The 121,518-nt window shown below is 34.8% G+C and overlaps 5 protein-coding genes across 6 annotated transcripts; 4 read left to right on the plus strand and 1 right to left on the minus strand.

Annotated features, from left to right (window-relative positions):
- The first annotated feature begins 204 nt into the window (after positions 1-204).
- LOC128996401 (regulation of nuclear pre-mRNA domain-containing protein 2-like) lies at positions 205-25,781 on the plus strand. The gene is made up of 12 exons (XM_054421712.1): positions 205-585; positions 3,693-3,870; positions 4,559-4,685; positions 5,734-5,881; positions 6,442-6,571; positions 8,888-9,063; positions 9,844-10,000; positions 15,878-16,740; positions 18,323-18,424; positions 19,130-19,392; positions 20,294-20,467; positions 24,111-25,781. Exons 2-12 carry the CDS (start codon positions 3,720-3,722, stop codon positions 24,667-24,669), a joined length of 2,850 nt encoding a protein of 949 aa, XP_054277687.1. The 5' UTR covers positions 205-585; positions 3,693-3,719; the 3' UTR covers positions 24,670-25,781.
- An 8,319-nt stretch (positions 25,782-34,100) lies between these two features.
- LOC128996400 (tetratricopeptide repeat protein 37-like) lies at positions 34,101-64,592 on the plus strand. The gene is made up of 21 exons (XM_054421711.1): positions 34,101-34,420; positions 36,026-36,258; positions 37,758-37,953; positions 39,043-39,388; positions 40,344-40,555; positions 41,334-41,609; positions 42,864-43,043; positions 43,588-43,739; positions 44,884-45,019; positions 47,726-47,910; positions 52,108-52,275; positions 52,603-52,687; positions 52,955-53,093; positions 53,636-53,823; positions 56,335-56,551; positions 56,991-57,121; positions 60,540-60,666; positions 61,267-61,420; positions 62,310-62,484; positions 63,620-63,820; positions 64,263-64,592. Exons 1-21 carry the CDS (start codon positions 34,331-34,333, stop codon positions 64,521-64,523), a joined length of 3,852 nt encoding a protein of 1,283 aa, XP_054277686.1. The 5' UTR covers positions 34,101-34,330; the 3' UTR covers positions 64,524-64,592.
- A 5,163-nt stretch (positions 64,593-69,755) lies between these two features.
- LOC128997235 (trimeric intracellular cation channel type 1B.1-like) lies at positions 69,756-86,909 on the minus strand. The gene is made up of 8 exons (XM_054422847.1): positions 86,675-86,909; positions 75,335-75,491; positions 74,618-74,713; positions 73,850-73,938; positions 73,234-73,321; positions 71,791-71,911; positions 71,241-71,408; positions 69,756-70,130 (listed from the first exon to the last, which is right to left on the minus strand). The coding sequence occupies exons 1-7, from the start codon at positions 86,793-86,795 to the stop codon at positions 71,253-71,255; spliced, it is 828 nt and encodes a 275-aa protein (XP_054278822.1). The 5' UTR covers positions 86,796-86,909; the 3' UTR covers positions 69,756-70,130; positions 71,241-71,252.
- Positions 86,910-88,668: 1,759 nt separating this feature from the next.
- LOC128996693 (alpha- and gamma-adaptin-binding protein p34-like) lies at positions 88,669-98,323 on the plus strand. Its single transcript, XM_054422130.1, has 7 exons — positions 88,669-89,046; positions 90,435-90,625; positions 92,235-92,349; positions 92,818-92,976; positions 93,557-93,688; positions 94,720-94,838; positions 97,734-98,323. Exons 1-7 carry the CDS (start codon positions 88,977-88,979, stop codon positions 97,803-97,805), a joined length of 858 nt encoding a protein of 285 aa, XP_054278105.1. The 5' UTR covers positions 88,669-88,976; the 3' UTR covers positions 97,806-98,323.
- A 3,649-nt stretch (positions 98,324-101,972) lies between these two features.
- LOC128997161 (protein VAC14 homolog) lies at positions 101,973-119,576 on the plus strand. Of its 2 annotated transcripts, XM_054422747.1 has the most exons (16): positions 101,973-102,156; positions 104,453-104,606; positions 105,348-105,578; positions 106,807-107,024; positions 108,697-108,817; positions 109,568-109,691; positions 110,413-110,504; positions 110,960-111,106; positions 111,989-112,124; positions 113,473-113,593; positions 114,210-114,384; positions 115,466-115,584; positions 116,036-116,115; positions 117,411-117,558; positions 118,675-118,779; positions 119,397-119,576. In XM_054422747.1, the coding sequence occupies exons 1-16, from the start codon at positions 102,056-102,058 to the stop codon at positions 119,560-119,562; spliced, it is 2,238 nt and encodes a 745-aa protein (XP_054278722.1). In that variant the 5' UTR covers positions 101,973-102,055; the 3' UTR covers positions 119,563-119,576. The 2 variants fall into 2 exon arrangements, with proteins under 2 accessions (XP_054278722.1, XP_054278723.1); XM_054422748.1 differs by lacking the exon at positions 118,675-118,779.
- The last annotated feature ends 1,942 nt before the right edge of the window (positions 119,577-121,518 follow it).

Here is a 121,518-nt window from a genome sequence, read left to right on the forward strand (position 1 = left end):
GGCTGTGCCTAAAGTCAAAGTCGCCCCGGCATTAAGGTGGCCGTGCTCGACCTCGACAGTCAACTGGGACTGAGTGGAGTGAGTGGACTGACTGACTCAACTGACTTGACTGGACTGGAACCTCCATCAACATCAACCAACGTGAACGTCGTGAACTTGCCTTAGTTACTAGTGTTGTGTGTTACTAGTTTTATCACTAAATCGGCATAGCGTTTGGCAAACAAGACTTGTTTTCATTATTATCTGAATGTTTTTAGTTCTTTTATTGTGGTTGGTAGGGCTATTTTATTAATGTCGAAGAGATATTGTGCATGTGAATGTTACTTGACAGACCTAGTTTATATCGGGACTTAAATAGACCTACCCTGAGGTTGAATGTTAGTGATCAAGTCGGCTAGGCTAATCGACACTTATTTGGTTCCTGCAATAACTTAATTATTGCAAAGCAAAAAGGCAGCAAATATCAACGCTCCCAAATTCGACCCTAATAATGACAAAATAATCAGTGAGGATTGGCCTAATTAATTACTAGTAGGTCTATTAAAAAAACACTAAGATAGGCTATGTGATAGGCTATTACTCTAGGTAAGTGATAAGTTATCTAATGTAGCCTAGCCTACCTTAGATTTTAATTAGGTCACTAGGATATGATGTAATTTTGATATGTCTAGGCCTACTTACAGTATTTTTAGCGCTGAATCCAAAAATGCAATCAATTTTGGTAGGAGAGATTCCTAAGTGGCCGCACGGTTAAATAATTAATATTAAGCTTCAGTTTTGTTTTTTTAACATATTTGTGGTGTGGACGAGTCCAAGTTCTAGTGGTGACTAACACTAAAAGGGGTGGAAGGTTTGTGGAGTGGAAACAGCTGTAAGTAGGTACATTTGATACTAAACAAACAAAACCACACACGACGCCATGAGAGCAAAATCAGGGTAACAAAAATATACAATAGGGTAACTATTTAGATTTTTAAAAGAAAATGGTCTTTGGTACTGTTTTTAGAAAATACAATAAATCAACTACAATACATAAACTATTAATCACATGAACTTAAATTTAAAAACAAAATAGAATTTGTTCACGTAAAATATCAGCAATAGAAGCTAGGCCACTGCCGACATGATCATCGTCCTCATTCGAATCATCAACCATTGACTAAGTTAATGCCCCAACGTCTGTTAATGAACGTGCCATAGTGCATATCTCATAGTACATAATCCCATTGTGTCTAAAATTGAAAACGTGCTACAGTGCATAATTTAATGTATCAGCAACTAATAAATGATGTTACATAATCTAATCTAACCTAACCCAACCCACCCAACCTTAATATTAATGTTTAAATCACATTTTATGTCAGAAAAGGCATGTGAGGAAGATAGGTCTGACTTTATGCGGATTCGTGACTATATTAAGTCCTTTAAAGTGAGGTTAGATTAGGTCTTAAGTTAAAGGTTAGGTTAAAATGAACCGACTCATTAATTTATGCAACTTCCAGACTGTTTTTGCATAAATTAATGAGTCGGATCATTATAACATCTAGCCTTTAAGTACCTTCCTAATCTAACCTCACTTCAAAACACTTAATACAGTCACAAATCCGCATAAAACCCGACCTACCTTCCTCACATGCCTAAATAAGAACTCATTAGCCTATTTGGTTTCAAAACAAATTGATTTGATTTCATTCCGCATTAGATCAAATATAGTTGTTTGCTCTTCTCACTCAGTCCTCACTCCTCACTCAGTATGGACCCGTCCAGACCACGCCATATTACCATTAATTAAGTTACCGGTACATCAGTACCACTCAATTACCCCATCCTTAGATTTGTAATCCTAACCTTCGTTTTACAGCCACTACGGCCACTTAGGAATCTCTCCGACAAAAACTGATTGCATTTTTGGATTCAGCGTTAAAAATACTGTAACTAGACATAAAAAAATTACATCATAAGTTATCCCAGTGTAAGTACAGTAGGCCCTACCTAAATATTTGCCAATTAAAATTGTGGGTGAAACACGTTAGGCTAAGTAAATAAGTTAAGGGTAAACTTACTTGTGCCAAAACAGTGTGGAGGTAGGCCTAGGCCCTAATATAAATTAATAAGTTGGTTCATAATGTTGTTTTTTGGTGTCAACTGTGCCCTGTGCCTTCACTAGGCCTAATTCACTGTTGACAGATGTTCTGCCCTCACTGTAAAGTGGCATTGTCAGTGGCTAGGCTGAGACTATTGAGTAAGTTAACTTGGGTATACAGTTTCTTAACTGGGCTACGCTAATATCGATTGAAACTAACTTATCGATTCGATTAGTTAACTTTCATGCGATTTTTTCACCATCAGCAAGTTTGGTTGGATGGTTGGTTAGGTTAGGTTATGATAATTTTAATTTATGATAGATATATTTAAAAATATTGATTATTAACTTAATCAATATTTTCAATTCGATAGTTTCAATCGATATTAGGGTAGCCCATTTAACAAACTATAAAATACCCATTAACTTATGTACCGGTAGCCTAAGGGGCCATACACATATTACGTAATGCACTTGGGAGGAACGGGTATGGCATAGGCCTAGCGTTATGCTGTGTTATATTGGGGAAGGGGGGGGGGGTTGGCTCAATGTTTCACAACATACACATTCCTCTTTAAAAACACAAAAATAATCATATTGATATCTACAAAACACTAGCTGTTATGTTTTATTCCCTAATTAGAAATGTAAAATTTTATAAGTTAATCTCATAAATATATTTTTTGTTGTACCAAACATCTGTTTGTCATTTCAGTTTCCGTCTAACAAACAAGATACGTTTGTTTATGAAAGATCATGTATGTAATAATAGGTACTGTAGGTTGTTGAATTATCTAGGGATGGGTTTTGTGTAGGCCTAACTTAATTGTTGTATTATTAGCCTATTTGTTAATTGTAAAGATTGGTTGGTGTCCAAAAGAAATAGGCTACCTCAGATTTCTCTGTGTTCGTTTTCTTGTTTCTCGTTTTTCGTTTAAACATGAAATTAATGTTTTCCTACATCAGGTTGACTTAACTTAATAAAAGTAACAACAAGAACAAGACAAGGGTTTAAACAGGTCCAGACTAATTAAGGGCCACGTTAAGGGTCAGTGAAGCCCTGGGCAAAGCCAAAAGCAGCGCCCCTTTATACATATATAAGCCTATATAGGCTAGCTTTAGTTTTTGAAATCCCAGCTGATCAAAACCAAATTTCCTAGTGCGGGCGGGCGGTGGTTGATGAGCCTCCGGCGCCCCTGGGCATAAAGCCCAGTCTGTCCGTTTATAAAAGCGGGCCTGGACTAATTGTAAATTTTCTCCCTTGTATAACTCAACCTCTTTAACTTAAAGAGGTTAATGTTCATTAATTAATACTTAACAGAATCCCAGCAATAAACGTAACAGTGGTGACCTAATTCTTTTAACAATCAGTAACTTGAGTACTGTAGCCTAAATAGTACTAACTTACTGTATTTATTTAGAAAACCTGGCTAGCTTGTTGAATCTTGTTCTTTTGGAGGTACCGGTACCCACATTAAAAATATGTTGCCATTAAAGCTTACCTTCCAACTAAGCTGCTAGGTAAATTACATTAATTATGTTGCTGTATATATTAGGCCTATACCTACTATTATATACGTACCATATCATGTGTTTATGTGTGGGATAGGTTTCTGCTCCTGCACCACCATCGATTATGGCTTCATTTGACGAGGAAGTTTTTGAAAAGAAGCTGGTTGGCCTCAAGGATACACATGAGAGCATATCGGCTCTCTCTCAATGGTGTCTCGACCGACCAACAAATCATAAGAAGATTGTGTCGATTTGGCTACAAACTCTGAAGAAAGGTAGGCGAACTTTAACTGGAACTTAATTCACCTTAATAATGTTGTGGAAGTCCCACAAACTCGAGGTTGTGTGAACTGAAAGTGTGTCACGTTTGATAAAAGCCAAATTATCGGGGAATAGTGGTTAATAATTTTAACGGTTTATACACAATCCTAGTGAGGCTACCGACCCAACAACCTAATAGCAATAATATAAGTTAAAAAAATTGAATTTTTTAAATAAAATAATGTAACTTAAGTTACTACTTTACAAGACATTGGCTACTTTTTCTAAAGAATTTATGGCGAAGTTATTATGGGTGTGTCACATGTATTCAAACACATGTTATGCTTTCAATGTCTGTAAGTAAACCCCCATTACATTGTATAATCCAAATTGTAATGGTAACTTAGACAATTTTTTCCTTCAGGGTCGTAAATAAACGTTAACACCAGATCAGGGGTCTGTGAAACATGGTCAAGTTAAAACTTTATACAGTAGGCCTAATCGCAGAGAAATCCTGGGGGAGGGGGTAAAACTGCTGGATTACAGGGTGTAAAATTTTGTAGGGCTTAAGAATTTTATTGTTGAATCATGTATTATGAATATTATTCAGTATCACCTATGCAAGCATAGACCTATAGGTGAAGTAAATTTAATTAAATGTACACGGGACTGAATTAAACAGTTTTTGTTTGTTTGTTGTAGTGAAAATAGAACAGCGCCTGACCCTGTTTCATTTGGCAAATGATGTTATACAGTACAGTAAGAGGAAAGGCTACGACTTTGTTGAAAGCTGGGGCACTGCTCTCCAGAAAGCGACCACATTGGTCAGGTATGTGCTCTTTGGTATCACTCTTCTTCATGATAAATATTGATGCTCTGGAATAAATTAGCTATCACTAGTGACTGCTGGAGAATTAAAGAAATTTGAGATTTTGGAGAAGCAATAACCTGCATCTTAGCACCAACAAAACACAACTTTCTGTAGTTTTTAATTTGTATAAGTATGATGTTACAGGATTAATGGAAAGGAGTAGGCCTAGCCTACTATTAACACATTGAGTGCGGCCTATGATACTAAACATAGCGTGGGACTGGTGCGCGGCGAACTATGCTAAACTACGTAGCATTCCTAAGTCCAAAGTATTGATTCAGTATTAGCTCAGTCTCGCACGGAGAACGTTGTTTCGCTTGTTGTGCCAGTTTGATACCTCAATCCAGTATGATTTGTTTTCAGATCCAACAATATCATCGGTGGTGGGGACTTTTCCAAATTTAGTGTAGTGTGGGGTTTTTTCTTGGATTAAGTGAAATTGAATAGAATAACGATAATTACTTTAGTGTAACGTTGTGGGAAGGAACCTAACCTCAAAATTGTGCTTGACGCCTTTTTTTGTAATGTTTTTTGATGGCGTATTCGGGTTTTTCGCCCCTGCTTTTTCCCTCCATTTGGCAATACTGAGGACCTACTAGCAGTTTTGTGTAGTGGCGCTAACTGTGGGGTTCATAAAACTACGTTCACAACGACTGGAATGTAGTACATGCTACAATATTTTCTCATTTGGATTAAACTAAATTTAAACGTTTTCACGCTCTCAATCACGCAACACATTAGCCACCAGCTGCTGCCGGCCATCGTGCAACTGCACTTAAACGTGTTAAAGCCTTTTTCAATATTTTAAATCCCCGATCCATGTAGACGCTTAGTTCAGCCTATACTATGCTTATATCGAAATTTAATAACATACCCCTCTTTCAGGATAAAAACACTGATAAAACACACAGCTTTATCAAATAATTGGCCTACATAACAACCTACTTTACAGAAGTGAAAAATCATTTTAAAACAGTTGTCTTTAAGTTGATGTATGATTTTTCAGAGATGACAAAGTAAAAAACAAAATCTTAAGGTTGTTTAAGATTTGGGATGAAAGATCAATTTACGATGAAGCATTTCTGGCAGATCTTTCCGGGCTACTCAGTAGTCGCCAACCTGCTCAAGGAAAAGACGATGCTGTAGACTTTCAGGTAATTACTAACAGTTACTTTTTAGTTTTACTAACTCTAGTAGTCCATGGACATTGTATGGCGAAATTCCAAACGGTTTCAAGGGAAAGTAGTCCAAACTTGTGGAATTATTTCAAATGGTTACAGTTACTGGTTAAATCGTTATCATACCTCGTCTCTTGCACCGAGGTCTGAGACAGTATCCATTTGGCTAGCAACACACCCCCCAGTTTTAAATTTGTGACAGGTTTTCTATGATTTGTATTTGTGTATTTATATTATGAGATTGCTCATTGATTTAGTTGAAAGCGTACAAAACCATAGACCTACTTGATGGAAAGTTGTAGAAATTTCTTCGTAAAGGCAAACACCCCTTAGAAAAGGTTGGTTTCAAATTAAAATATCTTAATATTTATGTATTTATTTATCTCAAAATCAGGTAAATTTTAATCAAATAGTATCATCTAAAGTTTCAAAGCATAAGTATTCATTATACAGTAGATCTCTTCAATTTTTTTAGCCTATTGGATGAATTATTGCAGACTTTTATCCATAATTATGTGAAAATTGTACGTTTGCAGCCAAGTCATTTAATTGGAAAAATAAAATCCTGTAAAACCTTGGAAGAAGATACAGACGCCAAGCGGAAAATCGTAAATGACAGCCATTTATCACTGAACGATGCAGACTCACTTCGATCTTTCTTGAAAGGTAAGCTTAGTTAAAAGATGATAAAGGGGAATAGCAAAATAGCTTTTCTAAAAGCTAAGTTGTTTTAGTTCAAGAAACTTCGTATATATTTGAGTGTGAATACACTCTTTTCTGCAGATACACACTACTTTTATCACAACAATTCTGATAGCTTTCTTTCTTTATTTATTTTAAACTAAGAAGCTTGTTGATTTCCTTGTTAAATAAATAAATAAAATAAAAATGTCTTTATTAGCCAGGGTTTCTCTGATTAATATCAGTTTTTCAGAACTACTTTTTTCATTACACCATTGTACTTCAACTAAACATTTGTATCTTTTTAAAAACGTTTTAAACTTAATCTTAAAGTTTTTGATAGGTGCAACAGTTTTTAGGCTCTCGGGTAGTCTGTTGTACAATGTGGGTCCAAAATATGAGAAACTTTTCTTTCCAAGGTGACCCTTGGAAAGTGAAGCCTCCCACCATGACATGTCCTACGTTGTATGATCTCATCCCGGACAGAAATCCTCTTGCAAAGATAGTCGGGCTCACGGAGAGTCAGTACCCTGTGAGTCATGCAGCACGTCAAAAAACCTGCTCATGGCTTCCATGGGCAACATACCGGCTTCTTCACGGAAAATGGAAACGATCAAATTTTTTTAAGCAGAATACAAATTGGATTGCTGAGCTTTGAATTCACTGTATTCTGCACATGTCTTCCTTAGTGATATGCCATATGCAGGGAAGCAGTAGTAGACTACTGACAATATAAGTGACTGCATGAGTTGAAGCGTTGTAGCCTCAGGCAGCATACCTCTGAACCAATACAGACTTCTCAGTCTTCCTATTGCTTGTTGGGAGACATGTTTGATGTGGTCTTTAAAATTCAAATTTCTGTCAATAATGACGCCAATAGTTTTGGCTTTGTCACAGACCGCCAGACTCCTGCCATCAAGATTGATGCTCCAGACATTATCTCTCAGTGTCTGTACTAGGTTCACAGGGGCAGTATGAAGTACAGTGCACTTGTTTGGGTTTAGCCTACGCCCATTAATGTAAGACCATTTGGAGATGTTCTCCAGATCAGTGTTGATCTTAATTGATGGCCTCTCTTATGTAAGCAGGCTCATAAGACAGGTGCAACTGGGAATCATCCGCATACAAGTATGCAGTACAATTATTTACACAGCTGGGAAAGTCAGATGTGTAAAACGTGTAAAGTACAGGCCCCAAACTGCTAGTTCATACGACAATATGCCCCATGTCAAGGTTCTTTATCCGGGGGAACACTCTAAATTTGGGTTTCTGCAAATTCCTCATTCAATCTATATACTTACAAGTTAGCACTTAAAAACAAAGATTGAATTGTTCGCTTATATCGTTTCAAAATTATTAATAGTTTGAATATGGTTTTCTCTTTAACATCCCTTTTTCTTGTCCTACTTAAGGACCCGTTATACGATTGAGGTGTATTTTTACCCAAAATTGGTGGTATAAAATAGGGATACAAATAATTTACTAAATTTAAGCGTTGTACGCTTAGGCCTAATGGTTTTAGGGATAGTAATAAAAAACTGTCTAAGTTTAAAATTTCCATGGTTTTGTTGAGAAGAATAAGTAAACTGTTGTAGTTTGCGCATGGAAATATGATGTAAAATATCCTCGAATCAAATTTGACAAGTTTGCCTACAGTAACTCTGAGCTATTAAAATTTCCCCAAATAATACACTTTATTACTTTCTTTGTAGCAGCCACAAATACTAGAAAGAAAAGACCCGGTATGGATCATAAACATAAACAAATAACGATTTTGGCCTGAAAGAATAAGTTTAATATATAAAAATATATATATGAATAATATATATGAAAGAATATATACAAATCCAGATTAATGCTATTAGAATAGGGGTTTTGTTTACTTACGGACCAAAAACGTCATTTGTTTCAATGTTTATGATCCATACCGGTATTTTTCTAGTGTTCGTGATAGCAGCAAACCTAAGTATTTATTTAACCTAATGTGTTCTAAACAGGGAATACATCTAATATTTTACAGGAAATATTTGAGTAAAAATCCAATAAGGGAAATGGGAATTCACTTAGTCCGCAGATTTGCTGTAATGAGGGTATTATTGTCATATTATGTTTTTCTTAAAAAAATTTTTTACTAGAAAGTAATCTTTGAAAGGTATCAATTTCTATGTTTGTTATGCTTTGGAGACGAGTTGTGAATCATATCAAAATGGGCCATTCGTGTAGGTCCCCCATGTCTCGTACATTTAAATTATTTAATTTAACTGTTATCTGTAAAAAAAAACTATTAAACATTTTGTTTAGATAGGAGACATGGAGCTGATTTGGAACAGGAGCTGGAAGAAGGGGTTGACAAAATGGTTGCATTCATTTCTGCGTTGAAAACAGAAATAAAGGAAAGAAAATCTCTCATTGAAACCTTGGAGCAAGGTGAATCATTCTACAATACTCAACGAGGGGAAGCTAGAATTGTGTGCAATGTGAGTACGTTTTGAAACTTCTGAAAATCTCGATTGTTAAAACATACAGTTAAAGAGTATTTATTTAGATTATATAGATATTAAGGAAGAAGGAATGGGTGTACTTAACTTGCCTAAGAAAAGAGTCCAAGATGGGTGAATGCAAAAAAAGTTTGTAGGTCAATGAACTTGATATTTCAACCCCAGAAGAGATTTTTTTAGAAGAATTAAGTTGAATTCTTTCTTAGGTATGTTAGTTATATATCAATTCCTTCTTCCCTAAATTTCATGGTCCAGTCTTGAACCATCAAAAAGCTATTGATATTTCAATCAAATGTATACAGTTGAGGATTAAGTAGGGATTGAGTAACGATTGAGGATTAGTAGGCATATAGCTGGATTGCTAAGTAGTTGAGTTATAGTATTCATCCATAAAACAGAAGGTCTGTGGTTCGATCCTGAGAAAAGTTAGTAGCTTTTTGATGGTTTGAAACTGGATTGGGAATTGGGAAACTGAATGGATTGGGAAATGTCATTGGGCATAATAAATGATCCTGGCTAATGAAACAGCTGGTCTTAGTCAGTAAGAAAGTTACTCAAGGGTCCTCACCTCATTCTACACTCATGCTTCACTCATATTTGGGTTAAAATGCACACCTAGATAGCGTCTCCATCTCAATTAGTAATCTAATGTAATGAATTATGCATTATTAACACATGTATTTAACATTTTTTTCAAGAATATTCCTTCACAAAATCTGATCTCTGAACAAAATATTTTAACAAATCTTTCCACTATAGGCATACAGAAACTTCCTTAAGCGGGTGGAGGGCTTGAGGAAAAAATTGCTTGATGTGACACCAACGCTACCGAGTCCAATACCATCGCCTGACGTGAACGCTCCGTCTCCCTCGCCGGAGTCTGATATTGAACTGCCTGATGATAACGAGCCACCCGGTAAGTAGGCCTGTGGTCTCAAAGTGAAGTAACATTTTGTGTAAAAAGAGTTGTCAAAGTTAGAATGATATAGTTTTGGATTTGGTTGCACAATACTTAGTAATTAGAACCTTTGGCTATAGATTGAGACATTCCATACCTAAATTGTAGCCAGTATTGCAATAAGAATGAACTTAGTTGAGTATAGCCACTGATAGGGTGAGTTGATGTACCAAGTAAAACGGAAAGAAAAACTTATTGCAAAATATAGCATCTTCTTTGTCACCTTACAAAACAGGGTGTCCACATTCTGGAAAGTCAGGGATAGTCATGGAAAAAATTCTGGCCATTGAAAGTCATGGAAATAGGCAAAAGGTCAAGGAAAGTCATGGAAATCCCCAATGACGGATGGATTTGAGGGGAACGGGAACATTCAATGCTCCAGTCGGCTATACCCCGACTATTGTAGCATTTTTCACAATTTATCACAAACGTTTGACAAATCAATTTATTACAGTTGTATTAGTTTATGAGTTTTGAGTTTGTATTGTACATTGTTGTTTGTTAGTACATATTTCAGTATTTTCTGCTAAATAACTTGTATAGGCAGTATTATTTGTTTGTCTTTGTTATATTATACTTTTCGAGTACCGGAAATCAATCAAAACATGGAAATCAATGATCGGTAGTAAATGGTCATGGTTTGTCATGGAAAGTCATGGAAATGAATTAGGGATGGACGAGATTGGATTTTTAGTTCGAGACGAGACGAGACGAGATTTTTTATTTCTCATTAAATTTTGAGACGAGATCGAGACGGGATTACCCTTCTCATACACAACGGGAAATGCACGTTCGGAATTTTTACCTGATTTTTGTAACATTGTTAGATGATTGTTTAAATCAGTTAGGATAGAGTTCAACTTATCCTAAAATAAAATAAATCATAAAATAAAATATTAATTTTTATAAAATATTTACTTGTTTTGACTTTTTTTATAGTAATAAAACATTCCTCACACTGCTAACACTTAACAAAACTTCTCAAATGTAATTAAAATAATTAAAGTAATATTTACATTTGAAGAATTAATTAAATAAGAACGCCTTCGCAAAGGAAACGCAACTACAACACGCTCCTGTATTGCGGGTATTGCATTGACTTTCTGCAGGAGTTTTTAATTTTTTTTTTTTTTTTATTCTCGTCTCGATAAAAATCTCGGCCAAAAAGAAATCTCGTCTCGTGTAACGAGATTTAAAATTTCCTGAAAATTTCCTGAAATTTCGAGACTTGACCATCCCTAAAATGAATGACAAATTTTCTGTGGACTGGACATTCTGCAAAATCACTAAAAAGTTTCATTAAAAAAAATCATTTAAGTTTGCACTGTAATTAAACTTAAGAAAACAGAGAATTTGGATCGTATCACATCCTGAATGTAGCTCCTTAACTGTGTTCTTTTTTTTAAATGTCCATATAGATGTGAGGCTTAGTATCCCAAAATCAAAATATGGTGTGAATAGTCCTAACATAAAATCCATATAAAGTTAGATTTAACGTCTAACATAAAGCAATTTTGATGTTTTTGTTGGGATAACAGGCTTAAATCTGAATGGAAATAGTCTACAATGACACAAGAAACTTAAAATATTTCAGTAAAATAGTTTATAGTGATAATAGTGCTCGACTAGTCATCTAAAGACCAGTTCAATCCTGAGATAAAATCAGAAGCTTTTTCATGGTTTGAAACTGGACCCAGCTGTCCTTGGGCTTTTAGAAAATTAAAATGGCTAAAGAAATAGTGGATCTTATTCAATAGGTAACAACGCTCCACAGATAATCTTCCTTATTCTACACTCATCCTTCACCCATTTGGGTAATACTTTCACCCTCATCTTAATTTGTAATATTGGTAAAAAGTGTGCTCAGTTTGTGTTTTTTATGCCAGAATGCATTCTTTACCATTAATATAAGCCCACTATGCTAAATAAAGAAGAAAAATCACATAAATTGAGGAAAAAGATAGGTGCCAATTTGGCATTTTCACAGAAAACTAACGTACACAATTTTTTTCAAGGAAAGGCTCTAGGCTAGGATTTTGAATCGAAAAAAGAGGATAGCAGTTAGCTTACCTTAGAAGTACAGTAAAACCTCCTTAATCCGAACCCCTGTAATCCGAACGTCCACTAATCCGAACGCCTCATTGCTGTACTCTATACACAGAACAGTAGTTTTCTATTGTAGATATTGTAGATACTGTATACTCTATTTATTGATATACGCACCGTAATTATTTCAATTGTAATGTACAGTACTGTTTATTCCCTATGTTTACTACTGTACTAAATAAACACTGTATTTTACTTTATAAAGCATTTTTCACTTTTCCCTAGCTATTGTTATGTAAAAACAACAATATGTTCTGTAATCCAAACTATTCAATAATTCGAACTACCCCCGGTCCCAATTAGTTTTGATTAAAGAGGTTCTACTGTACTAGGAGGTCGTAGAAAACGTACAGAAGACACATAAAACACGTAACATTTAATCCCAGCTAACCACTACCCCCTTTTATTCTGCAATTCAAATTAACTAACCTAAGAAAGTAGTTCTGGGTAGTTCATATGATAAATACATTTCAAAACCCAATAAAATTGACATTTTTCATTTTATGTCAAATCTGAACCTAAGTAAACCGATATCACTGCCAACACTGCTAACATGTGTGCTTATCAATCTTAATTGTGTTTGATTTTATAATTTGGGTTTTTATTTTATTGGCTGACGTATGCTTTGTTAAATTGGTAAAAATCCTGCATTAAAATGGTAGTTTTGAATTTGAGTACCTACTAAAACTGTTGTAAAAGAAAGGTTTGACTTGGTTTGGATCAAATAAATCTCTGAATCTTAATTAAAGAAGTTGTAAATATCTCTGTTTATTATATAAAGCCCCTCCAGGTGGAACCCGTTTAGAAGCTTAGACCCTACTAAAGAAACATAAGATATCGGCCGGATAGATAGTGACCTGCGCGAGGATTTCTAGCGCATGTAGGGGAGGAAACAGCGAGGGAGGGTATGTTCCCCCTCTCCGCCGGCCGTTTTCACACTGCACGACACGACACGCCGGTGTGTGTGTAAGCAGTTCCATTTGGTAATGCAGGATTCCAACTCCCATGACACCGGGGCGGTGCCGTGTCGATGACGTGCCATTGTCATGTCGTGCAGTGCGAAAGCAGCCGAGTGAGGGTAGAGTCATAGTCTGTCTCACACCACAGCTCGGTATTTCTCTCTCGCACCAATGCTACGAAGAGGTCGCTTTCTAAGCGGCCGACCTATAGTTACAAAAATATGTTGTGATATCAGGCTTACCTATTCTTGTAAAATCCTGCTATCCTCATACAAAAATCGTAAAACTCTAGGCTCCTTGCTCTGTGTTAAATCCGATGTTCCTAAAAAAAGATGATTTAATTCATTTGAAAGAAATAAATCCACAAACAAACTGCGCAGTAAAATTAATCAGCATTTATTCAAATTCTTACTACAACCCTCAAAAGTCTGTGATGCTCCTTATTAGAATATGTCCATCTTATGTTTTTCTATTTAGACTTCAAACAAGAACTGCATTAAAGTAGTTGACAAAAAATTAACCATTAACACTACTTTATCTTAATCTTTAGCATTTGATGGAAACGGAGATTGTTTTCAGCGTAACAAAGACTCAACTGCTTCTTAAGTAATTCTTAAGTACATTCCCTGCCCTTAAGTTCAAATGTGCATGTTAATTATTGTGTAAATTTCTCTTTATCTTATTAGGTCTGCGGACCAGACTTTATTACTTCGGGTTGGGTAAAAATTTTGACATTCGGGTCTTGGGCCAACAGCTATTCGCTTTGAAAATACTGATTTTACTTATCCGTTTGTAAAATGCTTTTCATTACCCTGCGATCAGTAAATTCGTGAACATCTTCCGTAGTCGTGGCAGAATTGTGAATTTCTGATCGTGCAATCTGTGAAGAAGTTTTTTGCGGTCACAATATTAAAAGCTTATCTAAAAAGTTATTTTAATTCCTCAATTAATTTCAATTGTTGGCCTGGCCCAGCCCGAAAATTCTATTCCCACTTTATTTTCTGTCCTTCTAACTAACCAACTTTCTTATTGACTTGACACCTAAGTTTGATTAACATGCTCCAAATTAGTTTTATTGTTTTGCTAAGGAGCATCAGCTGAGGGAAGAAGATATTGGCTGTATAGGAATTCTTGACTACCAAAGAAAAACGGTGAGCTAACCTGACCAGTTACTTAGCGAAAAGTTTATTAAAATCTTGTTAACTCAAGTAAGTTTTATGCAAAGGCAAGTCTTTGATATTATCTTTGACTATGGACTGAGCCAGCATCAGTGTGGGCTGGCATAAATAACCTAATAAAATAGGACCAAGTATTCAACCAAGTCAAACTAAACTACACCATGTGTTTAATCCATCAAAATATCAATAATTTTTTACATTAGTTCAATTTTTTTGATGTCATTCGAGTATGTTATTTTTTAACGAAAATTGGCCACATCTAGCCCATAAGGTAGGTCGTCTACTTCAGTATCTTTAAGTCATTTATAACATACTGTGAAACCTATTAAGGTCGATTCACACATATCAGTCCAGTCACAGTTCCGTTACAGTACAGTTACAGTCCAGTCACAGTTGCATCCACAATTCCTCAGTCAAACTGTCAGTTATTTTGTTGCAGTCACTCTCCCGTCACTTTATTTGCTGTGTTGTTAAAGTCAAAAATGTTTAGTTAAAACACAATATTCCATCAAATTTTCATCGTTCGTCTTGTTGATTGTTACAAACATTAAACTTAAAATATAAAATCGATCATTTAAATAAAAAAAGTATTATTTTATAACCTCAAACACGTCTGTCAGGCGTTCGAACAATCCAAAAATATCAGTAAAAAGAAATCTGAAATTGACTGACAGACGCATGCAAAGCTACTGACGGAGGTGGGTGTAGATAGCACTATAGAAAATCCATTAAAGAAAATTTTTGTTAACTGTGACTGCCGTAAATGATGTGTGTGAATCGACCTTAAAGGGTGTAATTTTAAATACATTTGGCTCAGTATGTATTTTGTGCTCAGAATTAAGCTATAGCTATGCAAAAAAAATAAAATAAAAAATAACACATCACCAATATTTTTGCATGAAGCACAAGTTTTATATTTTTCTCCTAATGTATTTTGCTGTTTACTTAAAAGTTGTACCAATGTTGAAATTAGTGATTAACTTCTTTTAAACCTTAGAAGTTTTGTTAATGTTTCCAGTTTTTAATCTATAAAACGATAACATATTGAAAAGTGAAATATGAGCCTAAACACATTTTTTGCATGTAATAGTTTGTAAGTGAGTGATTTTTATGTTTATTTTTAATATTGACACCTATGAAAGTTTCTACTCATTAATAATCAATCACAAATGCAACTATATCCTCATTAATAATCAAGCACAAATGCTAGTTTGCCAACATTATAAACATCACTTAACAGTAGTGATTTCTTGAGCCCTTACTATTGTACATTAATTTGCATGAGAACTGTTTGGTATTCATTTGATTGATTGTTGTCGGGTTCAATGAGCATCAATTAAAAGTTAAAAACCGATTCTAAAATTTCCATTGGGCAATTTTTCTTAATCATTACTTTTACCATAATCTGAATCAACACAAACTATCATATCATTTTTTTTTTTTTTTGCAATTTCACAATATCCTTATATATAATTCTTTATCTGAATTTTTAGGTTTTACTAAAGGCAACACTATACTTTTGCAAAAATGCTACTACTATAACTGTCAAGTACAGTTTTGCCTGTTGTATACAATTCAGTTTCTTTTTACAGGTAATTACTCGGTGGCGACTTCGTTCATGGGGAAGTTGGTAGTTCCAGAAAACGTAAAGTTGTCTAACCCAACAGAAGCTATATACTCCCTCATCGACAGTCCGAGTCGATCGAGAAGTCCAGCTAAGCTGAACTACAAACCACCAACTCCTCCGAGAAGTTTCAAACGGAAATCGTCCCCGAAGTCTTACAACTCACCTCCGCCTGCTACGCATATCTCTACTCCAACGCTCTCTTCTAGTTCTGCATCCAATTACTCGTCAAACTCTCCCTACCAGCCTGTAGCGAAACCCACGTACAAACCTACGACGTATTCTGCGCCTTACAAGGCGAGTTATGCTACGAACTATTACAACCCGGAAGAAAACGATCAGATGAATTCGTACGATAGTAATTCCCAAGACTCTTATCACATTCCTGGAGCCAACCCGCCTCCCCCCGAGGTGTACCCGAATCCAAGAAACCCCTCTCCCACCTTCTCCGACTCGAGAAATGGATCCAACCCTCCTTACAACAATCCACCACCAGACTATATACCAACAACGACAAACACTTCCACCTACGATACGGGGAAATCTTCGAGGAAATACTCAGGATATGACGAACCACCTGTGGTTCCTCCTCCGCCTGATTATACCGTTCCCCCTCCCACCGAGGATTATAGACCCTTCTACTCATCCAACAACCTAACCGTTCCACCTTTACTGGGGGAAGATTGTCCACCCACCAATGTGAACGGGTTGGATAGTTTCTTACAGTCGGAGAATTCACTCAATGAAGATTCTTCTGCCCCGGCACAATTGGGCTCTGGTAGTGGCTTCAGCAGCTTTATGGGAAATCTGAATTTACCGTTTGATTTCCAGGTAGGTTTTACCACTTATTTAACATATTCTCTCATAGCTCATTCTTATGGATCAGGCTGTCAGCTGACAATTCCCATGTTCCATCGAGGTTGTGTGGAGGGAGTTTCGTTTACTTTCCATTTCTTGTTATTTAACTTATCCTACCAGAGATAACTAACTAAACAATACATTGACCTACAAAGATAAATGAGGAAGCACATCATCTAAAGTCCACCCTGATATGAGAGAAAACATTTAAGTCAACATTAGCACTCTCCAAATGCTATACCAACGTGAAACAATGAAAGCAGGCTTCAGTATTTAAAATAGGATGAGTAGTCTACTTGTATTATTGAAAGTCAATGGTTTTAACTATCTAGTTAACTACGTAGATACAGTTACAGTTCCTAGATAACAATTGAATAAAAAATATAGATTGATGTGTTCCAGTTTGTTGTGGCTATATGTTTATAAAAAATTCTCCTTTCACTAGTTAGTTTTCTATTCACTTTTGATTCATAATCTAAAACCTAAATGACAGCTATATGAGAGATCATCTGTTGTTCCTCATTTCAACCTCTAATAGTTGTATCAAATCAACCCCTCTGAGTGAAAAAATAACTATTACCTACGACCGTTTTTTAAAGTAGCCATTTCAGTCCAGTTCTTAGAATTGAAAAGTTTCACTTTACAGCTGTTTACTTTCATATCCGCATAGTTTCATTTCATATCCGCATAGTTTTCTCATATCCACACAGGTAACGGACCAATGAGGTTCAAGTATTGAGAGAAAAGAATTAAAATTGTAATGCTTCGAACGTCAACTAATCAGCTGATCAGCTGATCAGTTGACCAATTTAATTGTTGATCCGACTTGTTCATGTTGATACTCGCGTATTCTTAATTAAGTTAGTGGAAGTCCAAAAATAAATGAAATATTTGCCGAATTGTACCTGATACAATATTATTTATGGTAAGAATGCTGCTAGCAATGTAATATTTAACGAAGTTTAACAAACACGTAATTACAGGAAATCAGCTGATTATACAACAAGTCGTTGCATCACTTTCAGTGGCAATGACAATACACGAAAACATAACCTCTCTAAAAAGTTATCATTAGTGATTGTTAGTAATTAAATCCAGATTGATAGTAATTAAAAAACGGTCGTAGGTAAAGTAGTGTACGCAACTCGCGTTAATAGTCTTTACGACACTCGAAGAAAGACTCACTTAACGCAATCGTTGCGTAAACTACTATTGTGTAGTATCCAGTATCCAGTTGGTGGCTCATTTCACGTAACCCTGATGATAGGTTAGGTACCATGGAATTGTTATGATTTTGATACCTAAAAGAAGACCAATCACATTGGGGGAAAAATTTTGTCTCCTAAAGTTGAGTTTTTGTTTGGAATTGTCAGGACCTCAACCTATACTCTCCCTCAAGAAAATAACTTTTTCACAAAGACAAAATTGAGATCAGTAAAATACTTAGAAATTAAAAATGTTGATTTGAGATTCAATATTAAAATTTTATAAAGAACCTGAGATTCACAATTATTTTATTTTATTTTACACTAATGCTCTGTGTTGTTGGTTACAGAAAGGGCTTTTTTCCGAGAGTTGTGACGATACACCCGCTTCGCCACCACTCGAAGGACTTGATGACAATACTTCCCACTACTTCTCTGATTCCAATCAAGAGGTAGGCTTAGACTTTTTTCTATATTAGTGGTTTTTTTTACTGAGTTGAGAACATTAAACACTTTAAATAGAAAGTGGTTTAAACTCTTGTGGATACGGTGGGGACCGACTCATTCTTCTTTTGGTGAAGTCCTAGACACTAACACAATGATGAAGCAATCAATCAATCGGTCAAAATAACTTTATTCTTAACGCACATATTTAAAAGCTGTGAGGGTTGTCAGTTACACATAGAGAAAAATTTGTTAAGACTACAACAATTACCTACGGTATCTTCTATTTTGAAAGTGTTTGACCCAAACAAAGATTCATGGACCCTTGGTTTTATTTTCTAATATTGTTTGTAAGGGATGATAGTGCTGTTTGACTGAATTTTCTGTTGTAATATTTGTTTTAAGGTTTCCAAACCGAAAAAGTAAATATAGAAATATACACTAATGAAAAATATACTGTGCATAAAAGTACAATGAATAAAAACGTTTTTATTTTTCCCATCAGACACATTTATTATGCTGCTTGAAAGTGGTTAATTTTTTTAAACTATAAACTAAAGCAGTGACAGTTGCAAAAAAATAAATCCTCATAAAAGCCCTGAAAACCTAGGTCCTTTGCCTAGGGTACTTTTTCTCAATGTGTATGTAACAACAAAGACATATTTATTGAATTTATTTGCTCTATATTATTTCATTGTATGTTTGTTGCGCAGGGCGGGAAACCAATAGAAGTGATAAACAGAACTAAACAGCCAGATCTGAGTGAGATACTGAAGGCTATCAGTATGCAGCCCCCTCCTGCTCCCCGGGGGGATTTGGAGATTCCAACAGTTCCCCCCATCACGTTACCCCCGCCACCACTGCCCCCCACCACCCTGGCCGAGCCACCTCTTCTACCTCCCAAGTTTCCCACGTGGGGACAAGGTGATAACTGGCCTGACACTCCTGCTTCGCCTCCTCTCTACGAGAAATCTGGGTGTGTGTCTTGTGTTGATAGTCATTAGATTTATTTGATGCTTTAATTTTAGGTAAAATAGACGTTTTCTACTCTAAGTGTCTTTACTTTAGTGTTTCAAGAAGAAATTAAACTCCTCCTGTTTTTAAAGTGACCGTAATATCTTCATTTATCCAACTACCTTACCTAACCTAAACTACCTAACATGTATAGTTTTTTTTTTCTACACATAGATTAAATCTATAGGTATAAAAATTAATTGTGTAGTAATGGAATTTTGGGGGGGAAATATTCTTGAATTTTGAACTAGGATTGTGAATCTGAACTTCTAGGGATGGAATTTGTTTCAACTATTTCACACAATCAAAAGTGACAATGGCCATGTTTCCGCGATTACGAGTGACAATGTTGATGTGTGATATTCACGATATTGCTGATCTCTTCCCAGTTGTTTGATGTTTTTGTATCTTATGATGGAGTTGATATTTAATTCATCCCTTGCAGACATTTTTTCTTCCTTTGAGGCATGTTTTTATCATATTGTTTTCCATTTTTATGTGCTGTGTGTGACCATTTTCAATTAGATTTTTGACTACTGTACGTAAGACTTTTCTTGATTGATACCTTTGTCTCGGTCTAGTTAGATGTGACGAATTTCAGTTTTTCTCTTCTTTCTCTCTTTTCAATTTTGAATTTTGTGGATTATTTAACACCAGAAAAAGTATAAAAATATCTAAAGATATATAAATAACATTTTCCGATTATGAACAAGCGTTTTTCTGCTCTTAAAATCTTACCTTATGAAAAGTATGCTAGTCAACTCACCTAAAAATTGTACATGTTAATATTCTGAAATTAATTCAAATGAAGTTTCAATGTTTCCTGGCTCTAAAATTTGTCTGACTTATCCTTTGACCCACAGGTTTGGAGGGCCGGCTGAGTTTGAAGAGCCAGATTCATTGACACTTGGTGACACGGATACAGATATGAGGTCTGTTCGGGTGCAAGGCGACATTGACCACCGCAACCTCATCAGTCTGACGTCTTCGCCTCGGGACGAGAACCCTTGGGCCAACAACCAGGACACCGACTACAGGTGAATAGTTGTAGCATTGATTGGATATTGAAGTAGACAATTCATCTGTATAGCCCAGCTGTTACCAATTTTTATTGTAGTTGAATGAGCCAGCTAAATTCTGTTTTCTACTTAACTTTTGGTACTAAGATAGTTGTCGGATTAAAGATACTATAGCTAACAATAAGTCGTCCTATCTGTTTGACTTGGTAAGAAAGTTTGCATATCAGTAATACATCAGTTTTGTGGCTCAATTCAGTGTTGTCCATTTATTTGAACATAGAGATGGAATGTCTAGTTCCATCAATAGTCAAAGGTTGTGGTTAGGTTAGGTCACTTGGAGACATTAGTCAGTACCTGGACTCGCTCTAATACTTATTACTAGAGTTGTGCAAATGGTTCAGTTTTTTAGCCGAACCTATCCTAGAAGCTTGAACTGAGCATAAGGTCAGAAAAGTTTAGCATAGCTTTTACTTTCCCTATGGCAATTAATCAGAATTTTTATAATGCCACTGGTACTATTCATAATCGGTTCGATTTTGAGAAAAGTTAGTAGCTTTTGATGGTTCGTTACTAAACCCGACTGTCCTTTATCAGTTTTTAACAGTCCTGACTAATAGAACAGCTGATTTTAGACAGTAACAAAGGTACAACTCACTCCATTCTACTTGCACCTTGTATTCATATTCAATTAAAAATACTTATTCAAGTGAGTGCGTATATTACGTATAAAATACGTATAAATACGTATTCAAGTGAGTGTGTATATTATGTATAAAATACGTATAAATACGTATTCAATTCTCAAACAATTGATAACTCCTCCAGCTAATCGCCACCTATTTTCCCCAAATGTTTTCTGTAGTCTCCTATTTACTCCATATAACTTAAATGCTAATACATATTTAGTTAGTTTATTTCAATTAATAAAAGTAAAATGATTAATTTAGTTGTTTCTTATTGTTGGTATATTTATTTGTATAATTTGTTGTTTATTTTTTAATCCGTGATGATGATGTCTTTGAAACTATGAAAGTGTGTGAGCTCATTTTGTGTTTATTGAACGCTTACTTTGAAAGAGGTCAATGTTAAAATCTAATTTTTTAATATTTTACTATATTTTTCATCATCTTTTGTGCTAGATCCAGTTCTGCTTTGGCAAGTTTATTTTAATAATCAAGAATATATTTTATGAAAACCAATGTCAGATTCAGGATATTTGCAGCACTAGGCCTAATTAACTTGAGCATCCCTCATCCTATAGGATTGGAACTTTGGAATTGTGAAAATCCCCTGCTATCAAGGTTACATCATCATCGTCACCCACGATTGCAACAAATGATTACATTTTTGTTCTAAAAATGGTTTTGTACAAAACGCTGTAGCCTATTCGTCAAGTGGTAAATCCTACACTGCTGATAACACATTGATATAGACAACCCTTACAAATTATTATCGCCGTAGAAATCACAGTACTTGCCATGATCGTGAGAAATAATCATAGGTGTTGACATAATCACCGGTAAGATAAACGGATGTTGCTGCAATCGAAAGACATTATAACGTGTGTCGCCGTGATCGCAAGAAATTATCACAGATTTTACCGTGATCGCCTGAAATCATCACGAATGTTTCTGTGATCGTGAGAAATCAACACAACGTTTGCTTTGATCGAAAATTAAGATCACCGATGTTGCTGCAAGCGGAAGAAGTTGTCATAGAATTCGCCAAAGGGTTTTTAATGTACCTGCAGGTGTAAATAAACAAGTGACTATTGCGTATTTCAGCGTCAAGTTTTTCCCTGGACATTTTTAATTTTGAGCCTGGGAAACCCGTAATTGTCGAATTTTATTTTGTTGTAATGCCGGACACCCTGAATTAACTACTATTTCATCTAGAAATATTAAAAGGTCATGCTTGTATTTGTTGCTGCCAAAGAATAAATTATTTAAAATTCCATTTTTGAATAAGTAAAAAATAGCATGAAAGAATATCTAAAACTGTAGAGTCCCGCAAACTCAGCGTAATGTGGACTGGAAGGGTGCCGAGTTTGTGAAATTCCGGGTCATCGGGAACTAGGGTTAAAAATAAGAACAATACAATTTTTAAGCTTATAAACTGCCTCTTTTATTTATATTTATATTACAAGTTAGTATTAAGTCATCAGATATAGTACAACAAATCCTTGGTACGACCTGCGAATGATTTGGCTTGAGTCCATGTTTAACTCGGACTCAAAAAATCGCTGATTTTCTAGGCCAGGTGATGGCCGAGTTATCCAGACTGCCGGGTTATCGAGTGCCGAGTTTGCGGGACTCTACTGTATTGCTGTAAAAAAACAGACTCATTAAATAACGTATTTGGCTCATATCTATGGTTCAAGTAAACAAAATAAGTTGAAGTTATTTTTCAAGTAAGGAAAATAAATGATTTTGTTTCCCAAATTATTACTGACTAGGCTATTCATAGATTTATTCTATGCAGAAAATGCTAATGGTAAGTTAATAACAAAATTTAAATGATATTTTTGTAGGTATTCAAAATAACAATTTTCCTTTAAATATCTTATTCAGCTACAGTTTTGTTGGGAACTGAAAATCTCAAATTAAGCAGTCAGTTTCATTTTTAATTGTTCGCAACATTTTTTTTTATCCTACGCTAAAAAATGTGTTAGATAAATGATTTTCTGTTTATTCCAAACAAGTTTTCTGGGCTATTTCATAAAAGGGGGTGAAACGTAACAAAATAGCAAGCTAATTTTTGATGGAAGCTTTATTCATTTAACATAGAAAAACCTAACGTTAGTAAAAAATTTAATTTTTTTACACCGCAGGTAAGTTTACAATTTGTATACAATTTTATTTTTTCCCTCACAGGTAAGTAATTACAGTACTTGGATTTATTTATAATTTTACAAATAGGTTAGGCCTACAGGCTTTGTAATAAAGAAAGGTTTTGCCAACATGTGTTTCAACTATTTTGTTTTTTAAAGATCACGAAGAGTATAAAGGTTTTCACCACTCTTGTCATCATAGTTTTTCTCCCAAAAATCCCAAAAATAAATCAATTTTAATCAATACACATAAATAAGGTAATAATCAACATAAAAATCCAAATTCTGAAGCCAACCAAGAAAGGAAGCCAAGTGTGAACAGCTCGATTTTCGTGCCTAGCTTAGACTAATCATCATTAATTCAAGACAAGATTTTATTCTCGATATTATCACGATTGTGCTGTGAACGCAGATGCTCATAGTTTTGCCTTAAACTCAGGAGATCTTCACAATTTCACAGCAATTGCAGGAAATAATGTACCTACACCATTTTATAAACTGATGCAGTTTAACAATTGTTATTTTTAATTAAAAATCAATACTTTCAAAAAGCATCCTTATTTTCTCTCGAGACCCGATAGTTGACGTTTTGAACCCGACCCTAAGTTAAAAAAGTGAAATATGTATATTGTATTTCATTTCAACAAAACCATAGCAAGCAACTCTCAACAACCTGTTAAATATTTTTTTTAAATTTTTTGGCTTTGCACAATATGTTATTTACTTTTGGACTAAACAAATTCTGTAGCAATTCATTGGCGGAAACAACTCCCCCAAACACTTGTATTTTTATTGTTGCAAACAATTAGTAAATAATGATTTATGCTTCAGAAAAATGGCACTGGCTCCCAAACGAGGTACTCAAGACGTGAACGTGGAAAGTGTGGACATGGAGATGAGTTCAGATGAGGAAATGGACACTGAGTCAAAGACCCAGACGCAAACGAGTGTCTCCTTCTCTTTGGCTCCGAGTGTCAAACCTCTGGTCGACTCTCCGCTGAAGGAGAGGGAAGAGCCGAAAAAGAAACTGTTGAGTGTCACGTTGACTCCGCCGCCAAAGTTACCTGAACCCCCTCCGCTTCCGGATGTGGACGAAATCTTTACAGAGATCAACGAAACTAAGAAATTGACGCCACCACCTCTGCCTCCGCCTGTGCCGCCAAGCTTGGTGCAGCAGATACCGACACTGCAAGAGCCGAATGCACCCAGAGGACCGTTCCCTCCGAGGTTCAACAATCCGAGGCCGAGGTTTCCTCAATGGCAGAATAACCAGAGTCCGAGGCCGAGACAACCCCCCATGGTTGGTCCGAGGTTTCGACCTGACGGCAACTTCCGAGGACGTCCGCCGTGGTTTCGCGGAAACCGACCTCCACGATTTGGCGGATGGTAAGTTTTGAGGCTGTTTTGTAAAGATAACGTTGTAAATAAGTACATTAATGTATATAAGACTGTGTAGCGTAAGGTTTTAACGTTTTAACCCTTTGTGGTTGAAATTATGTCGAGGACGCCCCAAGTTATTATTTTGTGATGAATATGCATAGGCCATCATTTGATTTTTGTAAAATTCGGACATCTAATTTATGAGTACATTGGTGAATGTATCTATATATCTTTTAATGTTTGTCTTGAGGTATTTTGAATGTTTATGATTAATTTCTATAATAACCTTGTGTTTTTTGCATATTGTAGACCTAGCCTGCATTCAAACTCTAAGGGTTAGTTGATTCAACCGCAAAGGGTTAGTTGTAATAGTGTAAGAGATTTAAAACTACTGTTAAACGTTTTATGTTTGTTGGGTTGCTGCACCAAAATGTATGAGTTACTGTTTTTACGGTGTTTGTAATTGTTTTAGGGGTTGTGGTTATTCAAATTATGGTTTTGAAATAAGGAAAACCGTTTTAACAAAAATGTCTGTTGAAATATTGGTTATTCAAATTATTGTTATTAATCTTTTTTTTCAAATTCATCAATAATAGATCAGGCATGTACAATTCAGCTTGTGTTAGCCAAAGGGGCATTTATGGAATAAGCTAAATATTTAAAAATTTTGTTGGTGGTAAAAATTAAGCTGTTTAGGCCTATCAATAATATGTATTAATATTATTTGGTAGGCTACTTGTTACAAATTTAGTTATTCTCAATTGAGCATGAGTATGCTAAAATATGTATGTGTTTTGCATTTTTACATTTGAGATAGCATATTTACTGAATGCTGTTTAATTGTATTACTTGTTTAATATGGAACTCATAAATTTAATTCACTAAACTAGTCATATGAAAATATTTATCATGTTTTGTTTTGAGCTATCATCTTATGTATTATAGTTCCTAGGATATATTGCATTACCACTGATTTTGTTGATGGCATAGTTATCTATATTCTTTAAGGGTTTGCGATTTAGTTTTCTAGTTAAAAGTACTTTTTCTGGCTTTGAAGTCTTCATTGTACATCCTCACATACGGTGTTTTCAAAAAAATTTGAATATATTACTAAGAATGAATTGATTTAATTTGGTGTAGATACATTTATAATTTAAATTCAATTTTAAAAACAAGCATTTGAAATAATACTTTGCATAGTATGTGTTTGCTATGTTAATATTGTTTGATAATATTTTTTTTCTATACTGATTCATTTTTACTTTGGATTACAAACCAAACATTTATTTGTAAAATTCAACTATTCGTCAAATCAATATTGTAAAATTAGTTTATGTTTCATTCTTTTAATAACGTAAGGGCAATTTACAAAATGTTGTATGGTTGTAAAATGCTCAGTTAATACAATTATCTTTACCTGTTAAGGAATTTAACTATGATAAGTACATACTTATGGATAAGTATCAGACTTGGCTAATCAATTACTGAACAGATTGTATTTTGCAGTTTATGCTTCAAATGGTCGAATACTAATTGTCTAGTTTAATCAGCTCGGTGCAGCAACTATTTTTTGTATGTTTAATGCTGTTAAGTAAATTATCTATCTCACTGCTGTAATATTTTGCAGATTTTTCCTTTTGTATATTTTTGTGGTAGTTTTACAATTATTGTTATTGTTTTATCAAGTGACGTCTGCTTTAATTTCTTTTCAAACTACAATTCTGTAGTTGTTAGTCGCTAAATCTCAGGATGAAGCCGAAGGCCCACCAGATCTTCTACTTCATGTACTTTAACTTTAGTGGACTGTGTAAAAAAAACAAAATAATTTGGGAAGGTGTGTTTTATTGATATTTTACGCTAGCCTTTCCTCTCTAAAAGTGGGCAAATACGAGAATACGTTAACTTTGGTTCTACAATAATATGTTTTATTACATGCTTAAAGAAAGGAAATGTCACTTTTAAAGTATTTGCCCACTTATTGGAAAGAAAATCACCCTCTTTAGTTTGTGTATCTGTTTTGTAGGAATGTGTATTTGTTAAATTAGTGAACTTAAATTCCATAGATTAAATGTTCAGTTTTCTAAATTTGTTATTTGTTATGTACAATAGAATTCAGTACCATTATTACAGTAACGAGAGATATTTTTTCCTTGAATCGCTTTAGAAATTTTGCCAGCCTCCCTTGTAAAATAAACTAGTGTCGCAACTTTTGTCCATAGAATATCGAAATTTGTTATACTTCTTTAAAACAATACAAGTAAGTATTTCTTCTTCTTTTTCATTACTAAAAAAAGTTTTATTCTTAAAAACATTGAACATTATGCTAACCTTATCATCAATAGCAACCATATTTTAGAAAAATTCATACCGAAAATAAATTTGGGTATTTTTGCATTACAACAGTAACAAATTAATATTTTAAAGAATTACAATATAAGTATAGATGAGTATTTTAAAGATTATTTGAAATTTCTAAAAACGAAAGAAAACTGCTATGTGGATATACAAAAACCCTAAATAAAATGTTTCTTATTTTATATTTGAAAAATTGCATTTGTCTATGAGGATTAATCGTTTAATGGATATAGGGCTGCTTTTCTGAAATAAAAAACCTATTTGGGTTATAAATTATGTATTAAATGGCTGGACGCAATGAACGACACTTATTTGAACAAAATAGGTTTAGCAGTGGCTTTAAGTGAATATTCAAAAACCGATTTTCAATGTATATAAAGGAAATTCCATTAAAAATCTTGGAATTGCATGAAAAGGAAAATTAAAATATTGGAAATCAATGTGTAGTAGTGCTACAAGACAATGAATATTTTTGGAGCATAAGCTAAGGTGAACCAAGTGCTGAGGAATGCGAGAAAATGTAAGTGAATGAACCAAAAGACACTTGTCAATGACATGGAATAGTGTGGAAACATGCAAATTAGTGAAAAGAAAAAAGTTATATTGAATGACAAGACATGAGGGTTATATCAAGCAAAAGCACCACAACAGTTTTGTTGGCTCAAAAGTTAGTTTTTTCAATTCCAAAATAGATAAGGGAATTTAACGTAGAATAAAATGAAACAGTCAAAAGGGATTAGTTTTGTTTAAATACGCACAACTTAGCTGACAATTAATTTAGCGTTGTCCCAAAGACCAGTAATATAAATAAATCCGGATGGTGTTTTCAGTTGAAAGAATTTATTTTGACAAAGACTAAATTTGTTTTCGCACCAAATTTAAATTGCAGGGTGTTTTTTAAAATATACAAATTAACTTGTAGTATCATAAAAAAAAAATTAGAGGGGAGTTACAAAGAATCTTGTTATGAAGACTCATTCAATGGTACTAATGCATTAATCCATCAAATTCATTATCATATTGAAGAATGAACATTGGCTACAGCTTTGTACATCTATTCTGAATAGTGACTGAAACTTGAAAAAAATTTGTATCTGATCACGGTATAAACAATATTCGTATTACAACAGTTTTTTTGCTGCTTCCAATTTCAACACACACACACACCCATGCAATGGTTCAGTTGAAGCAAATGCAACCATTTAATCAATGTTGAAGTAATTCGGGGTTTTAAGGTTATCAATGCTGGTTATTCAATCTTTACACAGACAAATTTCCAATCAGAAATCAATTAGGCCTAATCTGTACATCTAATTGAGGTTAACTCGGTTTAGAAGTTAAAACACACAACAGGACACATGTGTCTAATGAAATGATGCAAATATCTGTATACGCAAAAGTCGTAAAATGCCTGATCTAAATGTGTAGCTTGCTAAATCCTTTCACCTGATATGTCACCACCTAAGCACAATTCTTTTTGTGCCACTTCTCTGGGTAAACGAGCGTGAATTCTTTTGAGTTGTTCTTTAGAGGTCACAATTGAAACTGAATTTAAATCTTCCATAAACAGAATTGTCTCATGGACAAGGTGACTTTTCCTTTGACCCAAAAAGTATTTAATCGTCCATCAATCAGACCTGTCAATGGAACACAGCAAATTAATTAACGCCAGGTACTTCTGCTGTGTATATAGTCGTTAATATTCAGTCCTAACGACAAATTTATATGACTAACAAAACATCGACAAAGTGTTATAATCGCAAACATGATTCAATCAAAATGGTTGAAGATTGTGCCTGACATATGCTAGTGAACATATGTTTAATGACATCAATGATTAATTCGTAGCCAAAGTGTTGGTTCAGTAATGAAATAATTGGTTCACTGACATTAATGAGAGCGGTCTATCAAAAGTTGAGCGGTGTAAAAATTTGTTTCCTTGGCTACAAGACAGAATCTTAATCGAGGGTCTGAATTCCATCTCGTTTTCTTTCTCATTTTATGTTCCAGGCTTGATGTAAATTGAAAAGGTGTGTTAATTTAAAAGTAGCATCTTATTGGGAAAGTTGACCGAACAGGTGTATGGTTTGCAACAAACCTGAACAGTGTATATTAAATTTATGATTTACTTTTGTCCTTACTGTGTGTGAGCAACTGGTAAACCGGGGTTTGATCTTTTTTGTGTTCATTAGATGAAAAAGTAAATAAAAATAAAATGAATTTTTAACCAGAAAGTACTTTTCCACGGTTGGAGTAGGCTGTCATATTTTGGTCTTTGGGAGATTGATTAAAATTGGCAAAAACAAAGGTAAATTTTTCAGAGTTGCAATGTTAAAAAATAATGTTTTATTTTATATTTTGTAACTTAAAGAATTGTACAAAACACAACACTTTTAAACTTAGTGATTTATTAGGTAACAAAACAAATAACTATTCGTCCTATCAGACTTATTGAAAAGTTGAGATATTCTCTTTAAACTTCCAGTAATCTAATTCAAAAAAAGTAAATCTACAAAGCTGTACCAATATATAATTTAAGCGATTGTTTATCAGTTGTTTAAGAGATGGAGATCTGAGATATAACTGACAATATAAAAATGAATGCTTTGAAACTGTCAATAATTACATAAACCGTAAATTTCTCATCTGAGATTTGTTGATTATTTGGCTTATGCGATTTTCAATACTTCAGATTCAAGTAACTACAAAATCAGCTAAAAGACAACTACATATGTCGATGTACTTCAATCCCCAAGGTTAAAAAATAATATACTGTTCAACAATCAATGTTGGATATTCTGGGTCTATAAAAAGTGTAGGTAATGAAGTGACAGGAAAAATACAAAGTTAAAACTCAACCCTTTTATTTCAAAAGTGACTAAAAAACTTCAATGGAGAATTTAGAGAAAACACATCACAAAAGTAAAATGTGTGTGAAAAAGTTATGGTCTTGCGTTGATTTCCACCACTATGTTTATCAAGATTAGTTGTGTTTGAGGTTTTTGAAAGATTGACATAAAATACCTAAAGGATAAGACAAAGATTTTGACACGTGTCAGACAAAAAGTAAAAAAATTTGAGAATGAAGAATTTTGGTGTAACATACAACTTCCTGTCAAATTGGAAGACAACTTTTATTTCCTCAATGTTGCTAAAAGTGGATGACTTGCAGACTCTTTGGTCATCAAGATAACAGTTTGAACTCTGTGACTGGCAAACAGTTGAATTCCACATCTCTAAAAGTCATATTGAGGACTACACACACCATGCTGACCTCCAGTTCATTGAGGAAGGGCAGTTGATACAGTTCAACATAGTACTGGCCGGCTATGATTCATAATTTGTTAATTGGTAAAAAGTTGAAGTACTGTTGATCAAGTGCAAGATGAAGTTGACATGGTTCAAGATGTTGCAGCTGCATAAGACCAAAAGGGTGCGCAGAGCTGAAGGACCGGTAAGAAAATAGGTGAGGACTTCATCGACAACATTTTTACTTATGATGAAACTTTGGGTTTTACCATTGTATGGTTCACAACTAACTATCCGCCATGATCAAAAAGCGAAAGGACATAACCTGTCAGGAAAGGCCCAAACAATCCACCACAGGATAGCGGATATGGCGTTGTCAGATGCTGGTGGTCAACTTGTTGGAAAAGAAGAATATAATACACAACCATAACTATGAACTATGAACCATGAGGTGAAGCTAGCCAAGGAAGAGAAATATTATGGATCTTGGAAAGGTTATGGGATATTCTGGCAAGAAAACACTTTCTCAAACTGATCAACTAACTCGTTTTACCAACAACAATATGGTCTGTACAACAAAGCGAGTACTTATCCCCTTTGATTTAGCACTTAGTGGATTCCGCTTGTTTGGTCAATTAAAAGAGGCATTACAGTGAAAGATGTTCCAGGGTAGGAGAATTGTCGAGTATGTGAATAATTACCTCAAAAACCAAGATAATTTTTCCTTAAAGATAGAAGTATTCATGTAAATGTACTGCTTTGTACAGCGGACAATAAAATCAGTAAGATCCGACAGAAGTCTCATGGCAGTTTTGTAGAGACTGCATTTTAAAAGATACTACTCTGATAAGCCTGGATCAAGGCCAAAGAGTCTACTTTTGTTAGAAATTAATTTTCTAGATTCTGAAAACCCGGGAACATTTTCTCCAAGACAATACAGTATCAGAAATGTTCCAAAATCTGTTGATACAGTAGGGTGAAAACAGACAATCCCTTTATAATAAAGACCAAGCGGAGAAAAAATCTAGATTTTGTATAAAATCATACAAAATCAGATGTAAGATGGGTATTGTCAAATGTGAAAATTTGGTCATTCCACTTAATTTTGCACTAAAATTTTATAGCTTAGAGGATCCAATAGCTTATTTAATCGAGTTTTAAATATTCAATGGCCCAACGGGTATTTATGTTTGTCTCTTTGATGCCACTGTAAATGAAAAAGTAAAGCCGTCCAGTCATAGAATACATAAATAAAATCAATTATCTATAACAAAAGAAAACCGTAACAAAATAACTCTGACATAAAAAAAAAGTTTTGGAATACAACTTGAAGAAAGAGTCGACTATCCTTCACCGACGTTTCGGCCTCAATGTAGAATGCCATCTTCAGGGCGATTTGGAAGGCTCCATCTCTCTACATCAAGGTCGAAACGTCGGTGAACTCTAAAATTCAACTACTTAATCTTACTTCAATTTTTCCTGGATTGCCTTCCACAGTCACTAGTTGTACAATCGTGGTCTTCTCTGTGGAAGTCAAATCACCCTGAAGATGGCACTTTACATCGAGACCAAAATGTCGGTCAAGAATAGTTCGATTCTGACTGCTCTGGTGGTTATCACGAGAAGATCACGATTCTACAACTAGTGACTGAGGAAGACAATCCAGGAAAACTTGAAGTAAGATTAAGTTAACTTATATTGGAGATATTGGCAATTAATGATGAAATGTATAGGTATCTAAATTTAAATGTTAAAAAATTATTAAATACAAAATGTGAAACAAATTATTATTGGCCTTCTTGAACATTAAAATTTAGTTACACATTTCATTAAGATTAAGTTGAATTTTAGGGTTCACCAAAATGGTGACAAAACTAAAAAGATGTGTTTGTTTTTTAGTGATTGGTACATAGCATTATGAAAATGATCTGGGGGAGGGGGTGCTGGTGGGTATCCTTGCACATGTTTCTGTAAGGTGAACCAAAATTAGTTGTAGAATACCTATGTCCCTGGTACTGTTAAAATAGTTGTGCCATTAAATTTACTCATATAAAGGAATCCTACATAAGGGAAAATCCTTACTTAATTGATAACAAAAATACTAAAAAAAGTGCAATAAATTAATATGAAGGAAAGGTTACGTTACCTACCTTTTTTAATAAATTGAATTCCTTAAGTTAAAAAAGTCTGTACCTAGTAAAAATATAGATTTATTAAATTGACATCAGTTATGCATGATTTTTTTTAATTTAAGACATAGATACTATTTTTTGTAAAGAGCTCTGGTAAGTATGTAGCTGTCACCAAACGCATCCCATTCAATCAATGAAAAATGTAAAAACAAAATTATCAATTGTAAAAATAAATCATTTGAAAATGTTGTATAGACTACAATTAATTATCTTTCATAAGACTGTTTGTACATATAAGTTAGTAAATTGGTTATTGAGATACTAATCAGTGTGTATCATGGAACACATACTTTAAGAAATTCAAATCAGTCATTGTAAATGCTGAGACAGACTAAAATTTTATTCAGTTACCTTTTCTATGCACTTTTCTAGATTGCTTTAATAACACCACCTATTACAATTAAATGAAATCAATTTAAATTAAAACAACTGATAATACTTGTCATCTTTGTAGGTTTTTTATAAATTAATCACTCTGGAGTTGTTAGTCCACAATTCACAGTTATTTCCATCTAATAAGTATCTTCCCCTCCTGATATTATTCCTGCATAGTGTGGTCACAGAAAACGTAGTACGTTTTCTGTGGTGTGGTCAGTGGCAAATAAAATAAATGAATGAGTGATTTTAATCCACACGTATTGCTACATAGTACAAATCTTTATGATAACTATAAGTTTTACAAACATAAAGTACCTAATTGAAAAATTTTGTTAACTTAAATGTGGAATGATTTAAATAAGAAAGAAACTCTGTTTTCAATTCTTGTAAAAATTGTTTATAACTTTATTTCAATCTGATGAAAAAAATTTAAACTTCAGACAATTATTGATTTCATTGGATTTTGAGCCCTATGAAAGAGTTATTAGATTTTGAAATGTTCTCATTAATAAGGGATCAAGATGACATTTTGTAGATTTACTGTGCTACAAGACGAGTTCGGTTTTAAACAATGGAACACCCTCAGAATTTGTTCGATAGACATTAAAATTTGATTTTCGAGTTGATCCTAAACATAAATAAAATAGGATTCTATCAGTGAAAAAATTAAAAAAGTCCGCCAAGTCTAATACAATAGTATATTACGTTACTAGTCCTGAAAATAAGTGTTTACCGGACGAGTGTGGTCGTTCCCGTGCGAGACGAAGTCGAGTACGGGATTACCATACGAGTCCGGTACACACATTTTGGACGAGTTACGTACGATAGTTTACGCCATACTACTTAATTCGTACAAATCCTTATAAATTTCCACCAACTAAAGGACCAAACATCACTAGTCATAACCTCTAAGAGAGGTTATGTTTTTGTTTATAACTAAATCATTGCCACGCAAATACAGTATAATCAGCTGATTGGTGTCCGGCAAAACTCATTGCAGAACAGTATTACGCAATGAAACCCCATTTGATTAAGCTGGTGGCAAACAGCTGTTTTCTGGACTAAATCCTTGCATGGGAAGTTCGTCAAAATAGTGTAGTGTGGCGTAAACTGTTTGTCGTCAATTTAATTGTGTAAACAAACACGTAACACTAGAACAGCTGGCTATGAAGAGAATCAGCTGTGTCTTCTATTATTGAGTGTGTGTCTGCTTTTACTTTCTTCCGCTTCGCTTTCTTTTTGTGAAAGAACAAAATATACCGTAAATTGTTAGGGTAGAGTTGAAACATCATGTTTTTGATAAATATTTTAAACAAATAAGTTACGATTAAAATAGTTATAATTGTGTGTGATTGGTTATAATTAATTTGAATCATATAGGCCTAATTCATTGTTATTTACTTTGCGAGATTTGCCAACAGTAAAGCTTTGAGGTTAATGAGGTTAGGGTTCTCTGAGTTAACTTCATTGCATTAATAATTACAATTCTCTTTTGAGATGGACTCTAAAACCATAAAAAGTTCTTTGAAACAAGCTAAGGAAGCTATTAGAAGCAATGAGATAGAAACAGCTCTAAAACTATGCAAGGTAGGCTACCTACTAAATTTATGGTTATAAGTTAGGCCTACTTAATTCAACTTGTTAGCCTATCCCAAACAGTATGAGATTTGGGAAGATAAACAATCTTTTAAATAATTTAACTGCTCTTTTTGTTAAACATCTTATGTGTTTCAGCAAAGGGAAATTTTAGATCAAGTAATTTATTTTATTAACTGGTAACTTAGGCCTACTACCTACATTCTAATGCTTCAAAACAACACATGAGCTGTCCGCAAATTAAGGCCTCTAATGAGCTCCAGTCGCAAGCTAGTTAAATCTGAGACCAATGCCGTGCTCTTTGCTTCATCTAGGCCTACCATTAGTTCTAGCCAGTTCCCAACGTTACATGGACATAACTTAAACACGACTAAACTTAGTCTTGTTGTAGCCGAAAAATGTGAGGGTAAATCGATGCTTCCGCCAAGTATAAATCACGTTATAGGATTAGGTTTCTGTAGGATGGAGCCAACCATTTTCAAAATTCCTTTGCCAGTTGACAGATTTGTATGCCAGAAAGTGTTCAGCCTAAACATAGAAATTTAGCTTGGATGTGGTTTTTAAAAGGTCGTAAGTTAAACATTTGCTCAAAGAGACTGGCAGCGCATGTTCATCAGTTTCCATCAAGATAGCGAATAAAGTTGTGAAAACTTTGCTTATGTTGATCAGTGTTTTTATCTTTGTGAGTTTACCGTTGTCTTTGGTAGACTTTTGAGACGTCCCCTACCAAATATACTTAGACAGCATAGCCTATCCTAATTCATTGACACCGCAATCCACGTTAAAAATGTCTCTAAATTTGATCACTGCCTTAAACGTGAATGATGAACTGTCAAAGCATAACATCGTGCTTGCAAACTATGTAAACCTCCGAACATTCAGATCCGTCAATTAGTTGTAGTACTGTAGTTAAATGTTAGTTAAGTGAGGATTGCTCAGTAGTAAATGTTAAATGCAAGAGGCTAGGTCTATCTTATGCTCGCTGTACGTTCTAATTCTTAGTTTGTAATTACTTAGGCCCACTATGTTAAGTTATTCTAAAATTATATGCATTTCAAATTAAGTTGTATTTACTTACTAAATACTTTTAGATTGTAAGCACTTCGCAGCTGGCTACAAGTAACTTATATTTAATAAATGTTATAGATCTTGACCAATATCTTCTGAAACTTTTCCAAACCACATCTCTTGAAATTCACTCCTATGTTAGCATACCTTTGATAATTTGGAAATAACTTAAACATAACTTTTTGGTTATAATGTGTTTTTACACTGATTACTGTAAATATATCTCAGTGCACCCAAAATACCTAAAGACACACAAAAATACCAAGATGCGTCACCCAAAGTTAATTGATTTGATTTAAAGCCTTTCAATAGGCTGCTATTATACCTGCTGTACTTCTGCAACCTAAATCTAAAGGTTGACTACTACTGTACATAACATGTATTTGATTGAAAATATATCTCAATTTATTTACTGAACATTTTAATTACCGGTACCTAACAACTAATCCCATTATAATTTACCTTGGATTGGATTAAGTTATGCTGTAGGTACTATACTGAGCTTACTGAGCTTAATCTATGTTTTAGGCGGTGCTGAAGGAAGATAGAAATAATTATCTGGGATTGGTACTATTTGGTGCGGCACTTCAAGAATCGGAGCAGAAGGACCAGGCGCCTAATGCCTACCGTAAAGCCGTTGAACTCTCCCCAGAGCAGCCTTTGGCTTGGCAAGGATTGGCAAACTTTTACGAGAAAGAAGACAGCAATAAAAATGCAGAATATTTAGCACCTGTATATAAGCAATTGCTACAATTGGAGAGGTAAAACTTGTAAACAGTTGTTAACTTAAATATGCGCAGGAACATAGTTTTATTTCATGTAAAGTTGTGCTTTAGAATAGGTTTATTTTTTAGGAATAGGCCTAGGGTGTTTAAGACTGTTTAATTTTTTTTAAAGATGTTTTTAGCAATATATTTAAATAATTTGAGTAGGCTAATTGTTCCATTAAATAGCCTTAACCCATTAGCACCGACTTACGAGCGGTCTGGCCGCCGCAGGCCCAAAATCCGACTTAGGAGCTCAGCTTGTTTAATTTAATTGTTTAACATTTATTTTACTTTTACAATGTTTATAAAACCTTGCTTCTTGTTTTGCATATTTTTAATAATTTATTTTTGGGAATAACAAAGGTTGTTGTGTTTCCATAGAACACAGATATCACCCAAAATCAGCTGTGGTAAGGTAAAACAAACAATATTTATTCTATGACATTTACTTATAAAACAAACAACTGTTTGTTTTTCCTACGTAGGGAATCAATTGAACTTTATGATAACTAGCTCTTTTCCACAGGCTTCACCCCGTTTGACTTCATAAGTAGCCTAATAAAACTATTGATTGGTTTTGTTAAGCTGAAATAAACAAAACTGAATCCAGTAATACAAACAAATCAAATCGCATCTCATTTTAATAAGGTAGGCCTAACTAGGCCTAACTGAAGGAAAACAAACAAATAAATACTGCTGAGGTATTTTTAACATAGTTCCCTTTAGAAAGGAATTACGACCTTAAAGTGCAATTTATGAAATAATGGATTGTGTAAGGTTTCTTGTCATGGCGAACATTTTAAGTATAAGGTGTAATTGGGGGTGTGACTTTTAGTTTTCTAAAAAGTCCATGGGTACTTTGGGATTTATATATGGATAGTGTCATTTGGTATCTGGATTAATCTTGGAATTTTTGGAATAAATTTTAATTTAAATAACTTATTTTTTATATTTTATAATTTAAATTTGTTATAGCCTAATTTTTATTTTAATTTTTTTAATTTTACACTTTGATTATCCAATTAACATTTTTTGGTAGACAATTTTATTCTGAACAAAATGGCAAATAATGATTTAATTATTACCTAAGGTTTTCTTTCTGTAACAATTAGAGTGAAGGTCTACAAATTCTGTAAAATTAATTGCTGACCGAGGGCACTGCAGGAAGCACATTAATTCCTCCCCCAATGGGTTAATGGGATAATGGGCTGCTTATATGCTTCTGAATGATGTTTTTCAACCTGAAAAAATTTTAACTTTTAAAAATTCTGGATTGTTTTGTTTGTTAGTTAGAAAAATAAATATAGATTATTTGGTTGTTGTTACAGTTCAGTCAGAACGTAGTCCATCACAGCCTTTGTGATCATGTTACCACGTATATTAAAATAGATTCAAAAAATCCACAGAGTTTAGGCCTACATATTTGTTTTGCATTTAGTCCTCAAAACACATTGTCTATACTAGTTTTGTACTAATTTGTAAATTTATTTCAGCGATTCTGCGAAATGGTTTGACATAGTTAACAAACTGCAAGGTATTGTAAACAAATTTTCTAGTGATGATTTCATGGTAGAAATGGTAGCGGAGTACAAAAAGGTTGAAGATAACAACAAGTCTGAAGCTATTCGTAAAGTTATTTTACAATATTTGTCATATGTTTATGACATACCGGAAAAATATAGCAGTTTGGTAAGTTTAAACTCAGATAAATTTGGGTTTTAACTAGGCCTAACCTTGACTTGATCTAGCTCCAAAGCATTATAGCAATCAAATTATGATTTTAGTCCTAAGGAGAGTGTTTTACTAATAGTTGGCTTGTAAAAGTTAAATGAAGATTTAAAACAGGGATTTAACACGTTGGCTACCGAGCATCGCATATATGCGATGCCGCGATCATTGCCAAGGACCGAGGTATACAATTTAATCTTACACATATACTGGCTGTCACTTGGTCAACAGTACACGCAGACCACGGGCAAAAGCTTGAAACAGTGATCATTTACTTTCTAATACTCTGCAATCTTGTTTGTTAATAATAATATTCCATTTTTAAAATATTTTTGATAACATTTTGTAATGTCGGATATTTGAGACACCCAGTCTATAGCGAAGACAATAGCCTAGTGAAAATTATTATATTTTTCTTGAAATAGCTCAAGCGCCGCATGAGTTATATGCGACAGTTCATTTTTGTTTATGTTTTTGGTGAAAGTAAGTAAAAAAAACAGACTTTTTAAGAACAGGTTATAAATGAACAAATATAAAAGCTACATGGGATAATGCAGCATACATACACTAGCCGTCGCATATATGTGTCGGCAGTCTATGGCTAGAAACCAGCCATTGCATATGTGCGTCCCTGGTCCATATGAATGAAAAATTTGGTACTATTGCGATAGCGAACTGGAACTTGTTAACTATGGTACAGGTAGTTTTTGCCATATGCGATGCTAGTGGCGGTTCCAAGGGGGGGGGAAGCTAAAGCGGGGGAGATTGATATTGGGGGTTGGGGTAATGGATACTGGAAAAATAAATGTAAACATACATTTTGTTCTGAAACGTAACTGAGGTTTTTTGATACAGTTTTAGACTAAAAATGGCTTTGTAAAGTCACCAAACAGCTTTAAAAATACTGAATCCTTCAGGGAAGGTCCCCTGTACCAACCTCTTTTCTTGGGGAGTGTGTGACACCCCATGTTAGCCAGAACGGATCTACCATGATAGCTAAGTTTTCATTCGGTTGTACCTCAAGTTTAACTCAATCAAATGGTTTTTCAGTACGAAGAATTCTTCACCCAGTCACCATCAGAATTAGACAGCAATCAACGTCAATTGTATATTAAACTGTTGTACAACCAAAACAAATACCAAGAGCTTTTAGCATTCGCTGAGAATATATCCAATACTTGTGACGATGCGAGAGTCATAGAATTGATTTGCAGAGTTTGCTCAGAACAATTTGTTGAAAACCGAAGCGATGTTGTTGAGTGGTGCAAAAAATTGCTTCAGTATGTTACCAAGCTCGTAGAACTTGAGAAGGACAATGTCTATGCGCTCATGGCTCAAGGAACCTACCATATGGCCCAGAATGCTTTTCTAGAAGCGAGGGATTGTCTTCAACAATGTAAGAAATATTTTACCATTTATATTTGTCTAAAACCAAATGTTAAACCTAAATGTTTTTTACTGATTGCTGCATAAATCGTGATGAGTAGTAATAAAGTATACAAAAGTCTATTTAGTTCGATTTATTAGGAATCAGAGATACAATGTTTTACTCTTAATTTGTACAACGTGTTAAAAGTAAAGTCTGGGTAGCCGAGTGGTTATTGTGCTCATCTTCAAATCTGAAAGTTGCTGGGTTCGATTCCAAGCGAGATTGTTTTGAGACCCACATGCCATTTGTCATTGGTGTATGAATCACAATTATAATTGTTGATAAATCCTCACTGTTTGCTCGTTAGTTTTTTCATTTCATTAAATTAAAAATATTAATTTAGTCATTCGTAAACAAAGGAAAATAATTCAATAATTTACTTAATTTTGACTCGTCTACTGTCAATACTGTAGTTGGCATCAGATGTTTACTGATTAACCCTGCCCTGATACCTGTACTTTCACCTCATAGTAATAATATAATAAAAATTCTGTATAGAACAACATTTTTAATAATTTTTCTCTGTTGATTTGTAACTTTCTTTATTCATTTACATAAAATTGCTGCCAAAACTGACACACCTTAAAAGCTATCTTAAGCGTTGTCTACAAATATAGAAAACATAAAAGTGTCTAGGCCTACAGGTCTATCGAATTAAGGAGAATTTTCTCTGTTTGGAAAAAATTTCCCTTGAAACCCATTTTATGATTTTTGTTTTACCCAAATAACCTGCAAAAACTGTTGTACAACACACTTTTGAGACAGAAGAATTTATTGTCTGTTTCCTGTACAAAAAGAAATGATGAATTTTTGTCACAGCAACTATTATTGATGCTGTTAGCGGACAGTTCAGTAATGTAGATCCTTAAAACAGCTGATCAATGTTCCTAACGTGTGAAATGATTTAATACCTTTTTCTCAGATGTGTCTGCTAACCCCAGCGCGTACCACGCAGTAGTCCTACTTGCAGAGGCCTACACACAGCTGTTGTGTAGAGACAAAGCGATGCAATATGTGAAAATGTCCGTAGAACTACGGCCTGAACACCCTGCGGCTCTGGGGGTCCTGGCCAAGGTCCTGTCTACGTCCGAGAGAGAGAAGGACTGGCCTAGAGCTGTCACTCTTGCATCACAGGTAATCGTTGTTGGTCAATGCTGTTTTTGTTGTGTTGGTCATTGTTGTTGTCGTTGTGATCTTTGTTTGCTCACAGAGTGTCAAGACTATACGGAGATTGTTTCCTGGTGTGAAACATTACCAAACATATCCTTGGAACCACTTAGGAGTATAGCCCATTTGATTGTGGATAAAATTATACATCTTTAATACTTCCCTTAACTTTGAAATGGCGACCAGACCATACGAATGTAGGTATTTTAAGCCTGAATGGAGATGAGTGTAGGATGAAAATCGCGATCTTGTAGTCTTGATAGTGACTAAGGCTGAGATATTCCTTAATTAATAGCCCATACAGCCAATGGCAACTAAGGGACCTACAGTTTATAGTGGAATCAAAACCACATTTTTGCCTTGTAATTAATAAATTGGTCTATTTTTTCCCAGGAGTTCTATGGGCAGTGGCCACCCTGAAAATTAAACTGACAGAGTAATAGAGACGATAGACGAAAAAAGAATGTATTAATGTTTAAAAATAGAAAGTTTTAATAAATAATATTTTGTTTCTCTGTTCTTGAAGGCTATCCAATGTGACACTAGAGTCATAACCTTTTGTACATCTATGTAGTCAGTTTGACAAACTCGTGCTTAAAGGTTTGCTTTTGCTAATCCTACCAAACGGTGAATTCTGCAAAAGAATACTTCACAAAAAATTAAACCACTCCCAGCTATTTTTAACGAGTATGTTGTTCTTTATCCAACTGTACACAAAATTATGAAAAGTTTGACTTGTCTCAAGGTGCTGAAGAACCACCAATCACCTCTAGCAGCTGAAGCACTGTGTGAGACTCATCTGAGACTGAAGCAGTGGTCTGATCTGTCGTCTGCTGTGACACACCTGTCACACGCACCTGGGTTGGCAGCACTGTACCAGCTGGAGACCCAGGTGGAGGGGGGTGATCTGCTACCCTTACTGTTAGACAACACTCCTGACTGTCCCGAGGCTTGGTACCGCCTGGGCTGTCTACACCAGAACAAGGGAGACTTGCAACTGGCTTGCACCGCGTTTCTCAAGGTGATTTGAATTATAGTTGTGATTTGAAAACCAAGACTCGAGATTCAAGATTCAAAAAGTCTTTATTCAATACAAATTTGTATACATGAATATTACAACTCATATTTATTTAAGCAATGAATTGTTTGAATTTAAAGAGAAAAGTGGAACCTCAATTAAAAGGGGGGACATTTTAATCACCACCTCAAAAAATGTATTACACTATTCTTACTGATGATTTTTGGCACACTAAATGCTTGAAATAAAATACTATATTATACTCCGTTTACAAAATTTATGCGGTTTTTAGGGGAAGTTCCCCCACCACTTTTTTAGCGAATTTTCCTATGGGGAAGTAGCTATTACCATAAATGGCAGGGTAAGACCTAGGCCCGGGACCGATATACTTTTTCACTTTGATGTCCCTAGAGGCCAAAAACTTAAAATCCATTACTGGTAAATGGAAATTCGCTTAGTCTGCAGGTTTAATAATTAATTTAATAAATTTTGTGAACAGAGTATAGTATGTATACTGTACATGAAGTCTGTAGTAGGCTACTCTGCAATACTTATTTCCAAAATTATTACAATCTTCAAAATTGTAGTACCTTGTAAAGGAAATTTATATTCAGTTACTACCCGTCTCTCCAGTCCCACAAGAAACCATTTGTGGAGGTGTTTCTATAATAATTTAAAGTTAATTTACGGTAAATTTCATTGAATTATTAGAGCAAGCAAAATTTATTTTTAAGATTTTTTTTTAAGAAATATTGTAGGGTGATTATTTTATATTTAAATTCCAAGTTTTTTTTTTTTGTTTCTTTGATCACTAAATATTGTCTCAAACTGTTTAGTTGTTTGTTGAATTACTATACACTTTGATAATACTTCAGCTTTAGGCAGGTACAACTTTCCTTTGATATACATAATTTATATTTAAGACTTGCACCAAATGTAGTAAAAAATCAAATAAAATAAACCTTATTTATTTGGAATATTCATACACGAGTGTCATAAAATACAAGTGGAAATCAAAAAACAACAATTAAACTACATTATTATTGACATACACATATTGAAAAGTAAAGTAAGTAAAGTAAGTAAGTCAGCTTGAAAAAAAAATCAGGTGTTGAAAAATCAAGGACTAAATTAAATAATAACTACGCACCTTGAAGGCTTCAACATGAATAAACTAAATTAAAAGTAACTTTGTTCCAATATTTGCAAAATCCGTTACTACCTGGTATTAATAAAAACAGCTGTTGAATTTTTCAGTGTGCCAAGCTCGCCCCCCATTGGTACACCGCATATCTGCAGCTGGGCCATATATATGCTCAAGACACTACGATGATGGACAAGGCGAGGCGATGCTATCAACGTGCTCTTGTGCTCAACCCTGCTCATGTACCGACTCAACGAGCCCTCAGTGATGCCTACAGGGCGCTTGGGGATGCGGTGAGTTACGCCACTTTGGATTATCCTTACACAAACTTTTTACTTTATTATTTAGTGAAGCTAAAAAGACAAACAGACGACACAACAAACTAAATTAAATAATCTAAGGACAGTAAGAGTAAATTTTTTTTTTAAGAGGTTGGCGGCCTCTTTTATCCTTGCATTTGCCCGTCCACATAGACTAACTGCCCGTGCGTTTAACGTATCCAGCAAAGCAAGGGGTGAGCCGGTACAGTACAAAGGTGAACTGTACTGATAAAATGTTTTCGGCAGTGACCAGGATCCGAACTCACGACATCGCTGCCTTGGGCCCGAAGTCTGTGATGCTACCGACTGAGCCACCGACTCACCCATTCAAACAAAGAAATAAAACTATGGTCAGACTGGAAGAAAACATACTGGGAGCAGTAACAGAATACAAGATTACAAATAGTGCCCATTAAAATAACTTGAGTGGTCCAATGTTGGCCATGAAATGAAAATAATAATATTATTCATAGAAAAATGTATTATTTCTGTGTTCAGTAGAGTGTGTTGGTTACAGAAGAGCAACCTAGAGCTGCTACAGAGTGTGTGTCAGACAGGAGAAGGTCGCTGGGCTTGGCCTAGACTAGGACTGCAACACTCAGACCTTGGAGACACAACCGCTGCCATTAGCTGTCTGAGGACTGCTCTCAAGTCAGATCCTGACGACAGGTGAGATACGCTGTTGTTTCACAGGGTAGGTAATTGTGATCTGCATGTGCCACACTTTTTTACTTTGGGTTAGGTCGAAAACGGCCAACTTGAGATTTACTCACCAGTTACTGTAAAACCTCTATTAACCGTCACCTGCAGGACCGGGAGCGTGAAGGTTAAGTGAATAGACGGAAACAGAAATCCCGCTATTAACCTGTATAATAAGTTGATTTGGTACTTTGTTAAAGGGAACATTCATTATTATCGATGATTTTTTCGATATATCGATATTTTTGTTTTCCGATCCATTACAAATTGACAACAACTAACTACTGATCTTGTTTAGGCTAAAACAGTCTATCATATGGATTAAGAAATAAAACTTTTCTAAGCTAACCGTTTGATAACAGAAAAGGCAAGTTAAACACGGAATTTTTAAATGTTACAGCAAGTTTGGTTAGTTATGTTAGGTTATTTTTTTAGGACAGTTTCATTTTATTATTGTTTGTTGATACTGAACAATATTTATCGTAGTTGTCAGCTGATATGTTTCAATTTGTTAATATCGATATATCAAGAAAAAAACTATCGATAATAATGAATGTTCCCTTTAACAGGAAAGTACCGTTGATTTTAAATGGTTTTGGAAGAAATTAAACCCTGGACAGTCATGTTTAATCACAATGGTGCATACACTTTTCTTCTGTGCTGTACACGGCGCACGGCGTCAATTACGACTCATCAAGTACTGTAGCAGTGTGTCAAATGATAGAGAGTGACAGTTGAAAAGTTGACGGTTGATTGAGGTTCTACTGTACTTAGTGTTACGCTGAAGAATAAAATCAAAATACTCTCTCAAAAACAACTTGATCTTAGTTGAAAATTTACAAAAAAATGTTTAGTATGCTAAAAAGTGTAATAACTATTTTTGACAAAAACTCTTAGGCTACTTAAAAACTTATCTGTAGCTCAAACTGTTTCACCATCACAAAATTGGTACTAACCAACAGTTGTCAGCAATGAAGCAGTAACAATTAATTGATACACAGGGCAATTCTTGTACGACTCCAATGTACCTGGACACTTGTTATAGCTATTAACTGTTGTTTTACACAAACAAACATGTCTGTTAATGCCTTTTAATCTACATGCTCACTTACAGTCATCTGTGGGAGGCGCTGGCAGACGCATACCTAGCTAGAGGTGCCAACGGATCAGCCCTCAAGTCCTACCAAAGGGTCCTGGACTTACGACCAGGGGCATTCTATCCTGCTTTGAAAATTGCCACCATCAAACAAGTAAGTGTATACAAACTATCTTAAAGAGATGATGGTTCTAAAGTTGTGTTATTTCATAATGAAGCATTTATGGTTTGTGAAATATTTCTTGTGAAACAATTTATGTTTCTCCGTACGTTCAAGTCCTGCAAAGTCAGCACCTGAAAACCCGGTTGACCTGTCCAGAATTCTTGGCAAACGCTGAAAGAATTTTACGTCAGTTTCACAGAACCTTAAACCAGTGTTTTTATGACTTTTTAGACGAGGCTAATGGCGAACTACTACACCCTTAAGCTTGATTACAGTAGAACCTCGGTTATCCAGTGTAATGGGGGGGAGGGAGACCACGGATAACTGAACCCACGGTTAATCCAACATGACATAAAACACGCTTAAAATGCTGAAAACTATATAAATGGCCGTTAATGTGATAATTTGCATTTTATTACATCATGAAAATACAATTAGTAGGCTTTTGCGGAATCATGATATGTCAAGTTAATGACCTTGTAACAAAAACTGTAACGTTTAAAATCACAGCTTACTCAAAATTTTACTCCAACAAAAAAAAATGTTCAACACTGTACAGTAACCCAATAAATCACGTAAAGAACAGATTAATAGAAGTTCTAGTACTTACTATTAATTACTGCTACATGCTGTTTTAAGACAGAAGAATGACGTAATGTTGATAAAAACATTATATGACTCATAAACGAGTATAAAACCATAGTACTTAACGATAATAATAACAGTCGTAAAATTAGATTAAGATAACAATGACATAAAAACATTGCTTACTCTTTCTCTTTGTTATTCTATTCTTTCATGGGTTTCTTTTCATAACACACATTCAACAACTTGTCATGGAAACCAAAGGCTACAAAAGTTGCCATGGTTACGAAACACCCAACCACAAACTGTTGTGACATAGCAAACATAGACTTTTAGATGATTGTCAGTGCAAGTGGATATCTTGACCTTGAAGCTATTGACGGCTATTTCTTTGTTTAGCTTCAATTTATTTTTGTCAAATGAACTGTTGCTTCAAAAGCAATAAAACTGTATATAAAATGGTTGGAAATAGTTATATTGAGCATTTCAACATATTAGACTAAAGAAACACAATTTATAATATTTACTTTGTATTTTTGAGGTTATGTAACAAATTAAAGAGGCATCTACATTGACCACGGTTGATCCGCCGCCCGGTTCATCCGCCGCCCGGATCATCCGCCCCCGGTTAATCGAGGTTCTACTGTAGTTACATAGTATATTGTCTGCAATTTGGCCCTAGTAATATTAGCGAAAAAAATACTGAAGAACGTTTCACCACCAGAGAACCTGATAACCGAAGCACCACTCAGTAGACTGGTAACAATTTTTTCAGCAATGGATTTTCTTCTTTAACAAGTTGAATTTATGTTAATGGTATTGTAAATGTATTATCTATACGCGGTAAATGGAAGGAAAATGTACTATACAATGTCTCAACTTTTGACATGTTGTCTTTTCCCAACAACCTGGCACCTGAAGTTTGTGGGACTGTACTGTACATGAAAAATGTTAATAGAAAATTTGTTCTTCATACGTGCAACCTGAAGAGAAAAGTTCTGGAAGTAAAATGGTTGAAAAAATTTAAAATTATAACCAAAATGAGGTCAATGGTAGTTATTGGTGGTTTTGTATGCCTATGAAGAAGGTAGGGATGGTCAAGTCTCGAAATTTCGGGAAATTTTCGGGAAATTTTCAATCTCGTTACACGAGACGAGATTACTTTTTGGCCGAGATTTTTATCGAGACAAGAATAAAAAAAAAAAAAAAAAAAAAAAAAAAAAAATTAAAAACGCCTGCAGAAAGTCAATGCAATACCCGCAATACAGGAGCGTGTTGTAGTTGCGTTTCCTTTTCGAAGGCGTTCTTATTTAATTAATTCTTTTAATGTAAATATTACTTTAATTCTTTTAATGTAAATATTACTTTCATTATTTTAATAATATTACTTAAATAACATTTGAGAAGTTTTGTTAAGTGTAAGCAGTGTGAGGAATGTTTTATTACTATAAAAAAGTCAAAACAAGTAACTATTTTATAAAAATTAATATTGCTTTTATTTTATGATTTATTTTATTTTAGGATAAGTTGAAATCTATCCTAACTGATATCACCATGTTTCCTAATCGTAGGCATTTTTAATAAGTTAGGCGTGATTAATAAAAAAATGTTATGCTGATGTTATTTAATAAAAGATTGTAAATATTCTTGCCTATTATCATTATTTTAGTATTTAAACAGTCATCTAACAATGTTACAAAATCAGGTAAAAATTTTGAACATGCATTTCCCGTTGTGTATGATTAGAGAAATCTCGTCTCGATCTCGTCTCGAAATTTTATGAGAAATAAAAAATCTTGTCTCGTCTCGTCTCGAACTAAAAATCCAATCTCGTCCATCCCTAGAAGAAGGCTTTTTAAATGAACAATTGGACTGTGTTTGTAGTGATTGTTGAATTGTGTTCAAAATTAATTGACTTAACACACTCACTCCCACGTGATGAGAGACGTTATATACAGAGGAGTGTGCCGGCTGGGACTGAACCTGTTAACACACTCACTCCCGCGTGATGAGAGACGTTATATACAGAGGAGTGTGCCGGCTGGGACTGAACCTGTTAACCAACAAACTAATATACGAATGGAGTATTTATTTTGTCTTACCTATTTTCAGATAACAGATCTACCGCATGAAAGTCTACTAGAGTTCCGAGAGTTGGTGAGGGAGAGACCCACCTCTATCTTGGCGTTGAAGGGTCTCTGTGACACGTGTTTGTGTTTAGCCAAGGACTTCCTGCGTCAGAGACTGCTAGGACTGGCTAGAGATAGGCTGCAAGAAGGTCTGGACGCCATGGGAAGGTAATAGGAATAGTGTTGGGACATGTAACGGCGTTACAGATATAATTTGTTTTAAAAAGTCAAATTGTGTGATTGATAAGTAATGCAAATTAAATTAATTCTACAAAAATTATTGTTTGATAGTTGGAAAATAAATTTGGTTGGTATTATGACTTGTGTTGACTTAAGTGAAAGTAAATTACTAACACCTAAGGTTTTACTGTTACAATAATTATCTTTTATTTTACTGAAGTACACACACAACATTTTTACTCAAACATAACTTATTCAACAATTCTCATTACAATAAAAACAATCCTAACTATTTACACATGATCAGCTGTTACCAACATAAATTAAATTAAATACAGAACAAGTAACAGCAAACATATTATATAAAAATAAAATTACATTCAACACCTTCCCTTAATTTTAATTTTATGTAAGAAACAAAAAAATAAATATCTCGATTATCGTCTTCTGTTCAAGATTTTGGATAGTTGATCAAAGCTTTGCTAAATTGATGAAACTTAACATTGTTCAAGGGTTTTGTAAACATATCCGCAACATTCTCAGATGTAGAAACAAAAGAAATGTTTATTTTACCTTGCCTTACATTTTCAGTCAAAAAATGGTAGCGAACATCAATGTGTTTGCTTCGCTTATTAAAAATTCCATTTTTACAAAGCTTAATAGCACTTTGATTGTCCATGTTTAGGTTTGTTTCAACATTAGTTCCACTCAACTCTTGCAAGAAAGTTTTTAAATATAACACTTCTTTGACACATTCCGCCGCTGCAATGTATTCTGCTTCAGTGCTGGACAAAGCTACAATCGGTTGTCTTCTTGTACACCAGCTTATTGGGTCTTCTCCATACATTATGACAAATCCAGTAGTACTTCTTCTTGTATGCTTGCAATTTGCATAGTCTGCGTCACAATATACATTTAGGCAATTTTCTCCTGATGCTGAAAATAATATTCCTGCGTCTTGAGTACTTTTAATATATCTTAAGGTTCGTTTGACATTTACAACATCTTCATTGCTTGGATTCTCAACACGTCTACTTTCTAATCCCACAGCAAGTGTAAGATCAGGTCTGGTTTTATTGGATAAGTACAGCAAACTTCCTACAACTTCTCTGTAAGGATAATCTTTTGTCAGGCAGCTTACTTCTTCATCAGGTTTGCTCGTTTTCACTGGACAAATGGGAGTGTCTACAGGTTTACAATCTATCATTCCATATTTTTCGAGAATTCTGTTTGAATAGTTCTTTTGTGTTAACAATATCCCTTCCCTTGAATATAAAATTTCCATTCCAAGAAAGTTTGATGGGTTTTCGTCTGTTTTTGTTTTAAAATCTCTAGACAGCTCGTTCAAAAGTTTCTTCATCTCTCTTTCATCTGAACCAGCAAGAATTCCATCATCAACAAATATAGCAAGATGAATACTGCCATTTGTAAAAACACAACGGTCAGGCTGAGTTTGTTTTAAGCCATATTTTAGTAAGCAGTTTGTAAACAACTGGTTCCATTTAAATGGAGCTTGTTTAAGTCCATATAAAGTCTTTCTTAATTTCAAAACTTTATCTTTATGATCAAACCCTTCAGGTACACACATATAAATTTCTTCATCTAAATTTCCATATAGAAAAGCAGTTTTAACATCAAATTGCATTAGTTTGAGATTTTGTTTGGCAGCTAATGAAAATAACAAACGTAAAGTTGAATTACTTACAACTGGGCTGTAGGTTTCTTCAAAGTCTATACCTTTTTCTTGGGTAAAGCCTCTTACAACTAGTCTCGCTTTGTATTTTCCGTTATCCTTTCTTGTTAATACCCACTTGTTACTTAGGATCTTCTTGTTTAGTGCTTGCTTTTTGTCAACCACTTCCCACGTTTCATTCTCAATTAGGGAGTTTTTCTCATCCTCAATTGCTTGTAGCCAATTTTTTTTATCTGGTCCTTTGATTGCTTCTTCATATGTTAACAACACAAACTCTTTATATCTTTCAGGTAGTTTAGTTTTTCTCCTTAGTTTGATGCTTTGTGTAGTATCAGTATTACTTAAACTTGGCTGTTCTTCATTGATTTCATTTTTGTCTGAAACCAACTCAAACTCTACTTCATTATTACTTATCTCACTTAGATTATCTGCACTCTCAATATCTTCATTTTCATTTTCGTCTTCTTTCTGGTCATTTTCATTTTTGTCTTCTTTCTTATCATTTTCATTTTTGTCTCCTTTCTGGTCATTCTCTGTTGTATTTTCAGAGAAAGTAACCTCACCACCATTATTAGTTATTGCAGAAACAGACAACAAGTTTTCACTGAGTTCAGGAACATATAGCACATTATTCAGGATACATTCTTTGAATTTTACAGTTCCACTCGTTGAAGCTAACATGGTTTGATTTTTCTTAGCAACATATATTTCAGAAGAAATATTTTGTTTATTACTTAACAAATCTGCACAATTTTTTATATGTGAAGATGTGCCTGAATCAACAACCCATTCAGATACAAAGTTTACAGTCCCACTATTACCCCGAACATTTTGTCCATCATCATACGACAAAAATGACACAGTTTTACTAGCGACATTTAGGTTCTGGCTTTTTCTAAAGTAACAATTTTTTTCATTATGATTTGACTTTTTACATATATTACAAAATAAATTTGGCTTTACATTTCTTTTTTCAAACTTGTTAACAAATTTTTTTACATTTCCACAGGTGTTTGCTAGATGACCAACAGCATTGCATTTAAAACATCGCCTTTCATTATCAGAGTTAGCCCAATTGTGTGTAGGTTTCTTGCAGTATTTTGCTTTATGGCCTGGAATTTTACAGTTGTGACAAACAACTTGGAATGCAAGATTTTTCTCTAGGCTTACCTCCTTTAACTCACTTCTTGACTCTTCTGCTAACAGTCTCGCTGTTAGATTTGCCAATGTCTTTTCTTCATTGGGCATTGATTCCCAGGCAGTTACAAAATACTTAAATCTATCTGGCAGACTGACAAGAATTTTTTATATTATCATTTTTTCATCAATATCTTGTTTTAAAGTTTTTAGTCTGTGTGCTATGTTTTCAATTCTACTTGTGTGAGAACTTATATCAGAATTAGGCTCATACCTGAGGTTAAAGAATTCTTGTAATAACGAGTACTTCTGCTGCTCTGAGTCTCTTTCATAAATATAACACAGCTTCAAAAACATTTCTCTTGAGTTTTCACAGTTAATGATATGTAACATCGGTCCCTTCTCAATAGAACTAACTATACACTTCTGAGCCTTGGCATCTCTTTTAATCCAATCAGCCTTCTTCTTTCCATCGCCCATATCTTCAAGTTTCTCAGAACCATCAACAATACTCATCAAATCACTGGATTGAAATATTATTTTAATCTGAAATTTCCACAATGGAAAAGTTTCAACTCCTTTGAGTTTTTCTACGAAATCATCTTCTTTTACTGATGCCATTGTTAGTCTTACTTTTACTTTTTCACTCACCTTCACTACACTTTAACTCTTGGGGTTTTACTAGAAGATTACTTCTTGTTTTTACAGTTATGGTTGAATTAATGAATTTTTCTGGGCCCATAACCTGTTGACTTAAGTGAAAGTAAATTACTAACACCTAAGGTTTTACTGTTACAATAATTATCTTTTATTTTACTGAAGTACACACACAACATTTTTACTCAAACATAACTTATTCAACAATTCTCATTACAATAAAAACAATCCTAACTATTTACACATGATCAGCTGTTACCAACATAAATTAAATTAAATACAGAACAAGTAACAGCAAACATATTATATAAAAATAAAATTACATTCAACAACTTGAACTAATACTAATAAGATAGCCTATGTAAGAGGGAGCTGCCTCTTACACCTTCTATGTGATATGAACTATTGATGCCAACTGCATGATACAGTCCTCACCCTGCCGTCCAAGTTTGGGTGAGAAATTTTCACGGATGGTAGAGTCTGGTAGAGTCTGTTTATTGGCACATTGGCCTTACACAGGGGGAAGTTGTAGAATGAATCGGCTCAGAAGATAAAAAGCAGGGTTCTATCTGTTGTAAAAAGACTAGGATCTATGTATAATATGAGAACGATAAATTATTTACATTCAAATCAAAGTATAGATACAAAATATATGTAACAAACACTTTAATTACACTAAACAACAGTGTTATTCCCAGTGCCATCCAAGAGAGACCAGACATAGCTTGTCTATGGCAGCTGGCAGCCGAGTGTATGACTACGGTAGCCATCTTGCCTGGGTCTTGGAACTCTCTCTCGCTGCCGGAAGTTCTCTCTCCTAAAGTCAAGACTCTCCAAGGGTTGCAACTGTTGGAGTTGGGGGCTCGGTGAGTAGATAGTAGATATACCCATTAGACCAGTTGAGTTACCAAGTTGTAACTGAAACAATCAAGCTGGATAGATGAGCAGACATGTTGATCTAGTAATGACAAGTCTGCCAGTTCAATACTGGGGAAAGTCATAAATAAACAGGTGGTGTTAGTCAGTAACAAAGATACATGAAGTAACCACACTATTCCTCACCACGGTATGTTGTAGCTGATCCCGAACTAAGCTGGAAAGGGATGTGACAGAGAAAACCCTTACTAGATTGATTTGATTGTTTATGATAGTTTGTGTTAGTCTAATGATTGAAGGTTTTTCTATTATTTCAGATTCTTTTGTCGCAGTCTAAAGCTGATCAAAAACGCTAACACAGCCAGAGTTTGGCATTGTCTTGCTCTTAACTATCGTTATCAGGTATGTATTGAAATCATTCTTTGACATTGACACTAGTGTAGAAATAATACCCTTAGACCGATGTTGGATCTTCAAATTTTTTATTACCAGGTTATTCTATACAGTATTTGAAAGGATGTGTTTGAACTTTTTTACACGATATCTAGGGTTTAAAAGAGATCACATGTATTTAAACTGCTAATATCACTCTCTTCGTAGTTTTTTTTATAATTCCACAAGTTCACTTATATTATTTTGTACGGAATGAAAATATTTTCTTTTCCTCAGGCTATGTTAACTCCGGTCGGAACAGACGACAGGAAGACTCTGTGTCAGAAAGCGTCAGCAGCAGTAAGAGAAGCGGTAAAGTGCAATCCGCGTGGTTGGGAACACTGGAACCTTCTTGGAGTCATTGCAGCGTTGCCAGGTAAATTGTGATTGTTTTTTTTATGTGGTCGAGTAATTTTATGTATGTATATGTGAACAGTGGTTTGCCGAACAGGTAAGATCGGGTCTTAGGAAGAGGCTGTTATGTTGTTTTAAAGTTTTTCAAAAATTGTTTTTTTATAAAATTTTTACCCTTATAACATGTAAATGCCTAATTTTCATTCGTCTTGTATAGCATTGAAAAAATGTTGTACAATCAAAGGTTACAAAGAAAATTTCAAAAAACTGCACTACATTCAAAATTCCCATGTAATTTCTTATGGAGAAGTACTCATTAAAATATAATGCTATTTAAATGGGGAATAAATATGTCTTGTTAATGAGAATAGTTTTGTTATCAGACAAATTGAAGTTTGCCTAGTTAGCAGGTTTGATGCAGCGGGGGTATTTTATTACTGTCTATGCTATTTGACTTTATGCGGCGCGTTTTAGGTCAGATAATCGGGCCCTACTTTAATATTATCTAGATATAATACATTGTTGCCCACTGACTACTTCACTTTACATGATTGCGTTTTGTAGAGGTGAAGAACTACCGCTTGGCTCAGCATGCATTCATCAAAGCTACGATGGCCGATGAGTCCGTGGCAGTTCCGTGGGCCAACCTGGGCGCCTTGTATCTCACGCTGGGCCGGGCTCAGCTGGCCAACATGGCGTTTGGAGCTGGCCAGCGGACCGACCCTGAGTACTGCCCTAGCTGGCTGGGACAGGTAACAAAGCCAGGGTGTCTACCAACCGGGAAATCCGGGAAAACCGGGAATTGTACTTAAATTTTTACTGGCCATGAAATGTACGGGAATTGTCCTTAAATGCCAGACAATGTCCTTAAATTTTTAATGGGCCATAATTTTATTGATCGCTAGTTGGTTAGGAGCACATAAAAGGTTTATCAGATGTTTGTTTACATTTTCATAATTTATTACTAGAGTAATTATGCAATAAAAATCCCATTAACAATCTCAAACCCATTAATATTTTATCACGACAATCGTGTCAAGTCAAGTACTTCCAAGAACTGTTGACTCAGCAGCTAGCTCATAAAAGTTGTATCACTTTTATTCCTTTACAACTTCTTTTTTTATTACTAGGGTAATTATTATTAGATCCCAAACCTATTTTATCGTGAAAATAATAGCTTTATAATGGCTGTTAAATTTCACTTCTTACTTGTACTTTCGGCTTGAAGATTCAATTTGCCGTGGCCAGTGCCTAGTGCCATAAAACTGTTTATGGTTTCATATTAAACATGTAAATAATCTACAGTCTTATTATGTAAGTTAACCCCTTTTTTATGGACATATTTTATCTTTCAATTGACAAAACCACAAGCATTAATGTTTTATCACTATGTAGGCCTGCTTGGTTTCAAATTATGTCATTGCATTTTCTGTATCTTTGTCTTATATTGTTGGCTATTCAGGTTTCAATGTTTTTTGTTTCCCATATATTTATTTATTGAGTTGTATGCTTTAAGCAATCAAAATCTTATGAACTAGAATGATGATAGTAACTTTGCTGCTATTATAACCTCATTGTTTGTTACTCAGCAATGTAATACTAGTACTGTAACTAAACCAGCGAATAAAGTTCTCTCTCTCTCTCTCTCTCTCTCCCTCTCTCTCTCTCTCTCTCAGTTTATATAGGCCCTCCTAAATAATTAGGTTTATGCCTGGGTATTTTGATTCTTGAAAGAGCTGTAAAATATATTAAGAAAATGTAATTGAGCCTAAGATAAACAACTAATGATTGCTATGTGTCGATATTAACTTTACAAATGAAAATACAATAATCTTACTCTGTGCTTATTGCTTATTAATAGCCGCTTACCATACCTTGATTTTGTACTAAGAATTGAGTAACAATATGCATTAAAGATTTTTTTTTCAAAAGTAGTCGAGAACCTAACGTTGTGCCAGGGCGAATCATGCCAAATTAATCCGCCTGGATCGGATAAGCTATGTTATGAAGTTTACGTGACGGATGGAGATATTTGTCGCTATCGCAGGAGACAATGATTGCGTTTCTCTGTTACACTATAAAAGTAAAGTATTATATTGTCTGTGATAAAAGCTTTACCTAAAGTATAGGTAGGCCTATGTTTGTTTACTTTCAATAAAATTTCTATTTTGTAATTTTTAACTCTTATCTATTATTATTTACTTTTCTCTCTGGTACAACTACAGTGATTAACAAGATTAAAACAGTTTGACAAATCAGGAAAATTATTCGGTAGGCCTAATGACATTGACAAAGGTTACGGCAAAGTGTCCTTAAATGTACGGGAATTGTCCATGAATTTTTTATCCAGAATGTAGTAGACACCCTGAAAGCTAGACATAAATACAATTCTACCTTACCTTACCTGTGTGACCACTCAAACCTCAATAGCTTTTTGGCCTCACTAACAACAAGTCTCCACCTATCTCTGTCTTCCATTCTGTCTATGCTCTTACCTTCCCTATGTCTCTTCACACCTGGTTCTGTCATCTTAGCCGAGGTCGTCCTAGTGGATATCTTCCCAGAGGGAGATTTTCAGACACCATTCCTAGCGTAGAACCGTTGACTGTAGAACCCTTATCTCTTCTCTTCACTTGACAAGCCCATCTCAGTCTTCTACTTTTTATTTGTGCTATTATGTCTGAGTTTGTATAGACCGTTCTTTGATTCTCTGTTTGTTCTGATTCTCCACACCCAATTTTTGTTGATGGGACCGTAGATAGTTCTTAGTATTTTATTTTCAAACACAATTACAGTATTTTCTTTTTGTTATTCTTTGCCAATGCCCAGGTTTCAGATCCGTACAGTGCTATTGGCTGTATTATAGTTTTATATAGAGTTTTGATTTGGTTCCTCCTTGTATTGACAAATAAAAGTGTACTTTTTAGCAGTGATTTAAGGTCCCAATAGCATTTATTCCCCAGTAATTATCTGGCGTTTATCTCTACTTCTTCTTTATTTCCTTGGTCTATGGTCAAGGGCGACGACTTAAACTCTGCAGTCCTTTTGAATTTATAGTCTCCAACTTGTAAGGAGTGTTCCACGTCAAAATCTTCCACATACAATTCTACAATACAAAATGCAATTTAATCAGCCACTGTAGTTATTAACACCTGATCCGTCATGCTACCAACCGAGCTATCTACTCACCCTGGCCTTTATGCTTAGGTATTTTCCAAGCAGTCTCGGTGATCATGACAGACGTTTATTTGCGTTGTTTAAAGGCGCTGATAGCAGAAGATGTGAAGCACCAAGAGACGAACGAGCTGTTTCGCCACACTACGCAGCTCGGATTCAACGCAGAGTCTTGTGTGGGCTACGCAGAACATGTGTGTCGTATTCTGCAGAACAGGGAGTACAAGAAGGATCGTAACTCTATGTACTTCATTGAGAAGATGCACGCCGTGCCTCTTGCTGTTGACGTTCTCACGTGGGCTACAGGTAAGTAGTTTATATCTGACAAATGGTACACTCCAGGCCAAGATTGTGAACTTAAGTGGTTAGCAGCTAGCTTGCTTTAAAACAAGTACATGTAGGCTATAGGACACACAGAAAACACACAATATTTTGTCCCTTGTCAAGTGTAGACCCAGGGAAAGAAATATTGCGTGTATTCTGTGTGCTATGGCCTACTTTGACTTTCCTAAGCTAAGCCAGCTGCCTTTATTCAGATTTTTGTGAAAATTATTTTTACATTAGTTCATAATAAATGGGTATAATATAATCTTAAAGTATTTCAATTAGAGATTTGATATTTAGTTTCAATTTCAAAATTGCAGGAGGTACTGATAACTGTACGATGTCTTTAAAACCCGACCCTAACTCTCAGTTCACAATATTGAGGTGAGGCTTATCCCTGAGATTGCAATAATGATTGCAGATGAAGTAGAGAACGATGCTTGCGGACTAAACATGCTAGGCTGTCTGTTGGAGAGACAAGGCTTGTATGGTCCTGCTGTCCAAGCACTCAGTAGAGCTGTGAAACATGTCTCGGCTGACCACAAGGATAAGGTAATGTATACATAGTTTGATTTTGTAAGTGTAAAGTCAGACTTCCTAGACATGTTTTGTAAAGTTAAGCTTGATTTTTCAATATTTTTTGTGGGGTGGATTTTTGGGACTTCGAATTTTCACTTGTAGCACCACAACTTAACTCAGTTCATAGGGTCTAAAAACCACACCCTGTTTGGTTTACTTCAGAAAAATTGGGTGAATAATCAAACATTTTACTTTTATGATGGTTAATGGTCTTGTATTTTCCCCACAATCATTGCAACATCGTGATCTTTTTCCGTCATCACAGCGACCCATTGATCATCTCTCATGATCACATTCATCTAACTACACTACAAACTTAAAGAGAACAATGGAAGACTTCACTAAAAGACTGTCGTCCATAGGCTATTAGCAATTATCACAGGATCCACAATTCAATTACATTGTACAGACTCTGAATTCTTGTAAAGTCCTTGGGTTTCCCCATTAATAGGTCAGTTGGATACCCTTGTTAGTATCTCAGATCACAAACTTTATTTAAAATTCAAATACCTCTAGTGAAGTTTTCCCCCAACATGTTGTTTGGAATAGCTGGACATTCATATTAGCAGGATTCTGGTATACAGTATTTCCTGATTCTGGTATACAGTATTTCCTGATTCTGGTATACGTAGAGGTGTGCGGATAGTGAAATTTCATTTCGGATCGGATTCGGATCGGATAATTGAGGCTCGGTTCGGATCGGATCGGATATTGGGAGGTTCGGATTCGGATATTTTCGGATTCGGATAGTTCGGCGTGGTTAATAATAATCTGCATATGTATTTTTAAACTATAAAACAATATAAAGCTGTGTAAATAAACTTAAATGATGATTTTGAACTATAGAATTTCAAATTAGCCAAGTCCACAGTTTTCTCTTTCTTGAAAATCACAATTCACAACATTTATTTTCAAAAGTTGGTTGCTTGAATTAAGTACACTAGCAGCCGAAATCTTCACACAACACCTTAGCTCAGCAGGACTGATGTCAAACGTTTGGGCTTGTTTACTTGAGGTTATGTTTTATCTTGTTTCCTGGTTCTCACAAGCCAAGGAGTTCGATCTCAAGTTTATTTTCACATTGTATTTCCTTACGTTTTTGGAACGGATTATTGGCCTTAAGTGGCATTTTGCCAAGTTTAGAAAACATCACTAATGCACTAAGATGGGCTCTAGCTCACGATTTGATGTTGGGCAATTAAATTAGACTTTATAACTGTGTATCCCTGAATTTATAAATTGCATTCTACACTTATTCACTGCCAAACATAATTCAGTAGAACCTTGATGAACCGAGAATTACACTAGCCTACATAACTTCATTACCCCAAGTAAAATACGAAGATAATTTTTATAATTGTATTTGAATCATATAATCTTAGTTTGTTAAAAATGGATTGTATGTTCAACAATAATTGCAGTCCATTATTGTTAAGCAGTATGGTCCCAAATTATTGTTTTTGATTTTGAAACATCAAAGTTAATTTGACAAAATTATAGTTGAAGCAGCCCAATGTCAAGTGACACTTGTGCAATAGTTTGTTTACAAGCTTTCTCCAGACCACGGGGGGGGGGGGGGGGGGGGAGGGTCTGATAAGCCGTCTATTGTTCACCCCCAAGAAGGTCCGACCCTCATTAGTGCCGCTCGGCTGCACTCAGTGGGGAACCCAATACCACAAATCAATCTTTTAAATGAATACAAATAATTGGTAATAATTGTTTTAATAATATTCACCTTGAAATTTCAATAAATTTGGTGTAAAATTTGACAAAAATCGGCCATTTTGACCGATTATTAATACAGTACCAAATACCAATGAAGTAGTACATTCATTGGTAATTAAATAATAGGTAAAAATTAACCGATTTTCGTCAAGTTTTACCCCCCTGCTGTGCGCTATGTCACAAAAGCTGATAACGACATGGGTGATTAGTAACCATGGCAACTTGTTGAATGCGTGATGAAGGGAAACCCAAGAAATAGAAGAACAAAGAGAAAGAATAACGACGTTGTTATCTTTATACCCTTTTTTATTGTTATCTTTATGTAAGATTTTATGATTTTGTTTTATAGGTTTATAAAATAATTCTTTTTAACTACGGGAATATCAATTTATAATTTATCAACGTGCTTCGCTTCTGAAACAGCAATACCGGATGCATTATAAAGGTCAATGACCTAAAATATCACGATTGTGCAATGTTGTATTTTGATGTTGAAATTAAAATCACGACAAAAGTTTGTATATATCCATGGTCCCGTTAGTTTAATCATTTAATATGTACACAATCAATGCTAAATAATCGTGGTAACTATATTTTTTATTATTCAAAGTTTCTACACAGTAAAACAATCAAAAGTCAAACCGGGCAATGAATACCCAAAAAACAACGTATCTTGTCCTGTGAATGGAATACCACTCGCCAGCCAGTCCTTTAGGTTTAGGGAAGTAGTGCAAGTCTATATATAGCTTCAAGGTCTTACCCACCCCTTCCCCCTCCGGTCCTACTTGACTCGACCCGCGCTCCTTTCGAGGTCATTGCCCAACCCCTCCCACCCTTCTATTGTGTTGCCTTTCTATTGTTTCTATTCTGACTTTTTTTCGGGAAACGAGTTGACTTTCATTTGACCATGGTAGTTCTTTTCTGCTTTATGTCTGTTCGTTCCAGACGAATCTAATTGTAAAGCAAAACAGCCGATAACGACTAAACTAGTTATCAGTATTGCATAATACGGCTTCTTTGCCGTTTGCTGTTAGGTCGTTGGAAACGTATTGCTGTAATTTTGTCCTGGGAAACTAATGGTGGCTATGGAGATTTAGTTTTCTGTCCAAAACGTCAAAATATATTGTCTATCCGAAAAAGTCGGATATATAACGGATAGTGTCGGATATCGAATTTGGGCCCGGTTCGGATACGGATATCCGAACCGAACCGAATCCGACCCGATTTTTCGGATATCCGCACACCTCTAGTATACAGTATTTCCTTTGGCCTCATAGTATCCTATCCTCTCCCGGGTATTTATACCCTTACTTACGTGATATTTGGAAATCTTTGATGGGTCTTCATTTTTCTTGTTGCCCTAATAATTGAATAATTCTTTATCAGAATAGTAAGGCCTCTTGTGAAGGAAATATTTTAATTTTGTTTTCAAGGTGTCTTTAATACTTCTTACTTTTATTGAAACATTTTTGAATACTTTTATAAACATGAATACAGTCCACTTTTTGCAAGGCTTGATATGACTGCCTACGCAGACGCTTGCACCTTTGAGACAAAGTTGTGGGACACTATCCAGATTTTTTTGTGTCAAGATAGTATGGCTTTTGTTCTTTCCTCGGTAATAATTTGTATCAATCACCCTATCTGGTCCCTGTTTGTTCTTTAGGTGATGGCTAACTTTGCCCGAGTACTACTCAAGGCTGGCAAGACGGAAGATGCAGTGCAGGTTTACCGAGGAATTGGCAAGTTCGACATTCATTCTCAGTGTGGTCTTTCCCTAGCTCTTTACAAAGGTAGGTGTCAAGCCCTCAGTTGCTGGGTAGCCGAGTGGCTTCGGTACTCCCTTAGTAATCTGAATGTTGCCGATTCATCCTGAGAAAAAGTAGCAATTTGGTTAAAAACTGAACCTCCTAGGATGGTTGAAACCAGAAATTTTGAATCTGAAAAATGAAACCGAACCTCCTGGTAGTCATTTTGTATGTGGTGTGGGTTGGTTTTCTGGCATTTTGCAGCAATGTTTATTAAAAATTAATAAAAATTACACTGGGGAAGGGGATTAAAAAATCAAATCCCATATCTCAAAACCTAAACATGAAATTGCCTGGTTAGGGTAACAATAAAATAAGGAAATAATAAAATGTTAACTTTGCAATCCAAACTGAAAGAAATTTTATCTAATTAAGGACTTTTTCTTGTTCTGATTAGTAATTACTATACTGTGTGTTCTAATCTTGTTATTTTATATACTTTTTCCACCTTAGAGAGCGGGGTCAGATTTTTGAATCCAAAACATTGAACGTTTTTACCTGTATTGGGAAAAACGTTCAATGTCTGCAATAATCCCTTAAACAACATAAATACTCGTATATCCAGTTGTGCGTTTGTTTGTCCAGGCAAGCAATACCAGGAGGCTTATGAGGCGTACGAAGCTGCACTGAACTGGTGGGCTGCGGACGACGAGACCAAGGCACATTTACATGTCGCGCTGGCGGCTGTCGTCTACAAACTGGCCGGGCCTGACAAAGCTAAAGCTTTGCTGCTTCAAGGGTAAGCAAGCTGTGATGCTCCCTAATTCCTTTATTACTCGTAGGCTAGTTGCAGTAAAAAGAAAAATTGAAACTATGATCGGAGAATTGTGGTGTAATAAAAACATGCACTGTGAAGTGGATGAAGTTAAAAGAAATCTGGGGGTAATGTGCAGTATACTTTTAGATCTGATAACCTAGATTTTTTGACCATAAGTTGAGGGGAAAACTTTATCAAAATAGGTACAGTAGAACCTCGATAGTTCAACACTTTCTGACCTAAGGGGTGTCTAACTATCGAAAAAGTTTTATATAGAAATCACCCGAATTTATTGAATACTAAAAACTTAACAATTTCACTGTTCATTAGTCTCAAGTCAATAATAGATAAATTAATGTTCAAGTCAACTTCCATCACAATAGTAACCATTAAATATCACTTGACAAAATATTTTGTGATCTTCGATTGTTTTTCACTCTGATAACTGGAAAGAACTGGTCCCGGTCATTGACCAGCGTATGTGTCAAAACAAAATATTGATTGCTAATGTTTAGACGGGTAGCCTCAGCCCGTGTCGAACTACAAGGAGTGTCAAACTATTAAAGGTTTACTGTATAATGAAATTATTGAATCACTGGTGTTTATAGTTCATAGGGTTAGCAATCACAAAATGATTATTTAGTTGTACTCTAATAAAAAAAACTACCACTAGAAAAAATTTTTGGTTTGAGCTCCAGCAAGTGGTTTATGTATCTATTTTTTAAATATTATTTAACAAAACAATGGTTTTGTATTTTATTAGTTTTCTCATTAAAATTAATCTTTTATATTTAATAAAATATACAAAAACTACTTTTATTACCTTGGGCTTATAGACAAATTCAACTAATGTATGTCCTATCTTTTCCAGTAATCAATTAAAGCCACAATCTGTATATGGATTGTTTGCCGCTTGTTCCCTGGGAATGCTCAAAGGAGACATGGAATTGAGCAAGTTGATGCTGAAGGAAATGCTCAAATACCAGAACGAAGAGCATTATACTTCACATGTTGCTCTGTTTCAAGCTTACATCAAGTTTATTCAGGTAATATGTTTGAGAAGCTTGCGTTGGTGTAAATTATCGAGAGTAGTGACAACAAAGTAGGAATTTTGTTTTTCTACTACAGTACAATCCAAAAAAATTGTGTAATACAGACTGGTAAGGTGCAGAGTTTGAGATATCAAACTATTGAAATTACTGAGTGCTATTGTTTGTCTTCATGGTGGCTTGGTTAATGTTCTATGTAACTTGTGCACAAGTTATTTGCTGGTTAGCGAAAAAAATCTGGACTGCAGATTATAAGCTGCCTTTGTTTGTAGGATTTTACTGGATTTTAATGTGTGCAAATTGACAATAATTTAGTTAGTGTGGACTCTTTTTAAATATCCTGTTCTTGTTAAATGAAAGAAGAAAATTGTGAACACTGTATTACAAGATGAGTCAACTGTTTAAAAGCAATAAATCCAGTTGCGAGTAAGGGGCTAAACAATACATTATTGGATATAAATAGTCGTGTTCATTACTTTTTGATGATTTTTTCAATGTTTCTATACTTTTTTGTTTTTTGTAAGGGAAACTGTCCACTATCTATCGTCAACTTTTTGTTAGATAACATACAGTAGACACCCTCTTATCCGGACTCCTTGGGACCAAGGCCAGTCCGGATAACGCGTTTTCCGGTTAAACCAACGTCCCCAAAAACTTGTTAAAACGGGCTGTTTACTGTGATATTCAACTTAAATTTTAGGAGAGCATTGTATTTAGACACGTGATCACTGGTCTCAAATCTTTCCACGAGAACAGTCGTTTCAGTACTGCCCACTTCCTGCCAATCTAGTCCGTTTAAACCAATGTGCTGATGAAAATTGTCCGGTTAAAGAGATGTCATATCCGCCGAGTGTAGTCCGGTTAAACTGATCTCCAGTTAAAAGGTGACCGGATAAGAGGGAGTCTACTGTAGAGTTTTGATTTGGTTCTCCTTGATAATTCTCATCTGGCATCTGGGTCTGGTAACAATCTTGCCTGGAATTGAACAAGCGACCTTCAGATTTGAAGGCAAGCACTAAAACCACTTACCCAGACATATTGTTATGAAACTGTCGTCCATTATTTTTGTTTTGGATACTTTTTCGTTCCTATGAGCAACGTTAGATGTTCAAACTCAACTCTTGGTCCACAGGGTGACGTTGCTGGCTCGGTGAGCAGTATGAGTAAGGCTCTCCATCAGCAGCCTCAGCAACCTGCGTTATGGCTGCATCTCACACTTCTGATACTACAGAAGCACAGTGTTAGTGCTGACCCTCTGCGCAGGTTGAGTGGTGCCGCGCGGTGCGCTCAAACCGCCATCACACTCGGTCACTCCTACATGGACGTGTCTAAGGTAAGATACAACCCCCAGCTGTGCCTGATCATTGGGCTTTTAATACATGATGACTAATGAAACAGCTGATCTTAGTCAGTTACAACGCTACACAGATTATCTGACTCCATTTTACACTTGCCTTCCTATTCAGCTAATACGGACACAATTGTGCATTGGTGTTTTAGAGAATTGATATTGATAATTCTGGAAGTAGTAAGAGTTAAGATTGAGGAAGAGGGATAGTTGAGGGTTTGAAAGGTAGAGTAGAAAAGCTAGACTGAGTTGGTTAGGACATTTAGAAGGAGAGAGTTCCTTTGAAAATTGAGTTTTGTAAAGGAAATTGTGATAGTGTTTATTGGACTAGAGTCTATTGCCCCAGGATGTGAAGGTAGGACACAATAGAACAGATAAGAGAATATGAAGAGGTTCATTTGACTACAAAATTTAATACCTTTTGTAGGTGATGGCGTTGGTCAGTTTAAGCTATCTGCAAGGAGGGGACGTTCCCAGAGCTCTTGTCGCAAGTAAGCGAGCCGTCCACTTATACCCTCACATTGGCGAGGCCTGGGCTGTCTTGGCTGCGTCTTGCTGCGCTGCGCGCCTCGACACTCCGCTACGACCAATCATCTCACACGCACGACAAAACACCGAGCTTGAACGTCCACTCGCTAAGTGGATGAGCAACTTTGAACGGAAACTCGCAATTTCTGCTTCAAGTTGAAATCCAAATATGGTTTTGATATAAGATTTTTTTAACTTTTTTATAAATCTTAATTTAATGTAATTTGTTCCTGAGGATTGTTCAAAGTTTTTTTTTTTATTATTTATCAATTATCAATGTCTTGTGTAATGTGATAAAGTTAAATATTAATCTTTTTTTATTAAAACACAAATTAATTTGATCCAACTTGATTAAATATTCTATTCAGTGTGTTTTAAATTATTACAAAAAATCTATATATATAATACGTGAAGCCGTATTTTGTTAACGCAACTCCTCCCTTATTTGTGGACTAATTTCAACGTTTAAGGAGTCAAAAGATTCGTCTCAATATGTAGTTTTGCAATAAGGTTTCAGAATTTTGAAATTTATACTCTTAAGGGCGTGAGACCCTCTTAAATGTCGGGTTTTCCTCATAAGAAATACATGGAACAAATTTAAAAACAAAAACAGCTGTTTATAAAAAGAAACTTATTAGCTTTTTGGGAGTAAATATTAATGTTAGTTATATTCAGTAGGTTAAGACCAAGTTAAACAGTTTTGTTGGAAGATCGGAAAATGCCTGAAGTTCAAAGAATCTTCTATATCTAATATATAAAATTCTCGTGTCACAGTGTTTGTCAGCAAACTCCTCCGGAACGACTTCACCGATCGTTATGAAATTTGGTGTGTAAATTCTGTAGGTATGCGAATCGGACGTAAACTATTTCCCGTTTCGAAATTCTTAAAAGGGCTCCGCCCCAGTGGCTCTGGAGTTTCCCATGTTAACCTTATGAGAAATGGAATTAATGAATCTTAACAGCTGTTTCAATTAAACAAGTTGGTTCTGTTCTATGATGTTCTCTAGCATTAAAGTTACAAGGATTACCAACAGGGTGCAGCACTATTATTTCTTTTACATTTATGACAACAGCTAATTTGCAACCAAAAGGTGAGTGAGCGTAGTGAACGAACTTCAACCTGGAGGCGAGTGAGCGTAGCGAACGAGCTAACCTGAAGGCAAGTGAGCGCAGCGAACGAGCTCCAACCTAAAGGTGAGTGAGCGTAGCGAACGAGCTCCAACCCAAAGGTGAGTGAGCGCAGCGAACGAGCTCCAACCTAAAGGTGAGTGAGCGTAGCGAACGAGCTCCAACCCAAAGGTGAGTGAGCGTAGCGAACGAACTTCAACCAGGACGTGATTGAGCGATGCGAACGAGATCATCTTGAAAATTAAACGTAACGGTACTTTCTTTCCATCGGTCTGTCTTAGGGGAAACCTATAACTTAGGCGATACGAAGTTCGCCGGGTCAGCTAGTATATATATATAATACGCTAAGCAGATTTTTGTAATCAGAACTCCTCCCTTATTTTTGGACCGATTTTGATGATTAAAGTGTCAAAAGAATTGCCCTGATCTGTTGTTTTGCAAAGTGTTTTTAGTTTTTTGATATTTTAATTAGATTCGGCAGAATCTTCCATCAAAGTTGGGTTTTCTCCCATAAGAATAACATGGGGTAATCTAAATATTTAATTGGAAAATAACACGACATTTTGTCTGTAAAAAAGGCACAAAGAGTAAATACTATTTAAGCAGCTACTGCCATGACAGAAAGGTCATAGCCTATTCTTTTTAAACCAGATCACATAATCTTTTATTACGTTGTTTAACAATGTATGTAAACGTCAATATTTACATAAAAGCCAATTTTCAGTATTTTTTTGCTTTTTGGAAATGCCGCATTGCTGTGTCCTTTGCATTATTTGTTGCCAATGAAGAAGCACAGCCATATAAACGAGGAGGTCCCTAACAGTCCAAGAATAAAAACAAACTTCACTTCAAGTATATTCCACTACACATAACTCTCCGTGGATGAATTAGCGTAAGCCTTGACAGTAACCGTCGATTTCGACGGGTTTCACCTAGTTTTTATTGAATTTTTGATTCCAAACGAGATTGTTTCTAGATTCAGATTTTTTTTCATTAGTTTGTTAAAGTTAGTGTGCTTTTAGCAAATTTCCCTATAAAGAAGTAGCTATTACCATAGACTAACCAACACAAGTAGACTTCTCATCCCATTGTAAATTTTGAAGCTCGTTTTTCATGTCTAGTTCATGTACGCCTCACTGGGCGCTAGTGTCGACGAAATTTTGTTTCTATTATTTTAGGGTTAATTTCATGATTTGTGCTTTACTGTTTGGTTAAATAACTAGGGGACAATTTATTGTTTATGATTAGATCGTATTATTTGGTTAAACGAGGTTTTAAATTACTGTATTAACGGGAAACAAATTGTAAACAAAACACGACCTATACATAAACCGTACAGAACTAACAATAAAATTGTCTTCAGCTGTTCCATTAGGATGAGAAATCTACTAAGGGAGTATGTTTTATCTATGCTATTACCTTACCGTAGGTGGCACGGAAAGACTTAGGCCCGGGACCGATTTACTTTTTCATTTTGATGTCCCAAGAGGTTTTGTCCGATTTTGATGAAATTTGGTTTTAAAGGTGTAAGGCGGGATAAACTTGAATGAGTTCACGAACCAGCATCATCGGACCATGGAAACGGGGTTTTATGGGGTAAAAAATTGGTTTTTCTCATTTTTGACTCTCAAAACACAAAATTTCCCAATTTCTCTTTGGACCTTTTTAAAGAGATAAAAAAAATAGTACATGAAAGTGTTTTTGTACGGTTATTGATAACAGAGAAAATTTTAAAAATTGTAAATTTAAAATTCCCATGTTATTTTATGGAGAATATTGTAAAATGTAGTTTTCTTGTTTATGGATATATTTTGATCAAACTTGGCAAATTTATTTATCTTACACTAAGCAATTAATATTTTACTTAAAAACACGCTTTATTAGTTTCATTGTAGCAGCAAACCTAGGTACTAATTAAACCTAATGTTATTTAAATAATTAAAAATCAATACTGGCAAATGGAAATTTGCTCAGTCGGCCGGTTTGCTGCGGTGGGGGTATTTTTACTCTGGACTATCAATCAATGATGTAAAAATGCCACTAATGCTGCTAATTACCAAAAGGTTAACATTACATAGTAATTAAACCATTCTCAATATCATTCTCTTTTAACAACAAAAATAAATACACCAAAAACAAAACAAATAAACAAGTATGACATTTCAAAAAGTTAAAAACAAATTAACTTAAAAGTAACTTTTTACCGTCATCCTCATCAGTCACTATTATTTTTCCGATCAGTTTCAATGGTGAACATTTGTTATTGTCATAAATAAAATTAATGCACACACAAACAGTAAATAAACGTTCATGATTGAAAATAAATCAGATAAAAAGTATGCATTGTTCATGAACTGAAATGTTGTGTGGATAATGATTTGTTTGAAGCCTTTTAAACTATTCAGACTTTTTCAAAGTTTTAAATTATTGAGGAAGATAGTACTTTTGTCCTTTATTTATTTTCTTTTTTTTTCTTTTTAGAGAAAATGCAATTGTTGTGTTAATACAGCCAAACACATGAAGGCCTGAATTTGAATTGTCTCCACCTAGTATTATTTTTATGTCCTGCTCTCCTTTTGCAGATGCAATTTAAGGCCGAGGAGTGTAAGTTTCAATATCTTATATGAAATTAATAGGTTATAGTAAAGAATAACCTTATCAAATAATTGTAAATAATCTCCTTCTGCATGCGTGTATCATTCATAAAAAATACAATTTTGTACTAATACAAATATATTTTGCAACTTTTGAGATTACATAGCTTAATATATTTTTAACTAAGCTATTTAAAATAGCTAAAAATTGTGATATTTTAAATACTATTGTTGTTTTAAAAAGTTCTAAATATTTTTAAGCTCATGACTTTTGAAAAGGCTGAATTCCATTGATGGATATAAATTATGATTATTTTATTTCCTTATGATTGTTTAAGATATATCAACTATTTTTTAATTAATTTTATGTATGTTTATTTCAAAATAAAATATTTGTGTAAGATTTAAAAATCTTTAAGTAACTGCGGTAGTTATTTATTAACTCCCGTATCCCTGGCAATTTAGTTTATTTTGTCTTAATTTAACAATGTATAGTTCTTTCTACCCTTGCCAGAAATAAGGAATTATTTACTCCGAGTATCCTATCCTATAGTCTAAAACATCGTGTACAGGCAAACTTTTATCTTCTTCCGAGGATTTTTGATTTTTTTATGAGTGTGGGGTATTTGGCCACGAGAAATCAATTGGAGCTGGTCACAATGCTGGGAAAATCCGGTTTAACTACTACAGCCCTTGAAATTGCCCATGTTATCAGCAACACCTTTTTGTGGCTTCAGTTAACAAAAACAGCTGTTACAGGTTATTTTATTGTCATTGATTTGACGTGTAAACCAAAATAACTGTACTGGTTAGTGACTAAACATTTTAAAGAATAGTTGTATTTAGTATGTTTATTAGGTACATATTAGTGTTCAATGTTTTAAAGGTAAATTTTCAAGATTAAAAATTAAACGCGGAAGACCTCCAAAGAGCAAATATTTACATAATCTGTAAGGGAGAAGCTACAATCGATCATTGAGAAACAAATTTTACCACTTCGTCTAAAACCGAACCAGATCCAACCAGCTCGCACATATCATGTCTCAGAACCTCGGCCAAGTGGCGCATTGAAGAATGAAAGTGGTGAAATAATTTAAGATCTTATGTCCGAGCAATATGATAACCAGGCTGATCATTAATTTGAGCAGAAGAGTCGACGAATCGCTGCTCCACGTTTGGAAGAACGTTAGCGCAGTGAAGTCTGAAATTCCTCAAACCTAAATTCGCCATGTTGGGGGATGAGAGATATGCACCCACGTTTATAATGGACAATATTAGAAAATTTGAAATACGATACTTTCCTTGCTACACTTAATGATGAAACTGTAAAGATAAACAACGAAATTATCCAAATGCTACTGGGGTATTTTGGGGCAATGAGAGGGTTTGTAAAAGTTTTGATTCAATAACTTCAATAATAATAAATGTTTTATTGAATCCGAGCAAACGCCTCTTGGTCAAAACAAAGAGAAATCAAGTATGACTTTAATTTTTTCAACACTTTGTTACTTTGTTATCAAATCGGATATATGCCATTTTATAACCAAAGAATTTATACAGTATGCTGTGACTCATAAAACCATTTTGTGGAGTTTTGATAATTTACTTGAAGGCTTGAAGGATACCCTGTATAAGGTTTTTAATAGGGTAAAAATTAAACAAAACACAAGTTAAAACTAAAGGTAAAACTTTATAACACATAAGAATACAAATATCATGGTTGGCAATAAATAAAATATCTTACATTGTTTTGTCATATAAAATGTTAAAATTAGTCATATACATTAATATACAATTCAAAACAGCGCTGAAGTGTGTTCCGTCTGCACCCACTGAGAGGATATTCACTTCAAACGCTGTCGTGATAAACTAACGTAAATCTTTGGTTTGTGTACTAAATTTAATTTTAAAACTTGAGAATCATTTTGATAAAATAACACCGAGATACTTGTTGAGGCACTGAATTGTTTTCACAGATATTTTCAGTCTGTGTCGGTTTCGTTTCGAAGTTCGACTGGGAGTGGCCTGCCTGGTGATACAAGGGTCTGAAACAAATTTGCAAAATTATGTTAGTTAAACTACTGTAGTAAATAAAAATAGTTTTAAAACAGCACAAAACTATGTAATATGAATGCTAGAGTTGACTATTTCCCATTCAGATAAACCTACGACCCTAACAAAGTGACTTAAAACCTAGGCACTTGTGCTCTTATTTATACAGGGTGAGTTTTAAATGAGTTCCCCCCCTACTTTTTTCTACATTTCTTAAGATATCAACTCCGGACCACGTCAGATCATTGTAGAGTAGTAAGTACTTCATTTTGACTGGGTATAAATTTTTGGCCGCCATCTTGGATCCGCCATATTGGATACAAAGTTTTTTTTTCAAATGTAAAGGTAGGGTTGTGACCCATCGTTTTAAACTACATTTTTATGCTGAATACGATGCTGCAATCCGTTTTTAAAAATCTTGATCCATTCTAAAGTTATGAGAACGTTTTATAACATTATTTTTAGCCCATTTTAACGTTGTGCATTTAGAAACTAAGAACATAATCATAGTGCTAGAAAAAGATTTATGTATATTATGTGGTGTATACTTATCTTTATCTAGCACTATTTTGCGATTATGTTCTTAGTTTCTAAATGCACAATGTTAAAATGGGCTAAAAATAATGTTATAAAAAGTTCTCATAACTTTAGAATGGATCAAGATTTTTAAAAACGGATTGCAGCATCGTATTCAGCATAAAAATGTAGTTTAAAACGATGGGTCACAACCCTACCTTTACATTTGAAAAAAAAACTTTGTATCCAATATGGCGGATCCAAGATGGCGGCCAAAAATTTATACCCAGTCAAAATGAAGTACTTACTACTCTACAATGATCTGACGTGGTCCGGAGTTGATATCTTAATAAATGTAGAAAAAGTAGGGGGGGAACTCATTTAAAACTCACCCTGTATACTTAACTTCATAAAAGAATTCCAGACAGTTGAAAGCAACCAAAAAAAATTTTTTGTACAAGTTGTTTGTGGATTTGTCTCTTTCCCACTCAGTTAAGCATGCTATAAAAAAAATCTATATATAACAGCAATAAAGGTACGGTACTAGAAAAAAGTTTCATGTGTAAAATAAAGAATGGGTGACTTACGAGGTTGTCGGTTTAGTCTTTCTTTTTAGCGTCGGCCTTCTCCTCTTTGGCTCCGCCACGGCCGAGCACCTTAGCCAGTGAATCCCAGATGCCACCCATGAACAGAGCGCAGAAGAGGTTTTCGAACGGCACAAACGGATCATGGATCCCCAGTAGTATGGAGGATAACTGCAACATATCATAGAGCAAGAAGAATAAACACTGCTGAATGAATGAGGCAGTTCAAACTTCCTGTTCAACATGGTCGTGTCGTTCAGTTTTTTATGTCTTCTTCGTTTTTAAGTAAGTATTTGGTTAATGATGTATCTGTTTTGTGTGTGCTTCATTTTATCAAACTTTGTTCTTGTTAACAACTTTTAGATGAAGTGATGTTAAATCTATTCCTTGTATGAAGATGGTTGAATTGAACCAAAAGCACTAAAGTTGAACCAAATTTGTCATCAAACTAAGGTTCTACTTTATGTGTAAATAATAATCAGCCATCCAATAAGCATTTTAAAACAAGTAGGCAAGCAAGTAGTTAATTATGCTTGTGAAGTGGGAGGATTACCTTAAAGTAAACGAAGAAGATAACGATACCGAAGTACACGAGGGCGTGAGGCGCAGAGATAAAGTCTGTTTTCTTGTCCAACACAAAGATTATGGACGCTACAATACAGGCCTTGGTGGGGCTGAAACAAACAACATTCTTAACAGAAATATCTAGGATATTGAATATGTGAAGCAATGCTCTCAAAAACACTAATCAGTGATAGAACACTACTGTTGACCATAACATAACGGGTTTCATGTGGTGTCGACATGGCCCCCACATTTAATTGTGGGCCCTGTTACCAGGATCTGGCTCGGGCCCCCCTACCAACCGGGGGGTGTGGGGGGTATGGAATACCCCCCAACTTAGAGGGGGGTCCGGGGAAACTGTACGGTAATTCAAAAAATTTAAAAAATTTTTGAAAATGTCATGTATTTTAGTGAGTTTTTAAGGCAATCTAGGTATTAAATTTGTGAGTATGGTAAATGGCACTTTTGCAGCCTTTTTTAAGGAAGAAAAGAGTTCTTCAATGAGTTTTATAAGCCTTACAGGAATTCAACAATTAAAACTATTATATCAATACACAAAAGCTCCATGCCTATTAATATTTTGTCTTTTTTATTTCCCTGTAAAAGCGTTTGGCTATCTTAACTGCTATAATTGTACTTTGTAATATGGAGTAGGAAAAAAACTTTCGTAAATCGAGTTTAACAGCTTACACCAATGATATCATATTTTATTCAGTGTCAATTTTCATCAAGCAACAATACTACATTTTTTGGGAGTGGATGCCTGAGCTACCGATCTTGCGCGATTAGTCACGGAGAAAAACAAAAAAAAAATTATACCGAGCGAATTGAGAAGAAAATTTAGGTCAAAAATTATTACAATCTTTCATATTTATTAAACTTCAAAAGTAAAGAATTTTTTAGTTTGTGTCAAATAACCTAGATAGCTGGCTGTTCTGCTATTGTATAGTACATTACATACGCACCTACGCACCTATAGTATTTAAATATAAACTATATCATAGAATCTAGAATTAATACATTTTAAATTATTTAACTTTATTTTTTTTTATATATATACTATTTTTTATCTTCAATTTATAATCTGCTGTAATCTTCGATGGAAAAAAAACAAAAAAAAAACGGGTAGGCCTGGGCCCCCTGAGGGCCCGGGCCCTGTGACCAGAGTTGCGCCAGCCCCACCCTTGTGGGGGCCATGGGTGTCGACCCTTTTTAAAAAGGCGACGATCTGTCACGTTCACTGTGCTGGTCTCAACAAAAACATCAGTAACCTACTGTCTTAGCTAAAACGTAGAGCATCAATAGAAAAACATCGCTGTTTTGAAAGCATCGGCTATCGATGCTCATACCTACAGCCAAGTATAAAATACTTGAAAAAAGGTTTTGATTTTGAAAAATTTTTGTTTTTAGGAGTTTATATGTTTTTACTTACAAACTTGGTTGCATGAACTCCATTGCTGTAGGAGTCCAAACGCCACGAATGAGCCTTTCGATGAGTTTTGTAAAACCAGCCCCGTTGCCTGAAAAAATAACACATGTTAACAATTTAGGTACGGTACATAAAATCTGGTAAAAATAAATAAGGACAATGGCCATAACAAGCAGAATGTAAAACCATTGAATCACATATCTTAGTTGCTTTTTTTAATACTCTTTTTACTTCATTTTAAATGTTATTTTATGATAATAAACAAAAGTACATAGGAAGGTTGTACCGAAGATTTTTTACAACTGAATAATTTTAGGTAGGCTGAAGATATACGATACAGGCTAGTCTATAAAATATTATTTTATGTTCTGGTTGAATTTATATTTAACAGAGTTTCCAAATTGTATCTCCTAAACCTCAAAAGTAACTGGATTTTAAGGTAATTCTTTAAAGTGATCAACGGCAATAATCCATATGCACCTTACTTTACTCTATCAAGAATGTGTTCCAGCACTGTGTGTATTCGTCCTGAGGATGAATCATCATGAATTTTAAAACAGCAAAATAAAAAAATGCTAAATAATAAAAAGCTATATGAATATATTAATCAAAGATGTACCTTTCAATGTTCCAATGAGGATCATGATTATGTAAGCATTCGGGTACAGCTTGGCTGCGTGTGTTACTCCGTCGTAAACTTTTTTACACCTGAAAAATAAATAAATGACACTTCAGAAATGCAATATGACTTAAACAAGATGCAAGATTTAAACCAGACAAAAAATCCTTAAATCTCAAGTTAATTATGCATACCGATACTCTTCTCATCCCATTGTAAATTTTGAAGCACGTTTTTCGTGTCTAGTTCATGTACGGTCACACTGGGCGCTAGTGTCGACGAAATTTTGTTTCTATTATTATAGCGTTAATTTCTTGATTTGTGCTTTACCGTTTGGTTATAAAACAAGGGGACAAGTTATTGTTTATGATTAGATCGTATTATTTGGTTAAACGAGGTTTTAAATGACTGTAATAACGGGAAACAATTGAAACAAATTGTAAACAAAACACGACCTCTACATAAATACAGAACTTACAATAAAATCGTCTTCAGCTGTTTCATAACGATGAGAAATCTAATACTACCATACAAATACTGTATAGAATTTATTGAAACTAATATTTAAAAAATTGCAAATAATGTAACTAGTTGGTAAGAATTCCATTAATTATTTTAGTCAAGGATAAAGTTATCAAATTTAAAACAACTGTGTTATTAGTCAATTGGGAATAAATGGAATAAGGAGAAAGTATATTAACAGAGAATTTTTACTTTAAGCCTAAACATATTTTTTATCAGCTTTGTCTACAAATATGTAGCACTCACCTGTAAATTTCTTTCATTGCAGAAAATGCAAGTTTTAGAGGTAAAAACTTTGCTGCTTTGTAGCCAATGTCGAAAGGCGTGTAAAACACCACATACCTAGAAAAATTTAAAATTGTAATTGTAATTTTGTTTCATTAGCAGGTATATTATTAATATACAGGGTGTATATAAAGTACCGCACGGGCTTAATATTTTCTAAACGACAACAGATAAATCAATAAGATTTGGTACATCACCACACCTAAAAATCTACTTTTTCAAATAACTATCAATTTTCTGTCATATCATGGGGTCCCCCGCAAGGAGTCAGAAGGAAATCTTAAATAGGTTGGCATGTACATCAAATTAAAGGTCTTTACTAGCAGAATGTAAACAACTGCGAAGATAAACACGTAATAAAAGTAAAATACTACAGCTCTACCATGTTTGATATCACAAACAAGCTTGATTACCAGGTGACACTTTAAAAATAACTATAACTAGAATAGATACTTAGATTAATTAATAATAATAATACCTAATAAAACTTCTGCGACAAAACCAGGGTTTTGATTATTCTCCTACAAATAACTTTAAAAATGCTAATAGCACGAATGATCAAAACAACAGATATCATTGGCTTGGAACAAGAATTAACTGAAGTTAGCATACATGAATATAAGATGAGTAAGCTAATGAAGTAAAAAAACATAGATTTGAAAAAAAATTGTTACCAACCAGACAACAGTGGCGACCATGAGTTGTTGTGTGTTTTTCAAAGGCGCAAGAATGGGTTCACCGAGTAATCCATTGCACAACATTCCCCCAGCGAACACCACCAGCATCGTGGACAGCCAGCATGACAACGGGTGTTTGCGGGAAAACTGCTGTGCTCCTGAAACAAAAAAAAAAATGTATGGGTACCGTAAAAACACACTTGTGCAAAATTGGCATTTGTAGTAATAGGCTATATACAAAACTAACAAATATAACGATGGTGTCTGTATGTATCAAACCACTGGGCGAACAACTTTCAACTTGTTTGGTTAGAAACTATGATCAAAACTGTGTGTGCCATAACAATATCTATAGTTTAAACCAAACTGATTTATACAAGAAGGAGGATTTACTGTAGTTGAATAAGAAAAATATAACATTGTGCTGCGATCCTGTTGTGAAACATTGCAATTGAAACTGAACTTTAAACTTAATTATTGATTAGAGGGGTTTTATAAATAATAAGCATATCAACTAACCCATGTAAAACTAAAACCTATGGTATTTATTAAGCCACGTTTATACCACAGTTTAAGTGCTATATATACTTATGGGAAATAACATATGGTTTTTTTAATAACACACTCTCTTTTGTCCCTCTAAAAAATGCCAACGGTGTGGACAAGACTAAAAAACAATTAATCACTGTTAAAAACACTGACAAACTGTTGAAAATTCTAAATCTCCAGTGTTCTTTGGATTTTTGTAAACTATTTTTAAAACTTCTTAATTCTGTGGAAACGTTGCTTTAGGAAATAAATTTCTAATGGAAAAACTGAGACATGTATGGTTACGTTTTGCCATTGGCACCTTTCCTAATAGCAGCTACAAGAGAGTTCTTATCTACTTTTATCTATTATCTAAAGGTATAATCCAATATATTTTGCAGCAGTATTTTTAATTTTTGCAAAATAATAAATATATAAACTTTACGTATAAGTGCAATTTTACAAGAATCTGAAGTACTGTATAAAAATAATGATCTAAAAAATAAGTTGCTATTTTTTAACTTACATCTCTACAAATCACCTGTCCAGCAAACTCATTTGGTGTGATGATTGTAAATAAATAAATGAAATAAACAAATAAAAAGAATCTCTAAAGGAATCATCTCATGAGTGTTCAGAGAGCTTCTACGAGCTATAAACGAAATGAAAATGAAGATGCAGAATCCCTTAAGCTAAATATAAGAGACTCTAGAAAACCGTCACCACACTCAATTATCCCCAATAGCCCTTTAGGTTTGGAAATTCTTCTTGACCTAGACAAACTCTTTATCCACCACAAATCAGAGGCATTTGAAGCTGGAATGATTGGATTTGAGACTCGAAATAAATACGAAATCTTCAACAACCAAGAGCAGAAAGTGTTCAGCGCTCGAGAGCACTCAAACTGCTGCACCCAAAACTGCTGCCGACAGATCCGACCATTTGTAATATCTATCACAGACACTTTTGGAATCGAAGTTATCCGCTTTCAGCGCTCACTAGCTTGTGATATATGCTGCTTCCCTTGTTGTTTACAGAAATTGCAGGTTTACGCTCCACCAGGATATCTAGCGGGAACCGTGGTTCAACAATGGTCTCTTTGGAAGCCGTATTTCGTTATAAGGAATTCTGTCGGGGAAACTGTGATGCTCATCAAAGGTCCTATCTGTACAATAGGATGCTGCAGACGACATGTCACGTTCACTGTGCTGGACCGAGATGGGATGACAGAAGTAGGGGAAGTCACCAAAGAGTGGGGTGGTAATCTGAGGGAAATTTTCACTGATGCAGATTTTACTGGAATTTATTTCCCAGTGGATTTGGACGTAGGAATGAAAGCCGTAATGTTAGGAGCTTGTTTTCTCATAGATTTTGTGTATTTTGAAAACGCCCCAGGTATGATGATGCATTAAATAGGCTAAGTTACTCCTCATTTGTATTATTTTTACAATATATTCAAATTTTCTTTAAAGGAAGTAGTATAGTTTACTTTTAATAACTTTTAGTTTCTTGCTTGATGCCAGTTGTGGTCCTAAGAAGGGGACCAAGGTGTCATTTGATGGGGTTTTAATTTGAGTCACCAATCACTAAATTCCAAAAGAAGTTGAGGGGGTTTCTATTGGCTAACCAACTTTAATCAATCCATGAGTTTTTTTAACTTACTGAAAACCTGTATGTTCTTTTATGAGTTCTGCAAGTGTGGTTTTTTTCTATGCATGGAGTTTTGAACAAACAAATATGTAATTGTTGCAATTTTTTGTACTCTTACTTTAGTATTAGTTTACTAGTGGCCTGTAGGGGCCATAGCCCCTAATTTAGACTAAAATATAAAAAAAAAACATATATAAAAAGACAAATATTCAAAATATGTTTTTAAAATTATCAATTTTATGTTACTTAAAAAAATGAACAGTGTTTCTTGTTTTATATCTTGGTTTTCCTTCCGTTGGAGTCGTATATTAGTTGCTTCTGATGTGCAATGAAATACAATTGTAAAATAATGATTAAATCAATAACACAACATATTAACAAATGGAAACGTGCACACGGTTTGGCCTGAGCCCGGAGAACGACGAATCAGAGCTGAAATCATACAGCCAAACACTGCACATCTTTTCTAGTTTAAATAAATTGAAGATTTGTTTTGTAATCTTACGAATTCTGCTATACATACTGTTACACTGTTACAGTTACATACAACAGTTGTAACTTGTAGGCCATAATAGTTTATCATGAAATGGGCCCCTGATCTCGAATCTAAATTATGAGTGAAAATTTAAAAACGTACGTTTTCATGTCCCTGGCCTTTTACTTCGTAGATACTGGATTTGTAGTTTATTATTATGTATTTTAATATTTTTTGGGACGGGGGCAACATGTTACACACATTTATTTGGTTTTAAATAGGTTCTAGGTATTTTTTTCGTATTTTTAAAGTCTCGAAATTCACGACCATGATGTGTCCCTAGGGTACATTTTCCAACTTTCACGCTGTTTTTAGACTAATTATTTATGCCGAAATATATCAAGCCATATTTTTATGTCATCAATAGTTATTAAACTTACAAAAAAGGAGCATATTATAATTTTAGTGTCATTGCAAACTGACTACCATGACAAAATAAGTCTGTCCCTCGATTTGGCGTCACGACCATTTGGGAAAAATTTTCAACTTTGGAGCACGACAGTGGCAAGCCTGGCGTCGATTGCGTCAGTTCGTTTTAGAGACTAGTTCGGGGTGTACGTCAAGTTTGTTGTGCCGGTTGTTTTGTGTTGAAAGAAGTAGTTACAAGATTAATAAAGGTAATTTTGTGTTTTTTGTAATTTTGGTGTGTCCATGACCATACATAGTCATTTGATGAAGTAGACGTGGGGTTAATTTTTATTGATATGATATTAATATTGCTACATTAACCTAGAAGTCCACTTTGTATCCTCGAACATGAGGTGCAGGGCTACCGCCAGAACAGAGCCAAATAACACGTAATGTCCCGACCAAAGTTTCACGACCATCGTGGGTTTTTTCACGACCAATCCAGCCTTATGGATTATACTGTGTTTGGTCGTGACAATAACTTAAATATCATTGTAAATTGAACAGTTTAGTTCAATTGAAACACATATTTTTACTATAACTAACAGTATAGTTGAAGGATTGTTTACAAAGATTTAATTTTTTTCAGACAATTCACGACCGTACCGCTTGTCCCTGACCATCACGTTGATGATTTCTATCATAAAAATTTCAAAAATTAAAATATCATCATATTTCAATGTTTTATACACAAAAGAAGTACACCTCTATAAAAACATAACGATTTTTCGGGTCTCAGGTAAGTTTTTTCGGAGTTATACAAACTTAAAAAGATTTTATTGGCTTTTTTTCAACTTTTTGAGTTTTTTTATTTTTTTCTAGAAATACCATATATACCAAAAGCTTAGTGAGCTGTTTATTGTATGATGGTCATAAAAATAAATTAATTAATAACAAAACATAGTTACAAAAATAATATTAACTATTTTTAATATTCAGTTTGATGTCCGTGATGGTCGTGACATAATTTCGTGTTTTTCCATCAAAGATGCTCTATTAATAAAAAATCACCAAAGATATTGCGTTACCATGGACATTTTATGAAACTTCAAATGTCAATGAAATTAAAAAAATAAAAAAAGTTTCAAAAAACGGAACAAGAAATTTTAAAAGTGCTTTTCCTGAAAACGTACGTTTTTAAATTTTCACTCTTATATTTTCTAAAAAAATTATCATAATAACTATTATTTAAAATTATAGAACTAATTATTTGATTTTTGAATTCACTTGCCAGTATGGCAATAACTTGTTGATCACCTCCAGCGATCGTGGCAACATTTTGTCACTCGCAATTGCAGCAACAATGTGATATTCACAATGGTAATTTCAGTCCAGAAATTGTTGTTAAACGTCCCTGGAAAATGAAAGTGTATTTTGGACTTGAAACTACGTATTTAGATTTTATTCCGTTTGATGTCAGTTAGATCCAAGTATTAAAACGGTGATTAGCAACTATATAGGAACAAAGTGGTAATAGGGGTCGAGCGCAGGGCTTCAGTTCCGAGGTCTCGGGTTCAAATCCCACCAGTCACTTTTAGCTATTACACCAGACTTAATCTGAAGTAGGCCTAATGTTCAAAACAATTCTGGGCTAAAGCCTAACCTCGTGAAGGTAGACCATAAAATAGGGGGAGTGCATGATTAGATTTAGAATACAAAGGGTTAATCTGGCTTAGTAGGTCTCACACAGGGAGTGTGTAAGTCTCCCGTCAAGATTATTTTTAACTCGCTCACCCGGGGAAGACTGATTTGAACGCTCCAGCCAGCTTTACAATCTCAACAACATAGCTTTTGTAGGCTTTTGTTTAGTGGGTATCAGATAATTCCTTTTACAATGTCGTAAAACTTGTCAGTTTACGTGTGAAAAATTTTTGTCTAGAGTTGACTTCAGGAAACGTGTTTATTTTTCAGTATTTTTATGCAAAAACATGATTTTTTTACCTCTTTTTGCGTTTAAGACCTCCATGTGTTTTATAACTCTCTCTACAAAACAAAAAGTGGATAAACCCTATATTGTTACTGTTTTTAAGTGACTAAAAATGCAAAGTAAAACTGTCAAACTAGGCCCTACTATTAGTATAAATTAAAAAGTAGTAGTTAGCTTTTTATTTGTAGGCCTAAGTTATTACTTAAGTGCAAAGAACGTTGAGTGTTAGTATAAACCCATTTATTTAAGATGTTGATTTTATACATCACGATATCACTAAAGGTTACACATATGAAGCAAATTGTAAATGTTTTTCAATCGAACATTCAATGAGGAATTACTTGCATGCGTGATTCCATAACAAGTGGAAACCCCATATGGTTACCTACCGTTGCTATAGTAACTGGTATTAAATGGTAAAATCCATAGAGATCAAATTATTAAACCAGCGAGGGGACATGCGATTCTGACATAACAAATTAAATGTTTACTGTATCATCTATAATGAGAAATATATTCTCCCTTATTAATATCAATATCTTGCCTAACATATAACATATCTGCCGAACATATAAATAAAACAACATTTTGTAAGATTGAAAGTGATGATTGTATTATTGTTGTACCAATCTACATAGTATGGTCGCCATTTCATAAGAAAGTATAAAGTAAAGTATAAAGTATGTAAGTCACTATTTAGTTCTTTGTACCTATATATTTTGTTTAATATTTACAAGTTACTTTCGTCATTATCTGATTATAATTAATGGTTTGCTAAATTATTTGTCATCATAATTGTTTATTTGTTTATGTGTATGTCTAAATCACCGTTGCACCACTGTTATTCGCTTTCGATCACTAAGATAAACCAAAATAGCAATATATATTTAGACACACTTCAGATTACGGCATAATTTCAGTTACAAATGGTTGCGTAGCTTAGCACATCTTTGTTGGGTTAACATTTATAGCTCTTATGTGTAGGCCTACTGTATGGAAAATAGCGTTGCCATGGGAATTGTGAAATCAATTTAATTTAATAACGCTACAAAGTGGAAGCATAGCAAATACTGAACCCACTGATAAGCCGAAACATTAACGCGAATGTAGATCGTGAACCCGAGACCCGGCAAAACATGGGTTTTATCATCGACAACAAGAATTTTGTCTATGGTTTTATACACAAATATTTAGAAAAGAAACTGTTTGGGATGGATCATAAACATTGTGGTCACTGCCCCAAATGTCTATAATAATACTTAATTATTTTTTCCGTAACATCTGTTTTGGACGTTTTTGACAGTTCCATGAAAACTTGTTTACTGTCGGGTCAGTTACGTAATTTGTTTATGTTTATTTATAGAGTTGCTGTTCTAATATTCGTAGGAAATAGTTATTTGTGCAACTAGTGAGAAAAGTGAGCAATTGACTCACTCGAGAGAAATCCTTACTCACGAGCCGTAGGCGAGTGAGGAATGGTTTCTTGAGTGAGGCAATTGTACTTTGAACTCGAGTTGCACATTATTCTTTTCCTACAGTTACCATAAAACAAATAAATTGGTGAAGAAACATAACCTATTTTTACACAGAAGTGAACTTTTAATATAACATTTAATGTGAAGTGACAAATACAACAGTACAACAGCTGACCAGCTGATTTACAGTCAGTGCTGCCAACGTATTTCGCGCGCATACGACGTTGCCTGCATGTTACGCGCTCACTATTTCGTGCCTTCACGTTGCAAATCTGGAGTGAGACAAAGTAATTAGAGTGAGACAATGTTAACATTGTCTCACTGATGAGCGAATTGGTCACTTTGCTTTCTCAAATCAGTGAGACAACATGTACATTGTTAGGTAACTGTAGGAAAAATCATTTTCCAAACATTTTAATTTTGTAATGGATGTAAAAATTCTAAATTACAATCAGCTGTGGGTACTTACTTAAATTTCATAGCATTAAGAACAGCTGATTAATTTTATTTCACGTCACACTGAACTCAACTAGAATAGAAAACGCGTACGGTAATATCAATATTAGGGTTTGGGCTTCTGTATTATTACAGATATGCTTTTTGAAAATGTTCAATGTTCATTGTTTATGTTTAAAATAAACATAAAACAGATAATTATTGCTTACAATAAAATATTGTAGATTTTTAAGGTAGCAACGGAAACATAAGTTTATATTAATCATGCAGAATATGACTGCAATGAGTGTGTATAATGGAATGAGATACCATGTAGGTTTTTCAATCAGTATAAAATTAGCGCTTTTAAGCCATGAGTTTATTCTTATATTGATATTTTTTGTGCTAAATCCTATGTTATTTACAATATTTAGAATAATTAGCTAGCAAAAATATAGAAGAAGTGAAGTTAAGCTTTTGCTAAAGCATGGTCGGGTTCAAAGGTTATGTTCACCAAACAGCTGTCAGACATGTTATTTGCGTCAGACACGCCCATAGTCGCGTAAACAAACAAAGCGACGTCGAAATGTTAGCGATCATAACCATATGTTACCATTGTTGATGCAGGTACTAAACTCGACTATGTTGTCGGCATTGGAGTTTACAGTGCAAAGTATACTTTTCTCGTCGAAGATGTGGCCTTTTTGCGCCAATTTTGATTGATTTGTACTTGCACTACTTCATTTGTCGTCCTTTTTGATCAACTGAAGACGATCTCTGAACTTAAGGTTTGTAGAAAAGTGTTTGTTTACAAACGTCTACTGTTGTTATTTCGTCTTATTTCACCAATTAAACGTTTGTTATTTTATAATTGTAATTATAAGCATGATAAAATGGTTATATAAACTTATTTATTTACTGTTCTGTGGTATTTTGACCTAAAAGCGTAAAATCTATAATTTTAAAAGGAAGAAACTATTTCGTGAACATTTGAGGATTCATACATATCTAACCAAGCTAAGACACATCGAATGCTTCCAATTAACATGAAATTAATGTTTTTATTTGCTTTTAACATGGAAAACATGCATTGCAATCAATGTAAATGAAGTAGCATAATTAAAAGCAATTTATTTATATATTAAACAACAACGGCAAACACCATTTTACATTAAGTAGTTACAAAAAAATGTCATATCAATAGCAATAAACCATTCAAAACTAACGATTTTCGTACAAACAGTGTGCGGTAGCATTTTTAACACTTTTCTATACACAACTTAAAAATGCTACTTTGTTTTTGCAGGCTAACATTTACTACAAATAAAATTGAAGATGTTTTATGTTCTAACATGTAATATTGCTGCCACAATTTTTAAGGATGCTTAAAGAACAATTTTTGCTACAGTTAATGAAAGTTTGTAGAATTTTTGCTAAAACAAATTTCATCCCAGCCTACCCTCTTTTTTCCTCTCTAGATTATTTTGTTTGCTCTACAAACTTTTTCTGCAAACAAATCATTCATCTAAATTATTGTCCAACTCAACCTGCACTATTTAAAATTAATAGTAAATGGTTACTCTTTATTCTGATGATTTTAGGTATCAAACTACAAAACATTGCTACAGTAAAAGTGGTGCAATGAAGCAACTTGGTCTGATGCCCATAAAAAGAAATCGATCAAAGCAGACAAGTGGACTGGTAATCCTTGCTCTTGTTAACTAAATACTTCAACGTTACGAGCAGTTAACGGCCGATTTATGTGCATCCACGACAAAAATCCATAAAAAACGTTTTAAAAAGTCATACAAGTTTAGTACAACCCACTTACTTGTCACTTATGGGACCGGGACCACAGTCCCAACAGTGAAAGGGAAGAATGATCCGAGGAGCATAAATGACCAAATTAATTGCTCAACTGACATTTATGAATCGTGCACTTATATGGAGAAAATATAAAAATATAGGTTTCACAATGTAGAACACATAAAAGGAAATCGTTTGATAGAGAAACGAACTGATAATCCTCTATCCACAGTAGTCAACTATACACAACTCGTTTTCTTTACATCGTTGACAGTAGTTAACTACTAACAGTAGAAATATACTTAAACATAAACTACTAATATACGTGCATACACGACAAAAACCCATAAAAACGTCTTAAAAATTCAAAAGTTAAAACCATTGGAAAAATAATATAAAACTACAGGTTTCACGAGAACATACTAAATAAAACTGTATAGTAAACAACACTGGTATGGATCATAAACATAAACAAATGACGTTGTTGGCCCGAATCCTATACTAATAGCATTGAACATATGTTTTAGCAGTTCCATGCAATGTTAAATATGTTTATTTTTGGGCCAAAAACGTCATTTGTTTATGTTTATGATCCATACCAGTATTTTTCTAGTAATCGTGGTAAACAATATATAATTCAACCGCTCATCCAAGGCCACACTAAAAAACATTACGGCCTGTTTTTTTAGTGTGGCCTTGGCTCATCTGTAGTTATTCAAAGTCTACGAAACAATAAATTCCAAATGCAACACATTTCGACAACTCTTTCACATTTCATTATTGCTAAAATGCATCTCGAGTCAAGGTTGCAAGTTGATTACACTATGTTGATGGTAGAAGGGGTGTAGCGGGGTAATAAGTGGCTAGACTAGGCTTAGGGAGGAAGCCTTGTTTTAGCCCTCCCCCTGCTAAACCTTTGCATGCAAATTCCTTCTTTCCACGTACACAGTGCACTTTAGTCGGGATAGACGTCACAGAACAAAACAATTAATAGTACTTTTAAGTTAGTTTTAGCCGTGATTTTCAAATGTTTGAGAGCGCAGAAGAGAAGAATTTGGTTCTTTCAAGCTACTGCAATAAGCTGCGCACCCACTAGGCTTCTATACTATACCCAATTATTGTACAATTATTCCGTTTTATACAGTTATTTGTTATTCAACCCAATCTGCTATGAAGGACAGTCAATTAAAATTTTTGACAAGGTGTAAACCTAAATGTATTATAGGCCTATTACTTTTCATTAATTCGCTGTACCGGCTCAAACCGTTGTTTTTATTACTCTACGCACCGCAGGCCTTTGAACCCATGCGGACGAGTAACTTCTTTTTAAAATCAAAATAAAATACCAAATACCTTGTAATGTCACAGGGTTAAATAGACTTTTAAATACTGCCATTGGCTATTGGATAATCAAAGATACTGCATACTTTAAAAAAATCAAAGTCGTATTTAAGTCGAGAAAATAAACGCACGAATAAGGCGAATTGTATTTGGACAATAATTATTGGTCTCAACTTTTAATTTTCTACTAAACTTACTTTCGACATAATAATAATTTGTTTAAACTATAATATTTCACAATTGTTTCGTTTAGCCTTACCTATGATAAATGTTGTAAAGATTAACCGATATTCTTTTACAATCAAGAAATCACGAAGTCGTGCCCATGTCGTAACGATGTTAAGCCTATTCATTGGCGGCAAAAAAATGCTATTTCGGGACTTCTTACTAAACGCCGCTACTACCTAAGATATTTTTGATTGATGACAAATAATATTTCTATTGTTCCTTTGAACTTGTTAAACAAAGTAAAGTTTGTTTTACATGGTTTTGCCGATCATTATAATCGTGACGTGTCGGTTACCCATTGCGAAAGGGTATATTGATATCAACTGTTTACCACTGAAAACATATTTTATCACGATAAAAATTATAAATTTAAGTCATCAATTAGTTATTTTGCACGGATATAAATTTATTTACATACGCTAGAAAAACGTATTTACTTCAATTATGTAGTTTAAAAATAAAACAAATGGTTAAACTAGAAATTAATCGTACGACAAAAAAGATCAACAGATAAAACTGTCCACTAGCGATAAACCACGTTTCGTTTCGCTCCGTCGCGCTGAGATTGTCACAGACGTCAGAAATAGTATCAAATTGAAATTGAACGCCTACGGAATAATGATGCAACCATGCAACACAAACTCATTGAGCATGGCGGGAGTTTTCAAACGCGTCCTTTTATGGAAACCATAACTTATCGATTCTCTGTACTTCCAAAGCTACAGTTTGGACAAAATCTTGACAGAAAATATGAGGTGTCTTGTAATTATTGTAATTTAAATTTACAAACTAATTTACTCGAGATTATTCAATAAGCAATTACGATAGTTTCGTCAAGTAGGTCAAGTGTTATGTCAACCGTAATAAGTAATATCATTAGACATAATTGATTCGCAGGGGTTATTGACATAGTTTTTAAATAATTATTTAATAAAATGGGCTGTTAAAATAATCTGTAGAGGAGATAAGAGTAAAACAAAAGCGATCTATTTTAAGAACTTCACTTACCTGGTCCCAGATCTTCTCGTACGTGGAGAGCACATAACACACTGTGGGCAATGTCAAAATAAGGGAACATTTTCAGTTTTGTGACCTGGTTGGCCAGATCTAAGAAGGCCTCGGGATCCATGGCGATTTTGTGTCAAAATCACGTGCTGTCCGAACCCCGATACCGCCCTACTTTTGTCCTTCCCTGCTTCAACGTCAACCGACTCGGCCCGACTCCGCTGCGGCTTCGGTCGGGCTGCGGTTGAGAAGAGGAAGAAGAAATGTGATTATTCCGAGCGCGTTGCCAACGTGTGAAAAGAGAAATACCCTATATTGACGGGTTTGTTGCTGGTTTGGATGTGTATTCAAAGTTCAAATAGAATGTTAGATATTTACTTTAACAGATCACGCATTGGGAAATCTCATCGATTAAAACAATATATAGATGACGTATTTTCGGCTTTTTACTATCACTTGATAAAATTAATTAATTTTGAATATATTAATTAATTAATGAGGTTAATTAATTAACCTATCCACGAGTCCTATTTGCAGAGGGGAAGACCCAAAAATAATGTTTATCGATCACATGACCTTTTAACAATAATAATGAACAACTGGAAAGTTATTGGAAAGATGTTTAGAGAATATATTGTTTTATATCTGAACGTGTTAAATGTGTTATCTGCTGCACTCTTGATCCGCATTTTAAATCTGTGACATGTCTTAAAGATTATTACTTAAAAGTACAGCAGCGGCAGCAGTAGTGTAGTTACAGTTAGTTGCAGTTACAGTTGTGGGTTACAGTACAAATTACAATTGATTGCTGTGAATCAAACACTCAAAAACCGATAAATGGATAGTTACCGGCCCCCTTCGCACGAATTCCACATAGGAAATTATGTCAAACTCTAGTCATCTGTCAAGACATTGTTTTCCCTTGATTTTCGTTTTCTAACGCTGATTACTCAAACGAATAATTTCTTTCTTTTAGAATTTGTTATTTTTTCTCAAAGGAGTATTTGATCTTTTTGATAGTCAATTTTTGTGAAAAGCACCGTTTTCCCGGAAAATCGGGAAAAGCCTTCTTAAAACATACTAAAAGACCTTAGCAAAATTACGACTAATATAACCTCGTAAAAGCTCGCCAAATGCTTGATAATCGGAAAACTAGTTAACCTAGTAGTTGACCTAATCTAACAAAGCGTTGGGTTTGATTAGGTGAGGTTAGGTTAGATTATAAGTTTTTCTTATAACCTAACCAAACCTAACAACATGGGTTTGGTCAGGTTTTGTTAAGTTAGGTTGGATTAGATTACTAGCTAGGTTTTCCTAACCTAACCAAATCAACCCCAACGCTTTTGTTAGTTAGTTTAGGAGGTCATCATTATCAGGTTTATCAGTTTTCCGATTATCAGGCATTTGGCGGGCTTTACGAGGTTATTATCGTTGGATCGTAATGAAGAGATACACCGTTGAACCACGTTGAACTCATCGTGAAATTCCACTCAATTTGAGAACTCACAACATGACCTTTGTGCAAAAGGTGTTTTTCCGCGTTACAAACATTTGGCGGGATTTTTCAACGTGTTTATAGTTTTTGGGTCGTAATAAAAGAATATACCAATAATTCGTCGTGAAACTTTGTATACTTTGAGTACTCACAACATTAACTTTTGCTGTGAAGTGTTTTTCCGCTTTTCCTGGAACTTTCATTTTGAAATCAGCGCTAAAAACACGGACATTTAGAGGAAAAAATAATTTGTAGAGCATTGACTGGAGGGTGGAGGTCGACATAATGAATTACATCAACCTTACAGGTTCTGGCATGGTTCTGGCTTATTACAGAATTAATAGTTGTACCATCTTCCCTTCATTAATCATTGATTAATCTAACCATTGAGTATGTATTAACGTCAGTAATACGATCATGTAGGTGATTTTTTGTTTCGTGAGTTTTCAACACTGTCAAATAGCCAAAATGTTTTTGTTGATTCGTCTGCCAATATTGAATATTGCCAAACTCCCCAGACCCTAACCTATTTGGGGTTTTGTAAATTTGTAATAAATTTGGAATATTTGGATTGTTCACTTCTCAGAGTTAACGTTAACGTAAAGTGACAGTGTTATATGTGTGTATATATCTTACATGAAAGAATTGTTCTAAGGAATTATTTACTGTTATTTAAATAACTGGTCAACTTAAAATTCACCAATTCTTTAACTTAAGTTAACACTTGTTAACAAAGTAAATGGTTAAGTGAGAACTTTAGAACTTTTATTGAATGATAAAAATCAGTATTTATTTAGGAGGATCATCAAAATGGAACCAATTCCTGGTATTCTGGTAGTTAGTTGTGACAGTAATACGGAACCATCTATAATAGCAAAGAGTAAGTTAAGTAGGCCTAGGCCCTATATATCTTTTGTCACTTAACCTAATGTGTTGATCATATAACAGATTCAATAATAATATACTTGTAATAAATGCCAAAGTTACACACATCCTAGGCCAAGACGCTAAGTTATAGGACTACGTTATGAATACACTTTGGTCAATGGACATTACCTTCGTCTTCTCTCCAAATTCACTAGGCTTAAGTTATGTCACTACCAAAACTTTTATCATCCACGGGTAGGCCTACGCATGATTGACATTTGTGTATCAATCAATTAATTCAATTATTTAAGATGGGGACGCCACTAGGTGCGTATTTGAACCCAAATATGTTAAATATGTAACCAACTGGTTTGGTCAGTTGGCCACTCTCTTGTTTTTTCAAAAACAGCTGTTTTCCAAAAAATCTTACAGGATTCAGGCCTACAATCAATATTTCTAATGAATTGCAGTATTATTAACTTATTCTTGCTCAATATTTCTTTCTGCATAAACTTATACATTGATACCAGCAGCAACAGACAAAAATGAAATCCACCCAACTTTTGAGTAGGTACAGTAGACTCCCTCTTATCCAGACACTTTTTAACCGGACACCGGTTTAACCGGACTACACTCGAGGGAAATGACACCTCTTTAACCGAACAATTTTTATCAGCACATCCGTTTAACCGGACTAGATCGGCAGGAAGTGGGCGGTACTGAAACGACTGTTCTCGTGGGAAAGATTTGAGACCAGTGATCACGTGTCTAAATACAATGCTTTTCTAAATTTAAGTCAAATACTGTATACATTACGCATTTAATCTGTTTTTTTTAACGATTTTTTGGGCAGTCGGTTTAACTAGAAAACCCCATTACCCAGACTGGCCTCGGTCCCGAGGAGTCCGGAGATAAGAGGGAGTCTACTGTAGGGCCTAACTTGAATAAACTCAGTGTTGACGTTTTTTGCTGGATTGACATATACAGCTTAAAAATATTGTTTTCTTCTAACTGTCAAAATATTTTGATAGTGATGCTACTGGCGTTCTTTGTGTAATAAAATGAAACTTTAGAATCTTGACTTCCAACTGATAGGTTTCATTCATTAGGCTTATTATAAATGTTTTATTAGCGTTAAAAAATCTTTTGACCCAAACGGACCGACCCGGTTGTTGGCCATACTAAGGCTCACTCATGAATTTACCAATACGTTCGGCTGGCCACTTGGAGGGTTAAGTTATTCCTTGAGCAACTTCATTTTTAAACAAAAACATTTCTCAAGGAATAAGGAAGTAATTGTTCGCTCACTTAGAAGTCAATAACTTTCAACATCTAATAAGTAATAATTATGAAAGTTATAATTTTTTACATATTTTTTTGTTATAACTTGATTTTTTTCAGAAATCTTTGATAAAGAAGGACTCCCGTTTAACGCTCAAACTACAGAAGGCATAGACTCATATCCATGGCATATCAGTACCAAGTATTATGAAACTGACGTTACTTTGTACACTCTACCCACAAAAATGTTACTACCTCAAAGTTTGGCTGATGGAGTACAGGCTGTCATAATATATTTTGACAGTTTGCAGGTGAGGCAAGTGGTTTATGCAAAGCATACACATACGCTTTTTGGTAAGATTGCCATAGTTAGTCTGAGCAAAACTAGGACACCTTTGGCAGACAAAGAGGGAAGGGATTGAATGCCTTCCAAGTGCCCGATTGACTGGCTAGGTAGCTGAGTAGTTATAGTGCTTACCTAACAATCAAAAGGTTGCCTGAGTAGTAGGTAAGTAGCTTTTCGATGGCTTGAAACAAGACCCAGCTGCCCCTGATCATTGTGCTTAAATAAATGATACTGACTAATGGAACAGCCGATCTTAGTCAGTAACAAAGCTACCCAGGTCGTCTTACTCCATTCTACACTCATCATTCACTCATATTTGGGATAAAATATGCCTAGTTGGCGTCCTCATCTCAATTGATAATGTTAATATGAAATCATATAGACGAAGCTTACATTATATGTATTTGGCTTGGCTTTGCTACATTTAAGTTGTATAAGTAGCCTATTTAAGTGATATCACGTAGTAACTTAGCATTAGTTAATTAGGGGGAAAAAATTAATAATCCTATATTTGGATTCAGTAGATATACTTTTCAATAATTTTCAATGAAATGGCGACCATACCAAGTAGCCAAGTACGAATGGAGATGAGTGTAAGATGAGTGGTGCGATCTTGTAGTCTTGTTAGTGACTAAGACTGAGATACTCCTTAATTAATAGCCCATACAACCAATGGCAACTAAGGGACCTACAGTTTAAAGTGGAATCCGAACCACTTTTTTTGCCTTGGTAAAATACTATAAAATAAAATAAGATATCAACACTAACAATTTGTGTGAGGCACCTATATATCCAATCAATCACCTATTATTATACTTTACTAGCTGTACCCGCGAGCTTTGCCCCGTTTAACTTCATAAGTATTCGCATGACTCATTCACGTCCTGGTTGAAGTTCGTTCGCTACACTCACTCATCTTTAGGTTGGAGCTCGTTCGCTGCGCTCACTTGCCTTCAGGTTAGCTCGTTCGCTACGCTAACTCGCCTCCAGGTTGAAGTTCGTTCGCTACGCTCACTCACCTTTTGGTTGGAAATTAGCTATTGTCATAAATAAAAAAAAAATAATAGTGCTGCACCCTGTTGGTAATCCTTGTAACTTTTATGCTATTGAACATCATAGAACAGAACCAACTTGTTTAATTGAAACAGCTGTTAGGATTCATTAATTCCTTTTAAATATGAAAAATCATAAGGTTAACTTGGGGAACTACAGAGCCACTGGGGCGAAGCCCGAAAGGATTTTTGGTATATGAATATGCTTTAATGTTAATCGGGAATGTGAGCTATCATCATGCCAAATTTCAGCCCAATCCGTCCAGTAGTTTATGCGTGATTGAACAACAAACACACACACAAACTCACAAACTTTCAGATTTATAATATTAGTAAGATAAGATAGTAGGCCTATTGTTATGATTATAAACTTTATAACATAGGCTAAGTTAAAGGAAGTTTGAAGATTTCAGGCAAAAAATACAGTTGTAACATATTTACTATGTTTTTTATACACAAACACAATAGCCTACTTCTAAAAGAAAACATTTCATTCTATTCTCTCTTGTAATATATTTTCAGAAAAATGGACTGGAAGTGGTAGAGAGCTGGAATTCTTTTTTGAAAGACTACGAAGTTGACATTAGCATTCTGCTTTGCAACCGATGCAATGACTGTGGCGTCTCCAAACTTTCAGGTAGGTTGAAGGAGGAAACTACGGATTTGAATAATTTCTTTATATAATTATAATTTGTATGTAGCCTGACTGTACTTGTGTTAACTACTTTTAACTTGTATGTTCTCAATTTTGAAATGTGTAGGGTATTAGATCCAAGGTGTTTGAGTAAAATAGATAAGCCTCACAGGAGAGTCACTTCAGTAATGAGAATTTTTTAAGAAGTTGGCCTTTTCAACCTAATTTTCTTTACCACCCAAGTGGTTCAGTATCGCTGCCTCGGTTCTAAGTCAGTGTCTTGCGCTACCAACTGTTCCTCTAACTCACCCTATTTATTTTATAAGTGATCAACTAAGTAGCCTACAGTACAGTTGTGGACACACCTATCTAACCCTTGGTGTGCTTCTTTTAACTAAGCAGTCTACATCATATAATCTGCACAATTGTTAGGCCTGTTAGAAGAGACTTTCAATGAATTTATGTTGGCAGCACTAGAGTGGTGTGTACAGCATGGGTTCGAGTTGGTAGAACTGGATCCAGAAGTTGATGAGGAGTGGGAAGCCGAACAAGATTTTGTAGAAACAACTGGAATCAAAAGAGTCGTCCAAGCTTTGCACGCACATGTCTGGCCCAACCTAACTCTCAAAGGTAGTGTGTTAATCGGATATTTACTGACTATCCGTCATTCATCTTGGATTTATAAATGATTTAGTAGCTGTGAGGTAACACCTCTCGTAACTAACTTTCCCAATAGAAAGAGTTTTAATCTTTTTGCAACTTGCAAGACCTTATTATTTAGCTTTTTTTCTATGACTGCCACCATGAGTGTATTCAGGGAGGGGTTGGGATTCTAAACATTTTGGATTTATCAGAGATCTGATAAAAATAAATGAAGCCTTAATTAGTAAGGAAATTAGGATTTGGGCTTACATAATTTTATAATTCTAATGTACTTTCTGACTTTTAAAGCTTATATTCAGGGAAGCTGACTTCAAAAACTTGAGTAAGTTTGAATCCAAGCCAATGGTATTCTTCTAAGAGAGTACATTCTCATAAGGTTAGTAAAATTCCTATTGCTCCCACCATTCCCAATCATTTGGCAATACGTGGTACCTGATGGTGCAGTGTCTTGTTCATATCAGTGTTTTTGAACTATGTCTAAAATTGAAGAGTTACACACAGTTTGAAGCCATACTGTTGATAAGGAGGAATATTTTTGTGTTTACAGACAGAAAAGAGCCAACATCAATGTCAGCTCTTCTTCACGGAGGTCAGGCAAGTGGTGAGATCATCGGAGATTCACTAATACTAGACACTCTACCTGCCGAACTTGCCGAAGGAAACATCGAAGACAGACTGGGTGAGAATATTCAATCAAACGCACAATAAATTCTTACTCTACCTTTTAAGGTTTGTTTCAGTTTCCATTGTTTCCACCAAAACAACTGTTTGACAGAAAATCAAGTATAAGACCCGAATTACACATGCTTGTTCAAATTTAGTCATAAGTAAACAATGATAAACCATTTTTCAACAATCAAATGTGAAACTGTCAAATTCTTTCACTACAAGCATTCATGCACTTCTAGGAAAACCAGGAATCACGTGGTATTTTGGATAACCAGGACTAGAATGTTAATTATATTAAATTTGTGTGGAATCAGGAAATTTGGAATAGTTGTTGTCAACATCATAAGGCTGATCGACCGTATATTGCTGGTGTTCCGTTTGTTATTACATATGCAAACAGCATATATTGTTGTTATTACATATGTTATTGCTTATTCAATGTTCTAGTCAGTTCAAAAAATCACGAAAATCATGATTACAGAAAATGAGATGGTGTCTTTGTGATCAGGAAATATAATCACAGTGGTGCCGAGACTGCAAAAGATTATCATAGCAGAACCCCAACTAACCAAATTGCCAATTTTCCAAATTGCTTATAGAAACTAATTTTAAAACCTACAACTGCAGTAGTAAAAACTTCTATTAAAGAAGGCAGAAGCCATCATCATCAACTCCTTTGGTCACGTAAACATCATCGTCTCCTATGGTTCTGGAAAACCCATCATCATCTTCTGCGATCATGGCAAAATCTTAAACATCTGCTGTCTTATAGGCTTCATCATAGTCTCACACAATCACAGTAATTCATTATTGTCCTTCGTAATCGTGGCAAAAGCATCAAGGTAAATTTTTCTACCGTAATCTTTGCAAAGACGATCTGTGTTTGGGATATTAAAAGCTCTGCTCAACTAAGCCTATTTTCTATAAAAACTCCAAATTTTGGTAAAAATCCAACTATCCGAATCCCAGTGGATTCCGACAATTAAATTGAAAGGTTGTCAAAACGTATTAATTTGATTTTGATTTCTAATCGTTTTGCAGATGAGCTGTTGGGATGTGAGTCAGAGACGGATTTCTATCAGCTGTTTGGAGAACTGCAGACGATGAAAGAGCGAATGTCAGCTCTACCCAATGATCAGAGGAAGGCGTGTGCAGAACAGGTACCTAGTTTAGTTGGACCAAACTAGTTGTTTTGATTTGTTTGAAAATTTTGATATAGAATAGATACTAGGGAAGAAGTCATGTATGTTTAAAATTTATTCAAACTAGGTGAAACCTGTCAAAATCGACAATTACTTTCAAGGCTTATGCTTATTCATATAACTGCGACAAATAGAGTGAAACTATCAAAGTTTTGAGCATTTAGATTTGTTTAATGAGTAATAAATAAGTGTTAAAATAATAATGACTATTGCGTTAGCTACAAAATATGATTGATCATTCAATGAATAAACTATTTCCAGTACCATATGCCATTGGAGTTATTATCACTAGGCTATGTTAACTGGTTCATCTTAATTTGGGAGAACCTTTAAATAGTATTAAAATTGTATTGGTGAATCTTTTGTGGTAAACACTTCCGCGATTCCATCATTGCAATGCAGATGAAATCAATGTTTTTATTTGAGAAAAAAATATCTGTTTGTTTAGAAGGCACGTTCTTACTTCAAAAGGAGGTCTACCCTTAAGCTGTGTAAGTTCTATTTTTTCCTTCGTCACATAGGTCATCATACCGTACTTCTGCGCCAATGAAACTGTGCTCTAGCATAGTTTTGAGAAATTGGTCGTGGGGTTACTGTTAAAGCTGAAATTCCTTGACATGCGGATGTCAGTTGTCTCAGCCTTCCTAAATAAAGTTGTCCATATAATCTCTCTTCGGAATGATCTTGGTGCAGTGGAATATACTATTAGTGAACCTGGCTTTTATTCTTGAACTGTTAGGGGCCACGTTCATATGGTTGTGAGCTTCATTGGCAACAAATAATGCAAATTACAAAGCAATGCTGCATTTTCAAAAAGCAAATACTGTAAAATTGGCTCTTACATAAATAGTGACGTTTACATGCATTGTTGTTAATCAACGTGGCGTATAAAGGATGATGAGATCTAGTTTAAAAGGAGCATGACAGTAGCTGCTTAAATAGTATTACCCTTTGTGACATTTTTTACCTTCAAAGTGTAGTGCCATTTTCAAAAAGCTCACAAGAGCAAGTGAGCCACGCTCCATAATAGGCCAATGCAAATCATCTGTCAAGATAGATACCATTTTAGGTAAGGTTTCGGTGTTTGGATGTTATTAGACACGATAAGTGCAAATGAACTCCTTCTGCAGTTGAATAATCTGTTGGTTAAGAGAAAATAAGCCGAATAATAAATGTAACAATCCAAGCACATTTAATTTTATGGGAAAAAATCATAAAAAATGCAATAACCTCTAAATTGTAACTGTTACAGCATTGGGAGTTGTTCCGTTTTGTTTAAAATTATAAAGCTACTAGCTATACTCGCGGGCTTTGCCCTTTTTAACTTCATAAGTATTCGCATGGCTCAATCACGTCCTGGTTGAAGTTCGTTCGCTACGCTCATTCACCTTTAGGTTGGAGCTCATTCGCTGCGCTCACTTGCCTTCAGGTTAGCTCGTTCGCTACGCTAACTTGCCTCCAGTTTGAAGTTCGTTCGCTACGCTCACTCACCTTTTGGTTGCAAATTAGCTGTTGTCATAAATTAAAAAAAAATAATAGTCCTGCACCCTGTTGGTAATCCTTGTAACTTTAATGCTATTGAACATCATAGAACAGAACCAACTTGTTTAAATGGAAACAGCTGTTAAGATTCATTAATTCCTTTTGAATATGAAAAGTCATAAGGTTAACATGGGAAACTCCAGAGCCACTGGGGTGGAGCCCGAAAGCCCGATCAGAATAAAAACTACTTAGTTTTCCTATTTAGTGCCCAAAGAATCGGTGTACCGAATTTCAGCCTCCTAGGTAAATGGGAAGTGGGAGAATTAGTGATGAGTGAGTGAGTCAGTGAGGGCTTTGCCTTTTATATATTTAGATAACATAGGCCTACTAAAATTTTATTATAATCATTTTAGCCGTTTTTACATAATCAGATTTTTTTTTGTTAGAAAATCTGATTAATATATCTGTTAACCTATTATTAATAATTACTAGTGCACCTGTTGCTCGAATTCGAGCAATTGCAAAGGATTACAGGCGTTATTTCAAAACGAATAACAGTCATAATTTCCGATGACTTAAAATAGTTAACTTTTGAATGTACTCCAGTTATCGAAACTAAAAACGAACTCACTCCAAAAACGAACGCTCTTGTGTTTATTATGAACAGCTGTAATTAATAAGAATAAGAATAAGAATATTTATTTTCCTTTTGACAAATTACATGCATTTTGAATCGTCAGTTAAACAAGGCATAATGGTCACAAGGCAAATTCAATATCAATCAACATGCTTCTGCAAAACTCTCAAAATTTCTACAATAAATAAATAAATATATAAAAATAAATAATCACTTTATGTTCACAACTAAAAAACTAAAAGATGCAAGGTCTAATTGCAACGAATAATACAAATTATTCGTCTGTTTAAGTAAACAAAATCCTTTCTTCATAAGAAATGCATTGGGATTTTGATGGCCTGTGGGGCAAAGCCCGAGGACTTTTATTACAGGAATTGGTGAAAAGGGGCGTCCATACAAAAATTACTTTATTAAATTGTAAAAATCCGTCCATTATTAACGGAGGAGTAGTATTTTGTAGAAATCGCCTTCACGTATTATATATAAGGATTAGTACCCACATAGGCTACTCGATTTCATCAACATCAAACTACAGGTTTAGTCTGTAGCTCTCTACATATCCACACCCACACACACCACACACAAGCACAGCAGACATCACTTTGAAAACCAACAATTTTTACAAAAAATAATTCTTTCTCCATTATAATAGGGAGGGAAACATTTAACGCCAAAAATGCCAAAGGCATTGATATACATACAAATTAAAAATAATTGTAAATTTGTGTTCTCAGGTCGTGTTAGCATTCTGGCGTGCAATTGGAGGGGAAGCAGAAGAAGTTGAGCCTGATCTACCAACAACGTAGTGTTTTGACACCTCGTAGTGTTACTAACTTGGAAGTTCAGTCTACCCAAGTTTCGTCATTCTCAACCTAATAAAATAGTGTGGCTGTGTTGGAATATAAAAGTATGATTTTGTAATATTCTTTAATTTTATAAATGGGTCGATTCTGAAACTCTCTTGAGTGATGCTGAAATTTAAATAAAAATCAATCTCCACCTGTGTCTTTTGTTGGCTAGCCAACTAGAACTCCTTTGTTCAACGTTTGTAATCAAACAGCTCATTGATATCGCAACAACTTTGCTGATCAAAAACCTGTAGAATACTGCAGCCAATTGCTGGTGGCGTACATCCCCGCAACAACCCCCAAAATAAAGGAGAGTGCCGAGGTCCAGGGAGCACTGAGGTCCGACAGTCGCAGCTCACCGCAATCGCCAATAAAGGTGTTGTTTCGGTGACTGCGGGCACAGTTTTTGCTGAGATAAAGAATAGAATAAAATAGCTTACTTCCCTATAGGGAAATTCGCGAACAAGTGGTGCTGTTTTGGTTGGTGGTGGGGGGGGGGGGGGGGGCATCCACATGTAATGTGGGTGGGGCGTTGCATTATTACATCATAAATTAATTACATCAACCAGTTATCACCTAATGATATTAATAGGCACTAATAATTTCAACAGCTTTTTCCTTAAATGCTAAATGGTTTGATGATCGTAATATTATTGTCATCATTTTGTCATTAATTTTGGTTTTTGACAGTTTAATTTCCAACACTTTCAATTACAATTTGTTGTGGTAGCCATATTTTAATTTGTCTTTAAATCTACTGTTATAAAATTTATTTTAGATACCATCCAGTCTGAATAGCATGAGACAAACCTTTGTTTGCAATGAGTCCATACAACTATCTCAAGAAATGAGGTTTTCAATTATTGAATCGATTTGGAATCTGCCCATTTATTTGTCATGTAAACACTTACAAAAACTGTATATACCGTAATGGTCTCAGGATGAAATATTCAATTTAATTATTTTAAGATGTTAAATGTGTGTTTTTTTTATTTAAAAGAAATGTTTATTAAGTTTAGATTATACTTTCTTTAATTCATCTATCTTATAATTTTCTTTAATTTATTGTGAGTAACAGTGTAAACAAAACTAATATTATAGTGAGGAACAGAAATTACAATAAATCTATATCTATAATATTTTAAGTTGTTTTTTGTGAAAACTACTCCTTATTTGTGGACCAATTTTAACATTTTATGTGTCAAAAAAGTTGCCTCAATTTGTAGTTTTTCAATAAGTTTTTAGAATTTAAAAATGTTTACCCTTAAGGGCGTGAGGCGCTCTCAAAGGTAGATTTTTCCCATAACAAATACATAGAACAAATTTAAAAACAAATACCCCCGGCGCAGCAAACTAAGCGAATTTCCATCCACCTGGCTGGAATTCCACGAAATTATTCCCTTAAAATTGTCAGATTTATTTCCTATTTAAATATCATTAATAGAGTACTTAGGTTTGCTGCTACAGGGAAGACAATAGTGCTTTTTTTTATTGAAATATTGATAGCTTAGTATGCAGTAAACAAAATTTCCAAATTTCATTAAAAGATGTCCATTGACAAGCAAGCTCAAACTGTTTATTTATTCTCCATAAGAATAACATGGTAGGTAATTTTAAATTTATACTTTTTTGGGATTTTCAAAACAAAAAAGTAAATTGATCCCAGGTCAAGGTCTTACCATGAGACCTATGATATAGCTTATTTCCTATGGGAAATTCGCTAAAAAAACTGTGAACAAAAAGAAACTCTGCAACTTTTTTGGAAGTACCTAAATATTGATAGACCAAATGTATAGACCAATGTACCGTAAACAGTTAATCAGTTTTGTTGGAAGAACAGAAAATGCCTCGAGTCGAGTTCAAAGAAGATTTATTGAAAACAGGAGGAGGAGACTTGTGCTCATCTGCTCATGAGATTGAGGCCTGGTCTAACAGTAAAGGAATCCAGAGCACACTAGCACACTGGCTGGTGTGTGTTTTTTTAGAACACACTCACTGGACAGATAATAATATTTTGCCAGTTCTGTTATGCAAATTACTTTGGAAGGGGAAAATACACGAAGAATATGCACATCATTTTGTTACGGTGGTAAAGTAAACTTGCCTAATGTCAGATCAAATGAATACATGCAAGAAATGTTTCTGGTTTCAGCTATTCAAGTAATTCGAGCAACTGGGAAATTTTTGTAGAAAACGCTAAAAAAACATAAGTTTATAGTTGATTCTTTTAAACTCATTGAAAATTATGACTGTTATAAGTTTTCAAATAACTCCTGTATATTACCAGTACTTAAAACTTGCTCGATTTTGAGCAACAGGTACACCATAAAAGTTATTAATTAATGAATTATTAATTGTTATTATGTTAATAAAATATCAACTTAAGAGTTTGACGTTTTACCATCGTTGTATGGCAAATGTGGTATTCAGGATCATTTTGCTGTATTCTGATGCATTTTTAAAGTATGTTGTGCCTGTTGGTAGAGAATGTAGCTAGTTACATAAAGAATTGTGTAAAATTAAGGTTTACTACCGGTACTTAGATTATTATATTGCCAACAACCAACAAATAGTTATATATGTTTGTTGTTGCTCATTATCAGGCCTCAGTTTAGCATTTAGTTAGTTTATTATTTTTATTTGTTTAATTTCTTCCAAGTGTGTGTTAGAGGTGAAATATTTTGTTTACAGTACTTACTAAGCTTTCATAGGTAGTACCAATTGTATTTTATCACTAAACTTTGTGTACATAAATATTGTCTATAATAAGCAGAGTTTGTATTCTTTATTTAATTATTCCATCTTATTCTTATATTTTCTTATAGTTATTTTTTCTTCCTGTTCTTTATTTTATTGAATCCATTTTTTATGATATGGTGTAACAAATACAAATTAACGTAAGGTGGCCGTGTAATAAACTTACCCCTCTGAGCTCCAAATGATGTTACCCTACTTAATAATCTAGAAACTTAAAAGTCAAATACCACTCACAGATCACTATACCTCAAAAACTACATGCCATAAATCACAGGAATTGGCTTGGAGGTTCCAAAATCAACCTCTATTTAAAGTTCCCATGTTATCCGTTATGGATGATTTGTTTACATTCCATACATGAATATTATTAATTTGAAACTGTTTTTCTTTGTCTCCACTAATTTGAGAGAACAGCTGGGCGTAGAAACTCGGTAGAGGTGTCTAAAGAAAGGTCTTGATCTGTAGATGAGCCTATAAAACAGCAACACCGCTAAATTGATCAACATTATGTTAGAGATTAATTAATTATTTATTGGCACAGAAGTAATGCTGATGACCAACGTGAAGAAGTCAAAATCAAACTTACACAGCTCAAGGGTGTATCTCCCTTTGACGTAAGAAAGTGTCTTCTAAAGAAACAGAATTTTTTCCTCAAATATCAAAGTTAAACATAGATTTTATCTTCCTCGAACATATGAAATCAGGGACGTATTCAATTATCTGCCGCCTTTAGGCAGCGAAGCTGGCCGACCTCATCCCCTCATCCCACAACTCTCGTCAGTCGTCAGTGTGCTCACCCAGGAGGATTTCCTCATAGGTGCTCACCAACGGCGACCACAATAAGATTAAGATTATCCCGATAGATGCCCTGCTAGCTGTTCTTTGGTAGAAAAGTAATCGGCGATTGCATGCTGCATCAACAAATCAAATAACAATTTGAGCCAGTTTTTACCTTCTAGTCGGCGTGATCAACAGTAGCATTGATTATACCCCCAGTCAATGACAGAAGGGGCTGGTCGTCACAGTGAGGTTTATCCATGCAAGCTGTTATTTAGGTTAGACACATTAATGTCTTTTACGAAGCTATTTTATTTCATTGGTTATTTAAAATTATTTTTGAGCATGAAAGCTGTACCACAATAACTTTAAAAATAGTAAACAGCTTCAAACCTTCGTCTCCAAAAATTAATGAGTGCTTAGTATTTCTTATAATCAATACCCAAATTAAAAACATATATACATTGAGGCTGTCTGGTCTATTGAACCGAAGCATGCAAACTAGAACTAGAAGGGAACAAATCCAAATGGATGAACGAACTGTCACCAGTGTCACCGTCTCTCAGCTGTTTCAGCTGTCTCGCTCTCTGTCACTGTCACAGCCACAGCTACAATTTCCGAAGTGTGTTTATTTTCAATCTAAAGTGACAATTTTGTCTATAATCTGATTGAAAATGTCGGAGAGAGACTACGCACCTCTTAGTCCTGCTTGTGTCAGAGCATTAAATGATAAATTGTACGACAAAAGGAAGGCTGCAGCGTTAGAAATTGAGAAGTGAGTAATTTAGAGGTTATGAATAAAACCTGTTGTTTATAATTTATAAAAATGACGTTTCTTTTGTCAGAAGATTATTTTCACGCATTTCTGCTTATCTACATACTGCGTGTCTCAAAAGTTCCACCCCCATTATTTTTTTTCATTAATACCTAGAGCTAGAATTATAATACCTAATCAGGGAATGTTTATAGATAAAAAAGAAGTTTTTGGTGTAGGCCTACCACTTAATTTTTCTTTCACCCCATCACTCCAAAAGGGGTAGTTTGGGGGTAAGTTGAAATTTTCAAATGTAGCCTAAACCCCTATCGTGTACAGTTTCTTAACTAGGCTACACTAATATCGATTGAAAATATTGATCATTAATCGATATTTTCAACTACCAACCTAACTAACCATAATTTACTTGCTGATAGTGAAAAAAATCTAATGAAGGCTTACTAATTGAATCGATAGATCGTGTAGGCCTATCGATAAAGTACTTGTGCTTTAACTGCACGCATGGCACGGCTTGGCACCCTTTCTTCCCTCCAAATCTACCAAGCACCCAACACAGTGCGAGTTCTGGGATATCGTGTAGGCCTACGGTATATTTTAGGCCTATATACATATAGGCCTAGCCTATATGCAACTTTTAACAGAAAATGTTTTTGACCACTGGGGGCATCACAATGAAAAATCAAATCAGTCTCGGGTCAAGATCTTACCCTTCCCCCTAAGGCAATAGCTTCTTCTCTTGGCCTATATGAAATTCGTTAAAAGTTAAATATTATCAAATTACAGTACTAGTTAAAAAATGAATACCGGTAAAAGCATTAGGCTTTTTTAAAAATGAACCACTATTATTATTTTCCTTTTGAAACACCTAGTCATAGTCATCGTCACAAAATCTTTATTCAAGAGTACAACATGTTGCACCAGAATGGTTAAACCCTATACAATTAAATTATATTGTTAAAAATATCCATATATAAAAAGGCTAAACAAAAATACAACAACTGATAACCTACAAATTTACAACACAGTCGACCCCAACAAATTCATCTAGGGAATAAACGGGCTTGGACAACATGAAAGCTTTTAGTTGTTTTTTAAAATTTATTTTTGTCTGTTATTTGTAAAAGATTATCAGACAGAAGTTTATAAAACTTAATCCCAGCAAATGAAGGTTTTTATCAACTAATTTTAAGTTGTGATTTGAAAAACTGGTTTTATATTTGTGCCTTGTCCCATAGCTGTGGCATGAACCCAAGGTCTCGAATTTTGGTAAATTATTATTTACGAACAAGATTACCGGTACATCAAAGATACCTACATTGGGAAAAAAACAGTAAGAGTACCAAGTTTTGAAAATTGTTCTTTCATTGAAGTTCTCCAATCTTGAATGTATTAACATGATAGGCTACAAAGTGCTTGTTTTTTAAATGAAAATATTTGTTCCAAATTTTCTTGAGCTCCATATAAAATTATGCCAAAAGAGATGTGGGGGTTAAAAACTTAAATATTATTTTAATGTTTTCAAAGGACATACAGTAATTTTTACATTTTCCCCAGAGCAAACATCCTTGATGAAATTTTACAGTCCAATATGAATGTTCCAATTTAAATTTTTGTCCAATACGAATCCTAGGAATTGAAAATTTTGCAGTTCTATACATTTTGCTATTATCAAAATTCTGTGTTGAACTTGTTTATTACTCTGATATGTGGAGAAAATATGCACTTTGTCTTATTTATATTTCCTATGAGATTTAAATTCTTAAAAAAGTATTTACACATGGAAATTGGTTATTTGCTATTGACTCTACTTTTTTATGGGTATTACCAGATACAAGTAATCTAATGTCATCAGCAAATAGGCTTCAGCATCATCTAATAAATCTGGTAAACCCTTAGTACTCTATAACATATGAACAACAGTGGTCCCAGGACTGATCCTTGTGTCACTCCATATTTTAAATTTTTCAATGATTACGTAAAATTTACCTTAATTTTGTTTTTGACAATAGTTATTTCTACATATTGCGAATAGTTTTCTAGTTATTTGTCTGTTATTTTAATACGATTTAAACTAGTCTAAAGCTCTCCCCTTGATACCCTTAAACAAAAAAAGATATTTGCCATCAAGTGATTGAACCTTGGTCGTTGAAGATGTCTTAGGAATTGCAAACATTTGTTAAAATTGAATCTAGTAACTAGTTTGTGGATTTTGTGATTTTCTAATAACCACTTAAGTTAATAAAACAGAGACAAGATTAATGAGGATTTATATTACTATCTTATTTACATTACTCAGGATGGTGAAAGACATGGTAACGAAGAACAGACCAGCGGAGATTCGGAGGTTGTTGAAAGTACTGGGCCAAGACTTTGCAAACTCGCAAAATAATCCTCACTCGAGAAAAGGTGGTCTCATAGGTCTTGCAGCAATGGCTGTTGCGCTGGGAAAGGTAAGCTTATCTATATAAGCTACATAGGCTAACAATTAATTAACGTACCGTATTTGATTGTAAGTTACTTAAGAACAATGTTTTGTATAGATTCATACTATAAAAAAATTCAGTTAGGCCTATTATCTTTCGATGGGGTGAAATAGCTTTCCTTATATAGGAAATTCGCTAAAAGATGAACAACTTAAAAGTTTTTTGATTAGGTATTAGTTTTAAGAGGGTGGTTTTTTAAGTTTGGGCTGTTTTACATATGACTGTAGTTTGCAACGAGACTCCTCAACACTTACTGGCATCATTTTTAAACAGAATGGTGTCATTAGCAGCTGTGTAGCTAAGTACGCTTCGCTGAGTGTTTAAAATGATGGAAACCTCTTATATGGACCCCCTCTGTGCATATTGTGAATAAAGATGATTTGACTTGACTTGACTCTCTTTGTGGTTTTACTGGCTTTTCTTTGTGGTGAGAAGTCCAGGCATTCACAAAAAACACAATTCCTTCGGAAATTTCCATTTTCATAGCCAAAAACATATTCACTGACTTTATTGTCCATGCGGCAGGAGATACTATTATTTTAACAATTTTCTAGGAACAGCAAAGTATACACAGGGGCTGCAAATGTCATTCTGTTCACAAATGATGCCAGTAAGCGGCAAGGAGCCTCGTATTGTACACTCGAACTAAGAAGCTATATGCACAAATGACCCTTATTAAAGAAATTACCCTCCCAATAACATTTACAGGATACATCGGAGTACACAGAAGGTCTCATAAGACCAATCTTGGCCAACTTCAATCACTCTGATCTCCGAGTGCGCTACTACGCTTGTGAAAGTCTCTACAACGTCGTCAAAGTCGCTAGAGGAGCTGTGTTGCCACATTTTGTTGAAATATTCAACGCTCTAGCCAACCTAGCCGCAGACCCTGACCAAAATGTCAAAAACGGCTCAGAACTTTTGGACAGGCTGATGAAGGTTGGTGACGGATAGAATTTTTTTTAAGGATTTAAGCTTCTTGGGTAAGCAGACTTTTTAAACAAGCACAAGATACACAAAATCTATTGTCTAGTTAATAGTTTTGAGGGAAGGGGTCAAGTTGACCTCAGAAAATTATAGCCCTGTAACTGATAGATACAAAACAACACTGGTATTTTGTCAAGCGTACCTGTAGGACTTCTTCACAGAATATACATCGGAGTCAGAGTCCAATAAGCTGTGGAACATGGAGTCCGCCCCTTCCCATCATTCAAAATAAGAGTTTAGTCTTGACTCCCCTGGACTCTGATTTTCTCTAATTATCTAGCTGATTTTTTTCACTTTTCAAGACATTACTAGTCAATCGCTTAGTTTTACATAGTTTTTAAATTATCAAAACTATTCACTATATTCAGTCAGATCGTTTCAATGTCAATGAGATTTTTTTCTACCAAGCTAGGTTTGGGGTTCTAATGTAACACACTAGGATAGGAAGAACTATTATTGTGTGTGTAGAGTATAAAGTTTGTGTAGATTTATTGTGCAAGGAAATACTCTGGAAAATACTCATTTCCCATCTGTGAAGCATGTTCCAACAACAAACATTATAATAAAAAAAACTCAGGTTATTTTTGCCGTGTGTTATTTTTAAAGTTTTTTCCTTACCCTAATAAAGCCACAAACTGAATTTGTGGTGTGTCCAATGCAGGTAGAGATAAAGTATTTATCAAATGTGTATTCAAAACCTTTATTTAATAAATATTCAAAAGTCATGAACTAGCATGAGGATGAGACTATAAACATTTAAATGTTGAAAAACTTTTCTAATAGGCTGTTTTAAAATTTGGTCTATTTAAGTGAAACCAATGTGTATTTTTGTAATCATATTGACCAATTTTTATGTACAAAACTTGAGAGAGCTAGAATCATTAAAGTTTTAAAATTTAACTAAAGTTGTAAATCAAGTTGTGTGGAAAAATTTTTAATAAGACACTATTGACAAGTCACCATTCAATTGCCTACCACCATATTGATAAACTATCATCTTGTGGAGCTTATAAGTAGAGGAGAATAATTAGGCCTAAACTGCTGTAGTTTGCAAGGAATGAATCTGACAATTTTTGGAATATTTTAGTGAAAATCCACTCAGGCAAATGGGAGTTCGCTTAGTCTGCAGGCTTGCTATGACAAGGGTGTTTTCTATTACATTATTCAATGATATTTTCAGGACATAGTGACGGAGAGTGCCACTTTTGATCTGGTCGGATTCATGCCATCGCTTCGTGATAGGATTAGAACCAAGAACACTTTTGCACGACAGTTCATAATATCTTGGATATCCGTCTTGGACGCCGTGCCTGACATAGACCTCATAATTTTCCTTCCTGAGATTCTGGACGGTCTTTTCGTCATCCTTGCTGATCCGACATTGGAAATCAAGAAAATGTAAGTCAACGTACCAGTACGCTACTTTCCAGACTTAACATTGATATGAGTTTTATTTGTTAGTCAGCTGTTTAAATGAAAATTTAATAAAAAACAAAAAAAATCAGTCTGTAGGTTTACTGTTAAATATTTATCTAGATGATGGTATGATTTTTGAGGGGGGGGGGGGTTCTAAACCTCCTAAAATTATGTTTCTCTCTGGAAATATAAGCCATCACTCATTTCCAAAATCAAATAATCCAAATCATAAGGATATTCAATGCAACTTAAATGATCTCTAACTAGGTTACTAATTAACAAACAAGTTTACTGTGGAAGACTTTTGGGTTAAACTGTACATGTGTCACTGTGTGTAGGATTGTAAGACATAAGATCAATTTATTTCCTTTAGAACTTTAAGTACAAAGTCATTGGAAAACGTCAGTAATTCTAGTACATTTTGAAATATACATTAAAGATTTGATAAATAAAACAATTCCTTCAACATCATATAATACAAAAAAAAAAAAGAAATACATAATGTGTCAGGTGAAAAATGAAAAAGTCCTGAAACTCGCTATGCAAAGAGTGAAAAACCAAACAGCACACTCGGCAAAACATAACACAGGATCACGGACAAGTACTACAGGTATTTAACCTTTTATTAGTAAATTACGTGATTCAGGGGCTAAACATGTTGAAAACATAATAGTAAAAAAAGTACTTACATATTCTTTTTTCAATTTAAAAAAATAGATACTTTCAATTGGGTTGGCCAGGAGGAGACATTCCACGCCCCTTTTGAATTGTTTACTTGGAAGGTTCCGGGCTGTACAAGAGAACATATTAAATAGTTTAAGGCTTACAATGTCATCGTTTCTTAAGCCTAACAAAGGGTACATTTACATCCTGTTTACTTCTCGTATTGTACGAGTGGATGTATGAGGTCAGGACATAAGATTTGATTTAAATTTTATACCTGAGCTACAAATCAGAAGATAAAATGTCTCAATAGAATATGTCATCATGAGAAATAAAACTCTATTATAGTTTTGGACAGCCTATAGAGCTTAAAGAGCTTTAACCTGGTACCGTAGCTTAAAGAGTTGGGTCGGTGTCCTAAGTTCAGTATTTATCACTGGTGAGGCAGCCCATGTTACTGCCGCTCGATTAAGTTCACACTAAAGAGGACTACGGAGCCCAACAGCAACAATTTTAATATTTCTTTAACTTTCTTTAGTATTAAAAATACAACTTGAACTTCTGTTAATTTATACCAAATTGAATTCAGATTGGACAACGCTTACACATTTTATTCACGTTTACATATTTGATCGTCGCAAATTAGAAAGTAAACATTTACCAATTTAGGTGAAATTTTATAAAATAACAGAAATTTTTGGACAAACCACAAAATTGCATTGTTTTGTTTGGATTTATAGTCAGAAAATGAATTGTTGTTATTTCACAAAGGGCCCATTTGTGAGAAATCTTTCAACAGAAGTACCAGCTACTGCACCTGGCTTAAAACATATAATCCACTTTTTATTCACCTTAGGCTTTTCAGAACTATAGTTAGAAATAAAATTATTACCTTGGCCCTGCGATTATCGTCCAAACTACATGACTGCCACCAGAAATATAAATTTACATTTAAAACACCTTTTAACTTCGGCCTATTTTTTCTTGTCAGGTGTGAAAACGTTCTGAGCGAGTTCCTGAGGAGCATTAAGCAAGACCCTGGAAGAGTAGATTTTGCTGGAATGATCAACATTCTCATCAGCCACTCACAAGCCACTGATGATCTTGTACAGGTAACCTACTTCGGAATTAAACAAGTGTGTTCGTCTGCTTAGTGAGCAGAAGGCTTAGTCTTGTGATTCTTCAAACTAGCTATTCGATTGTGGTAACTGAATAGTCCAACTACCACTTGAGTTAAGATTAATCACATGTACTAGTCCACCGTTGATTGGGGTACTCCCAGTTGCCGATGTTATATTTATTTTTATTTGAGCCCACAAGGAATACTAGCAATCTTTGTGTAAGTCATCCTGTAGTGTTTGATGCAGATCCCTCTGTAAATGGGATATCTTGTATAAATTTGGATCCAAAGTGAAAACTGGACCCTCCTTTAAAATACACCCCCTAAATAGCGAAGAGGCTAAGTTAAATGCCCAAGTTCCGCTAAGACTGCAGCCTAAATATGCTGCAAGTACTTGCTTCCTTGCAGTTGAAAACCTCTTGTCAGAGGGAGAATCTACTTCCACATACCGTTTCGATAACTAGTAGACCTTTAAATTGGCAGAATATGTTTCCCAGCACTCAAAAGTGTTACTCATCCATGTTCGAGCCTTTTATGTTAATCATAATTTGTCTCATTTAAATTTTTGGAAAGTTCCGATTTTTCCACAGTTACAGTAATAGTTACAGTTACAACTGTACTTTTAACCCTACATTTTCTGAAACCAGACTAAACCTATTACTGTAGCATTTTGTGATCTGTATTTATGTTTGGATTAAAAAGTATTTTGATTTTTGATTGAATGTTTGGTTTCAATTCTCAGTTCACCGCCATCACTTGGATCAAGGAGTTTGTGCAGCTCGCTGGCAAAGAGATGCTTCCGTTCACATCTGGTATCATGATGGCCATCCTGCCTTGCTTGGCTTTCGACACAGACGCCAGGAAAAGTATCCTTTCCACTTATAGCATATCAGCTTAACAAGCTATTAAATAGAATGCCTTCTCAAATAGCCACGGTTTTAAATGGGTTTTGAATTTGGTTAATGATTGAATTTGTTTGATACTTAGTTGCAGTTTATTATAAATTTTGGGCCCCGTGTACTGTAGTGACAAATGGAACAAGTTTACAGCTCTGGGTTCAAATCAGGTTCAAGGATGAAATAAAACAACACAATTAAAATTACTATTTTTTTTAGTCATTAGGAATTTATTCCTCGGCTTACTAACTATTTGAATCCTCGGATGTACCCATAAATATCAAGCCAAAATCAAATAACAATTGTTCAACTATTGAAACTTTTGAATATTGGGACACCCTTGTTTTCAAGCAAAAATTTAGCGCTTTGCTACGTAAGGATCTATGAACTAGCCTTTAAAGCTATATATTTCACACCAATGTATCTTCTTTAGGGCTGTGTTAGGGGTAGCAATCAATCACTTTTTAAATGCTGATAAACCACAGATTGTGGATGACTTTGAAGTTAAAATTTGTCTCCTTATTGTTAAGACAGTGTTCCAGGTACTAGGTATATAAACTGTTCAAAAATTATAATTTTTTTAAGTTTTGCTTCATTTGAACCATAAAGATAAAAACTCTATTTAGTGATGGTGCTTTTTGTACGTAACCAAACAATTGTTGATATTATTCCATAACTACTGTCGACACAGATATCAAGGATACAGCAAAGGCAGTTAACTACAGCCTCATGAAGTTGATATCCTTAGAAGATGACTTTGTACCTGAACCCGTAGAAGTTAAGGTACGTATGTAAATACTAAGTTGGTCGTCCTGAACCGATGGCAATAAGGTTTATAACTTACTTTCATGATATCGTGAAAGAGATCCAATATCGCCATATAATAACTTATATCGCAAAAATGTTTATTCGGTTGATATTTAAGTGTGGGTTTTTACTGGGTTTGGAATTACAATTTGTGGGAAGGGAGGAAAGCAGATCATAATGGGGACGCATTTTTATTTTCAGGAGGTATGATGGATGCTCCAAATTACTATACCTGAACTTAATTTAAGAACACTGAAATTTAACACATTGAAAGCTACTATATCATGTTTTGTTTACAATCAATTCCAAAACCAATAAATTGTACAATGAATGACCATAACCAAAATCAGGATAGTTGATGCTAATTTGTAAGAGAAACTCAACTATTACACTCTACATTTTAAAAACTGACTTATTGACTCTTGTCGTAGACGGAAGGAGACAGTGGGATGGACTCGCAACTTGATCTGCCGTCCGTAGTCAATGTTTTGACCAGACAGCTGCTCCACAACTCTGTACAGACCAAGGTGGCAGTGCTGCGGTGGATCTATCATCTACACACTAAGTTGCCTCACAGGGTGAGTTAATACTTTTACCTAACCCGCCATGTTAAACTTCCCTATCCCAAGCGTGATGTATATAACTTCGTTACTTCTCGAGTGATGTAAAGTTGAAAAAAACTCACTCGGTGATGTAATGAAACCCATTTAAATAACATTGAGTGATTAACTTAAAAAATATACCTCTATGGAGCCAACGACGTTCAACGCTAGAAATCAGCTGTGCGCTTGAATTTTATTGTTATGTTTTGAAGAATTTTCCTAACCTAGCTTTTGTTTGTAAATGAACCTCACCGTTACTGTTAGAAGATGAGTGAAATGGATAATGAAAAATATTGTTCGTAACCTCCTGTATATTGCAACCTCCGCTCGTTGCACAACATTCACCTGCGTGATGTAAAAACGCTCTTACTACACTTGTAAGGTAAATAGCTATTACTATTACAGTAGAGTCTCGGTTATCCGACCTTCTGAATTATCCGACGTTCCTGGGTATGGCGTCATCTTGAACATCTCCCGCGATCACGGCACCATTGTCAACATGCCCAAGGCTCGCGGCGTGACCGTCGGCTCATCCCGCAGTCACCTCGTCGGAAAGTATTTTACTTTAACGTGTTTTGGGTTTATTTGTGACTTTTCTATTGTCAATACTTAGGAAAAAAGAGATAAGTGTAGTTTGTTTTATAAATAATGCACGCACAACTTGGGAATAATGAATATAATTCCAAATGAATAGCACTTTATTCTTTTACATATTTAGGGATTGCCCCTTTTAATTGACCTTTGGAGTTATTTACTTCAACCTTGGTCAACCCGAAGCTAAGCGTAGTAGTTCTAAACTTGTCAAATGAACTAATGATTTTTCCACATACTTTACAACTAAGTCAATGTGTGTTATAGATGATGTGTCACGTAGATGAATTGTTCCCCATCCTGCTGAAGGTATTGAGCGATTCATCAGACGAAGTGGTTCAGAACGACCTAGAAGTTTTGGCAGAGGTAATGTCAAGGCATCCGACTGACAATAAACTAGCAGGTATTTACTTTTATTTTGGTCTTTTTGTTGAATCTATGTATTTTAGCTGTGATAAATTTTAGGTAAAGTATGTGGTCAATGAATGGAGACAAGATCAAAAATAAACCTTATGCTCACTTAGAATAAGGTGGATATCAGCTAGCAGCTAGCTTACGGTAAAAAACTGCAAGTAGACCATAATGTATCATACTGAACACACAATATTTCACCCCTGGGACACTTTGTCAGGTGTAGAGAAAGTGTTAGAGAGTTACCTGCACTTCTTCAAGGTAGTTAAGTCAAGGTTCAGAGCTAGTGGAATTCTCGTCCCGCTGTACTGGCACCACTTGCGCAGGGCGGGAAATGTCATCCTTCTTGCATAACAACAATCTTGCTTCAGTGTGAGCTCAGCCTTGCACGAGGAACGTTGTTTCCGCTTGCCGCTTGTTGTGCTAGTTTTATACTTTAATCCAGTATAATTTGTTTTCACGTTTTCAGATACGACTATTTTATTGGTGGAAGGGATTGTTTCAAATTCAGTGTAGTGTGAGGTTTTGGCTTGGATTTAGTGAAATGGAATGGAATAATGATAATAATTACTGCAGTAAAGTACTATGGAAGGAACCTAACCTCAAAAATTTGCTTGACGCCTTTTTGCAATATTTCTTTATGGTGTATCCGGATTTTTCGTCCCTACTTTTTCCCTCCATTTTGCAATACTGAGAGCCTACTGTTCAGTGCTGCTATCTGATGGGTTCTTGTAAAACTACGTCCACAACAACTGAAATGCAGTACATGTACAGGGTGTCCATAAAAACGTTTTAGAACTTTGGGAAATGAATCCTCATACTAAAAGGAAGAAAAAAGTTTATGAGAAGGTATGTCCGAAAATGCATAAACCCAGATATCCGCCATTTTTTTATATTTTTTTTTTATTTTTTGTGTGAAGTTTTTAATTCGATGATAATGAAATTTGGTAAGCATGTTAACATACACAAGACATATTATAGACAAAATAATTAAGTTGGTCCGATTGTAAATTTCAAAATGGCGGCCGTTTGAATGTTTAACGTCTAATTCTATGAAAAAATGTCAAGGATACTTTTTTTAGCCTTTTTAACTCCTTATCAAACGATACCAAGATCAAAAATATCGGACGACAAATAACTGAATAGAAAGTTTTTTAGTTTTGAGATCAGGCAAAATTAAGTGTTCCCCGACTAACTTTGCCTTATTTTTACACCAAAAACGTTATATTTCAGTTATATTTTGTCCGACCTTTTTCATCTTGGTATCGAGAATCGGAATCGGCCCATCCCTATTATAAACACATGTGTCTTACTTCAGTAATTTCTTCTTGTTCTTTCAGAAGACCACGGTGAGAGCAAACAGCTGATGAACCCTTACTTCACCAAGTTCATCACGAGTCTGCTTAAACAGTTTAGTTGTGATAAACACCTGCTTGAGGACCGAGGCTCTTTTATAATCAGGTAATAAACTTTGTTAGACAAGCCTTCATAAAAACAGCTGGGTTCAGGTTAAAATCATCAAAAAGCTACTGACTTTCAATTATCAATTATCAATTTAAGATGGGGACGCCACTATGTGTGTATTTTAACCCAAATATGAGTGAAGGATGAGTGTATAAGATGAGTAGTGCGATCTTGTAGTCTTGTTAGTGACTAAGGCCGACATATTCCTTAGACACAGCTGTTAATTAATAGCACTAACAGCTAATGGCAACTAAGGGACCTGCAGTTTTATAGTGTAATCCAAACCACATTCTTGCCTTGGTATTAACGAATTGGTCTAATTATCAGGATAGTACTGCGGATAGTCGTAGTACTCACTAGTGCGGACGTTAATCCGCACCTTGGAGTATCGCATCAGTGCCTCTCTATAAATATCCACAATTTGTGACCTCCTAGTAGCCGGATTACGGGACGACGCCACCGACACTTTTCTCAGGGCGGAGGCAAGCTTTTCAACCTCTCCGCTAATCTGAATCTTTACTTGAAATATGGTTAGTGCAATATTGTGACGCATCACTTACATCAACCGTAAGGAATGTTTTATTTGTTATATTTAACATTGATGTTGTCCCAGACAGCTGTGTGTCCTGTTGAACTCCAAGGACATCTATCTGACGCTGGCTCAGATCCTGATGACTGAAGAGAACCTAAAGTTCGCCAGTATCATGATCGAGACACTCAACATGATATTGCTGACGTCATCGGAACTGTTTGAGCTGCGGTCACAGTTGAAAGACCTCAAGAGTGAGGTGAGGGTTTTAATTTTACTCTAACAACAATAATGTGATTGATAAATGAAATTATTGGACTAATAATTAGTAATGGTTATTTAATTGCTAAAAAACTATATGTGATTGGTACTAATACTAAAGTAATATGTGAGGGGGAGCTGCTTCATATGTCTTATATGACTGTGATACAAACTGTTGACTGCTAGCTATTGTTTAAAGTTTTGGCAATAAGCAATATATATAACATTAAGTTTAAAACCAAAACATTTAATAAGCCAATGGGTTAATTTTTGAGTACCTACTAGGCTATTTTCATTAGTCCAAGACGTAGATACAACTGAAATCAAAAATTTGCTTAAATCTTTTAGGTTAAGTCTTGTATTACTTCCAGTGGTCCAAAAAATTTTCAATTTTCCCTTACTGTATAATATGTTTTTGATAATCTGTTACCCTTTATCACATTATTGACACAATGCTAATTTACGAGGGCTGTTTGTAATTAAAGTTTCCACTATTCTCCTGTCACGGCCAAACCGGCTTGTTATAATCTGAGACTGACACCGTGTTCTTTACTACATAGGGGGGTCAAACCCTACTAAAAAACCGTTGCTGGTTGACAGGAGTGTAATGTGTTTAGAAATAGGAAATGTGCATAAGGCAGCTCGCAGAAGTCATATAAGCACAGGGCTGGTAGTGAGTGTTCATTAGCTTCCATCAAGACAGTGATCAAAATTAAGGAAACTTACTTCACTTATCAGTGTGTTTAAAACTACCAAGATTTATAATCTTTGAAGCATCCCTTATCAGTAAGGCAAGTTTTTGTCTTCACACAGCGATCCACATGCAAAATTCTCCTAAAGTTGGTTATTGCCTCAAATACGGCTGTTGAACAGCCTACCAAGTAAAGTATCATAAACATTAATAGTTTATGGCTACTATGATTAATAGTGGGAACCACCTAGAATAGTAATGTAGTACAGAAGTAAACAATATGGCCTCAGATTTGAACTAATTTGCTGGGCCTTGATGGAAGATGGAGATCTTAATTTACAGACACCTCCAACTATTTTCAATCTTTGACACCAAGTGTTCTGCGTAGGAGAGCCGATATCTGTTCCTGAGTCTGTACAAGTGTTGGTGTCACAACCCTGTGGCTACCATCGCTCTGTGTCTGTTGACGCAGAACTATGCTCACGTCTGCGAACTCATCAGGATATTGTATCCTTCCCTATCTTAAATAATAATAATAATTCTTCTATTGAAGTCAACATACATTGTATTACTAATGCCAATACATAATGTTTGTGAAAAAAACAATCCATGAAATAGGTTACATTGTCACATTAAGTATTCTGATACAGCTAATAATTAATCCAAGGGTCATACAAGTTTATTCAGACATTTATTTAACCCAATAGAACAATGACAACGTGATTTTTTAAAGAGTAATAGTTCAGATAGCTAATCTAAGAAAATTTGAGTCCGGGGAACAGTAGATACACAATAAGACAATAAAAGGCAAAAAAACAAAACAAATTTTGTCCTATTATAGGACTTCTTCAGATTAGATTAAAGAGAGTGTTACTCTTACTTTCCTTTTTTGTTGATCATTTACAGTTTCATTAAAATAGCAAAACTGAAATATTTACAGTCCTTAGCCTTATTTCAGTGGAAACCTTGAAATCACTGTGGACTTGTTGAAAGAAGTTGACAGGTTAATACAACTTCTAGAATCGCCGATATTTACATGTAAGTCTGTATGTATATCTTTATTGATTTGGGATGGTCAATAGATATAATTTGAACCAGAAGTCCATTTTAAGTTTTAACCTTATTTTTATTTTTATTTGACAACAGTACCATTAGTTATTTCCTGAATGTTTGCGTGAATAAGAATTTTTGTTAATTTCCTATTTTGTTACTGTAGGAGAGTCAAATTACAGTGGTACTTAGTTTCCTTGATACTTTTCCCCCGGCGATAAAAATCCTTATATATAATACGTGAAGGCGATTTCTACAAAACACTACTCCTCCGTTAATAATTGATAGATTTTTACTAACGAGGTGTCAAAATTAAGTATTTTTTGTGTAAACGCCCCCTTTCACAAATTCCTGTAATAAAAGTCTTCGGGCTTTGCCCCACAGGCCATCAAAATCCCAACGTATTTCTTATGAAGAAAAGATTTGTTTACTTAAACAGAAGAATAATTTGTATTAATTGCAGCTGTTCATAGTAAACACATATGATACAAACAAGAGTGTTCGTTTTCAGATTGAGTTCGTTTTTGGTTTCGATAACTGGAGTGGAGTGATTGATATCTTTGAGTTGACTCTTCTAAGTCAACGGAAATTGTGACTGTTATTCATAAAAAAAAAACGCCTTTAATATTCAGCAATTGTTCGAATTCGAGCAACAGGTGCACTAGTAAATTGTAATCACTGTAACCACTTTTCCATTACAAGAAAATGCATGATAGAAAAAATTGAGCAGAAAATAACATAGCCAGAGAAGAAGTCACACATTTTATCACAGTATTATTCCCCACCATTCAGCACCATACTTAAATATTTCTATAATAAGGAGAAGCAAAACCACTGTCTGGTGCTAACTTAGTACGGTATGCTAGCTAATCCGGGACAATCGGAAATTTAGTAGTGCTCGATTACTGGATGTCTTCTAAAAACATCATTGTTGCAAGGATTATGAAAATACCACAAATTAAATTTAAAGCTCCAATAGAAAATTGTTAGAGGGGGGGGGGTTGTATACTGTGTTTAATTTCCTTTCTCTTGTCTAATTAGTGATACAAAATTATCAATATATACAAATTCTAGCATTCCATTGAGTGCAACCTACTCTGCCAATTACTCTTCCATCCTGTAGATTGCTCTGGACTCTGCCGAACGTACTAATATGGCTTGAAAAGCTAACAATTTTTTACCTTTAGATGCCGGTTTAGCTGGCTTCACTTTATGTTGATGGAATGAATAATATTCTCTAACGTGGATAATAAAGGTTTTATTTGAAGTTGTAATGTTGCTAGATCTGAGGCTGGAGTTGCTAGACGCTCCGCACAATGAACACCTTGTACGAGCACTGTATGGTCTACTCATGTTGTTACCACAAGCTGATGCCTTCCATACACTACGTCACAGACTGGACTGTATTCCCAGACTACAGCTGTACCACCAGTGAGTCTGTTTTCATTAGTAGTAACCAGAGCAACATTCCTTAACACTTTTTAGCTTAAGCTTAACCACCATTTTTAAAGAACTGAACTAAACTTAAATATCCTATCTTTACTGTTAGGGTTAATATTTCATCTTTATAAGTTGAAGCAAAAACTTAGTGGATTATTCAAAGCCAATACTGAATAGTAAAAGCCATAGTTTATTTTAGGTTTTAGGCCTAAAGGGTTTGATTAGTGAGAGCGAAACTGTAACTGTGATTCATTTAAACAAGGCCTTTTTCAAAGGACGGTTGAGGGTTGTTTTTAAAGTAAGGGGCGTTTGTGCTTCTTAGTTTACGATGCAACAACAAGGTTCCTCCCTGCTTACAGGCATCATTTATGAAAAGAACGGCATCATTTGCAGCTATGTAGCTGAGAAGTTCACTTTACTGTGTTATACCTGAGATAACAGATAAGGTGAGTGAAACCTACCTCCACCTTATAAACACCTTGGCAGTGTGTTTTTTACTGCAAGAAACATATCCAATGCCGAAATTCATAGCCAGATGACTGATATTTTTTTCCCCTAATGCAATGAGTTAGGAGGGTAAAGTGCAGAAATGGTTAGGGAGTTTAAAAAGGCTGTGGAAACAATTTCCTTTGTGGTATTCTTTAAAAAGTCTGCTTCACGACCAAAAATACAATTCAATATATTCTGAAATGGACACACAGCCTTTTTTAAACTCCCTAACCCATTACAGCACTTAACATTCTATCTTTGCATTAAGGCCATAACCTTCAGTCATCTGACGATAAATGTCAGCATCGGATATGTTTCTTGTGGTAAAAAACATACCACTGACCTTATCTCGCATGCGGCAGGAGTTTTCATCATTTAAAACATTTTCTAGACACATGAAAGGGAGCACGACAGCTACAGACATGCTAATGGCGCCGTTCTGTTCACGACAATACCAGTAAGTGAGAAGGAGCCTTGTTGTGGCATACATGAGAACTAAGAAGCTATACACACATCGCATATACAGCCTCTATTTACAAAACAACCTATCTCTGGTATTTCTTTCTGTTCCTTTAACATGTGCTTGTTTCACTTTACACCCTTGTTGTCGGCTTTTAGAGATAACTTAGTCGCAACACCTGCTCAAGCACTACAACCTCCCCAATCACCACTGTTGAACGAAACTAGCTTTTTACGCAGGAGAATCAGCAGTGTTACCGGAAGGTTTGTACTCAAGTTTTGGGTTGGCTTCTTGTGGACGGTGTGGTTTATTAGAAGTTATGGTGTTGCAATTTTTGTAATCTCAGTCAATGCTTGCCTAAAATCTGCTTCAATTTGAGATTTTAAGTTGATGCTTCTGTCATCTGTTTCAAATCTACTTCAATTTCATGATCCCCGTCTTTGTGTTGCCACAGATTTCATTGAAGACTCCATTTAACTCAGCTCAGTCAGTAGCGTCACGGACTTCGGGCCCAAGGCAGCGATGTCATGGGTTCGGATCCTGGTCACTGCCGAAAACATTTTATCAGTTCAGTTCACCCAGTTCACAGTTCAGTTACCCCATGCTTTGCTGGATACTTTCCACGCACAGATCTGTAGTCTATTTGGACGGGCAAATACATGGTTAAAAGAGGCCGCCAAACTCTTAAAATATATATATATATAACATCACTGATAATTTTCAAACGTCAGAATCCTCTCTTAAGGCTTTAGAAGAAGTTTACTGGTTTTTGTTTCATTTCTGGTATTTGCATTTGGCATTTTTCTTTTTGTATCTGCTGTATAAAGTTATGGATGGTATAAGAATGTTAAGAAAAGCTGAAAACAATGTGACTTTTCAGACAAGAATCAAAGCCAAAAGAGGTGAAAAAAGAAGCCAACAACTCGATAGACTTCAATCAGTTGGTCGAACATTTTGTACAAGTTCAAGAAAAACATCGCCAGCACAAAATCGCTGCTAGGAGTGTTGCAATGTTAGAAAAAGGAGTAAAAAATATAGAAACATAGTTTTTGTAATAAGATTTGCAAAAATTTATTGTTATATTGCCTAACTAATAATATTTGTTTAACAGATCAGCTGTTTAAAGTACCATACTGCAGTTTTGGTTAGTGATACTAAGTACAAGTTATTTAGTTTTTTTTTGTACTTAGATAATTAGTACTTATTGCTTGTATGGACTACTTGTTTCAAAAATGCTGTGGGTTTGTAGTAGTAATTTCAACTAGAATGAGTCCAGAAAATTTAGCTAACGTTTTAAGGCAGGATGAGGGTTTCTTCTTGCCTCCTGGTTGTGAATTTTGTTCATTCTTATGAAATATTCCTCTTGATTTTTGCGCTCGTTGAACTGGTGAGCAGACACGAGAGCCATCAATCCCACGCTCACTCGGGGAACAACATGTTGCATCAACCAACACATTTTCAACAAATAATTGATTTAATTTAAACAACAATCTGTCACATCCAAAGAAAATTTTGTCAATGAAGTCCTATGTATCTATGGTAACGAATTCTGCTTAACACAATTTGGTCCAATGATGAATCTTGACTTGAATCTCAGAAACCTAAAGATGATTTAATGTTAACATTGAAAATTACATTTGTCTGTGGTGAATATTATTTTTCATCGCTAAAAATTGAGTTTGTTAGGAAAAATTATATTTTCTATCAAAACTTATAAATTTTAAAAACCTCAGGGATTCAACAGTTAAACTAAAAGATTTTCCTACAACTTACTAAACAGGAGCTCATCTCAAAATGAACATTCTAAAACTGTTTAAAATAAAATGAACTCTAACCGTTTGCAATTCCCAACATGTCATAGTTATATAGTATAGATTGAAGAAATGGCTTGTTGACCATATTAGATTAGCTACAAATGTAAATGAAATTAAGAAGGTATTGCTGAAAAAAATGTTTGTTTTTCGTGTTATTGAAATCAATGTATTGCCTTAAAAGAAGACGATGGCATCTGAAGATATTGTAATGGGCCGTTTTCCTAGGGGGGTAAGATATTGTTCTATTACCACACACATTGTTGAGATCAACAGCGGAAGCGGCGGAATGAGCCAGCACCCTTGGACTCGGCTTATCAGTCGCATACTCGGGTATAGTGGATTTTCCACGAGAGTCGAGTAGTCTAGGACAGGACAGTCTGGTCGTGGACAGTGAGTAGGCGAGTTTGTGGATTGTTCTAGGAGATGATTGTTTTGGTGACCGAGCTTTTATCTTGATTTACTCCACCATTTTATTGGTCAATGCTTTAACACTTATACCTTTAACACTACCCAGGCTGACGCTAACCGAAACCCCGGGTCTGTGAGACCCCATTTGAAAATAATGGTAGTCGGTAGAAGTTGTACATATCTTGATACCATACTCCTTAATGATTTTTGTGGTTTCCTTTGATAGGAATCCAAACCTGTTGTCAAACAACATTTCTTTTATGACCTTTCCACCTTGTTTTGCTTTACCTACAAAGATGCATATACACTTTTTGAATCAGCTACTTCACTTTTGTTCTTTATGAATAACACACGGGGACACTTATTGTATTAGTCTTCAGTACAAAATAGCGGTTACCTCCAAAAGAAGTGACCTCCATTGATCCGCAGACATCTGTACTGATCAGTTCACCAACCACCTCAGGACAAGTTTACCATAATGAAATAGACCTTGATGAGATTTATCAAGAGCACATTCATTACACAGACCCATGTCTCCATTCAAATTAATTCCATTCATCTTCTAAACTTGTTTAACACGGCGTAGATTGTGATGACCTTGCCATTCAAGTCAAATCTTTCTTAGATGCAAGTTGTACAGTGGGTTGTACAGGACTAATAGCATGCATGTTAAGAAAATATATAAATCCCCATGCAAACGTCCAATGAATTTAACAATACCATTGAAGGTCAATTTTACATCCCAGGCCAGAAAACAGATGATTCTTCTTTGCTGTCTTG

This window comes from Macrosteles quadrilineatus, unplaced genomic scaffold (genome assembly GCF_028750875.1).
Source record: "Macrosteles quadrilineatus isolate MER2022 unplaced genomic scaffold, UCM_ALF_1.0 Scaffold_6__1_contigs__length_79288215, whole genome shotgun sequence".
Lineage (NCBI taxonomy): Eukaryota > Metazoa > Arthropoda > Insecta > Hemiptera > Cicadellidae > Macrosteles > Macrosteles quadrilineatus.

Excerpts from the sequence above, each read along its gene's own strand:
- LOC128996401 (XM_054421712.1), top strand. The coding sequence starts at position 3,720 with ATGGCTTCATTTGACGAGGAAGTTTTTGAAAAGAAGCTGGTTGGCCTC. Across the intron at positions 4,686-5,733 it reads AAAGCGACCACATTGGTCAG|AGATGACAAAGTAAAAAACA; the intron begins GTATGTGCTCTT and ends ATGATTTTTCAG. Across the intron at positions 9,064-9,843 it reads AAGCTAGAATTGTGTGCAAT|GCATACAGAAACTTCCTTAA; the intron begins GTGAGTACGTTT and ends TTTCCACTATAG.
- LOC128996400 (XM_054421711.1), top strand. The coding sequence starts at position 34,331 with ATGGACTCTAAAACCATAAAAAGTTCTTTGAAACAAGCTAAGGAAGCT. Across the intron at positions 43,740-44,883 it reads AAGTCAGATCCTGACGACAG|TCATCTGTGGGAGGCGCTGG; the intron begins GTGAGATACGCT and ends GCTCACTTACAG. Across the intron at positions 47,911-52,107 it reads GGTCTGGACGCCATGGGAAG|TGCCATCCAAGAGAGACCAG; the intron begins GTAATAGGAATA and ends TGTTATTCCCAG.
- LOC128997235 (XM_054422847.1), bottom strand. The coding sequence starts at position 86,795 with ATGGATCCCGAGGCCTTCTTAGATCTGGCCAACCAGGTCACAAAACTG. Across the intron at positions 73,322-73,849 it reads CCTCATTGGAACATTGAAAG|GCAACGGGGCTGGTTTTACA; the intron begins GTACATCTTTGA and ends TTATTTTTTCAG. Across the intron at positions 71,409-71,790 it reads TCTTCTTCGTTTACTTTAAG|TTATCCTCCATACTACTGGG; the intron begins GTAATCCTCCCA and ends GATATGTTGCAG.
- LOC128996693 (XM_054422130.1), top strand. The coding sequence starts at position 88,977 with ATGGAACCAATTCCTGGTATTCTGGTAGTTAGTTGTGACAGTAATACG. Across the intron at positions 90,626-92,234 it reads TATATTTTGACAGTTTGCAG|AAAAATGGACTGGAAGTGGT; the intron begins GTGAGGCAAGTG and ends ATATATTTTCAG. Across the intron at positions 94,839-97,733 it reads GGAAGGCGTGTGCAGAACAG|GTCGTGTTAGCATTCTGGCG; the intron begins GTACCTAGTTTA and ends TTGTGTTCTCAG.
- LOC128997161 (XM_054422747.1), top strand. The coding sequence starts at position 102,056 with ATGTCGGAGAGAGACTACGCACCTCTTAGTCCTGCTTGTGTCAGAGCA. Across the intron at positions 105,579-106,806 it reads TTTTGGACAGGCTGATGAAG|GACATAGTGACGGAGAGTGC; the intron begins GTTGGTGACGGA and ends TGATATTTTCAG. Across the intron at positions 113,594-114,209 it reads CGAGGCTCTTTTATAATCAG|ACAGCTGTGTGTCCTGTTGA; the intron begins GTAATAAACTTT and ends ATGTTGTCCCAG.